Source organism: Sinohyriopsis cumingii, chromosome 15, assembly GCF_028554795.1.
Source record: "Sinohyriopsis cumingii isolate HCF-2022 chromosome 15, ASM2855479v2, whole genome shotgun sequence".
Taxonomy (NCBI): Eukaryota; Metazoa; Mollusca; class Bivalvia; order Unionida; family Unionidae; genus Sinohyriopsis; species Sinohyriopsis cumingii.
The window spans coordinates 11,975,998-12,120,176 of NC_142975.1; the positions used below are offsets into that span (position 1 = coordinate 11,975,998).

Consider the following 144,179-nt stretch of genomic DNA (forward strand, 5'->3'; position numbering starts at 1 on the left):
TATCTGATTAAATACATACAGGCATACATGTACAAATCCCTGATTATACACATGTATAGACATAATTGACAAGTTCCTGATCCTACGCATACACAGGCATACATGTAAAAGTCCCTGATTACACACATACAGACATACATGTGCAAATCACTGAACACACACATAGACATAATGTACAGGTCCCTGAGAATACACATACAGACATCTACAAGTCCCAGATTACACACACACATATACATACATACATGTACAGTGAGTTCCTGTTTACACACATACAGACACTCATGTACAAGTCTCTGATTACACACATACAGACCATGCCAGTGGCCTAGTGGTTAGCGTCCGCCTCGATTGCAGGAGGTCACGGCTTCGAAGACCCAGCCAGGTCATACCAAAGACCTATACAAATGGTAACTAACAGCTGCCTCCCTAGGTGCTCAGCATTAAGAGGTTAGTGTTAGGACTGGTCAGCCTGGTGTCAGGATAATGTGACTGGATGGGACATCATGTTAAATGTCTGTGGCATGATACCCCAGTGCTTGACATCACTATAAACTGTCACACTGCAGACATCGTAGCGATATGATTGATTTTTTGTAAAGCTACATTAAAAATTCAAATCACACACATGCACGCACACACACACAAACACACACACACACGCACATCTACAAGTCCCTGATTAGACACATGCAGTCATATATGTACAAGTTCCTGATTACACACATACAGACATACATGTACAAGTCACTGATTATATGCATACACATACATGTACAAGTCTCTGATTACACACATGCACAGACATGTACAAGTCTCTGATTACACACATACAGACATACAGACATGTATAAGTCTCTGATTACACACATGCAGACACATGTACAAGTCCCAGATTACACACAAACAGACATGTACAAGTCTCTGATTTCACATATGCACAGATATATATGTACAAGTCTCTGATTACACACATATAGACATACATGTTGCTTTACTCTAATTTTGATACCTAAGGTACATTGATGTTGAAATCTTTAAAACTTTTTAAAATCTTAAAGCATTTTAAATTAGCAATCCAGAAATTCCATTTATTTTAGCCTATCTTTGGTTAAAAACAATAAATCTTTTGGAGAGTTAGGATTTTTTGTATAAAAAAAATCCATTGTAGAACCTTTATTTGGATCTATTTCTTGCAGTAAACTGTAAAGCAGACAATGACAAGTCCATAAAATTAGATGACTTATACTTCGCTGATAAAAGCAAAACAATATTCTGAATTACCTCTGCTTTATTATTTGAACAAAACGGTTCTTAACACAAATAGCTTATATCATCAATAAGTTACTTAGCAGTATGTCAAATATAAGTGAAATGTTGGGATGAACAAATCAGTATGTTTTCACTTATACTATGTACTGCTCCGGTGGCCTAGTGGTTAGAGCATTCGCCTCAGATGTGGTAGGTTGTGGGTTCAATCCCCGGCCAAGTCATAACAAAGACTTTCAAAAATGGTACTAACAGATGCCTCGCTTGGTGCTCAGCATTAAGAGGTTAGTGTTAGGACTGATTGGCCTGGTGTCAGGATAATGTGACTGGGTGAGACATTATAATATACGTCTTTGGCATGATGCCCCAGTACTAGACATCACTATAAACTGCCACACTGCAGACATTGCAGCGATATGACTGAATATTTTTTAAAGCTACGTTACAAATCAATATCACATACACACACACTTATACTGTACTTATACAGACTGTTATTTCACTCACTATATTACATATGCAAAGTATAAATAACTTATAAGTGGCTTATAAGATCCCTGCAAGTCAGGCATACTTCACTTATAAGTCAGAATGTTTTTTTTCTCCATAAGAGATTTATCCACGGTGACAGTAGTTCAACATGTAAGGTTATCAAAATATTATGTGAGTATATTATTCTCGTTGGTGGTATTGAGTGTAACTGAGTGTAATACAAGATGTGTCAGTATATATAATATAAATGCCACTGAGCTACACTCACTATCACCTATATCAGCATCAAATGTAGCATGGTCAATCTACTTTGTGTATACTGTTGTTTAAATTCTCTAATTGTGATTCAGATCCACAATTACATTTTATTGGAAGTAAGACAACTAAATATTAATTCTTTGCATGAATATTTGGCATCTGAAAACCTGCATTTTGCAAACAGTTTCATATGCTTGTCTCTTTATTAAGGACTGTGTGTTCATCCATTCCTGTTTTATCCACTTGTTCGCTTTAATGAAATACTGGTAAAATGGTCATATACCAGAGAGCCTATGAAATAATCTGTTGTTCATCACACATCCATCTCTGTACACAAGTTTGTTTTCACTACTCTCACAAATGTAGGATTGCCATAAAACTACTCACAATCATCCCCTGGTCTAATTGGTCCTAAATGAAAATGGTGCTGCTCAGACATCCAATATGGCCACCAAAGCAGACATCTTGAAAATATTTTATTGCTGCTTCACCTGAATCGATGGTCATATCAACATGAGGTTTTCTTCTTATAGAGACAATGATGCTGAACTGGCCACCACAGCAGCCATCTTGAAATTCATGGTATCACTCTTCCTTCTGATTCACTGAGACTGATCCGGTGGCCTTGTGGTTAGAGCATCTGTCTCAGATGTAGGAGGTTGCAGGCTTGAATCCTGGTCTAGTCATATCAGAGACTTATAAAAGCGGTACTAGCAGCTTCCTTAGCATTAAGAGGTTGGTGTTAGGACTGGTTGGCCTGGTGTCAGGACAATGTGACTGGGTGGGAATTGATGCTACATGTCTGCAGCATGATGCGACAGTACTAGACATCACTATAAACTGCCACACTAATGACATTGTAGCAGTATGAATGATGTTGTTGTTGTTTTAGGGTTTAATGCCATTTTTCAGCACACGATAGGCTATACATGGCAGCCAGTATTAATGGTGGAGGAAGAACCCCGGAAAACCCCGGAAAGAACCACCGACCCACGAGAAGCTACTGGCAAGCTTTCTCACATACCCACATAGGCTGAATCTGAGACTCGAACCCACGCAGACAGAGGTGAGATGGCAGTGATCCGTAACAGAGAGTGCTTTAGACCACTCGGCCACTCAGGGCCCCTGCAATATGAATGAAAAATTGTTACAGCTACATTAAAAATCCAAATCAGTGACATGCACACTCCTCCTGAATGAAAAGTCATATTGACAGGTTTTAACCAGAAGAATTTCTATGATGTCACATTGGTTCTATATGTTATCGCTAGTCCTCTTGAAATAAAAGTTATACTGACATGGAGTTTTCTCTAAAGGACTTCTTATGATATCTGTTATGATATCTATACTATATGGTCCCAAATGAAAATGGTGCCATGCTGATGTTTGTTATGACCCCTAAAGCAGCCATCTTGAAAATCTTGTTATTGCTGCTCCTCAAAAAAGGTAATTGGATTCTTATGATGTATATGTAGATGGTCCTAAATGAAAATGGTGCCGCTTGCACACCATTATGGCCACTACAGCAGCCATCTTGAAACCTTTGTTATTGGTACTTCTTCTAATTGATGGTAGTATAAGCATGGAGTTTATGCCTAATGATTTCTTATGATGTCAAGTTGAGACATAGAATAAAAATGTTGCTGCTCAGGGATTCAATATTGCCACCACTTTGACCATCTCGAAAATCTTATGACTACTTCTCCTGACTGAATGGTCAGATGGACACGGGATTTTGAGTGAAATAATTTTTCTGATATATAGTTGGACATCAATGTGAAATTCATGTCAATCTCACAACCAAAATAGCTGCCACCATGGCCATCTTAAAATTCATGTTATTTCTTCTTCTAGTTGCCTTGTTAAAATGGCAGTGTGCTTTTACCAAAAGATTTCTTTTATAGTTGCTCCTAAATGAAAATGGTACAAATTTGATATCCAGTATGGTCACAGTGGCAGCCATCTTAAACATCTCGCTATTCTTACCTGTTCTAAATGAAAAGTCATGGTATCATGAAGTTTTCACCAGAAGACTTCTTAAGATGTCTTTGTTGGTCTGCTATTAAAATGGTTCTGATCGGATGTCCAGTATGGTGGTCATATTGAAAATCATTTTGAAAATCATATTGAAAATCATGTTCCAATTACTCCATAAAATTCAGAGTCATTTGACATGGGATTTTCATCAGAGGAGTTACTTTAGTTTCTTTTTGGTCCAACATAAAATTGATGCAATCTGACCCCTAAAAATATTGTTATCTCTATTCCTTCTAATTGGATTTTCACATAGAGACTTATTATGATACCTGGTTGATTCCAGATAAAAGTGATGCAAATCATACATCAAAACATGACTGCTACAATGGCCATATTCAAAATCTTCTCGTTACTATTTTACCTGAATGAATGATCATATTGACATGGGTTTTGTCACTGAAAGACTTCTTATGACATCTAGTTGGTTCAGGGCTTTCATTATCATCTGGGAGTGGGGTGATTTATCTGGCTACTTTATAAAATAAAAAAATGTTTATACAACTTGCGATGAGGTACCCCAAATTCCCTGCCTACTTTGGCAACTCACCCTCCAACTTTAACAGAAGGTCCTATGATTGTGAATGAAATTAATGACAATCTGACATCAAGCATGACCATCACAACTTCTAATTTGAAAGTCATGTTATTGCAGAAGAAAATCAGAGATGGTTTAAAAGGTTTAAATGGTCTTATCTTGAATTTCTGGAAATTCTTTTCAGCCAGCAGAGTGCCACTCCCTTTGAATGACTCCTGTAATTTGCTTACATCCATGGAATGTCATCAGATGTGAAAAAATATTCACTTATGGGTAAAACAAACTGAAGCAATTGAAAAGTCATAGGTGAAGGTGTCACTGCATCATACTTCTAATTCTAATATTGGGCACTTGCCTGTTGGAAAATATCATGTACATGTACTTGTACAAATGGACTCACATTGTGAACTGGTGTCAGTGGATAAATTTGTGGAACATTTGTTCCTGATTGATGTTAACGTCAATGGTGTGCATTGCTAGAATGTCTAATATACATGGACAATGTGTTTTCAAGTGAAGAATTGCAGTTTTTTATGTATATGTCTGCACATGGTAGAACAAAGTCATTGAAAGCTTTTATAGCAAGTACATTTGGTAATTCAGAACAGAAAATGTTTACAAAATTCTTTGTCCAAAACCACCTCCGGTTAAGAACACAAGTAACAGAATACAAATCTCATTGAACATGTCTTCAGTATTCATAGGTTTTTTACCTTTAATTTATTTCACAAATATTGTGAGAAAGTTTGTATAATGAACTGTTGTGTAAATTTTATGAATATAATGGTATAGAAATGTCTTGAACATTTTCAGTAAATATCATAGTCATCCATCAAAGTTCTTGAATTGTTTATGAATGAAGTTCGTGACATTTCAAGAACTTTAAGTTATAATAATGGCTCATAAGCTCTCATCATTATGTTCATCAACTTAAAGTACTTGAGTCATTAAAATTATTGAAGTGTTCATGAACTTATCTGAGGAACTTTCATGAACATTTGTTCATGAACTCAAATGATGAACTGATCATGAACATTTGAAGAATGTTCATGAACATTCATAAAGAGTTCATGAGTATTCATGAAGTCATGAATTTGTTCTTTAGGGGTATTTGATCAAGGGTAACATAGACCACAATCAGATTGACCATTCATCAAGGGTAACGTTGACCACAGTCAGATTGACCATTCATCAAGGATAATGTTGACCACAGTCAGATTGACCATTGATCAAGGGTAACATTGACCACAGTCAGATTGGCCATTGATCAAGGGTAACATTGACTGCAGTCAGATTGACCATTGATCAAGGGTATCATTGACCGAAGTCAGATTGACCATTGATCAAGGGTAACTTTGATTGCAGTCAGATTGACCGTTGATCAAGGGTATCATTGACCGAAGTCAGATTGACCATTGATCAAGGGTAACATTGACTGCAGTCAGATTGACCATTGATCAAGGGTAACATTGACTGCATTCAGATTGACCATTGATCAAGGGTAACATTGACCACATTCAGATTGACCATTGATCATTGGTAACATCGACCGCATTCAGATTGACCATTGATCATTGGTAACATCGACCGCATTCAGATTGACCATTGACCAAGGGTATCATTGACCAGTCAGATTTCAGATTGACCATTGATCAAGGATAACATTGACTACAGTCAGATTGACCATTGATCAAGGGTAATGTTGACCACAGTCACATTGACCATTGATCAAGGGTATCATTGACTGCAGTCAGATTGACCATTCGTCAAGGATAACATTGACCAAAATCTGATTGACCATTGATCAGAGGTATCATTGACCACAGTCAGATTGACCATTGATCAAAGTTAACATTGGCTGCAGTCAGATTGACCATTGATCAAGGGTATCATTGACCGCAGTCAGATTGACCATTGATCAAGGGTAACATTGATTGCAGTTAGATTGACCATTGATCAAGGATAAAATTGACCACAATCAGATTGACCATTGATCAAGGGTAACATTTACTACAGTCAGATTGACCATTGATCAAGGGTAACATTGATTGCAGTCAGATTGACCATTGATCAAGGGTATCATTGACCGAAGTCAGATTGACCATTGATCAAGGGTAACTTTGATTGCAGTCAGATTGACCATTGATCAAGGGTATCATTGACCGCAGTCAGATTGACCATTGATCAAGGGTAACATTGACCGCATTCAGATTGACCATTGATCATTGGTAATATCGACCGCATTCAGATTGACCATTGATCAAGGGTATCATTGACCAGTCAGATTTCAGATTGACCATTGATCAAGGATAACATTGACTACAGTCAGATTGACCATTGATCAAGGGTAATGTTGACCACAGTCAGATTGACCATTGATCAAGGGTATCATTGACTGCAGTCAGATTGACCATTCATCAAGGATAACATTGACCAAAATCCGATTGACCATTGATCAAAGGTATCATTGACCACAGTCAGATTGACCATTGATCAAGGGTAACATTGGCCGCAGTCAGATTGACCATTGATCAAGGGTATCATTGATCGCAGTCAGATTGACCATTGATCAAGGGTAATATTGGCCGCAGTCAGATTGACCAAAAATCAAGGGTATCATTGATCACAGTCAGATTGACCATTGATCAAGGGTAACATTGACCGCAGTCAGATTGACCATTGATCAAGGGTAACATTGATTGCAGTTAGATTGACTATTGATCAAGGATAAAATTGACCACAATCAGATTGACCATTGATCAAGGGTAACATTTACTACAATCAGATTGACCATTGATCAAGGGTAACTTTGATTGCAGTCAGATTGACCATGATCAAGGGTATCATTGACCGCAGTCAGATTGACCATTGATCAAGGGTAACATTGACCGCATTCAGATTGACCATTGATCATTGGTAACATCGACCGCATTCAGATTGACCATTGATCAAGGGTATCATTGACCAGTCAGATTTCAGATTGACCATTGATCAAGGATAACATTGACTACAGTCAGATTGACCATTGAGCAAGGGTAATGTTGACCACAGTCAGATTGACCATTGATCAAGGGTATCATTGACTGCAGTCAGATTGACCTTTAATGAAGGATAACATTGACCAAAATCCGATTGACCATTGATCAAAGGTATCATTGACCACAGTCAGATTGACCATTGATCAAGGGTAACATTGGCCGCAGTCAGATTGACCATTGATCAAGGGTATCATTGATCGCAGTCAGATTGACCATTGATCAAGGGTAACATTGACCGCAGTCAGATTGACCATTGATCAAGGGTAACATTGATTGCAGTTAGATTGACCATTGATCAAGGATAAAATTGACCACAATCAGATTGACCATTGATCAAGGGTAACATTTACTACAATCAGATTGACCATTGATCAAGGGTAACATTGATTGCAGTCAGATTGACCATTGAGCAAGGGTAACATTGATTGCAGTCAGATTGACCATTGATCAAGGATAAAATTGACCACAATCAGATTGACCATTGATCAAGGGTAACATTTACCACAATCAGATTGACCATTGATCAAGGGTAACATTTACTACAATCAGATTGACCATTGATCAAGGGTAACATTGATTGCAGTCAGATTGACCATTGAGCAAGGGTAACATTGATTGCAGTCAGATTGACTATTGATCAATTATAACATTGACCACAGTCAGATGGACCATTGATCAAGGGTAACATTGACCGCATTCAGATTGACCATTGATCAAGGATAACATTGAACAGTCAGATTGACCATTGATCAAGGGTAACATTGATTGCAGTCAGATTGACCATTGATCAAGGGTAACATTGATTGCAGTCAGATTGACCATTGGTCAAGGGTAACATTGACAACATTCAGATTGACCATTGATCAAGGGTATCATTGACCACAGTCAGATGGACCATTGATCAAGGGTAACATTGACCGCATTCAGACTTACCATTGATCATGGGTAACATTGACCACAGTCAGATTGACCATTAATCAGGGGTAACATTGAACATTCATCATGGGTAACATTGGCCACAATCAGACTGACCATTGGTCAAGGGTAACATTGACCACAGTCAGATCACAATATACATGCATTCAGAATTATTGAGATAAGTGAATCTTCGTGATGTAATTGACGACAATAGATCTTGTGATGTAATTTTGTCAGTAATTTTTTCCAGGTACCAGAGGTAAGTGAAATATTTTTTTAAACAAGATTTGCTTTGATTTTATTAACTGCTTATACTAGATCAGGGTTGAAATTTCAGTCCTCCATGTCAGAATAGTGATTGAAATTTTCAGGTGGTTATGTAATCCTCCAGTCACTAACCTGATGCAGGCTGACTATTGTTTCTCTTTCATCTGTCAAGAATTTCGCTAACATTGTTCTTTATTACAATAAATCTGACCAGAAGGGAGGGATGTTTAGTACTTCCCTGACTGGACAGGTGGATGTTTTTTAATAAAGATTTTTGTTGAAACACTGCAGATGCTTCGAGAACCAAATCTTTTATCAGTTAAATCATAGACAAAACATCTTTAATTTAGGTATGCCTATGCAAAAAATATTGTGTGTACATTTTAAATGTTGGCATTTGAGAGCATATTGAATACAAGATTTGTATTAAACTTTTAATTTCTGACTTGGATGGATTGCAATCCTGTTAATATTATCTGTAGCTTTGTGCGCATTCTTATTTACTAAATTTAGTTTTTATTACTAATAATAGTAAGAATAACATTAGTTCAACTTCTCAAACCTGGCTCAAACTTTGTGGATGACTTGTACCTATGGTAATGAAGAAAGCTAGTAATTTTAAGGTCAAAAGTCTAAAGTTTTTCATTGTTCATGGAAAGAAAACAATTTTTTTATGTGCAAAATTTCAGTCATCTACCCTATTAAGTATGGGTGTGTGTATAATGTGCCATTGACAGTAATATTGTAAGTTGTATGTTTATTTATATATAAATAATGGATTTTACAAATTAATTTTGGGCACTTCCTCAATACCACATATTTTTCCCATGGGTAAAAAGCCACATTGTGTGTGCAACTTGTGCATTATAATCAGTGAAATGTGAAAGTGACCAAACAAGAGAACAGAGTCATGGAGGATAGAGGCAGTGACCTAGACCAATAGCCAACAAAATATCCATGCAGACATGATTGTTTATTATGATAACAACCTGCTTGTTAAAGATTTCAGAGAGGTCTATTTTATTGATTGCAACTATACTAGAGAATTGCTGGGCTGCAACAGAAACAGGATTATTGATTGCCAGTACACATTTCTGTTCCTGCGTATAATTTTCTATTGCAGAGAATATTTTCTATTGCAGAAACTATTTCATGCTGGCAGAAAATATTTTATGCCACCTGTTGCAGAGTACATTTTTATATTAAAGATTTAACAAAGTATATAATGGCAAAAAATTCACAGATAGATGGAAATAGTATTTAAATTAAAAGAATTTATGGAGCTATCTGGTCATTGTATTATTAAATTGCTGTTTGAATTCATCATACAGATTTATCAAAGAGGCTCAAAATATGTTATGTGCACATGTCTGGAATATATTTGTAAATTAGTACCTTAGAAATTATCTATAACAATTCAGGCTTGGTCAAGATTATGAGCAAAAGAAAAATATTAAAATTGATGACAGCAAACTTTGAGAACATGTTCGTACAGTTATTTTCATCAGGTATATAAATGACACTTTAGATGGGATACAATTGAAGGGTCATGGGTATGACTGGTATTCTTTCTCTTTTTGTAAAAATATTTCCCTGATATGGAGCAATAACTTGTAAAAGTTTAACACTGTACCAGTTTTACCTTGTGGAAAATTACTGTCTGGCCAGTATGAAGAGTAATTTCAGTCTGCTGTTGTTTGCTACAAATTATGCTTTTAACTACATTTGACATGAAGGTTCTGCTTGTAATAACTGAAGTCTATTTTGTCAAGATTTGGTAGCCAGAATTGTCAATAACTATGTCAATTGGGGTGCTATTTTTTGCCCATCAAGTTAGTCTTTTGTTTTAAGAACCAATTCATTGGTTTTCTGTATTTATCACAGACTTGAGTTTGGGTCTGTCTCCAGTGCTACCTTTTAATTTCATGCAATAAGCTTAACATTCTTTGCTAATCTATATCACATGGACCTGGTGTTGTCTTTTCTGGTAGACTTTGTCTTTTTCCCTCTACCGTTATCTTTTATTTTCTTATGGTGTTTCGTTTTGTATCATAAGTTAATATTACACCCACCCCTTCTCATAAGTTTTGTTAAGTGTTTGTTTGTCACCTGTTGTACTTGTTTTGTTTGTTTGTTACCCTGACAAAGTATTTTGCTTCATACTAGATACATTTGGCTGCAATTATATATATATATATTGCTAGGCCACTACTTTCTGCATTCTCAGGCTGCTTTCCAATGAATATATTTGTTACCTTGCACAAGCATGGTACCATCTCTGATAATTTTCTTGCCAGCATCTGCAAGCTTGCTGTTTTTACAAGTGCTTGAAAAAACCGCAAGCTTGTAAAAACCGCAATCTTCCGCATATTCATGAATGATTAAAAAGTAAAAAACTTCAAGCAGTAAATTTTATTGACTGTCATGTTTAGTCCTGTATGCATACATAGAAATGGTAGACACAGAATATGATAGATTCTTTGATAAGCTGGTGCCTGAATAATGCATCCCTTTAACCCTGAGCATGCTGAAAAACACCTTGAAAGTCAAAATATAAGGTAAAAGAAAAGACCCAGTGACATAAAATATAAAGTAAAAGAAAAGACACAATGACATAAAATATAAAGTAAAAGAGAAGACGCAGTGACATAAAATATAAAGTAAAAGAAAAGACACAGTGACATAAACTATAAAGTGAAAGAAAAGACACCGTGACATAAAATATAAAGTAAAAGAAAAGACACAGTGACATAAAATATAAAGTAAAAGAAAAGACACATTGACATAAAATATAAAGTAAAAGAAAAGACACAGTGACATAAAATATAAAGTAAAAGAAAAGACACAGTGACATACAAATTTCAAAGATTTTTATTAATCACTTTCAGTGTTATTAGGCCTCATAGACACAGACAATTTTTGATTAACAATGTTTGCACACACAACTAACTGAATAATATCTTTAACAGGTACTGCTATGCAAGTATTTGTCACATTCCCAGATCTTATGTTTGCTAATTTTGACTTTTATAAAGTCTGTGTTACCCTGGGTGAAAATACACTCTTCATCTAAGTCTATCTTTAAAATGATGGCCATGTATGTAGCAAAGCACTGGCACTGACCAATTCTGCATGAACACAGAGGACAACATTTAACAAACAAAAAACAAATTGCCCACAACAGATAGTATTCTGTGAAAAGTACATAACAGTGTATTAATTCCTGTAATTTGCATTATATCTAATACATAGATATATAACACCATTCAGTAAAATTCTATAAAATATGTAACATTTTCCTAATGAGTCCTTCAGTTTCAAAGCTAAAGCAGAGTGATATTTTGCTTTCAAGTTACACAGGTGTTGTCCACCTATCATGTATATGCCATTAGATATATAGTTTCTGAAATTGGGTAATGGTGTTTAGTACTTAGTTTACAGTAAAAGTACCCTAAAGTGTTTTCTTTTTAATGTGATCTGCAAGAGCTGGTAATTTAAGTAAAGATGATTTTGGTTTTGCTATCTGCACAACACAATTATGTGTTCCATAAAAATGTTTTATCAGTTTTCCATTCATGCTTTCAAATGCAAAACAGGAATACACCCACAATGGTCCAGATTGTTTTACCGTGTTAGGTAAATGCTGTATCCAATGTAAATTTGCTGACATGTTCTTTTCACCATATAATACAAAGTGCTGACATGCTTTTCACCATACAATGCAAAGTGCTCACATGTGCTTTTCACCATACAATACAGAGTGCTGACATCTGCTATTCACCGTACAATACAAAGTGCTGACATGTGCTTTTCACCATACAATACAGAGTGTTGACCTGTGCTTTTCACCATACAATACAGAGTGCTGCCATGTGCTTTTCACCATACAATACAGAGTGTTGACATGTGCTTTTCACCATACAATACAGTGTTGACATGTGCTTTTCACCATATAATACAAAGTGCTGACGTGTGCTTTTCACCATACAATACAGAGTGCTGACATGTGCTTTTCACCATACAATACAGTGTTGACACGTGCTTTTCACCATACAATACAGAGTGTTGACATGTGCTTTTCATCATATAATACAAAGTGCTGACATGTGCTTTTCACCATACAATACAGAGTGCTGACATGTGCTTTTCACCATACAATACAGTGTTGACATGTGCTTTTCACCATACCATACAGAGTGCTGACATGTGCTTTTCACCATACCATACAGAGTGCTGACATGTGCTTTTCACCATACCATACAGAGTGCTGACATGTGCTTTTCACCATACAATACAGAGTGTTGACATGTGCTTTTCTCCATATAATACAAAGTGCTGACATGCTTTTCATCATACAATACAGAGTGTTGACATGTGCTTTTCACCATACAATACAGAGTGCTGACATGTGCTTTTCACCATACAATACAGAGAATAAGAAACATAATTCACTACATAGTGGCTGATCATGAGTTAGTGAATCAAAGTTAAGTATATTTATAGATTCAACAAGTAGCAAATAATAATGAAAAATTTCCTTCCTCAAAGTCCCAAACTTAATAGGTGCTGAATAAAAGAACAGCCAGGCTCTGCACTCTGATGCCTTCCAGTACTAAGCATTCTGGTGAACAAAGTAGGATGGTTTTATGCTTAACAGTCAACGATTTACAACCTCCACAAAATCTGACACTGAAAATCGTTTGGCTGAAAATTGTGGGTCAAACCACAGTAAAATTAGTCATCTCACTATCCCCAAAAGTACAGTATGCATATAGTCTATAGCTGTTCCATTAATAATGTCAGTAATAACGTTAACCCACCAAGATGGTCCTTTGACTCCAAAAATTGGATAAGCTGCAAATGCATCTTCACCATTAGAAACAAACTCAAGAGTGACTCCTTTTTGGACCATCTATCAATGCAGCATCAAATGGAAACACCCATGTATATTCATTACCAGTTTTGATAACATTACCTTCCTGCTTGCATTTAGGGCAACCATATTTTCCATTGAACTGTGTCATATTCATGACAATACATTTGGCAGGCAGATCACAAGTACCACACAGTAACATTCCCCTCACAATGATTTCACATGCACAATGTGAACAATCAACTTTAATTCCGTCCTATTGGAAAGTATCAGGAAAAGGCTTTAGGAAAGTCGACACAGCTGGCTTTGATTTTCCGAACCACATGCCTAACAATATAATATTTTCTTGCTTCATCCTAATCTTTGATGATTTAAACAATGGGACTCCATCAGTGACAGTCAAATAAACAAGATATTGTTTTCATTGGTCAAAAAGTCACCAGGTTGAGAATATTTGCAGTAAAGTTCACCATCATTATCAGAGTGTTTTTTTGACCTACTGAATTTATGCATGAACATTTGATGAAATCACGGTCTTTTAAATAATTGTTCTAGTTCGTAATCTAATAGAATCTCAAAATAATGTGAACCACAATTCTTCTTATCCAAACCAAATCACTTACTGGACACATTTCAACTGTTTCTTTCTTGAGAAATTCACAATTTGCACAATACGTATAAAATTTCAGTGGTGCCTAAAGCTTACTGAAATAGGCCTTGAACTGGTAAAGGGATTTATGAATAATATTTTTTGCCAGACAGTGGAAAGAAATTAATGTAAATAGATCAGCTAAACACTCTCCAGTGATATTGTGCCTTAATGCAAATGACAATACAAGAATTGCACTTTGAGCCAAAGTTATGGAGGCACCATTGTATAATGGCTTCTCATCACCATCCTTGTGATCTTCATATATGACTTCATCACTTTGTTGAGGAAATGAAGCTTCATCATTGTCATACCAATCATTGTCACAGTCATACCAATCATTGTCAGTCATACCAATCATTATCACAGTCATACCAGTCATTGTCACAGTCATACCAATCATTGTCAGTCATACCAATCATTGTCACAGTCATACCAATCATTGTCACAGTCATACCAATCATTGTCAGTCATACCAATCATTGTCACAATCATACCAATCATTGTCAGTCATACCAATCATTGTCACAGTCATACCAATCATTGTCAGTCATACCAATCATTGTCACAGTCATACCAATCATTGTCACAGTCATACCAATCATTGTCACTCATACCAATCATTGTCACAGTCATACCAATCATTGTCACAGTCATACCAATCACATTGTCAGTCATACCAATCATTGTCACAGTCATACCAATCATTGTCACAGTCATACCAATCAGAATCCTCATTGATTACTTCAAACCATTCATTTTGTTCAGCCTTGCTACAGCCATCAGATAGAAAATTGTCACTTTCATTTCATGAACCACTGGATTAAGCATCTTCAATTCTGAAATACGAAAGATAAGATTTTAACATTTGTAAATAGACATTAAATTTTGAGATACGGGAATCAAGATATTTGACATGGAAGAATATGACCTTGAATTGGAAACAGTTCAAATGACAATAAGTAATGGACCACATCTTGAAAGAAATATAAATGTATTATGAAAAAGTAATTATACAGTTGTTTTTTGTTTAAATGTCAAAAAATGTTGCATTTGATTGGAAATTTTATTTAAATATGTCAACTGTATGTACTTTTCTTTTGCGGATTCCTTGGGTCCAGTATATATGGACAAGGTAAGATTAACAGCCCAACTAAAACCAGCACTGTTCTAAAAACCTCAATTAAAGGGCTTATTTGTACTGATATTGCGTCTATTCAATTGAGTAGCCTGGTAATACAAAACTTATTTTGAGTGAAATATCAATTTACAGTATACTGACCTGAAAAAGAAAATATAAATATTTGCCACATGTGCAATGCAGTGTAAATGTTCATTATAAAATGAGTTTAAGTTCAACCAATAAAATGGTAAAACAGCAATGTTATCGTGCTTACAGAAAAGTAAAAATTTAAATAAAATTTTACCGTAAGTGCAATATAAACATACATTTCAGCATTATGCGTGGAATCAACATTTAGCAGTCCAAGCTTAGAATCCTCACAGCTAGCATTTAAGACCTCAGCATGATCAAAGCCATTTTCTAATTGTTGTTTTAGGTGCAGCTTCCAGCACGTCATCGGCTTGAAGATGACTATTGTAACTGGACCTTTTCCTTTTATTCATTTTTGATCTATCTAATCTAACTTGTACAAAAAAAAACCCTTTTTTTTTGCAACTATCATTTTCAGCAGACTGCCCCCATCACAGCTCTCGTTGGGCTTTTCTCATCACACTGATAGTGGAAAAGTATGATATAAGTTATCCTTTTAAAAACATAATAACATACTCACTAGCTTTTAAAATACAACCAAATACAAGCTCAAAATATATTAAACTATTTAAAAATAAATAATCCCAGAGAAAATCCTACGATGTTTCCATATAATTGACTGTAAATTATAGATTGTTATTTGTGATTTTTCTGTTTATTTGTTTCATGATTTACAATATAAAAGATTTTTATTGCATGGGTGGAACTTGTTGCTGCAATTTGAGAATCAAACCTGCTTCATACTTGAAAGAGACTGGAATATTTGCTTAGAAAAACATATCTATTAGCCTTCATAATGACTAAAAATTTGACTGTTTACTGTTGGTTTGACTGGGGTGATAATACGATCAGCGTGAATAGCCTAAATATGGTGAAGGAACCTTGGAAGACTTGGAATGAGTATTTTCCTGGAGAAGAAATAACCGCCAACTTGCCAAAGTACGGTCTTTGGAGTGATTGTCAAGATCAGTGGTAAGTTTAAAGTAGAAATAGACAAATTAGAAGTAGAAATTAACACATTTGTTTACTCATTTTATAATTTAGGCATATAATGTATGCTAATATAAATTTTAAATGCATCAGTAATTAATGCCCAGCCACGGGTCGGTGGTTTTCACCAGGTTCTTCCTTCATAAATAATGCCAGTTAATAGTCTATCATGTGTTGAAAATGTTTAAATCAAATGATATCAAAATTTAAAACCTGATGACCTGCCCTTCTACATTGTTAGTCATATTTAGAAAAGAGCACTTTGTAAATGTTTAAATATTTCAGGTCATTCAGTGAAGACTGTCAGAGTATGTTAATGCAGATTAAGGCAAATTAATCTCTATTACAATGATATTTTATTACCACAAAGAAAATTGCACCTTTGGGTGAAACTTAATTGACAAATTCTTTGGATTTCTCTTCTGCAGAGGATCATGTTCGTTTCTTCCAGGTTCCTGCAGCAACACCAACAATTAACTTCTTAAAGCAGTTGACCAGTGTACTTGAGGTAGGATATGATTTATTTTTAATCTGATTGTCATTTTTACCCAGTGATAAGTTTATGGTTGTTAGTGTGACTGGTGGAGACATTTTCAGTTAAAGCTGTAAGTACACAACTTCTAACCGCTCCGGTGGCCTGGTGGTTAGAGCATCCGCCTCAGAAGCTGGAGGTAATGGGTTAGAACCCTGGCCTAATCATACCAAAGACTTACAAAAATGGTACTAACAACTGCCTCACTTGGTGCTCAGCATTAAAAGGTTAGTGTTAGGACTGGTTGGCCCGGTGTCAGGATAATGTGACTGGGTGGGACATCATGCAACATGTCTGCGGCATGATGCCCCAGTGCTAGACATCACTATGAACTGCCACACTGCAGACATCATAGCGATATGATTAAAAAATTGTTAAAAGCTATGTTACAAATCCTAATCACACACACACACATGCACACAAGTTCTTATACAGAGAATGGTGAGCCAATATTCAGACCAAATCAGGCAGATTAGAACATTCCATGGCCTTTTAATGAAGGTACGGTAAATGAGAGCAAGAAATTTTTAAAAATTTCCTTTTCCTGCCAGGTATAATTCTTCTATTTCATTAATAATAAGACTTTCATAAAAAAGGTTGCCAAAAATAATGAGTTCATCTTTTATTCATTTTCAAAAATGTATATTTGATCATTTTACATTTCTCAATGGGACCAAAGATGAGAGCCAGTTTTTTTTTTTTGACATGCCTGAATTTTAAAAAAAAGTTTACACAATATACCCAACCTGAAAAATTAAGTTTTCCCATGAAGCACACAATAACACCAATCAGTGAGAATAGTTTGTAAAAGGTAAAGGCTTGTTTGGCAATTATTATTAAGTGTACATTTTATTTCATCTCTTATTTTTCAGAGGAGTGGAAATCCCAAGATAAAACTTGTGGCTGAATGTGATGTTTACCTATCCCAGGCCCAGCTGTCGCAAGCAAATCATAAAGCAAATGGAAATCCAAGAAAACTTGTTATTGCTCTTCTTGATATGTTTTTCACCAGAGATAGGCCGGCAAGATCCAGTGTGCTTGGAGCAAAGAGTGCACATAACAAGATGGATGATGAAGCATCTGTTCCTTTGCCAGCAGTAGTTTTGTCTGTTGTCAAACACTATATGTTCTGCATATTTACCAAAGGCCAACTGGTTGTTGTTGCTGTTCTAGGGTTTAATGCCATTTTTCAGCATAGGATATGCTATACATGGTTGCCAGTATAACTGGTGGAGGAAGAACCTTGGAAAACCCAGGGAAGAACCACTGACCCACGAGAAGCTACTGGCAGGCTCATGCTAGCTGAGCCTTGGACTCGAACCCATGCAGACAGAGGTGAGATGGCAGTGATCTGGAACAGTGAGTGTTTTAGACCACTTGGCCACTTGGGGCCCCGCAAAAGACCAAATGGTGAACCATGCCTAACTTATGATGTATTTAATGATTTCATCTATCAGAAGTGTGCAACTGCATGGAGATCGCTTACGAGTCAATACAATTTTTTTTTATAACATCATGTTTTCCATTTATTCAGGTTATATTACATAACAACCTCCTTTATATTGCAATTGCAACAATTGTATCATCACGAAGAGTGTTCTCGAATGGTCTGTATATGTCATTTTTGTATGTTATATTTTTTATAACTCATGGACCTAGGCTTGTGTGAAATTTAATAGCTTGCAAAAATTAAGCTTAACAGAACTATGGCTTGCACAAGCTTGCTTTTTGTCCATGCATGCTTGTCATTACATAATTTAAGCTTGTGTTGGCTTACATTTTGGATTGCATAAGCTTGCAGCTAGCTTGCACAAGCTCGCAATATTTCTTTTATGTGGTTTGTGCAAGCTTAAAAAATGAACCTTGCAATCTTGACAGTTTATTCAGTGCAAACTTTCAGCAAGGTTCCATATGCTAGCTTGCATTATATTAGTTTGCGCATGCTTGTCACAAGCTTGCATTAGCCCACTTTAGGTATTTTTGTTGGTCAGGAGTGTGTGATTTTGGATTTGTAATGTATCTTTAACAATTTTAGTCATTTCGATGTCTGCAGTGTAGCAGTTCATAGTGATGTCTAGCACTGGGGCATTATGCTGCAGACATGTAGCATCATGTCACACACAGTCACATTATCCTGACACCAGGTCAACCAGTCCTATCTCTAACTTCCTAATGCTGAGCACCGAGTGAGGCAGTTGATAGTGCCATTTTATAAGTCTTTCATTAGACTCTGCAGGGGTTTGAACCTGCAACCTTCTGCATTCAAAGGTGGACACTCTAACATCTTTGTCCACTGGAGTAGTCCTGTTGATCGAGCCATTTGTAAAGTTATTGATGTATGTATTTCTCAACCTACAAACAGTTCTTGTATTTTAGGTCAGGACCTGCTGTAAGGTATTTTGCCTTACAGGTTTTTTGTTGGACATGAAGCCATCCATAAAGTGGCAATATAAAACTTCTGCTGTCACCCATGGAATGACATTGTTTATATACACAGTAATGTCTCTTCTTTGGATTGAGGAAGTTGTAATTGTCATTGTTTTGAACAATAGATATAGCAAGTCATTCAGTGTATAATGGGACCATGGAGGTCATTCATTGTATATTGGAAACATGCAGGTCATTCAGTGTATAATAGGAGGTGTATAATGGGACCATGGAGGTCATTCATTGTATATTGGAAACATGCAGGCCATTCAGTGTATAATGGGACCATGCAGGTCATTCAGTGTATAATGGGACCATGGAGGTCATTCATTGTATAATGGGACCATGGAGGTCATTCATTGTATATTGGAAACATGGAGGTCATTCATTGTATAATGGGACCATGGAGGTCATTCATTGTATATTGGAAACATGCAGGTCATTCAGTGTATAATGGGACCATGCAGGTCATTCAGTGTATAATGGGACCATGCAGGTCATTCAGTGTATTACCACCTCTCTCTCTCATACTGTACTTGAATACCTGTGGGTATAATAATTGCTTTGGCAAGTATCAAGACAGTCTGTATCACATTTAGCTCTGTTTCCTCAGTAACATACTGTTGCATGTGTGGTCCTGTAATTTTGTGTATAAAATCATGTTTATAACAAATGTTATGCCCAAATTAAAACTAAATTGAAGTTTTAATAAGATACATTTCTTATTAAACTAACTTAATCTTTGGAGCAGAACATGAAACAAAGTTCCTGCAGGGTCATTGTTTACACAGACATTCAAATTTATCACCAATTATAAATGTAAAAGAAGGAAAAACGCTTCATTTGGTTTTAATTTATGTTCATGCATTATTCCACTTGTGTCCTCCTTGGTACTTTTCAGAAGCACCAATTATATTCTTGTTAATAAATAATGGCTATTTTTCTGCCTGAATAACCTTTGCAAATTTTATGTTCCTTTAAACTTTAAAATTTGCAAACCATCTTTGTTGTCAGGACAATTTTTGATTTACAGGATTGGATAAGAAGGTTCTCATGACATTTATAAATGCAGATTTATAAAAGTGAACTTAGTTAATATTTTAATGTCAAGAATTTTTCGTCTTTTTTCATCTTTATATGCATAGTTTGTACACATTTCAGTCTTAGTTTGTACACATTTCAGTGATAGTTTGTACACATTTCAGTGATAGTTTGTACACATTTCAGTCTTAGTTTGTACACATTTCAGTCCTAGTTTGTACACATTTCAGTGATAGTTTGTACACATTTCAGTCTTAGTTTGTACACATTTCAGTCTTAGTTTGTACACATTTCAGTGATAGTTTGTACACATTTCAGTTGTAGTTTGTACACATTTTGGTGATAGTTTATACACATTTCAGCCATAGTTTGTACATATTTCAGTGATAGTTTGTACACATTTCAGCCATAGTTTGTACACATTTCAGTGATAGTTTGTACACATTTCAGGCATAGTTTGTACACATTTCAGTGATAGTTTATACACATTTCAGGCATAGTTTATACACATTCCAGTGATTGTACACATTTCAGCCATAATTTGTACACATTTCAGTGATAGTTTGTACACATTTCAGGCATAATTTGTACACATTTCAGTGATAGTTTGTGCACATTTCAGCCATAGTTTGTACACATTTCAGTGATAGTTTGTACACATTTCAGGCATAGTTTATACACATTTCAGTCATATGTTGATCACAAGAGTATATTTTCAGATACTGTAACAGTGTGTCAGTGTACCCAAGTGAAAGTAAGAAATTAAAAACAGCCTAGCAAATATATAGAAAATATGTTTTCATTTTGGATGATAATATTATTTAAAGACTTATTTTTGTGTCATTTGAAATTAGCAGAAACATAGGATTTATTCCATCATATGTCAGAAGTTATGTTCAATGAAACTGAAGTACAGAACTCCCTCACTGTAGAGCCATTCATTATAAAATAGTTCCTGTTAAAAGGCAGGTGTGGTTTGTGGATCCTGTTCATTGAGTGGTTGTAAAATTATATCATGTATTTATTATAAAGTTGTCTTTTTATAAGGTGGTATATACTTTATGGCTGCCATGGATGTCATTAATGTATAATGTATTAAATTTATTAGGCACTCTCACTATATGTGAGATGGATGGCATTATAATGAGGGGGTACCATATATAATAAAATTTGAATACATACAGAATGTGTCTGACTTAAATGATGTCATTACATTTGTGATGTCATAAGGAGATATATGGTCAATACACTTTGTGTGTATTGTAAGTGAATGAAAGATATGGAAATGTGAAATTGTTCTATGAAATGTCTTATCATTTTTTTTATATAATATATTTTTGCTAGACATTAGTGATTGAGCCACTTTTGTTCTACATTGACCCTTGTTTTATGTAGCTAATCCAAAAAATGGTTTTGAACAAGTGCTATCTTGCAGATAAAATTGTTACTGCCATAGCAAAGTAAATCAAATGTCCAATGATGGAGCTCATTACATTACTGCCATAGCAAGGTAAATCAAATGACCAATGAGAGAGCTCATTACATTACTGCCATTAACAAGGTAAATCGAATAACCAATGAGAGAGCTGATTACATTACTGCCAGTAGCAAGGTAAATCAAATAACCATTGAGAGAGCTCATTACATTACTGCCATTAGCAAGGTAAATCAAATGATCAGTGAAAGAGCTCATTACAGTACTGACAGTAGTAAGGTAAATCAAATGACCAATGAGAGAGCTTATTACATTACTGCCAGTAGCAAGGTAAATCAAATGACCAATGAGAGAGCTCATTACAATACTGCCAGTAGCAAGGTAAATCAAATGACCAGTGAAAGAGCTCATTACAATACTGCCAGTAGTAAGGTAAATCAAATGACCAATGAGAGAGCTCTGTACATTACTGCCATTAGCAAGGTAAATCAAATGATCAGTGAAAGAGCTCATTACAATACTGACAGTAGTAAGGTAAATCAAATGACCAATGAGAGACCTTATTACATTACTGCCAGTAGCAAGGTAAATCAAATGACCAATGAGAGAGCTTATTACATTACTGCCAGTAGCAAGGTAAATCAAATGTCCAATGAGAGAGCTCATTACATTACTGCCAGTAGCAAGGTAAATCAAATAACCAATGAAAGAGCTCATTATGTTACTGCCATAGCAAGGTAAATCAAATAACCAATGAAAGAGCTTATTACATTACTGCCAGTAGCAAGGTAAATCAAATGACCATTGAGAGAGAGCTCATAACATGGGTTTGCTGTTTAAAATGACAAGTTTTCCATGATGTTCACATGGAGAAACTGATAATGAAATGAAACTGAGTTTCTTTCAGCTATATCCAATAAGATTGCAGGGTTAAGTTAATACTTTTCAGCCAGCTGTAAAGGGACAATGTAGAATGAGGTGGATTGATGACCCTTGCCTAGCATAGATGATGATACAGTTGCTTTCTTACCACAACAGAAATATGGGTTACATATCACAGATCACAGCATATAGAATGTGTAATTATTTTAAATGTGTGAAAACAATAATGAATATTGATACATTTTTTAATTTTGAAACAGGTTGTGCATTTGATTTGGTTCATTATTGTGTCTTTGTTTTTAATTTTTAGTTTAGTTGATACTTTGTATTAATATGAATTTAAAATAAATTATGCTTTATTTTTTGTTGTGTCATATAGTCAGTTCTCGTTTTTAGGTGAAACATTACCAGCAAGGAGCATCTCTGTTCCCGTTTGTGGTACCCTGTGCGAGTGTAACCCTAACAGTTGTTACTATGGAGATGACCCCTGCAGATGCAGCAAATATGACGGGAAATGTAAATCAAACCAACAGCTGAACATGTTGACTGGAGGTATCTGTAGAGACTGTACATTTATTGTATACTGAACTTACTTCCTGATATTGGAGGGGGGATTTCTGAAGCAAAATGTTTAGTTTTCTTATTAAAATGTGTTAACAGATACTGACTTTCCTACATCATATTGTGAAGCAGAGAAATATTGTCATACCTCATTGATTGTCTGTCTTTCTGCTACTACTTGTTTTCCTAAACCATTGTCTGGAACTTCATAAAAGAATTTTAGTTGTTTCATCCAAATGGTAATCATCTGCAAGAGGAGTGTTAGTCACTTGGCCATAAGATAGCTGTTGTTGTTGTTGTTGTTGTAGGATTTAATGCCATTTTTCAGCACAAGACAGGCTATACATGGTGACCAGTATAAATGTTGGAGGAGGAACCTGGGAAACAACCTCCGACCCATGAGAAGCTACTGGCAAGCTTTCTCACATACCCACATTAGCCGAATCCGAGACTCGAACCGATGCAGACAGAGTTGAGATGGCAGTGATCCATAACGGTGAGCACTTTAGACCACGTGGCCACTTGGGGCTCCTCATAAGATAGCTGCAAATCTACACATGCATGGTGGCCATTCAAAACTGTGCAAATGATTTTTCAGGACTGACTGAACATAATTAGGCCAAACATGATGTCATTCTTAAACAAAGGCCATTCAGATTTTGTGCTAATCTTCCATTGCTTAAAATCAAAAAGTTGGTCAAAATGTTTGGTTTTGTTTTGTTTTGTTTGGTTAGGTTTTTGTGGGTTGAATACCATTTTTATCACATGATAGGCTATACATTTTGGCCACTATATTTAGTGGAGGAAAAATGAGAAATCTTTTGAAAAACCACCCACCCATGAGTAGCTACTAACAAGCTTTCTCACATACTTATGTTGGCAAAGCCAAGAGTTGATTCCACATGGACAGAGATGAGGTGTCAGTAAGGTGAATGCCTCCGACCACTTGGCTACCAGGGGGCTCTCAGAATTTGACCAAAATTTGACAAAAGCATCCTGGCATGAACACTTTCAGTTGTGATATCAAATATAGCTATGTCACTAAGTATCATTCCAACCAAGATGTCTTAGCTAACTGTCCTTGCATATGGGATTCAGGTTTTTTGTCACCTAGATGGACAAGCTTATGCCCATTTTTGCCTCATATTGGTTTCCTCTCCATGGTTACCTGGGGGGGAGTTAGGTCAAATGCACAGAACTGTCAGCAGCAGTGAATTTTATACTAAGTTCATGAATGAACAGTATACATGTAATTTTGCTTTTTTGGTTGGTTTTAACAGCACTTTTAAAACCATATTGGCTATATCATATGAAGGAGATGGGTGCTAAGTGACTTTTCCACAGACACATCAAGGCAGCTGAGCCAAGTTCATCCGAGCAGGTATTAAAACTGCAACCTTTTGGATTATGAGTCTGATGCTGTACCAGCTGACCTTTTGAGGCTTCCTGAGTCATGAAGTCATAGCTGGAAGACAATATATTTAATGGCTGTTAGAATTATGAACCTTCAAGTTAACAGTTTTCTGGGGAGGAAATGTTTGGTAAATGTTTGATTATTTGTCATCATGGATCATAGAAGTTTCTCAGACTTTGCACTTGCGATATGATTTGTTTGATATTGACTCTGTTACAGTGTCAATATATCAAGTATTTCTTTAGCTTTAACAGTTAATCAAATTTTATTTTTGATTAATTGTTTTAAAAATGTTCTTTCTTTCATGTGCATTGGAAATCTACAGTCTCATCTACAATCAATCCTGCTTCCTGTTCTCAGCATCATAATCTTGGTTTTTGAACCTTTTGGCAAATAACATACAGTCTGTGCCTCTTTCAGTCCCATTTGGTATGGAAAATAACATACAGTCTGTGCCTCTTTCAGTCCCATTTGGTATGGAAAATAACATACAGTCTGTGCCTCTTTCAGTCCCATTTGGTATGGCAAATAACATACAGTCTGTGCCTCTTTCAGTCCCATTTGGTATGGCAAATAACATACAGTCTGTGCCTCTTTCAGTCCCATTTAACCTGGAAATAGCATCTAGTCTTTGACCATTTTCTGCCATTGGACCAGGAAATGGCATACCATCAGTGTCCATTTTCTGCCATTGGACCAGGAAATGGCATACCATCAGTGTCCATTTTCTACCTTTTGTCCAGGAAATAGCATACATATTTGCCCCTTTCAGACCCATTTGGTATGGAAAATAGCATACAGTCTGTGACCCTTTTACGTATTTTGGCCTGGAAATAGGATATAGTCTATGTCCATTTTCTACCATTTGGCCAGGAAATGGCATACAGTATATCTCCATTTTCTGCTAGTTGTCCTGGAAATAGCATTTTGTCTGGGACTCTCACAGACAAATTGGGCCTCTAAAATAGTGTACAATTCTGTCCCTTTCAGACCCATTTTCTATTGATAAATACAAACATTTTGTACCCCTTTTTATTGATTTTTCAACCCCCTCTCAAGAAAAATGCAAGGTAAATACCAAGCCTTCAGGAGTGTGTTGTAGCAGTAATGTAGACTTAAATATAAAACTAATAGAGAATCTTAGACTGGGGTTCATTATATGACATTTGTGAAACATAATATTATATGTCATGGTCTACTTACTGCATGTAGCATATTGTATTATAAAACACGTAGGTCAAGGTATTATGCACATATGGCATAATGTATTATACAACAGGTGGCTTATGGTTTTACACAGCATGTGACTAATCATATTATGCAAAGAGTTTGATAAATTTCACGTCAAATAAACACAAGTTTAACCTTTTTATCACATGACATTTTGGTCTTTTCATAACTCATTGATTTTGTTATGTGGCATTACTTAATTTTTTTTTATTTGTATGACATGCTGTCATGGCACGTATAAATAGGTCTGTATTACTCTATGTAATGATTTTAAAAAAAGACATGAATTTAGACATATTTTCATAATTTTACCTTTTGGTGACGGATTATTGGAAACAATAAAATAATTAACAAAAGACAAATAACAGTACCATAAAAGAATTGTTGATGAAGATATGCTCAAAAGTGATTTCAGTCTTGTATAATTTGACATTTTTCAGTGTGTGAGGCCTGTCCCTGGTATGGTTACAAGCTAAAAGAGGATTGTAATGCCTGTTTAGTGAATGAATCTCTTTGGATGTCAGGGTAAGCATTTACTTTCTGTGTGTCTTGTCTTTAACCCCTATATTTTTGGATGTCAGGGTCAGCATGTACTTTCTGTATGTCTTGTCTTCAACCCCCATATCTTTGGATGTCAGGGTCAGCATGTACTTTTTGTGTGTCTTGTCTTCAACCCCCATATTTTTGGATGTCAGGGTCAGCATGTACATTTTGTGTGTTTTGTCTTCAACCCCCATATCTTTGGATGTCAGGGTCAGCATTTACTTTTTGTGTATTTGTCTTCAACCCCCCATCTTTTGATGTCCTGGTCAGCATGTACTTTTTGTGTGTCTTGTCTTCAGCCCCCGTATCTTTAGATGTCAGGGTCAGCATGTAGTTTTTGTGTGTCTTGTCTTCATCCCCCATATGTTTGGATGTCAGGGTCAGCAAGTACTTTTTGTGTCTTGTCTTCATCCCCCATATTTTTGGATGTCAGGGTCAGCATGTACTTTTTGTGTGTCTTATCTTCATCCCCCATATTTTTGGATGTCAGGGTCAGCATATACTTTTTGTGTGTCTTGTCTTCATCCCCCATGTTTTTGGATGTCAGGGTCAGCATGTACTTTTTGTGTGTCTTGTCTTCAACCCCCATATCTTTGGATGTCCGAGTCAGCATGTACTTTTTGTGTGTCTTGTCTTCATCCCCCATATGTTTGGATGTCAGGGTCAGCATGTGCTTTTTGTGTGTCTTGTCTTCATCCCCCATATTTTTGGACGTCAGGGTCAGCATGTACTTTTTGTGTGTGTTGTCTTCAACCCCCATATTTTTAGATGTCAGGGTCAGCATGTACTTTTTGTGTCTTGTCTTCATCCCTCATATTTTTGGATGTCAGGGTCAGCATGTACTTTTTGTGTGTCTTATCTTCATCCCCCATATTTTTGTATGTCAGGGTCAGCATGTACTTTTTGTGTGTCTTGTCTTCAACCCCTATATTTTTGGATGTCAGGGTCAGCATGTACTTTTTGTGTGTCTTGTCTTCATCCCCCATATCTTTGGATGTCAGGCTCAGCATGTACTTTTTGTGTGTCTTGTCTTCAACCCCCATATTTTTGGATGTCAAGGTCAGCATGTACTTTTTGTGTGTCTTGTCTTCAACCCCCATATTTTTGGATGTCAAGGTCAGCATGTAATTTTTGTGTGTCTTGTCTTCATCCTCCATATCTTTTGATGTCCTGGTCAGCATGTACTTTCTGTGTGTCTTGTCTTCATCCCCCATATCTTTGGATGTCAAGCTCAGCATGTACTTTTTGTGTGTCTTGTCTTCAACCCCCATATTTTTGGATGTCAAGGTCAGCATGTAATTTTTGTGTGTCTTGTCTTCATCCTCCATATCTTTGGATGTCAGGCTCAGCATGTACTTTCTGTGTGTCTTGTCTTCATCCCCCATATTTTTGGATGTCAGGCTCAGCATGTAGTTTTTGTGTGTCTTGTCTTCAACCCCCATATTTTTGGATGTCAAGGTCAGCATGTACTTTTTGTGTGTCTTGTCTTCATCCCCCATATCTTTGGATGTCAGGCTCAGCATGTAGTTTTTGTGTGTCTTGTCTTCAACCCCCATATTTTTGGATGTCAAGGTCAGCATGTACTTTCTGTGTGTCTTGTCTTCATCCCCCATATCTTTGGATGTCAGGCTCAGCATGTACTTTTTGTGTGTCTTGTCTTCATCCCCCATATTTTTGGATGTCAGGGTCAGCATGTACTTTTTGTGTGTCTTGTCTTCATCCCCCATATTTTTGGATGTCAGGGTCAGCATGTAGTTTTTGTGTGTCTTGTCTTCAACCCCCATATCTTTGGATGTCAGGCTCAGCATGTACTTTTTGTGTGTCTTGTCTTCAACCCCCATATTTTTGGATGTCAGGGTCAGCATGTACTTTTTGTGTGTCTTGTCTTCATCCCCCATATCTTTGGATGTCAGGCTCAGCATGTACTTTTTGTGTGTCTTGTCTTCAACCCCCATATCTTTGGATGTCAGGCTCAGCATGTACTTTTTGTGTGTCTTGTCTTCATCCCCCATATCTTTGGATGTCAGGCTCAGCATGTAGTTTTTGTGTGTCTTGTCTTCATCCCCCATATTTTTGGATGTCAGGTCAGCATGTACTTTTTGTGTGTCTTGTCTTCATCCCCCATATCTTTGGATGTCAGGCTCAGCATGTACTTTTTGTGTGTCTTGTCTTCAACCCCCATATCTTCGGATGTTGGGGTCAGCATGTACATTTTGTGTGTCTTGTCTTCATCCCCCATATTTTTGGATGTCAGGGTCAGCATGTAGTTTTTGTGTGTCTTGTCTTCATCCCCCATATTTTTGGATGTCAGGGTCAGCATGTACTTTTTGTGTGTCTTGTCTTCATCCCCCATATCTTTGGATGTCAGGCTCAGCATGTAGTTTTTGTGTGTCTTGTCTTCAACCCCCATATCTTCGGATGTTGGGGTCAGCATGTAGTTTTTGTGTGTCTTGTCTTCAACCCCCATATCTTCGGATGTTGGGGTCAGCATGTACTTTTTGTGTGTCTTGTCTTCATCCCCCATATCTTTGGATGTCAGGCTCAGCATGTAGTTTTTGTGTGTCTTGTCTTCATCCCCCATATTTTTGGATGTCAGGGTCAGCATGTACTTTTTGTGTGTCTTGTCTTCAACCCCCATATCTTCGGATGTTGGGGTCAGCATGTACATTTTGTGTGTCTTGTCTTCATCCCCCATATTTTTGGATGTCAGGGTCAGCATGTAGTTTTTGTGTGTCTTGTCTTCATCCCCCATATTTTTGGATGTCAGGGTCAGCATGTACTTTTTGTGTGTCTTGTCTTCATCCCCCATATCTTTGGATGTCAGGCTCAGCATGTAGTTTTTGTGTGTCTTGTCTTCAACCCCCATATCTTCGGATGTTGGGGTCAGCATGTAGTTTTTGTGTGTCTTGTCTTCAACCCCCATATCTTCGGATGTTGGGGTCAGCATGTACTTTTTGTGTGTCTTGTCTTCATCCCCCATATCTTTGGATGTCAGGCTCAGCATGTAGTTTTTGTGTGTCTTGTCTTCATCCCCCATATTTTTGGATGTCAGGGTCAGCATGTACTTTTTGTGTGTCTTGTCTTCATCCCCCATATCTTTGGATGTCAGGCTCAGCATGTAGTTTTTGTGTGTCTTGTCTTCATCCCCCATATTTTTGGATATCAGGGTCAGCATGTAGTTTTTGTGTGTCTTGTCTTCATCCCCCATATCTTTGGATGTCAGGCTCAGCATGTACTTTTTGTGTGTCTTGTCTTCAACCCCCATATCTTCGGATGTTGGGGTCAGCATGTACATTTTGTGTGTCTTGTCTTCATCCCCCATATTTTTGGATGTCAGGGTCAGCATGTAGTTTTTGTGTGTCTTGTCTTCATCCCCCATATTTTTGGATGTCAGGGTCAGCATGTACTTTTTGTGTGTCTTGTCTTCATCCCCCATATCTTTGGATGTCAGGCTCAGCATGTAGTTTTTGTGTGTCTTGTCTTCAACCCCCATATCTTCGGATGTTGGGGTCAGCATGTAGTTTTTGTGTGTCTTGTCTTCAACCCCCATATCTTCGGATGTTGGGGTCAGCATGTACTTTTTGTGTGTCTTGTCTTCATCCCCCATATCTTTGGATGTCAGGCTCAGCATGTAGTTTTTGTGTGTCTTGTCTTCATCCCCCATATTTTTGGATGTCAGGGTCAGCATGTACTTTTTGTGTGTCTTGTCTTCATCCCCCATATCTTTGGATGTCAGGCTCAGCATGTAGTTTTTGTGTGTCTTGTCTTCATCCCCCATATTTTTGGATATCAGGGTCAGCATGTAGTTTTTGTGTGTCTTGTCTTCATCCCCCATATCTTTGGATGTCAGGCTCAGCATGTACTTTTTGTGTGTCTTGTCTTCAACCCCCATATCTTCGGATGTTGGGGTCAGCATGTACATTTTGTGTCTCATGTTTCCAAAGTCAGAGTAGGTAATCATGCCTGTATATTTGGATTTCAGGTAAGGATGTTCTTTTTGTGTCTTGTGTTTTAAAAGACAATTTAGTAGGTCATTATGCCCATATCTGTGTACAGGTTTTCTTACTCTTGTCCCTCATGTCAATCAACCTGCTTAACAACCTTGTGCATCATGTCAATGTACCTGCTTAACAACTTTGTGCATCATGTTAATCAACCTGCTTAACAACCTTGTCCATCATGTTAATCAACCTGCTTAACAACCTTGTCCATCATGTCAATGGACCTGCTTAACAACCTTGTCCATCATGTCAATGGACCTGCTTAACAACCTTGTGCATCATGTTAATCAACCTGCTTAACAACCTTGTCCATCATGTTAATCAATCTGCTTAACAACCTTGTCCATCATGTTAATGGACCTGCTTAACAACGTTGTCCATCATGTTAATGGACCTGCTTAACAACCTTGCCCATTATGTCATTTGACCTGCTTGACAACCTTGTCCGTCATGTCAGTCTACTTACATAATGACCTTGCCCATCATGTCAGTCAGCCTATTTAACTTTGTCCATAATGTCAATCGACCTACTTAACAACCTTGTCCATCATGTCTATCAACCTGACACCTTTTCTTTTTGTCTGTTGCCAATAACAGATAAACCAGTTATAGCCTGCCATGAGTAACTGTACTACATATTCTGACAAGTTCACAGACAGCAGACTTATGTGTAGCAGATTTGTAGTTTAATCTTAGAAACGGTTACAGTGGAACCCTGCTATAATGTGATAATTGGGGTCCAAAAAATATGATTGTGTTAATAGCGGGGTTGCGTTGATGCAGGGTTTTACAGTATTTTACTTTTTTCAGAGAACAATTCATTGGCACATATACGTGTATTCATGTCTAATGTATATGATGAATAGGGTATCAACACCATTTACAATTGTACCGTCCAGGCATGCATTTCATCCATAATGCATGTAATTCCATTGAAAAATTGCACACAGATTCACAATATTCAATAATTTTGTCCCAGATCATTGTGTCTGAATTCAACGTCTAATATATAGCATGAACAGAGTATTAACTCCGTTTACTTGCCATCTGATATTGTACTGTCAGGGCTTGCAATTAATCCATAATAATGTAATTCCATTGCAAAAATTGCATACATATTTAAGCTATTCAATCATTTTGACACAGATCATTGTGTGTCTGAATTCAGTGGGAAAAATTAACAGCAAAATTAGATTTAGAAAGATGAGCACGTGTACGGTTCATTTGTGACTTTCCAGGGTCAATGAACAGTGTCTGTAAGAATTTCATACTGCTAAAATGTTCTCATTTGCATTTCCGTGTACATTTATCCATTGTAAATTTCCAGTAATTAACACTTTTACATCTATTTGTTTGAATGACTAAAGAAAGAATAATTAACAATCAACACATGCTTTCAGCATGCATATAACTTTTACATGTACTTAAGATTTTGTGAATATCAAAAGCAGCATGTGAAAACTACTATACTAATCATTGCGCAAAGTGCAGAGAATGACTAGCATTTGTGAACTTGCTTTCCATAATGGTAAAATATTTTTTACAAAACATAGGAAATTAATAACAAGTTCATAAGCAAACACCATACACATGTAAAACCAGAGAACTAAGTGCATTAGGCCTTCAATGGTCACAAGTCACTTTTATAAAAAAATTAAGGTAAATACATGTACAATTTCATACCCTTTCAATTTCCAGCTAAGAAAGCAGACATTATTTACTGGTCAACTGATTGCATCTAATAACACCGCCAAGCCCAGCAAACATGTTGGTGGCTTTGGTTTTTTGAAGCTTATTAAATTATGAGAATCTTTTATCAACCACCGCATTGTCTGCTGCTTGGTTATGTATGCAGTTAAAGAAGAAATACATGTTGGCTATTGTTTGAGCAATGATTGTTTACAGAATTAATTGAAGACAATCACAAAGACGACTTACTGGCTTTACCCATGGATCAGTAATAAGTAACATTTCCAATAATATTTATTCTGGCATAACACTTCAAGAACCTGGTGAAATCATTAAATTTCAGAAGCTATGCCACGATCATATTATATTAAAATTCATTCTTGTACTAGTTTTTTTCCCAGTACAAAGTTAATGGTTTGCTTGATGGAAAAGTGGTTTCAGAAATTTCACTTATCCCACCTACATTTCTACCTGTCCCAGAATGTCAGTCTCTTGCATATGTTCAGCAGATGAATGCATTTTAATCAATGTTGAAATCAAAAGAAGCAATTTGCAACCTATTTATTTCTTGGTAGCATCTGGACACCCATCAGCAAGAATGATAAGGAATTTCCTGGAATTAAGATCTTCCCTGACATCTTTTCTCAAAACAGTCAATTGACAGGACAGAGTCTCTTGCACTGACTTTGTTCATTTTATTAGCACCAAGTGTAAGACTTCTCCTGGAATGCACATATCATGTCAATATCAGAAAATGCTTTTCCATACTGGATTTGGTGTAGCTTGTGTTAAAGAGAGCTCCCATACTGGATTTGGTGTAGGTTGTGTTAAAGAGAGCTCCCATTTGTTTATCCCTCATGTTGTCTTCATTTTTCTTTAAAGATGTCTTTCCTAGTTTGGTGTTATCATCAGTGAATTCCTGCACATTCTAGCTCATGTTGTCTTCATTTTCCTTTAAAATTGTCTTTCCTAGTTGGGTGTTATCATCAGGGAGTTCCTGCACATTCTAGCTCATGTTGTCTTCATTTTCCTTTAAAATTGTCTTTCCTTGTTGGGTGTTATCATCAGGGAATTCCTGCACATTCTAGCTCATGTTGTCTTCATTTTCCTTTAAAATTGTCTTTCCTAGTTGGTTGTTATCATCAGGGAATTCCTGCACATTCTAGCTCATGTTGTCTTCATTTTCCTTTAAAATTGTCTTTCCTAGTTGGGTGTTATCATCAGGGAGTTCCTGCACATTCTAGCTCATGTTGTCTTCATTTTCCTTTAAAATTGTCTTTCCTAGTTGGGTGTTATCATCAGGGAATTCCTGCACATTCTAGCTCATGTTGTCTTCATTTTCCTTTAAAATTGTCTTTCCTAGTTGGGTGTTATCATCAGGGAGTTCCTGCACATTCTAGCTCATGTTGTCTTCTTTTTCCTTTAAAATTGTCTTTCCTAGTTGGGTGTTATCATCAGGGAGTTCCTGCACATTCTAGCTAATGTTGTGTATATACTGTGCAGCACAGGCTTTATGTGGTTGAACATTTTTATAAGAGTTACTTGATTAAATCCCTAATTTGTCAGTTCCATTGCCAGATACACTCTGAATTTCCTACATGCACTAGTTTGGGATATTGTTTACAATAACTCAGAACATCTTTCCTTCAGAGTTGATGAATTTAATACATGGTCAATTTTTAACCAAATGTGTTTCACCATTTCATAATTGTGTATATATATATGATATTTTTACTGCCACAGAGTCTAGAATATATCTCTTTGGCAGAATGGTTATCTGAGTGGCAGCCTTACACTTCATGCTTCCACTTTAAAGTAAATTTGCTTTCTCTGAATGTTTCTTACGACCTTCCATGATAAAATAATTTGCTAAACTCATTTTATCCATATAGAAATGATTACATTATATGACAACTACTTTTACAGCGATGATGATGTACACTTCAAAAGCAATACCACATGTTTAAGTTGATCCTATGTAAAGACTCATTACATTCATCTAATCAGTTCATAAAGGAAAGGGACACCTTTTTTGATAAAGTGTCTTTCATTAATTTCATGGCATTGATTCAGTGGACTAAAATCAAAGGGTCATATGCTCGTGAGTATCTGTGTTGAGTATATGCAATAGAACAAGATCATTTAAAGCACTGGTAATTAATCATACTGGATTTGTTTTCTTTGTACTTTTGGTTGATAAATTCATTGTTTAGCCCATTATGTGGTCAAGCAGTAATGGAAATTGCACACATGCAACAGTTATCAGTGACCACTTGTGTAGTATCACAGGATGTGAATGAATATATTGAGTTTAATTAAAGTGTTTGCTTTGCCCAGAGGACATGGATGGCCAGATAAAGGTATTAAGTAAAGTACTGAACTTGCTTTCAAATAAGAAGAAAGCACTGGTCCTGTACTAACTAGCACGTTGGAAGATATTACATGTCCAACTTTGAAAATGTATAGTTCAAGATACTGGGCTGTGTGATTTGATCATCCCTGTATTTTGAAGAGGAATTAGATGTAGAAAAGGAAAATTGTGGACTTGGATTATATATATATATATATATATATATATATATATATATATATATATATATATATATATATATATAAATTTAAAGTTGTTTCAATCAAGTGTTACTAATGTCATCTCAGGGTCTGTTATTTTTATATTTTGTCATCCAATTTTATAAGAAAATCTAAACTGTACTCTTTAAAACATTGAAAAAATTATACTGTTCATTTAAAGAACCATTAACTTTTTATGCAAAATATACTCTATATTTTCTTTATTTTTACAGTCCAATACCAAAACCAAATGTGACTGTTCCACCAACACCAAATGTGACTGTTCCACCAACACCAAATGTGACTGCATTGGTGACAACAACAGAAGGTAAAGTTATTTAGTTAGATCCTTTAGACCAGGCACATGCTTGTCTGTGCTGAAAGCATATCTGATCTAATTAACATCAGAGAAAACTCGTACTATTTTTAGAATGATACCCTCCCGAAAAGATTGTGTTTAAGAATAAAATTGGTACCATGCTTGTAATTATTTTATTTGTAAAATTAGTGTGAAACTGTAAGGGGATAACAGTAGCAGAGTTTGCTGCATCTAGGAACTACCTCATCATCATACTGCCTGTTCTTGTAATTCTGTAAGGAAAATGTACAATTTGTAGAAAGCAGTTTCTAAGTAATGTGATATAAGATTTGGCCTAGAAACAAATTTATGATTAGAAACATGCGAGACAATGCTATGTTGTTGAATTTGAAAAATGCTGTAAAGTCTAGGTTGATTTCTAACATTACTAAATTGTTTTTTTTAAAAGTACAAAAATCAGTGAAGCAAATGTCATCTAGACAATGCATGACATTATTACAAGTGCATACATTTTCCATCCTTTCTATGGATTGTGTACTGAACCTGAAAATTGATTGTTCAAAATAAGAAAATCCCTGTTTCTAAAAAGAGATTCACTAATGTGGCATTGTAGCTTTATATGTGTTCTTTGCGGTATGCGGACATAATAGTTGTAATATTTTCTTGTCAGTCTGATATCAAAGTTTGGAGCATGATGTGAATGTTATGATGTCATAAAACAGTCATTCTGGTAATACATCGGTCAAATAGCTCTTTCAAAAGTCATTTGATTTTTATTTTGCCTGCATGAAGTACTGGATAGCTAAAGCCATGACATTATCAGCTACGCATTGTCATGTTGTCTGTAGTCAGTTAACACAGTGTTGAATTTTTGCTTTATTTCAACAGTTCCCAGCTAAGTCATTATATTTTCATGAGATGATAATAAATTGCAGGCTACTATGACTATGAGGACAGTATATCAGAAGCGGCAGCTCCTGTCATCCATGTTAAAAATGCTGGAAACAACTTTACTTAATACAACAAAAGAAAAACTTCAAAAATATAATGCACAAACCAAGCAGGTCACAGTTACTTACTTTCCACACACTTATAATTTTGTTAATGATAGGTTATCTTAATGATCAAAAATTGTGTTATCCCAGTAGCTTTCAAGCTGTATGGCATAATGTTTGAGGAAAAAAGTGTCTTGTTAACCTACTATTATACATGAATGACTGTTATTTACAGGTAAACCCCCTGAAAAATAGCAAAGCTTGGGCTGTCAGAATGTCTTGTTTATAGAACTTTGTCAGTATGTTTTGAACCACATTTTGAAATCTTAAAAATAAGCTTTTCTTACACTTATGATGCAAGCTAGCTACAGTATAAAAAGCTTTGTTTCCCTGGACCAATCTCTACCTGTAGGCACTTGCTAAAAGTGTGTTGCTTTAACATTTAGAAAACCAGACTTAACTTTTTTAAATTCATTAATACAGTAATACATTTCTTACTCAGTTTTTTTGCTGTACACTGGTTAACTTTAGTTCAAACAAACACCATCAAGTCTTTTTTTTTGATAATTTTTGTTGAAATAACATCCTAATGAATGTATACATATCAAGTGCTTTTTGAGTTTTTAAACATGAATATGTGCAGCAGTCTGCTATCATATACTGCTGGAAACTTTTATGTGATGTAATGATGCTCCCTTTGATGCAGAGCTGCAGAAAGTTACATATTTTGTTTCCTCCCATTTGACAAATGTTTTGAAAGGGTGTTAGAATGAAATAACAATCATGTGTTCAATTTTGTGAGTGGTTACTGCAACAAAATATTTATTTTTTCCAGGAACAATATGTAAGTGCGATCAGTAAGACTTAGTGTGCAACAATTGCTTTTTAAATATTCCCATACAAAGATTTTGTTGCCTTTGTCACAACATGTGATATTCAGAATGAATGCCACACACTGGAATAGGCAATTCTCCTTATAAAAGAATGTCAGAAAACAAATTTTAAATAGTAGCATTTTCTTCATGTATATCTAATACTCACGTCATAATGGAGACATGTCGGTTGGCTTTTATGAGGCAGAGTTGGCTATTACAGAATTTTGTGTTACAAACTTGCAGAGTTGGTTGTTACACATGGAAAAGTGGCAGTTACACATACAAAGTTGGATGTTACTCATGCAGAGTTGACTGTTACACAATGCAGAGTTGGTTGTTACATGTGTATAGTTGTCAGTTATGCATCCATAGTTGATTGTACATGTGCAGAGTTTGCAGTTGCACATGTAGAGTTGACTATTACACATGCAAAATAGGTTGTTACACATGTAGAGTTGACTGTTATACATGCAGAGTAGGTTGTGACACGTAGAGTTGACTGTTACATTTGCAAAGTTGACTGTTTGACAGGTTGAGTCAGCTATTACAGCATAATTTTTACCAATTTTTCAGACAATTTAACAAAAATAATAACTGAAGAGATTATCACCAAGACAACAACAGCTTTGCTGCCAGAAACGGAGAATGACACTACCATTCAGATGGTGATAATTATTGGGTAAGTAACTGAGTACATCAAGATAAAGGAGACAGAAGATAACGAAGATTTAAAAGGAACAGGTGATATTAGTTACAAAGCCACATATGTTTCCCTTATGTTGCAACTCTATGGTCACAAACTAAGTAACAGAAAGGAGCAAAACCAGCAAGTTTAGTAAAATTTAACAAATAATTTAATTGTCAATGTTATAAATGAAAATGTGAGAGGAACTTAAAGTATTATGAAGTGAATCCAAAACAATTCTGATTTGAAAGTCTAAACAAATAAAAAGTTCAGTATAAATTTCAGAACCAGAATTGTACTGGTTTGCCAAGAATCATGACATTGTCAAAATGGTTTTGTCCAGAACACCTTCTGTATAATTCTCTATAGTTCCAGAATATTATAGTCCAAATAATGAGCACTTTGTTTCCATTGAACAGATGGTTTTCTTCTCAGATAATATCTAAGTGCAACATAAAACCCATCTGCAGATTTACAACAGGAACACAAGAAATAGTATGACTTCAAAATTGGAATGAAACTGATTGCTCAGTTCTCTCCTTATATACACCATCTATTATGACTATATTTCACAACATACTCTCATGTGACAGATCATTTTACTCAATTTATTTTGAAATTGCCTATTTCATGTTACCTAGCCCAAGCAATATGAAGCTGCTGAATTCTTCTCGAACCATCCAAACCCAATCAACCAATGATAAATTACCCAAAGACATCATTGAGTTTTATTATGAAGATTATTATTAAACACTTATTTGTAGATCCTACTGTAATTTTGCATTCTTAACAGACTCTAACTAAAGATGTTCTGTACAATTTGTAGCCATGAATACTAATTACAAAAATTAGATAAAAATCACATAGCAGGATTGACATAAAATAGATGTAAGTAACAGTTGTTTGATAAAACATAATATTGTCATTAGTGTTCCAATTGATGGATATGCATATGGAAGAAGTCCATTTGTCCTGAAAAATGGATCATTATTCATTGGGTCTTGAAATTTGTAGCTCATAGCAATCTTAAATACCATGACATTTTTTAACGAACAAATAAAGGTGAATTCAAAGTAATTTTAATTTAAGTAAGCATGATGTCCATTGGGGCAAGATAACTACCTGCTTTGCAAGGTAACTACCAACTGTGGCAAGATAACTACCAATTGTAGCAAGATAATTACCAATTATGGCTAGGTACCTACAATCATGGCAAGATATCTACCAATAATGGCAAGGTAACTATCAGTTGTGGCAAGACAACTACCAGTTGTAGTGTTGCTGGACCAGCTAAATATTATAAGATGTCTTTCAGTAAAACCCCATATCAAAAACATCATTTGTTCAGAGAGAACAGAAATAAGCATTCCAAGATGACCACTATGGTAGCCATATCAGATTATTTCATTTAGGATCAACTAGATGTAATGTCCAAGAACCACCATGTTCATTTAAAACCAACTAAACCTGGGTATGAATGAGTTTTTAAAGTTTTTGGGCTATCCACCTGGCAGCTTAGCAGGAGTGATAACAAACTTAGAAGTCCTCAGTGATTAACTGTGAATGATCAACTTGACTTAGCAGTATACTTCCCCAGAAATGTCCCAGCAAGGCCCAACCAGCTCCAAAATGAACACCGTCCTGTATTTCATCCCTGTGCATATAGACTTCTTCATGCCTAGCTCCTGCCATTCACAGAACAAAACTGAACCTTTAATCATTGAGAGAATCGGATGAATCAGAGTGCCTGCTCCACTTTGAGGGAAAGTTGTGACTTGTGCAAGGGCAAGAATATCTTCCCCTTGAATGCATCAGTCTCTATCTTGGCTAACGCTGAAGGTTGAACTTTGATCAGCATGCATACCTTTCCCATATTTACAGTGGAGAAGAATGTGTTAGACAATCTAGTTGGTTCTATTAAAATGAAAATGGTGGCACTCAAACATCCAGTATGGCTGCTACAGTGGCCATCTTGAAAATCTTGTTATCACTACTCCTTCTGAATGGATGGTCATAACAGCATGATGTTTTCACTAAAACACTTCTTATGGTGTCTACAGGTAATTGGTCCATAATGAAATGGTGATGATCAGAGAATATGGTGCCATGGCAGCCATTTTGAAAATCTTGTTATCGCTATTTTGGAACAGAATGTCATATTGACATGTAGTTTTCACTAGAAAATGTTTATTTGATTTCTCATTCATCCTATAAGAAATGATGTCGGAATGTGATCCAATATGACAATCATGGCAAACACCTTAAGAATCTTGTATAAGTACTCCTTCTAGGCTAGGTGGATGGTACAGTTGACTAGGGTTTTCACCAAAGGACTTCTCATGATCTCCGATTGGCCCTTTATGAAAATGATGTAAATCTGACATCAATACAAAGTCTTCTGGTGAAAATCCCAAGTAAATTTTACTTTCCGTTCAGGAGGAGTACAATGATTTTTCAGGATGGCAACCATATTTAACTACAGATCAGCCATCATGGTCGCCATCTTGAAAATCTCATTATTGCCTCTTCTCCTGGGTAAATGGCCAGACAAAGGGTTTTCCATCAAAAGGCTTCTGGTCCAGAATGAAAATTGTGCTGATCTATTGTTAAATATGGCTGCCATCCTGAAAACTCATAGTATTCCTCCTGAATGGAAAGTAAAATTTACTTGGGATTTTCAGCAGAAGACTTTGTATGGTGTCTAGTTGGTTCTAAATAAAGATGATGCTGACCTGATGTAAAATCTGACCAACACTGTGGCCGTCTTGAAATTCTTGGTATTGTAACTGTTAAGCCTCCAGAATATTTAGCCATATTGACATGGGGTTTTCAGCAAAAGATGTCTTTTGAAATCTGGTTGGTCCCATATGAAAATGGTACTGATCTACAATCCAACAAGACTGTCCTGGCAGCCATGTTGAAAATCTTGTTATCAGTACTGCAACATCTAAATGGATATTGACATTTAGTGTTCACCAAAAAAAGTTGATCATAAATGGAAATGGTGCTGATCAGGAATCAAAATATTATAACATTATTGGAAACTCTTGTTATTATGTACAGCTTGATCCTTGACCTTGACCTTGACCATAACATTATTGGAAACTCTTGTTATTATGTACAGCTTGATCCTTGACCTTGACCTTGACCATGACATTATTGGAAACTCTTGTTATTATGTACAGCTTGATCCTTGACCTTGACCTTGACCATAACATTATTGGAAACTCTTGTTATTATGTACAGCTTGATCCTTGACCTTGACCTTGACCATGACATCACCAACTAGTTTGGTTTCTTTCAGTTTGCTGATCAGGCCAATTTGTGCTAAAAATTGTGTGGGAAAATGGACAGGAGATGCCACTTGGATTGCATGATCAATTGTGCTTTTGGTGTAATCATTACAAATTCTTTTACCAAATTATGTTTTTCATGAGACTGCATTAAGAAAAGAAAGAAAGCATTAAAAGTTGTTTTTGTCATTTTATTATCATCTCTAATTTCACTCATATAAATTTGAGAATATTCTTAAAAAGTTGACTGCTGCATAAGACTAGCATAAGAGTACATTCTTTTGGCCATCCAGAGATCACATTTCCTGCTTCAGCTCACCATGGAAGATCTTTGGTAGCTGCTTTTCTGGCATCTTAATGATGTGGAATGCCCATCTCGTGTGTGATTTAATCAACTGATTGTGGCTGCTTGGAATGCTTGCCCAGTGTCCAGTACCCTGTCCCACAGTCTTTACCTCGTCAGTTTTCATCACTGATGTGGACTGCATGTGTACTAATGAGATAAGTAAACTTGTACATTGTTAAGATGCTTTGGGTATGCACCGAGTAAGGTTTTCCTGGGCAGGATGATGCATGCTCTTGATATCGATTTTGAGATTAAATTGTGACAAACCAAAGATAAATGGTCCATGCAGTGTTGCAAGTCAGACTCATATTTGTCATTCAGGAAATGGTCATCAACAAATAAAGGATCACAAACAGTCACTTCCTGTAACTTATCATTGCTTTATTCTACAGAGATTGAACGGCTTTCCATCAGGCCAATATCTGATATCAATTCCAATGTCATAATCATGGAAGGCATCAGAAAGCATGGCAGAAAATATCATGCTGAAGAGGATTTTGGCTGACAAACAGCCTTGCTTGACATTGGTGACTGGGGATGACTGGCCTTCGTCCGTGACACAAACGAGCATGCCTCATGGAATTGTATTACGGTGAATTTGGATTTCTCTGGGTGACCAAATTTTGCCATTATACCTCATATGGCCCCCATGAATGACTGTTAATGGCTTTTGTCAGGTAGACAAATGCTGTGCACAGATTGTAGATTTTGTTCATGATATTGCCAGGGATGATGTCAATTGTCGCAGTTAAAAAGAAGAAATACTTTTATTTTGGATTCCTGTAAATTCTTTTCAGACAGTAGAGCATCGCTCTTGTTTTATATAGCTTTCAAAGAATTTTAACATCTTTAAATTTTATCTGTTGTCTGGTAGAACTACAAGTTTAGATTTGGAAGGATTTCTCTACCTGTAGATATATGCGGATGTTTGCTCTAATGAACATAGTCCAGAAGAGATATTGGGTTGGTCTGATGTCGTTGTTGTTGTTGTTGTAGGGTTTAATGCCATTTTTCAGCACAAGATAGGCTATACATGGCGGCCAGTATTAAAGGTGGAGGAAGAACCCGGAAAACCCCGGAAACAACCACCGACCCATGAGAAGCTACTGGCAAGCTTTCTCACATAACCACATTATCCGAATCCGAGACTCAAACCGACACAGACAGAGGTGAGATGGCAGTGATCCATAACGGTGAGTGCTTAGACCCCTGGTCTGATGTCCATTGCCTGTCCATCCGTTTGATTAATTTTGTTATTGATACCTCAACTAAACTACTTGGAGGATTGCTATAAAGCATTGCACATGAATTCATCTCATACTCTTGTTTGTCCTGGTTGAAAAACATGCCACTCAGAACATCCTCTATGGCATTCACATTGGCCACATTACAAGTCTTGTAATCTTCCTGGATGGATGGTCATATCAGAATGGGTATTTTTTACTGAAAGACCTTATAATGTCTGGTTGGTACTGAATTAAAATATTGCTGATCAATATTCAGATAAGCCAGGTCACGATGAGAGCCATCATGAAAATCTTGTTATCACTACACCTTCTGAATGGATGGTCATCTTAAAATGTGATCTCTGTTGAATATTGTGCCGATCTGACACCCAATATGGCTACCACAGTAACCATCTTAAACTTGTTGCTGCTACTTGTGATTAAAAGTAATATTTCCATGGATTTTGCACAAGATGACATATGTCTAGTTGGTCCTGAATGAAAAGGGTGCTGCTTGCATATACAATATGGCTGTCACAGGGGACATCTAAAAATCTTTATAGTGACTCCTCCTAAATTGATGGTCATGTCAATACCAAAAGATCTTACTAAGTTGTCTAGTTGGACCTAAATGGAAATGATACCAGTCTGATATCCAGTAAGGCCATTATGGCAGCCTGTTACTGTTATCTCTTTACAACAGAAAGCCATATGTTGTTTCCACCAGATGACTTTGTATGATGTCTTTTTTGTTCTTCATCTACCAATATGACATCCACAACATCTAATTTGAAAATCTTGGGATGGGGAATGAAGATGACAAATCGTTCTCTTTACTTGATGAAATTTTTGGGTGGGGTGGGATAAAGATGACTTGTTCTTCTTTTGTCATTATGGTATGAATAGATACATTTAGATGTTTACATTCATATAACTACCATATAGCCATTCTTATGTCAATTTTAAGCAAACACACACACACACACACACACACATACATACATAACAGTTTAAAACTTTTCTCTTAATTCACACTATATAGCCAGTATTGTGCTGTTTTTTTTATTTACTTTTTTGAACTTTTTTTTTAGTTGACTTCTTAGATCCTGTTTTGTGTTGAAGGAACATTCAACCTTTATACATAAACACACTCTGTTTATAAACATTTTTTGTTTTGAGAGAACAATTCCTAAACTGTTAAAGATATTTCAGTGAAATATGGTACACATGTCAGGCAAATTTTAAGGTGTCTTTTCAATACTTAGATGTTTTCAAATTTAAGTTTTTGTTACCATGGAAACAAACGGCATAAGTATATAAATTAAAGTGCTGCACCATAGCTTACTAATGTAAGTAGTTACTGCATTGCTGGACCATAGTGTATTATCAATAGGAGTCTTAACATAACTGGGTAAATTGTTTGATTTACCTGTAGATTACTTGTTTCTTTATCTTATAGATATCTTGTATGTATTTTCAGAGTTGTAGTCATCGTGGGTTTTTTCTTAGCTGGTATGGCTGTTATGTATGGTTTCCAAAACAGAACCTTCTGCAGAAGAAGTGGAGCCAGCTGTAAGTGCCAGCAAAGTTTTCCTTAGAAAAATTTGGTTTTACTCTCACCTGTGAATGACATGACTTAATACAAGTTTTCCAGCATTAATTGCACCAAATGAATTTTAATTTTGCTGTGTTAAATTGTTGAATGACCCATTTCTTCAAAATCAGTTGCTTTATCGACATCAGAATTTCAGCATAACACAGTAACACAGTTCAGATCACATCAGTTTTCCATAACAGATTCTGTGCTACAAATTTATAGCAGGCGTTATATCACTAAATATTTCTAAAGGTTATGTATTTTTATAATACTGTTATTGTAATTGTTAAAATGGAGTAGTATTTCATTGTATGCACCCACCATAGGGTGGAATGTTTTACGTCATGATGGTGTTCATTCATTTAGCTGTCTCTCACTGTTAAAAAGTTTGTTTCCTAATGATAACTAAGGTTCTCCATCCATCTATTGTTACCACACTTTCTCGATGGCTTGCATGTGGGAAAGGAAAACCTGTTTATAAATGTTTGGGTCAGATGTTATAGATCTTGATCACAGTGACAGAAAGAAGCAAAATGGTTTCCACTTAGTACTCCACCATCTAAAGTTATGAGACTTTGCAGATTGTATCCATTTGGAGTGAGAAAGGAGCCTAATGATTTAAGAATGAAAAGTTAAAATGTCAAGGTCGCCATGATGGAAATAACAGAACTGGTTTCCACACCGTAAGTCAAGTTTTCTACCTCTAGTAGTTGATGGCTTTGTGGATAACTTGCACATGAGCTAAGGATGTTATGAGGGAAAATTGTCAAATGTCAAGGTCACAGTTACTGACAGAAGAATTTTTTTCCAACATAACTCTTTCTTCACCATCTGTATTCACCAAAATTTGTGTATGGCTTGCATTGTAGATTTTGAGGTCATAGATAACTGTTTCATCACAATAACATCCTTTTTTTTTTAAATCAAACTTTCTGTATTGCTTGCACTTGGAATGAGGAAGAATTATGTCAGTTTTGGGGTTTAAAGTGAAAGATTAAACGCAAGTGTGAATAAATGAAGAAAAATGGTTTCTGCCCATTGACATTAGTTCAGTATCATTTAACTGGATGAAACCTTTTGGATGGTTTGCACTTGGGGTCAACCACTTCAGTGGCCTCATGGTCAGTGTCTGCCTTGGATGCAGGAGGTCAGGGGTTCGAACTCTGCTGAGTCATACAAAAGACTTATAAAACTGGTACTAACAGCTGCCTCACTAGGCACTCAACATTAAGAGGTTATTATTAGGAGTGGTCAGCCTGGTGTCAGGATAAGTTGGCTGGTTGGGACATCATTCTACATGTCTGCAGCATGAAGCCCCAGTTCTAGACACCAATATAAATTACTATACTGCAGACATCATAGTGATATGACTGAAAAATTGTTAAAGCTACTTTAAAACCCCAAATCTCTCTCTCTCTTACACACACACACAGACACACACACACGGGGTAAAGAAGAAGCCTATTCATTTTGAGGTCAAAGGTCAAGGTCACAGTAACCCAAAGAAGAAAAATGGTTTCTGCATTGTAGCAGTAGTTCTACATCATAAACCTGAAATAATCTAAGTGGTAAGAGAGAAGCCTATGAATTTTGCTGTTAAAGGTGAAGTTGTCTATTCAAATTTCAGTTTATGTTGTACATAGAGTACTTTTATGCATGATGTAGAGTACTTTTGAAGAAGTGTAAAAGCAAGTGTATAATATGTTTTTTATGCTACTCACGTTCACTATTTAATATGAGACAGAAGTCACAATCTTGTTATTTTATGTTGTATATCGCACAGAGTTCATAGCTCTATATTATGTATGCTGCGAAGTTAGCATTGATTTTACAAAAGCAGACCACTTTAAATTTGTATGCCCTGATACAAGGATGGCTTGAATCCATGTGGACAGAGGTGAGATGTCAGTTAGACCACTTGGCCACCTGGGGTGTCAAGCATATTTAAGTAGAGTGTGTTGAATAAATCTGAGTAATGACATGGAAAAGTATCTGCTGCAACTGATAGGCTATACATAGTGGCCAGTGTAAGTGGTGGTGGAAGAAGACCTTGGTAAGACCTTGGTGGACCCACCCAGGGAATTACTGATAGGCTATACATGGCGGCCAATGTAAGTGGTGGTGGAAGAAGACCTTGGTAAGGCCTTGGTGGACCCACCCAGGGAATTATTGATAGGCTATACATGGTGGCCAGTGTAAGTGGTGGTGGAAGAAGACCTTGGTAAGACCTTGGTGGACCCACCCAGGGAATTACTGATAGGCTATACATGGTGGCCAGTGTAAGTGGTGGTGGAAGAAGACCTTGGTAAGACCTTGGTGGACCCACCCAGGGAATTACTGATAGGCTATACATGGTGGCCAGTGTAAGTGGTGGTGGAAGAAGACCTTGGTAAGGCCTTGGTGGACCCACCCAGGGAATTACTGATAGGCTATACATGGTGGCCAGTGTAAGTGGTGGTGGAAGAAGACCTTGGTAAGACCTTGGTGGACCCACCCAGGGAATTACTGATAGGCTATACATGGCGGCCAGTGTAAGTGGTGGTGGAAGAAAACCTTGGTGGACCCACCCAGGGAATTACTGATAGGCTATACGTGGCGGCCAGTGTAAGTGGTGGTGGAAGAAGACCTTGGTGGACCCACCCAGGGAGTTACTGATAGGCTATACATGGCGGCCAGTGTAAGTGGTGGTGGAAGAAGACCTTGGTAAGACCTTGGTGGACCCACCCAGGGAATTACTAATAGGCTATACATGGTGGCCAGTGTAAGTGGTGTTGGAAGAAGACCTTGGTAAGGCCTTGGTGGACCCACCCAGGGAATTATTGATAGGCTATACATGGTGGCCAGTGTAAGTGGTGGTGGAAGAAGACCTTGGTAAGACCTTGGTGGACCCACCCAGGGAATTACTGATAGGCTATACATGGCAGCCAGTGTAAGTGGTGTTGGAAGAAGACCTTGGTAAGACCTTAGTTGACCCACCCAGGGAATTACCACTGAGGAGTGATCTGCTGTCACAGGTACTCATGCACATGAAACCACAGACACTCCAACTTCACACCTGGCACATATCAGATTACTTGTCTGCCAAGATCTGCTTTTGAGCATGCTTGCAGACTGCATCACTCAGGCAAGGAGGCAGATATGTGATGCCAAGTGGAGCATATATTGTATATTGTATTTTGTGCAGTCAGCATGGCTTTCATCAAATATATCCCTTTTTTTACTGCAGGTACAGATTTTATTTCTTTCTACAAAAAAGATTGATTAGTATCCTCCATTAAGGGCTATGAAACAGCCATCTCTATACTCTTAATGTTTTTATATCCTCCATCTCTTAGAACTTTTGATGTATTGTGAGTGCCAGAAACCATTCTTATTAAATGCCTCTAAGTGAGATTTTTGGAATCTTACCTTTGAGATAGTTTTCCATCTTTACTCAACATTAGCCAGGAGAGAGAGAGAGAGACAGACAGACAGAGAGAGAGAGAGAGAGAGACAGTGAGTGAGAGAAAAATTATTGGTGGAAGATGGTTGCCTTTGTGTCAATTGCATCTATTAATCAGTCTCTCTTCTATGCCAACCCAGATTTCTGGCCAAGAATCAGCTACCTGAACCAATTCAGATCCCTAGTTTCAGTCATACGTTTGTTAGGAAGGATCAATGTAGACTTCTTTGTTCAGTCAGAGCCTTATCTTTTTATTTGTTTAATCAAAAGGGAAAAGAAATGGTTGTAAACTTGTATTTATTATTCTCAGAGATACCTTGGATATTTTGGCAGTTCCATTTCTGGGGTGATGAGATTCACTGTTGAAAGAACTTATAAGTCTGTCACTGAGAGAGATATTTTCATCATGAGAATCAGAACCAATGTGGCTTAGACTATTGCTGCAGCTAGGATTTGTATTAATGATTCATTTGTGCATTGGGTCCAATTGTCCAGCAATTTGTCAGCAAATCTTTTGTCTGCAGTAGTATTCATGCTGGCAATAGATGTCAGATTCTCTTTAACAGCTACTATGTGTCTAGTAAGGCAGCAGTGTATTATTGAAGTGTATTTTTATAGAGTAAAACTAATTTTAATTAAGTGATTCTTCCTAGATTCCCTTCTCTCTCTCACAGTGATGTCCTCTAGTCTCAGTCCAAGTAGAAGAAAATAGTATTCTGAATGAACAGAAGTAACTAAGTTCTTGGACTGGAAATGTATTGTTTTATTCTGGTCTTCCATTATTCACCATGCACTGGGACTAGAGTTAGGGAAAGAGGTGGCAATGTAATAAGAGCAGGTAAGTAATGCAGATAAAATTATATTAAGCTCCAGAACTACTTTCATTGTTGGTTGATCTCTGGTAACTTTTGCTCTTGATTGCCTGCAAGTAATAGAGTTTACTGAAAGTAGTCCTTATCTGAAAGGACTTTTAATGGAATTGTCTTTTTTTCGCCTGCAGGTAACAGAGTTTACTTAAAGTAGTCCTTATCTGAAAGGACTTTTAATGGAATTATCCTTTTTTCACATGCAAGTAATAGAGTTTACTTAAAGTGGTCCTTATCTGAAAGGACTTTTAATGGAATTATCCTTCTTTCACCTGCAAGTAATAGAGTTTACTTAAAGTAGTCCTTATCTGAAAGGACTTTTAATGGAATTATCTTTTTTTCGCATGCAAGTAAAAGAGTTTACTTAAAGTAGTCCTTATCTGAAAGGACTTTTAATGGAATTGTCTTTTTTTTGCCTGCAGGTAATAGATTTTACTTAAAGTAGTCCTTATCTGAAAGGACTTTTAATGGAATTATCGTTTTTTCACATGCAAGTAATAGAGTTTACTTAAAGTAGTCCTTATCTGAAAGGACTTTTAATGGAATTATCCTTCTTTTGGATGATAAAACTGTCCTAAAATTTGGTTGTAGACAAAATTATTTTATGTCTAAAATGTTTGGAGGAAATAAAATTATTTGCAACAAATATGTCAGAAAACTTATTATAGTGGAGTTAAGCAAAATCAACTGCAATTTTGGTTTTGGAAGTTAACTATCAATTGTCATTAGCATGTATATATCATGAGATCAAAGTCTCTGAAGTCCATATGTCAGCTGGGGTTTTCTTCATTGTTTATTTAAATGCCATTGTTTCCAAAGAAGAAAATGCCTTCAGCAAATTCAGCAGTTTTGATAAACCTTTTTACCACATAGTCATACACTTTACCATACAGTGTGTGCAGTTTCATATTTTTGAAATTATGCATGTGAACATATCACTTTGTGATTCTGATTGATCCAATTAAGCCCATGAAATATATTGTGCAGTTTTCTCTCTACTGATTGGCTGTGATTGTGGAAAAACTTTTGTTAACCTCACCTTCTGGAATTTGTTGTTTTCAATGAACATTTTTGGCCACCATATTTCGATTCAACTCACAAAAGGGAATTTGTAAAAAATGGTCTTGTCTGTTTCAATATTGCCAATTTACCCAGACAGGTTTTTGTTGTTGTCATGTATAACATATAACACGAAAAATGGCAAAACCCCCATGACAAGATCAATAGCAACAAGTAAAACTACCAGTATTGCTTAGATGATAACAAGGGTGGGGTGGGGATGGATGGGCGGTATATTTGTAGCATGGAATCCAGCCTATATACAAGCTTGGTTTAAATGTGAACTTACTGAGGTAAATAAATTCATCTTTGTTTACAGAAGAATGTAGACATAAACCGGTCTCCCCAACTGACAGAACTTTATCCAACCACAGCATATTCACGTGGTAAATATGTGATGCAAGTTCAACTCAAAAAGATATTCTTTTACATCTTCTGTACAGTCTAATGTTCCAAATCAAATGCTGCAAATATCCGGTCACAAATACTTTACAGTAAATATGTGTATTTCTGCATCCAGTAATGTTCTTTTTACAAAAATATCGCAACAATGTAATGTTTGGTTGTGATGTGGAATTTAAACATACATGTTGTATAGGCCAACTCAAACCGGTACTGTGCACGGTATCAAACAATGTAACATTACACACATTGAACATTTTGTGTTGACAAATGTTTTGTATTTTGTAAAATGTTCTGTTTATTTGGATGGGTGCTTATTCTTTGATTTATAGTTATCAAAAATGCATAACATTTACTATTTCAGTTTTGTTTGGGACTATTGTTGACACACAACAAATGAAAAGTACAACGTCTATCAAAATGAACAAAATTATTTGTTCTTCTTACTATCTAAATAATTTCTACTGAAATAAAACTGTGATAAAAAGAATCTCAAATGGGTAATGATTTAATACTAAACGCTGGACATTATTCAACTCGTTTTATAAATTTAATATCAGATTGTTACCCATTTGAGATCCTCTATTAATATTACCTGATATCATCTATATGTTTGATAATAGGCAAGTCTATTAATGGGTGATTTTGGCAACTGTTGGTTTGAGTTAGTCACCACTTTGGTATCCATGCTTCTGATTGATCTTGATCAACTTGGGAATATAAGCATACATCATGATGATCTGATAAGAAAGAGTAAGAGCTGCTGATCAGCATGATTTTTGCAAGACTGGCTGACAGAAATCCATATTTCTGATCCAGTTTAATCAGACTTTAAATGCATGGGTTTATCATCAAGATCCTGGACAAGTTCAGTAATGACCAAGTGTTATGTATTTTTAATTTGTATTGTATTTTGACCATTGTAGGTAATTAAGGTTTGGCCTACCTGACTATTCTCATGTTTTTAGTCACGATTGTTATAAATAAGTTGTTTACTGATATTTTTTGTTCAAAGTCTAGTCTTATTTACAAACTTAGAATGTTCTGGAAGTGAACTTTTGACCCACATCTTGGTCATTTTATTGTGTAAGGCTGTGGTAAACAAAATTATTCATTCCTGTTATAAGATCAGTCTGTGGAATTATTTACTATTGGGTTCAGATAATTAGAGAAGAGTCATTTATTTAAAATTTATTTATTGGAATTACAAGGTGCTCATTTACTTTTTGGACTAAAACAACATGAATGGAATCTTGTGAATTCATTCAAAGACATTCTGGATTATGTTACTATAATACATCAAGACTGTCAGTACATGAATCTATTCAAGACTACTGGTATGTCAGCACATTTTAACATAAATGATCACTTGTTTTCGGGAAAGTTTGAAACTACTGATGAACAGAAAGACTATATTTTACTCCTCTTTTAAAAGAAGACAAAAGGATCAACTGGAGAGATGAGTTTAAACTATGATGTTTATGCGATAATGACAATCTTGAAGATAAAGTTGATGAGATTGGCAACTGGTCCAGGAAGTAAATTTGAAAATTCTCTTGGACGAAAAAGTTAAAAATATGATCTTCAGAGGAAAAGTAAAATGGAAAGTAAAGGCACAGAGAAGCAATAAATAATTCTAGTTAGAATACCTCTTTTGACCCTCCAAATCCTTTTACTCAAAACTATCTGCAGATGAAAAAGAAAGCACTTGAAGCCCCCTATCACTTTAAGAATGTCTATACATGCTGAAAAACATGAAGAAAGGCAAGTCATCTTGCTTAGATGTTTTTATGGTTAAGTTCTATACATTTTAGTGGATTGACCTAGGGCCAATTTTGGTTAGAACCCTAAATTATGCATACAAAAACAATAGTCTATTTGTTTCACAAAAGCAAGGAGTTATCGTATAATTCTGTAAAAGGAAAATCAAAATTTTGTTTTAAATTATTCGTGACCTATCTCGCTCTTGAATGTTGATCTAAAAATTACATCTTCTATTGTGTACAGAATAAAGAAGGGCTTATCACAGATAATAAGTGAAACATTCTGGGGAATGATCAACATATCAGTGACTGTACATGTCTAAATTATTTTTTTTTAATACAGGAAGATTACATTCCAGCACTTTTATTCCTTCATTATTTTGAACATGTTTTCATTCAGTATAATGGTCTGTTGTAGAGAGTTGGTCTATTTTGGTCCTTTTATCTTGAGATGGTTTCAAATCTGTTATCATGATATATCTAGTTGTTTGTTAAATAATGGAAACTGTTTTACTGTTTTTTCTCTATACAGAATGGGGTCAGACAGGTAGATTCCTTTGTAACATGCATATTCATAACAGCAAGGGGTCAGACAGGTAGATCCCTTTGTACCTTACAGATTCATAGTAGCTCTGGAGTTATTAAGCACTGCTCTAAAAAAGCAATCCAGATATCAACAACTCTAAATATTTAATAAGTTATTATGAATCTATTCAATGCTCTTATTATTTGATGATGCCACTTTCATCAACACGTCTTATTTGATTATGCCACTTTCATCAACACTGCTTTAAATTTTCTAGATACCTTCTCTGTCTGCTCTGGATTCGGGGTGATCTTTGACAAAACCAAGTTTGTCTGGGTTATGGTTTAGAATTAAGAAAATTAAGAACAGTAAAACATGTTAATTAAAATCACTCTGGTCATTTCACACTTCTTGGAATTACATTTGATTGGAGCAAAAGAAGCGCCACTATAATAAATTATACAGATAAAATTGAAAATTGAATCAGTGAGATAATTATTTGGTCTTTTAGAAATCTGTTTATGGTTGGAAAAAATCTGAGCAATTCAATTTTTAGCTTTGCCTATGCTTGTTGACTGTTTTGTGGTGCTTCCTGACCCTGAAATCATGCAGCATATTCAAACTATCTTCTTACACTTCCTTTGGAGTGGAGAATGGTCTTCTTACAATTCCTTTGGAGTGGAGAATGGTCTTCTTACACTTCCTGTGGAGTGGAGTGGAGAATGGTCTTCTTATACTTCCTGTGGAGTGGAGTGGAGAATGGTCTTCTTACACTTCCTTTGGAGTGGAGTGGAGAATGGTCTTCTTACACTTCCTTTGGAGTGGAAAATGGTCTTCTTACACTTCCTGTGGAGTGGAGTGGAGAATGGTCTTCTTACACTTCCTGTGGAGTGGAGAATGGTCTTCTTACACTTCCTTTGGAGTGGAGTGGAGAATGGTCTTCTTACACTTCCTTTGGAACGGAGAATGGGATAAAATTAAAAGGAATATTTGAGTCAGTGACTAACAGGGGGTCCAAAACACTGTCAACTTCCTGACATTTTGAATCAGATGGGAGTTACTTTAGCAACACAGTTGCTATATTTACTTGCGTCAGTCAAGAAACAGATGTGATGTAGTTCACCATCTTTTGAAAATCTAAATAATTCCATAAATTTTGGATTTATATCTCTTTGAACACATGTATACAAAACTTTCTCCTGTTTCTTTGTTTAATTTGTTTAAGAAATATTAAAACTTGACATGGCAAATATTGGAAACAGACAACACAGTTTTTACTGACTATTTTAGGAAAAAGAAATGGAAAGTGAGCAGTGTGTTTGCTTGTTTATATAGCAAGTTTCCATTTGCATTGAAATGCCATAATTTGACAGTGTTAGGGACCCCTTGGCAACAATAAGGTTAGAAATTATAAATCAGTGAATGAAATGACTAAGTTTTGTGCAGTTTTTCTTATATCTGTGACTCTTTCATTTTTATAATCGGTATGGGGTTATGCTAATAGCATAATAGTAGATTGCTTAAAATGAAAGTCTCTGAATTGTAATTATGTACTTTTTATAAGCAGTCTGAAGAAACTCTGCTTCATTTAGCTTTTGGATGTCATTTTGTGATAACAATATTGATCAGTTTTAGGTCAGTTCTAAACATCTCTCCAGGTAGATTAAGTTCTATATAATGATTATTTTCATTATTATTTTTCAGGGTTACGGTACACTAGCATTTCACAAGGTAAGAGTATTTTATAAACAAGGCACCATATTTGCCATGTAAAATATGGATCTGATTACAGTGTACACCTGAGCATAATGTACACCTGATTATCATGTGCACTTGATTACAATACATTTAGATACAATGCACACCTGATTTAAATACACACCTGAATATAATGCATGTCTTATTAATGTGACAAGACTGCAATATGCACTTAATCATGATGCATACATGATTATAACTCACCTTCTGTTAGAAACCTAATTACAGTCCATGCCTAATTACAGTGTGTAGATGAATATAACACGTACCTAATTACAGTCTGCATGGGTTCGAGTCTCGGATTCAGCTAATGTGGGTATGTGAGAAAGCTTGCCAGTAGCTTCTCATGGGTCGGTGGTTCTTTCCGGGGTTTTCTCAGGTTCTTTCTCCACCATTAATACTGGCCGCCATGTATAGCCTATCATGTGCTGAAAATGGCGTTAAACCCTACAACAGCAAAAACAACCTAATTACAATTTAGTACATGGATTACAGTGCATATAAGATTATAGATCCACTGGATTACAATGCACACATTGATATAACTTCACATAATCAGAATTCACACATGGATATACATCCACATAATCAGAATGCACACATGGATATAGCATCCACCTAATCACAATGCACACATGGATATAACATCCACCCAATTACAGTGCACATAATTAGAATGTTCACATGATCTGACTATACAATCCACCAGATTACCGTGCACGCATGGTTATAATGTCCACCAGATTACAATGTACCCATGGTTATAACATCAACCAGATTACAGTGCATACCTGGTTATAACATCCAAAAGGTTACAATGTACACATTATTATATTCACCAGATTACAATGAACACCTGGTTATAATGTGCATCATGTTATAATGCACACATGAATATAATGTACACCATATTACAATCTGCATTTGATAACAAAATATGTGACTTTAACGTACACCAGATTACAGTAGTTATGACTCTATGGTCTTAAACTAAGTAACCGAAAGAAGCAAACCCAGCAAGCTGTGTAGATCTTAACAAATAATTTAACTTTCTATGTTACAAAATGAAAATATAAGAGAACTTAAAATATTGTGAATTAAATCTAATAATAATTAATAATAATTCTAAAAGTTCTATCACGAGTCCACAAGAATAGTATTCTAAATTATTTGTAGGTCCTGAATGTGTTGATGTACTAATATCACTAAATATGCTGAAGTGCAAAACAGTCTTTATGCATCACAATGGCACTGTCCAAAACTCCTTTGAATGAATTCACAGTAATCCCAGAAAAATATTTTAGTCCAAAGTCAATGGGCACTTTGTAGTTCCAATGAATAATCCAAACAAGTGAGTCCCCTCAAATTATATCTAAGCACAACATTAATACATCTGCAGAATGACTTTAAATCAAGAACATAGCAAATAGGAATTCATTAATTGTCCACTTCTTCACCTTTTATACAGTTCTATGTCACAATATTTTACTACTTGATCTATGTCACAATACCTCTGACATATTTCACAAAACATCCCCACATTGCAACCGAATCACCTGACACAACCATTGAATACAAAACTACCCCAAACTTGTTAACAGGTTCATTATTAAGATTGATTTTAAAATGAATAACCTCATTGCAATTTACAGTCATGCACCAGAAGTAACGACTATATACATACATAACACAGTGCATACATGATAATAAAGTACACACCAGCATATATGTTGCTCATGATTATAACATGTTTACCAGAGTACAGTGCAATTGTGATAATGAGCACACCAGAGTACAGAGCACACATGATTGTAATGATTATAATGGGTACACCAGAGTACACATGATTATAATGGGTACAACAGAGTGAAGTGTACACATGATTATAACAGGTAAACCAGAGTACAGTGCACACATGATTATAATGGGTACACCAGAGTACAGTGCACACATGATTATAATGAGTACACCAGAGTACAGAGCACATAGTATTATTTATACATTAGAGTATAGTCAATATGATCATAACCTGTACACAGGATGTAATGTGTACACCAGATTACAATGGGCACACAATTGTGGCAAAGCTATATACATTGTTTCTACAGGCAGCCTGTAGTTGGTATTTTCTAGTAAATGATATCATGGCCAAGACTTTCAAGAGATTAAAATATTCGACTAATTTCATAAATTTAATTTGAAATGAGCACATGTTAATATTTATATTCCAGTATACATCTAGCCTTGTATGTAAAAAGATGAGAACTGGAGGAAGACAGTGTAGGTCACCACGGAGACTCTTAAAATTGAGTTTAAACAGCAGTAATACATCACCAACTTCTATTGCATAATGCCAGGATGCCAAGGCACTAGTCTGTGCAAAATATTTCCTACTCAAATTAGTAATTGGAGGCAGAGAATTGGAAAGAACAGGACCCCAGTCTGAGTCATTTGTCATAGCCAGCATATGTGGAATACCTCCCTCATTATCCTTAGAATTCATGAGTAATACACGAGTATTAGTATTATTATGGTATTTTGGATTTTAGTTAATGATATGAGTCAAAGACTTTTGTACTCCGTGACTTTAGCCTTAAATCACTGGCAAGTGGAAATTACACTTGTGAACCTGCACTGAGCCTATCCTTGCAGTGAGCCTCAAGTGGTGTTACTACAGGGATGCAACAGAGAGCCTCAAGTGGTGTTACTACAGGGATGCCACAGTGAGGCCAATGCATGATGTACAGGCAAAACATGTTGGTAAACAGATTAATGTACTCTGTCAAACATATGAACAGTCATTCAATTTCACTGCCTTTAAATTAATTGCCTGTTTTGGTCACTGGTACCTCAGTTTCATATATGTGCACAAAATTGCAGATAGTTTTCCACATCCACAAGCACCATTTCAAATTCAGCCATGCTAGTTATTTTATCATCAATAGCCACTTAATAGAGTTCATTAATTGTACTGGGACTACTTTGTGTTGCCGCATGAAGTTATGAATAGACACGTAATCATGAATGTAATTGAATTTAAATTATTTTACCAGCACCACCAGTCACACCAGTTACTACTGATAGGGCTCCAGCAAGAATTCTGGTTGGTGTGCCAAGGGAAGAGAATGTTTTGTTTCTACTATTAGAGGCAATAGGGCAGCCCTTTTGAGCACTTTTATGCTCTCTAAGGGTTTCGTTATTGGGTCAGATGCTCATCAGTTTTATTTCTTCAGATATTTTGAGCTTGGAGACCAGTATCATATTCACTAAAGCCCAGATGGAACATTTTATTTGTTCTTTGTGTATTATAAAAATCCTTTGAGTGAGACCTTCTTTGAGATCCTTACTCTTAAAACAGTCTTCCTTCTTTCCTTTGGTGTTATCAAGGATAACTATGTTAACTTTGATTTAAATTCTCTTCTTTGCCAACCTGGCTTTCTAGCTGAGAAATCAGCTAGCTTCAGGAGCTCCAGTTCCTATTGAAACTCCCAGTCTCAGTCATATTTTTGCTGGGGATGATGAAGATAGGGTCCATTGTACAGTTAGGGCCTTGATGTTTTATTTGGTTTTCTCTGAAGTAATAAGGTCAGAATTGTCTCTTTCTACCTCATAAGCTTTACTCAGATTGCACCCTTGACCCAGAGAGATTAGTCATTCACTGACTTTAGGGGAATTTATTTTCATGCAAATTGTAGCCCATTAAGTTCAGGCTGCATCTTAGTCTAACTTAAATCATTCTTCTTTGGACGAGGTTATTAGAGCAGTCTTCTGGCAGTCCTACACTACATTCATATTCATTGAACTTTGAACACTGGTGCACAAGAGCAAGGTCAGTTGTATGTTGGGTCGAATCTTTATAGCACAACATGCAATTGACCAGCCTACAGTAGTGAACTCTCCTTCCATATGGGTAAGTGCATTATTTTCTTGTACCAGTGATTGTTTGAGACCATCTGCCTCACTACTAACTGGCAAATTCATCCATTTGTTAGTAGCAGATGATGTATTACTGCTATTAAAATGTATTGGGGGTGTGGAAAACTGTTCTTAATTATTTAATGTACACCTGTAAATATTGCAGAGGTTTTCTCATCACACCCAGCTCAATCCAAGTCATAAGGGGAATGTACTCTGTATGCTGGCTGTAACTAAGGAATCAGACTGGGACCATGTTCTTTTCAATTCTGAGCCTCTAATTAATAATTGGAAGCAGTATTTTGCTTGGACTGGATTTGTTGTCCTGGAAAAGATAATCATTGCAATAGTAGCATGTAAATATTACATAGTTACAATTAGTTTAAACCACTAAAATCTATACTTTTAGAATATTTTCTTGTTTCAGTTCCATTTACTAACCAGGGACCTGCAACAGAGTATCAGGAAGAGAGTGAAACCTCACATCTTATAAACAACATTCCTGAGACAAATATTCAGCAGTCTAATGGATATAATAGACAGCAGTCTGTATCTGGTAGTCATCATCACTTGGTCAACCATAAAGTCGCAGACGACATGGATTCTCCTAAATCATCAGAATCCGGCAATGATTTAGGTGCTCATGGATATATAAATGAAAGGAAGCAGTCTGCATTATCAAACAATAAAAGTCCTGAATATTTGACAGAACCAAGGGAGGGAACTCATCAAAATGATGACTTTGATCAAACAAGCCAGTTCAAAAGATGCCCTTCTGTGGAAAAGGGCCACAGTTGGAGTATTCCAAGAGATAGTGTTGCAGATAATGACAGCTTAACTGTTGCAAAAACTCTTTCTGGGTATGAGGATGTTGCACAAAATACAGTCTCTCAAGCAATATGTACAGAGGATGTAGATGACAGGACAGATGATAATATCAGTAAAATACTGGCTAAAGAGTTTATAAGATTACTTCCACTCAATAGCACTGCAAACAGAGATCCAGATCCCGAAACACCAACTCAAGAAAGTGGAACATCCAGTGAGGATTCCAGAATTCCTAGTGAGGAACCCAGAATACCCAGTGAAGAAGGCCATCATGTAAGTCTCCAATTTTTGACCATGCCAGTATCTCTGACCAGTGATTGCAACACTTCACCATTAATACCAACTCAAGAAAGTGGAACATGCAGTGAGGATTCCAGAATACTAAATAAGGAACCCAGAATACACAGTGAAGAAGGCCATCCACAAAGTCCCCAGTATTCAGCCTTGCCACTTTCTCCAACCAGTGCTAGCAACAGCTCACCATTCAGACCTTTCTTGGTCAGATCGATATCATCCTCAACAGGTAGGTTTTGCTTCCCATGTCTACATGAATGAATAATACTTACATTCTGTTTCCCATGTATACATGAATGAATAATACTTACATGAATGAATAATACTTACATTCTGCCTCCCATGTAAACATGAATGAATAATACTTACATGAATGAATAATACTTACATTCTGCCTCCCATGTATACATGAATGAATAATACTTATTCTGATTCCCATGTATACATGAATGAATAATACTTACATTCTGCTTCCCATGTATATATGAATGAATAATACTTACATGAATGAATAATACTTACATAAATGAATAATACTTACATTCTGCTTCCCATGTATACATGAATGAATAATACTTACATTCTGTTTCCCATGTATACATGAATGAATAATACTTACATTCTGCTTCCCATGTATACATGAATGAATAATACTTACATGAATGAATAATACTTACATTCTGCTTCCCATGTATACATGAATGAATAATACTTACATGAATGAATAATACTTATTCTGTTTCCCATGTATACATGAATGAATAATACTTACATAAATGAATAATACTTATTCTGTTTCCCATGTATACATGAATGAATAATACTTATTCTGCTTCCCATGTATACATGAATGAATAATACTTACATGAATGAATAATACTTACATTCTGTTTCCCATGTATACATGAATGAATAATACTTATTCTGCTTCCCATGTATACATGAATGAATAATACTTACATGAATGAATAATACTTACATTCTGTTTCCCATGTATACATGAATGAATAATACTTACATGAATGAATAATACTTACATTCTGCCTCCCATGTATACAGGAATGAATAATACTTACATGAATGAATAATACTTACATGAATGAATAATACTTACAATCTGCTTCCCATGTATACATGAATGAATAATACTTACATAAATGAATAATACTTATTCTGTTTCCCATGTATACATGAATGAATAATACTTATTCTGCTTCCCATGTATACATGAATGAATAATACTTACATGAATGAATAATACTTACATTCTGCTTCCCATGTATACATGAATGAATAATACTTACATTCTGCTTCCCGTTTATAAATGAATGAATAATACTTACATGAATGAATAATACTTACATTCTGCTTCCCATTTATACATGAATGAATAATACTTATATTCTGCCTCCCATGTATACATGAATGAATAATACTTACATAAATGAATAATACTTATTCTGCTTCCCATGTATACATGAATGAATAATACTTACATTCTGCTTCCCATGTATACATGAATGAATAATACTTACATGAATGAATAATACTTACATGAATGAATAATACTTACATGAATGAATAATACTTACACGAATGAATAATGCTTACATGAATGAATAATACGTACACGAATGAATAATGCTTACATGAATGAATAATACTTACATGAATGAATAATACTTACATGAATGAATAATGCTTACATGAATGAATAATACTTACATGAATGAATAATACTTACATGAATGAATAATGCTTACATGAATGAATAATACTTACATGAATGAATAATACTTACACGAATGAATAATACTTACACGAATGAATAATGCTTACACGAATGAATAATACTTACACGAATGAATAATGCTTACATGAATGAATAATACTTACACGAATGAATAATACTTACATGAATGAATAATGCTTACATGAATGAATAATGCTTACATGAATGAATAATACTTACACGAATGAATAATGCTTACATGAATGAATAATGCTTACACAAATGAATAATGCTTACATGAATGAATAATGCTTACATGAATGAATAATACTTACATGAATGAATAATACTTAAATTCTGTTTCCCATGTCTACATGAATGAATAATACTTACATTCTGCTTCCCATGTATACATGAATGAATAATACTTACATGAATGAATAATACTTACATTCTGCTTCCCATGTATACATGAATGAATAATACTTACATGAATGAATAATACTTACATTCTGTTTCCCATGTATACATGAATGAATAATACTTACAATCTGCTTCCCATGTATACATGAATGAATAATACTTAGATAAATGAATAATACTTATTCTGTTTCCCATGTATACATAAATGAATAATACTTATTCTGCTTCCCATGTATACATGAATGAATAATACTTATTCTGTTTCCCATGTATACATGAATGAATAATACTTATTCTGCTTCCCATGTATACATGAATGAATAATACTTACATGAATGAATAATACTTACATTCTGTTTCCCATGTATACATGAATGAATAATACTTACATGAATGAATAATACTTACATTCTGCCTCCCATGTATACATGAATGAATAATACTTATTCTGCTTCCCATGTATACATGAATGAATAATACTTACATGAATGAATAATACTTACATTCTGTTTCCCATGTATACATGAATGAATAATACTTACATGAATGAATAATACTTACATTCTGTTTCCCATGTATACATGAATGAATAATACTTACATGAATGAATAATACTTACATTCTGCCTCCCATGTATACATGAATGAATAATACTTATTCTGCTTCGCATGTATACATGAATGAATAATACTTACATTCTGCTTCCCATGTATATATGAATGAATAATACTTACATGAATGAATAATACTTACATTCTGCTTCCCATGTATACATGAATGAATAATACTTACATTCTGTTTCCCATGTATACATGAATGAATAATACTTACATTCTGCTTCCCATGTATACATGAATGAATAATACTTACATTCTGCTTCCCATGTATACATGAATGAATAATACTTACATTCTGCTTCCCATGTATACATGAATGAATAATACTTACATAAATGAATAATACTTATTCTGCTTCCCATGTATACATGAATGAATAATACTTACATTCTGCTTCCCATGTATACATGAATGAATAATACTTACATGAATGAATAATACTTACATTCTGCTTCCCATGTCTACATGAATGAATAATATTTACATGAATGAATAATACTTACATGAATGAATAATACTTACATGAATGAATAATACTTACATTCTGCTTCCCATGTATACATGAATGAATAATACTTACATTCTGCTTCCCATGTATACATGAATGAATAATACTTACAATCTGATTCCCATGTATACATGAATGAATAATACTTACACGAATGAATAATGCTTACATGAATGAATAATACTTACATGAATGAATAATACTTACATGAATGAATAATACTTACACGAATGAATAATGCTTACATGAATGAATAATACTTACACGAATGAATAATGCTTACATGAATGAATAATACTTACACGAATGAATAATACTTACATGAATGAATAATGCTTACATGAATGAATAATACTTACATGAATGAATAATACTTACACGAATGAATAATACTTACACGAATGAATAATGCTTACAGGAATGAATAATACTTACACGAATGAATAATACTTACATGAATGAATAATACTTACATGAATGAATAATACTTACACGAATGAATAATGCTTACATGAATGAATAATGCTTACATGAATGAATAATACTTACATGAATGAATAATACTTACATGAATGAATAATGCTTACACGAATGAATAATGCTTACATGAATGAATAATGCTTACACGAATGAATAATGCTTACATGAATGAATAATGCTTACACGAATGAATAATGCTTACATGAATGAATAATGCTTACATGAATGAATAATACTTACATGAATGAATAATACTTACATTCTGTTTCCCATGTCTACATGAATGAATAATACTTACATTCTGCTTCCCATGTATACATGAATGAATAATACTTACATGAATGAATAATACTTACATTCTGCTTCCCATGTATACATGAATGAATAATACTTACATGAATGAATAATACTTACATTCTGTTTCCCATGTATACATGAATGAATAATACTTACGATCTGCTTCCCATGTATACATGAATGAATAATACTTAGATAAATGAATAATACTTATTCTGTTTCCCATGTATACATAAATGAATAATACTTATTCTGCTTCCCATGTATACATGAATGAATAATACTTATTCTGTTTCCCATGTATACATGAATGAATAATACTTATTCTGCTTCCCATGTATACATGAATGAATAATACTTACATGAATGAATAATACTTACATTCTGTTTCCCATGTATACATGAATGAATAATACTTATTCTGCTTGCCATGTATACATGAATGAATAATACTTACATGAATGAATAATACTTACATTCTGTTTCCCATGTATAAATGAATGAATAATACTTACATGAATGAATAATACTTACATTCTGCCTCCCATGTATACATGAATGAATAATACTTATTCTGCTTCCCATGTATACATGAATGAATAATACTTACATTCTGCTTCCCATGTATATATGAATGAATAATACTTACATGAATGAATAATACTTACATTCTGCTTCCCATGTATACATGAATGAATAATACTTACATTCTGTTTCCCATGTATACATGAATGAATAATACTTACATTCTGCTTCCCATGTATACATGAATGAATAATACTTACATTCTGCTTCCCATGTATACATGAATGAATAATACTTACATTCTGCTTCCCATGTATACATGAATGAATAATACTTACATAAATGAATAATACTTACATTCTGTTTCCCATGTATACATGAATGAATAATACTTACATTCTGCTTCCCATGTATACATGAATGAATAATACTTACATGAATGAATAATACTTACATAAATGAATAATACTTACATTCTGCTTCCCATGTATACATGAATGAATAATACTTACATTCTGTTTCCCATGTATACATGAATGAATAATACTTACATTCTGCTTCCCATGTATACATGAATGAATAATACTTACATGAATGAATAATACTTACATTCTGCTTCCCATGTATACATGAATGAATAATACTTACATGAATGAATAATACTTATTCTGTTTCCCATGTATACATGAATGAATAATACTTACATAAATGAATAATACTTATTCTGTTTCCCATGTATACATGAATGAATAATACTTATTCTGCTTCCCATGTATACATGAATGAATAATACTTATATGAATGAATAATACTTACATTCTGTTTCCCATGTATACATGAATGAATAATACTTATTCTGCTTCCCATGTATACATGAATGAATAATACTTGCATGAATGAATAATACTTACATTCTGTTTCCCATGTATACATGAATGAATAATACTTACATGAATGAATAATACTTACATTCTGCCTCCCATGTATACAGGAATGAATAATACTTACATGAATGAATAATACTTACATGAATGAATAATACTTACAATCTGCTTCCCATGTATACATGAATGAATAATACTTACATAAATGAATAATACTTATTCTGTTTCCCATGTATACATGAATGAATAATACTTATTCTGCTTCCCATGTATACATGAATGAATAATACTTACATGAATGAATAATACTTACATTCTGCTTCCCATGTATACATGAATGAATAATACTTACATTCTGCTTCCCGTTTATAAATGAATGAATAATACTTACATGAATGAATAATACTTACATTCTGCTTCCCATTTATACATGAATGAATAATACTTATATTCTGCCTCCCATGTATACATGAATGAATAATACTTACATAAATGAATAATACTTATTCTGCTTCCCATGTATACATGAATGAATAATACTTACATTCTGCTTCCCATGTATACATGAATGAATAATACTTACATGAATGAATAATACTTACATTCTGCTTCCCATGTCTACATGAATGAATAATATTTACATGAATGAATAATACTTACATGAATGAATAATACTTACATGAATGAATAATACTTACATTCTGCTTCCCATGTATACATGAATGAATAATACTTACATTCTGCTTCCCATGTATACATGAATGAATAATACTTACATGAATGAATAATGCTTACATGAATGAATAATACTTACATGAATGAATAATACTTACATGAATGAATAATACTTACACGAATGAATAATGCTTACATGAATGAATAATACGTACACGAATGAATAATGCTTACATGAATGAATAATACTTACATGAATGAATAATACTTACATGAATGAATAATGCTTACATGAATGAATAATACTTACATGAATGAATAATACTTACACGAATGAATAATACTTACACGAATGAATAATGCTTACACGAATGAATAATACTTACACGAATGAATAATGCTTACATGAATGAATAATACTTACACGAATGAATAATACTTACATGAATGAATAATGCTTACACGAATGAATAATGCTTACATGAATGAATAATACTTACACGAATGAATAATGCTTACATGAATGAATAATTCTTACACAAATGAATAATGCTTACATGAATGAATAATGCTTACATGAATGAATAATACTTACATGAATGAATAATACTTAAATTCTGTTTCCCATGTCTACATGAATGAATAATACTTACATTCTGCTTCCCATGTATACATGAATGAATAATACTTACATGAATGAATAATACTTACATTCTGCTTCCCATGTATACATGAATGAATAATACTTACATGAATGAATAATACTTACATTCTGTTTCCCATGTATACATGAATGAATAATACTTACAATCTGCTTCCCATGTATACATGAATGAATAATACTTAGATAAATGAATAATACTTATTCTGTTTCCCATGTATACATGAATGAATAATACTTATTCTGCTTCCCATGTATACATGAATGAATAATACTTATTCTGTTAACCATGTATACATGAATGAATAATACTTATTCTGCTTCCCATGTATACATGAATGAATAATACTTACATGAATGAATAATACTTACATTCTGTTTCCCATGTATACATGAATGAATAATACTTACATGAATGAATAATACTTACATTCTGCCTCCCATGTATACATGAATGAATAATACTTATTCTGCTTCCCATGTATACATGAATGAATAATACTTACATGAATGAATAATACTTACATTCTGTTTCCCATGTATACATGAATGAATAATACTTACATGAATGAATAATACTTACATTCTGTTTCCCATGTATACATGAATGAATAATACTTACATGAATGAATAATACTTACATTCTGCCTCCCATGTATACATGAATGAATAATACTTATTCTGCTTCGCATGTATACATGAATGAATAATACTTACATTCTGCTTCCCATGTATATATGAATGAATAATACTTACATGAATGAATAATACTTACATTCTGCTTCCCATGTATACATGAATGAATAATACTTACATTCTGTTTCCCATGTATACATGAATGAATAATACTTACATTCTGCTTCCCATGTATACATGAATGAATAATACTTACATTCTGCTTCCCATGTATACATGAATGAATAATACTTACATTCTGCTTCCCATGTATACATGAATGAATAATACTTACATAAATGAATAATACTTATTCTGCTTCCCATGTATACATGAATGAATAATACTTACATTCTGCTTCCCATGTATACATGAATGAATAATACTTACATGAATGAATAATACTTACATTCTGCTTCCCATGTCTACATGAATGAATAATATTTACATGAATGAATAATACTTACATGAATGAATAATACTTACATGAATGAATAATACTTACATTCTGCTTCCCATGTATACATGAATGAATAATACTTACATTCTGCTTCCCATGTATACATGAATGAATAATACTTACAATCTGATTCCCATGTATACATGAATGAATAATACTTACACGAATGAATAATGCTTACATGAATGAATAATACTTACATGAATGAATAATACTTACATGAATGAATAATACTTACACGAATGAATAATGCTTACATGAATGAATAATACTTACACGAATGAATAATGCTTACATGAATGAATAATACTTACACGAATGAATAATACTTACATGAATGAATAATGCTTACATGAATGAATAATACTTACATGAATGAATAATACTTACACGAATGAATAATACTTACACGAATGAATAATGCTTACAGGAATGAATAATACTTACACGAATGAATAATACTTACATGAATGAATAATACTTACATGAATGAATAATACTTACACGAATGAATAATGCTTACATGAATGAATAATGCTTACATGAATGAATAATACTTACATGAATGAATAATACTTACATGAATGAATAATGCTTACACGAATGAATAATGCTTACATGAATGAATAATGCTTACACGAATGAATAATGCTTACATGAATGAATAATGCTTACACGAATGAATAATGCTTACATGAATGAATAATGCTTACATGAATGAATAATACTTACATGAATGAATAATACTTACATTCTGTTTCCCATGTCTACATGAATGAATAATACTTACATTCTGCTTCCCATGTATACATGAATGAATAATACTTACATTCTGCTTCCCATGTATACATGAATGAATAATACTTACATGAATGAATAATACTTACATTCTGCTTCCCATGTATACATGAATGAATAATACTTACATGAATGAATAATACTTACATTCTGTTTCCCATGTATACATGAATGAATAATACTTACGATCTGCTTCCCATGTATACATGAATGAATAATACTTAGATAAATGAATAATACTTATTCTGTTTCCCATGTATACATAAATGAATAATACTTATTCTGCTTCCCATGTATACATGAATGAATAATACTTATTCTGTTTCCCATGTATACATGAATGAATAATACTTATTCTGCTTCCCATGTATACATGAATGAATAATACTTACATGAATGAATAATACTTACATTCTGTTTCCCATGTATACATGAATGAATAATACTTATTCTGCTTCCCATGTATACATGAATGAATAATACTTACATGAATGAATAATACTTACATTCTGTTTCCCATGTATAAATGAATGAATAATACTTACATGAATGAATAATACTTACATTCTGCCTCCCATGTATACATGAATGAATAATACTTATTCTGCTTCCCATGTATACATGAATGAATAATACTTACATTCTGCTTCCCATGTATATATGAATGAATAATACTTACATGAATGAATAATACTTACATTCTGCTTCCCATGTATACATGAATGAATAATACTTACATTCTGTTTCCCATGTATACATGAATGAATAATACTTACATTCTGCTTCCCATGTATACATGAATGAATAATACTTACATTCTGCTTCCCATGTATACATGAATGAATAATACTTACATTCTGCTTCCCATGTATACATGAATGAATAATACTTACATAAATGAATAATACTTACATTCTGTTTCCCATGTATACATGAATGAATAATACTTATTCTTCTTCCCATGTATACATGAATGAATAATACTTACATGAATGAATAATACTTACATTCTGTTTCCCATGTATACATGAATGAATAATACTTATTCTGCTTCCCATGTCTACATGAATGAATAATACTTACATGAATGAATAATACTTACATTCTGCCTCCCATGTATACATGAATGAATAATACTTATTCTGCTTCCCATGTGTACATGAATGAATAATACTTACATTCTGCTTCCCATGTGTACATGAATGAATAATACTTACATGAATGAATAATACTTACATTCTGCTTCCCATGTATACATGAATGAATAATACTTACATTCTGTTTCCCATGTATACATGAATGAATAATACTTACAATCTGCTTCCCATGTATACATGAATGAATAATACTTACATTCTGCTTCCCATGTATACATGAATGAATAATACTTACATGAATGAATAATACTTACATGAATGAATAATACTTATTCTGCTTCCCATGTATACATGAATGAATAATACTTACATGAATGAATAATACTTACAATCTGCTTCCCATGTATACATGAATGAATAATACTTACATTCTGTTTCCCATGTATATATGAATGAATAATACTTACATGAATGAATAATACTTACATTCTGCTTCCCATGTATACATGAATGAATAATACTTACATTCTGCTTCCCATGTATATATGAATGAATAATACTTACATGAATGAATAATACTTACATTCTGTTTCCCATGTATACATGAATGAATAATACTTACATTCTGCTTCCCATGTATACATGAATGAATAATACTTACATGAATGAATAATACTTACATTCTGTTTCCCATGTATACATGAATGAATAATACTTACATGAATGAATAATACTTACATTCTGCTTCCCATGTATACATGAATTAATAATACTTACATTCTGTTTCCCATGTATACATGAATGAATAATACTTACATGAATGAATAATACTTACATGAATGAATAATACTTACATTCTGCTTCCCATATATACATGAATGAATAATACTTACATTCTGCTTCCCATGTCTACATGAATGAATAATACTTACATTCTGTTTCCCATGTATACATGAATGAATAATACTTACATTCTGCTTCCCATGTATACATGAATGAATAATACTTACATTCTGCTTCCCATTTATACATGAATGAATAATACTTACATGAATGAATAATACTTACATTCTGCTTCCCATTTATACATGAATGAATAATACTTACATTCTGCTTCCCATGTATACATGAATGAATAATACTTACATAAATGAATAATACTTATTCTGCTTCCCATGTATACATGAATGAATAATACTTACAATCTGCTTCCCATGTATACATGAATGAATAATACTTACATTCTGCTTCCCATGTATACATGAATGAATAATACTTACATGAATGAATAATACTTACATTCTGCTTCCCATGTCTACATGAATGAATAATACTTACATGAATGAATAATACTTACATGAATGAATAATACTTACATTCTGCTTCCCATGTATACATGAATGAATAATACTTACATTCTGCTTCCCATGTATACATGAATGAATAATACTTACAATCTGATTCCCATGTATACATGAATGAATAATACTTACACGAATGAATAATGCTTACATGAATGAATAATACTTACATGAATGAATAATACTTACATGAATGAATAATACTTACATGAATGAATAATACTTACACGAATGAATAATGCTTACACGAATGAATAATACTTACATGAATGAATAATACTTACATGAATGAATAATACTTACACGAATGAATAATGCTTACATGAATGAATAATGCTTACATGAATGAATAATACTTACATGAATGAATGATACTTACATGAATGAATAATACTTACACGAATGAGTAATGCTTACATGAATGAATAATGCTTACACGAATGAATAATGCTTACATGAATGAATAATACTTACACGAATGAATAATGCTTACATGAATGAATAATGCTTACATGAATGAATAATACTTACATGAATGAATAATACTTACATTCTGTTTCCCATGTCTACATGAATGAATAATACTTACATTCTGCTTCCCATGTATACATGAATGAATAATACTGACATGAATGAATAATACTTACATTCTGCTTCCCATTTTTACATGAATGAATAATACTTACATGAATGAATAATACTTACATTCTGTTTCCCATGTATACATGAATGAATAATACTTACAATCTGCTTCCCATGTATACATGAATGAATAATACTTGCATGAATGAATAATACTTACATTCTGCTTCCCATGTATACATGAATGAATAATACTTACATGAATGAATAATACTTACATTCTGCCTCCCATGTATACATAAATGAATAATACTTACTTTCTTCTTCCCATGTATACATGAATGAATAATACTTACATAAATGAATAATACTTACTTTCTTCTTCCCATGTATACATGGATGAATAATACTTAGTCTGGTTCCCATGTCTACATGAATGAATAATACTTACATTCTGCTTCCCATGTATATATGAATGAATAATACTTACATAAATGAATAATACTTACTTTCTTCTTCCCATGTATACATGGATGAATAATACTTAGTCTGCTTCCCATGTATACATAAATGAATACTACTTACATTCTGCTTCCCATGTATACATGAATGAATAATACTTACATGAATGAATAATACTTACATTCTGCTTTGAGCCTCCAGTCCCCTTTTCTGAAATATTGAAAATATACAGGTGTTGTAATGACTGAGAGGTGGGGTGGGGTGGGAGTCATTGGATATCATTGGAGAGGATATGTGTGTGTTATATTCAGTTAAAATTTCTTTGCTGAAACAGGTTTGACTATAATACCTTGTTGATGTGAACAACTGTTTGGCTATAATACCTTGTTGATGTGAACAACTGTTTGACTATAATACCTTGTTGATGTGAACAACTGTTATCTCTAACAGATTAGTTTCATACTTCAGCTGTTCAGACTGTCAAGATAAATTCTCTGTATGTGCAGAGATAGTGAAAAAGAAATCAGGTATACTATGATACAAATGATGGTATATAGTGGTATATTTTATTGACCTTGGAAAGTGATGTCAGCTGAAAACAAAGGTTAATAAATACTTGTATTAACCTCATCAGAACCCCCCAACCCCCAACCCCCGGAGATTTGGTGATGGTGAAAAGGTCTAATGTGCATGGCATGCTTGTCTAAAGAGGTTACCAATATAGTCAGGCCTTTTGTTCTGGGATGAATCTTGCATTGATGTTCCAGCTCAGATCTTAGACTTTTCAAATAAAGTGTTTTATACCAAATGTTTTGACTTTGCACTTGAACTGAGTTCTCAAAAACTACTCCACAGAGCTTAAGCCAATTTGATAGACAGCATCCAGGCATGAATACACTTTCAGAGTCATAAAAATAGAAACATCTTCAAAATTTCTGAATAATAATGGACCAAACTCTATGGAAACCATTACTTCAAATTTGTATAAATAATGCAGGTTCTGTATCATATATGGTCAGACCTGCCAACCCTCACAATTTTGCCATAAGTCTTAAAAAAATTGCTCTTAAAATACAGACTTATGGCATAATAGCAAATATTACGGAAAAATTATCATTGCCGAAAAATTCAGATAATTGGTTCATCTGTGTTTGATTTGCATACGGGTTTCATATTAGAATTAGTGAAATTAGTCAGGGAACTAGACTAACTTTACAGCAGCACCTCAGATGCTTTAGACTGCACCTTTTGTTAATGTGAAGTGTCTGCATGATCAAACTGTTGATTACAATTTTTTTTTACAAATGGTATCCAGTAAGTGGTGCATGTTTAAGAAGAAAGGGAAATTAAGCCTCTTGAAAAGTGTTAATGTGAGAAAGCCTCATTCTAATATAGTTATTTCTTTACCATTGCCTTTGTATTTGACTTTCAAAACAATGTCGGTCAAATGAGCAAATTCAAATGCACATAACTCCTGTTGATAAATGTGGTTGCATTTAACATATCTGATCTTATTTAATATTTGTGACTGGTTCATACAGCCTTTAAAATTCCTTGAAATGAAGGGTTGATTTTGAAAAGTCCTTACAGTTTAAAAAGTTATTTTTATCCTTGAAGTGTCATTGATTTTGTTTTAAAATTCCTTGAATTTTCTTCAGATGTCTTGACCTTATTTGAGTAAATACAAAACATTAAAAGCTGACTCAGGTTGCAGGTTCAAACCCCGGCCAAGTCATACAAAAGACTTATAAAAAATGGTACTAGCAGTTGCCTTGCTTGGCGCTTAGCATTAAGACGTTAGTGTTAGGACTGGTTGGAATGGTGTCAGGATAACTTGACTGGGTGGGACATGATGCTTCATGTCTGTGGCATGATGCCCAGTGCTAGACATCACTGTCAACAACCACAATCGCAGCAATATGACTAAATATTTTAAAACTATGATAACAATCTAAATCAGACACTCACACACAAAAGTGGAATCAAATGTAGAACTCGTTTAATTTTGAACTTTTGTTGTATATCTATTTTCCAGAATTAATGAATAATAAATGAATAAATAAAATTAGATAAAATTTGGTAGATTAAATGATATGACATGGGTATCAAATGCTGCTTTTAGTGTTCATCAGGTTGGGTTTTTTCTTCTAATTGTTAACCCATTTATGCACTGATAAACAATATGAAAAAAGTTCAATTTATGGTAGCTATAATAGTCCTTGAAAACTTTTAGAAGTCCTTGAAAACTTTTAGAAGTCCTTGAAAACTTTTAGAAGTCCTTGAAAACTCATAGAAAAATACTTGTCAAACAACTCTTGAGTGTTGTTCAAATCACCATTAAGAAGCAGCTCTCGGGGGCTTTACAAACCATGGTAAATTAGCAAACAAGTCTCTGGGGCTTTACAGACCTTAGTAAATTAGCAAACAACTCTCTGGGGCTTTACAAACCATGGTAAATTAGCAAACAGCTCTCTCGGCTTTTACAAACCATGGTAAAATCAGCATTAGCAAAGAGCTCTCTGGGGCTTTACAAAACCATGGTAAATTAGCAAACAACTCTCTGGGGCTTTACAAACCATTGTAAATTAGCAAACAACTCTGGGGCTATACAAACCATGGTAAAATCAGCAATAGCAAAGAGCTCTCTGGGGTTTTACAAACCATGGTAAAAGCAGCATTATCAAACAAATCTCTGGGGCTTTACAAAACCATGGTAAATTAGCAAACAACTCTCTAGGGCTTTACAAACCATTGTAAATTAGCAAACAACTGTCTGGGGCTATACAAACCATGGTAAAATCAGCATTAGCAAACAACTCTCTGGGGCTTTACAAACCATGACAAATTAGCAACCAACTCTCTTAGGCTTTACAAATGGTGGTAAAGTCATCACTGATGTGCAGTGTAACCTCTGAAGACTGCAAGACTTCGGAACCGAATTAATATTTTTCGGTTTGAGTAGCTTTTGGTTTACCTATGTTCTTTATTTTCACCAGAGAATAAAATGTTACATATTATTTATTCTCTGACATTACAAATAATTTTAATATATTTAGAAAACAAAATCAGTTGCTACTTGGCTTTTTCAAAAAAGATATTGTTGAAAATTTGGATTTCATAGCAACTGTGTTTTAATGATGGTTTTTATTTAACTTTGCATGACTTTATGGTGTTTATAAATCATTGGCTCATCATTCGCTTTGGGTGAGTTTCAGTTTCATGGGGTTAATTTGAGAGTAAAATTGACATTTAGGACTAAACATTTCGGAGGAGGTTGGTTTTGGTTTACTGAGGTAAAGTTTATTGAAGTTAAACAAGGAGAAGTTGAGGAACAGGACATTGGTCTTGAGATATGCTATATATATTTATTTAAAGTATATGGTATCAGTTGTTTTCATGTGACATCACAAAACGTGTACACGTCCATATCTGCCATTTTGAATCCCTAGCCACACAAGCTGGCATATAACAACATTGTTCTTCTCATATGATTGCGAAAGCACATCTCATGTTGTAAGTTTATCATAATGGATCATCACTATAGATCACATTCTGTTCTGCATGTCAACCACACAAGACCAAATTTGTGACTTTTCTCCTTTTATTCTTCAAATAATTTCAACCATGTTTGTTATTCTTTCATAAACAAATACATCCATCAATAAACAGAAGCATAAACAAATGGATACACAAACAGGTAGAAACATGTAATGATTTTCAATTTTCATGGGTTGAAATCAATGATTTGTTTATCGTTCAGGTTAAAAAGCCACTCATTAATATATAATTTCATATTTCTTAAAGCATTTCAAGAATACTCGGTTTTGACATTCAACAGAAAGTCATGTTCTGTTAGGCGCATGTTTAATTTTAATACACTGAAGATAAAACATTGTTAAACAGTTCTCACTTTCATTCAGTATCATCCTCCTTCCTTCATCTCTACCACAAATACAATATTTGATCCTGAAATTGTTCTTATCATAATGACACCTGTCCTCACCTATCACTGCTCTGGTGGCCTAGTGGTTAGATCATCTGCCTTGGAAGTGGGAGGTCATGGATTTGAACCCCCAAACAAGTCATACCAAAGATTTACAAAAATGGTACTAACAGCTGCCTCGGCAGGCGCTCAGCATTAAGAGGTTAGTGTTAAGACTGGTCAGCCTGGTGTCAAGATAATATGACTGGGTAGGACATCATGCTACATGTCTGCAGCATGATGCCCCACTGATAGGCATCACTATAAACTGCCACACTGCAGAATTCATAGCAGTATGACTGAAAACTTGTTAAAGCTATGTTACAAATCCTAATCACACACACACATCTCACCTGTGACCCAATAAATCATAATGGTACAGACTCTGAAATAGACCTTATGAAATTGACACTTGTCTTCACTTGTGTCTCAATGAATACTTAAATGTTCCAGATCTTGAAATGGATTTTATCAAATTGACACTTGTCCTCACTGGTGACCCAATCAATCTTAATGGTACAGACTCAGAAATGGATTTTGTCAAATTGACACTTTTGTCCTCACCTGTGTGCCAGTGAATACTAATGTTACAGATCCTGAAATGGATCTTATCAAAGTGACACTTGTCCTCACCTGTGACCCCAAAAATCATAATGGCACAGACTTGGAAATGGATCTTATCAAATTGACACTTGTCTGCACCTGTATCTCAGTAAATCCTAATGGTACAGACTCCAAAATGGGTCTAATCAAAGTGGCATTTAACCCTCACCCACAATTCATTTGATCTTAATGGCACAGATCCTGAAATAGATTTCGTAAAATTGACCAGTGACCCAATAAATCATAATGGTATAGATCCTGAAATGGATCATATGAAAGTGACATTTACCCTCACGAGTGACCCAACAAATCATAATGGTACAGTCTCTGAAATAGATCTTATCAAAAAAGACAATTTTTTTTAAAGTACATACTCTTGTTACAACTTTTATGACAGTATTGCCAGCATCACAGCATAACAGACTTATCAACAGAAGATTAGCCATAATAGTAACTGTATTTATTCCAATGTTATTCCTGCTTTATATTTCACCATTCCAGATCGGCCCACAGCCAAAGTTCCACGTGAGTATTCAGTTTTTCTTTTGTCCTGTAAATAAGAATCAATTTACACAATGAAGCATCATCATCAAATAATATAAAGTTTGGTAGGTTTTTATATGCTTAACATTAGGCAGTGAATGATATTAGCTGTACTGGTCATAGACCATAAGAGCTTATGGGATGACCTGTTTTCCTTGGCCATCTCTTTGTTAGCAAAGGTTTGTTATAACTACTTAGAGGATCTACAGACACATTCATCTGAAGATCTGGCTGGTCATAAGTGAAATGGTATCTTTCATACATCCAGTATGGCCACCACTGTCACCATCTTGAAAATGTTCATTACTAATTCCTGAATGGATGGTTATATCAACATTGGGTTTCTCTAAAAACTTTTTATGATGGTAGCTATCTTGAAAATCTTGTTATTGCCATTATTACTGAGTCGTACTAATGTGGATCTTTCACCAGAAGATATGTCTTGATGTTTGGTTGGGTGTAATTAAATATGGTGCCAATCTGACCTCCGATATGGCCACATAGGTCTTGGTGTTCTTGCTCCTCCTTGATAGTCATATCAATATTGGGTATTCATCATAAAAATTCATTAGACATCTATTATGGCATCTTAAAATTATTTTTATTGCGACTATTATTTAACTGATGGTTGTATTGATAAAGTGTTTTTCAATGAAAGACCTCTTTTAATGTCTTGTCGGTCCTACATGAAAATGGTGCCAGTCTGACATCTAGTATTGTTGCCACAGCAGCCATCTTTAAAATACCACTCCAGTACTAAAGAAATATCAGCATGGAGTTTGCATTGGAAGACTTCTTACTATGAATTGTTGGCTCATCTTGTCCTAGACTGGAAGAACTTGTCCATCATCCATCATATGTCCATCATTTGTCATATGTCCATCATTCATCATATGTCCATCATCAGTGATATGTCCATCATCAGTGATATGTCCATCATTAGTCATATGTCCATCATCAGTGATATGTCCATCATCCATCTTATGTCCATCATCCATAATATGTCCGTCAGCAAAAGTTTGTTATCTCTGTTCTGCCTAAAATAATTATCTCTGCTCCTTCTTAACTACTTAGAGGATTGCTGAAATTTTCTACACACATTCATCCCAAGGTCAATTTGCTCCACAATAAAAATGCTGCTGCTCAGACATCCAATATGGCCATCTTCTCCTTCTAAATGGAAAATAATATTGATTTTCACCCTAAGATGTCTTATCTTGTGTAGTTGGTCCTAAAAGAAACTAATGCTGATTTGATATCCAACATTGCCACAATGGAAGCCCTCATGAATATATTATTACTGATAATTCTCCTAAATGGTTTGTTTTATCGACACAGGGTTTTCACCCAAAAACTTCTTACAATGTCAGTTTGGTCTTTATATCCAATATGGCTACCATCCTAGAAATATTATTTATTGCTGTTCCTCTGAATGGATGGTCATATCAACAAATGGTTTTCATCACAAGGCTTCTTATGATGTCTGGTTGGCCTTAAATGAAAATGATGCCATTCTCACAATCATTATGGCCACCATAATGGCCATCTTGAAAATCTTTTTGTTACTCAAGAATAACAGAGATGGTTTTAACACTTAGCCATTAAAAAGAAGTAATATTCTTATCTTGAATTCAGGAAATTCCACTGGGCCAGCAGGGTATCATTTCCATAGAAGACTATTGTATTATGATGAAATAACAGATCTCTTCAATGACATACCAGTATTTTGTTTCCAGACATTAACTTGAGATCTCCATTGTCTACAGTTATCAAACTTTGTTGATGGCTTACACTTGAGGTAAGAAAGAACCACATCAATATTGAGGTCAGAAGTATCAAGATCAGTCACTCAGTCAATATAAAATGGTTGCTGCACACTAATTCCATTTCTCCACTACAGTTACCAAACTCTGTTGTGGATGGTTTCTCATCTGAATTTCCAAACTCTATGGATGGTTTTTCATCTGAATTTCCAAACTCTGTGGATGGTTTCTCATCGGAATTTCCAAACTCTATGGATGGTTTCTCATCAGAATTTCCAAACTCCATGGCTGATTTCTCATCTGAATTTCCAAACTCTATGGATGGTTTCTCATCTGAATTTCCAAACTCTATGGATGGTTTCTCATCTGAATTTCCAAACTCTATGGATGGTTTCTCATCGGAATTTCCAAACTCTATGGATGGTTTCTCATCAGAATTTCCAAACTCTATGGATGGTTTCTCATCTGAATTTCCAAACTCTATGGATGGTTTCTCATTGGAATTTCCAAAGTCTGTGGATGGTTTCTCATCGGAATTTCCAAACTCTCATCTGTAAACTAACTTGGTCCCACAAAGAGGAGTGTAACTTTTGTTTTGTTGAATTATTGTAATGTAAGATTTTAAACATAATCACTTCAATGACATAACTAAACTTAAAAGAACAGTTTCATTCTTGGCCATGTTTGCTTAACAAAACCTTAAATATGTGTTTCATAATTAGCTGTGCAGAAATAATCATGAGATGGCCAGATCTGGATTGGACGTTCCTGCCAAGTTAATTAGATGGTGGGATCTGTATCGGACACTCCTGGCAAATGAATGAGATGGCCCAATCTAGATTGGACACTCCTGGCAAATGAATGAGATGTACAAACCTAGAATGGACACTCCTAGCAAATGAATGATATATTCCAATCTAGATTGGACACACCTGGCAAATGAATGAGATGTACCAATATGGATTGGGCACTCCTGGCAAATGAATGAGATGGTCTGATCTGGATTGGACACACCTGGCAAATCACTGAGGTGGTCCAATCCAGATTGGACACTACTGACTAATGAAAGAGAATGTAGATCCTGGCCTGCATATAAGTAATGTACAAAGTTTCAGAGTAACTAAATTCTGCTTATTGGTCTGTGTCAACATTTTCAAGTTCTGTTTTGCTTATACACTATCAGTTTCAGTCTGGTATATTTATCTAGTAAAATGGCCATATTATCAACACTTTAATTCCGGCTGGTCTCTAAGTCTTGAAAATTCTAGTAAATTTTGTTGTATTTTTGTGATTAATAATTCAGTTTTGGGTACATATCTGTCATGTGTCTCTTTTTTCTTCGGTTTTAAGCTATGAGGCAAGACTCTCAAAGCCAGAGACAAGCTGAAGTAACAGTGGAAAATGATGATAGTATGTTAACTAACTCATCTACTGACATATCCATATCCTTTGGTGTGGTCCACTTCCCTGGGGCTGCATTACCCAGTGATGAATCTCAGGAGTCCAGTATTCCTTCTTTAAACAGCTGTTGTGAAGATAATCCACCAAGTTATTCTTACATTACCAATTCACCAAACACAGCAGGCCACACACAAGGGGGAAAAACAGAGCCCAAAAGACCAGGTCATTTGAGATCTGCAACCAGGAATGGATCTCAGATCCAAAAAATGGCCAATCAGAGTCGAGAAGGACCAGATGGGGCTTCAATGCCTTCAGACTGTCAAGAAATTAGAGTAAGGGAACCATGGCATGAAGTTTTTGAAACTGAAGTTAAAGTTCCTGTACAGTCAGAAGAAACAGACACAAAAACATTGTTGAGCTCGACTCAGGTGAGAGACAGAATTAAAGTGGAAAAAAGAAAGGATTCTGATTCTGAAGATGATCCAGAGAAAATTGTCGTAAGAGTAGTTCTTGCTGAAGACACAGAAAAGCAAATCAAAAATAGTTATGAAGACTTGGCATATCCTGATATCCCATCTCATGCAGCCGAGAACAATTCTGATGAGGTTCAAGGAAAGACATTGAGAAAAGATTTTTCTGCAATCAGAGCAAATGCCTCAAATAAAGAGGTTGATTTCAGAAATGTTTCTTTACATAATGATGATCAAATCCTGTATAATAATTGGACCTTTTCTTCAGAACATGAGGAAAACAAATTAAACAGTGCTGCAAAGAGCAAATTAGACACTGAAGAAACTAGTGACTCATATCGTTTTTTACAGGATAAAGAGGATGTAAAAAAGGAGACAAAAAGTCTTGAGAATGTTGGAAAGGATGGTGGTTTTAGGGACAGTAAAAGTTCTTTGGAGGAAATCAAGAAAGAGGCTGATGACTTCATCAGTTATACAGATCCTGTTGTGGATGAGAGTTCATCAGATCAGAGATCCTCACATAGTGAGGATGAGGGAGTGTGTTCAAATGGAGATGCTGAACTAAAAAGGGAGCTGCAGCAACCCAGTAGGGGTCATCAGATTGATGTGCATAATGAATTCAATTTAAGCTCCCTTAGTGTAAATTCTGATGAGTTTTGCATTGACATTGAAGAACAGACTATTATCCAAAATTTACAGGACAGGTGACAGAAAATCTTTTCTCATAAACTTGTAAAGAAAATCTTGTGTGTATATACATAAATACTGATCATGTATTTGGAGTGAACTTGTGTGGCCAAGTGATCACATTGCCTTTACGGATCACTGACATCTACCTCTGTCCATGTAGGTTCAAGTCTCAGCTTGGTCAATAGGGGTATGTGAAAAGTCTTTCCAGTAGCTTCCTGTGGATAAGTGGTTCTTCCTAGGGTTTCTCCCAGTTCTTCCACCATTAATTATACTGGCTGCCGTGTATAGCCTGTCAAATGCCGAACAATGGAGGGAACCCACAAAGCGAAACCATCATATTGTTTGCCTTAAGGGTAAATGCACAGTAGTCATATCATTACACTGTTCACTGTAATAAAAGTAGAATTTATCAATAGGTTTGCTGTTATATTGATTCTAAGAAGAGAAAAAGAGATCTTTAAGTTACATTTCTTTAGAACAGAGGTACCTCCATCAATATCCAGCACTGTATGTACACACTTATAAATTGAATCCAGTAGCAAGCAAGGTAAACCTGATCTTTCATCACATTATGTGCAAACAGAGCAAGTTCTATGTTGTTTTTTCTACTGATTACTCTTAACATTGACCCAGATCTGCTGTACATTATGCACTGGCAGATGAGGGTCTGTACAGCTTGCACTTGGACTCAACTTATAAGTGAGTAGAGACAGTAATTGTAAGGCAAAGCTTTTAGTCTGGGACATCCGACCTTTTTTGGCTGGAGGCCAAAACAGCTTTAAATGCTTAAGGTTGCAGGCCACATGAGCAAGAACAGTTATTTATCACTAGTTATGCATATTAATCAAAATGTATATTTCAGAAGGGCTGCCTACATGGCTGTGGGCTGCACAGTGTGAAGGACTGGGCATCATGAGGCCCGTTGGCTGTGGGTTGGACATGCCTGTTTTAAGTCATTGTTCATAACTCCATTAACCTTTGTCACAAAATGTGGACAATCAGAATTGACCATGAACTTCTTAGTGTGAAGTTTTAAAAAAAATTTGCTTTCTGTCCATGCATTCCTTGATAAGTTGGTGCAGTTAAGCTGATTTCATACATCACTGGTACGGAAAGATATCATCAGGATAAGACAGGATGGAAATATATTGTAGGGATAGGACAGGATGGAAAGACATAATTGGGACAGGACAGGATGGAAAGACATCATTGGGACAGGACAGGATGAAAAGATATGATAGGGATAGGACAGGATGGGAAGACATCATTGAGATGGGACAGGATGGACAGATATAGATAACATGATATGTCTGTAGGTATGGTGGGGACATTGGCACCTTTTTAGACTATCAGAATTCACCTTCATATTGATCCTGCAGTTGGTACACAGTTATAAGAAAATCTTTTTGAATGGATAACCAGTTGAAAACTAGTGCATTACACTAATGTCATCAAGTGAAAGAGAAGTTATTGGTGAATCCCATTATTAGTAGTAGTTAATGTGTCTGCATAATGCAGTCAGTATTTTATGCAGCCAATGTGTTATATGGTAAGTGTGTTATGCAGTCAGTATATTATGATATGATGCAGGCAGTATGTTATGTGGCCAAAGTGTTATGCAGTCATGCAGTCAATATGTTGTGCATTTAATATATTATATGGTCAATGTGTTGTGAAATCAATACATTATAACAAAATGCAGGCAATGTGTTATGCAGTCATGCAGTCAATATGTTATGCAATCAATGTGTTATGGAGTCAATATTTTATGCAATCATTGTGTTATGGACTCAATATGTTATGCATTCAGTGTTTGATTGAATTAAAATTGGAAGAAGGATTGCCTTAGCCTTAAAAGGTGATTTTTATTTTTAACGGATAAAAATATAATATTATTTTGAAACATTTATGCTTAAAAACCCTTTTTCAAAAGCAAGCAGGTATATTTTGTAATTATTTAGTATGTTGAGATTGCTTACATACACTCCATGTTTTTATCAGCCATAGTGTATCTTTAATCATAACTTTTCTGAGGAAGGCTGTTGAAGAGAAGCTTCTGTTGGTACACATAATGTTCAGTCATGTTTTTCAGACCATCATTGGCTTAGACAAGAAATGTTTTAAAATCAGTCTGTTTATAATTAAGTAATTGTATGTTTTAAAACATTAATAAATGTTAGTAACATCTTTAGTAGAGTAAATGATTCAATTCCTTTTAGAAAAAAGCATGAAAAATATTAAAATTTATGCAAAGCAAGTTTATTTTAATATGATTTGTTAAAAACTATGAAGTATAGCAAGGACAGTGACACTAATTTGCATTTTAAGTAATTAAATATGATATCAAAAATATTGCCCCCCCCCCCATAGTTTTTCTTTACTCAGCCTTTATAAATTCACAAGTCTTTATACATTTTGTCTTTGAACTAAAAGAATGCTACTAGATTATGTTTTAACATTGCTTCACACATTACAGAACTGTTTTGTTTCTGTAAAGGAAAACCTCCAAACTTGTTTCTGTGTAAGTTTTGTTTTTAGCTACACCGCAGTGGGTGTATGACAACCAAATGTCCCATTTTTTTTATAATTATTCTTCTAATGGATGTTTGAACTTGACTTTTTAAATAAGGCTTGGAAAAAATTCACCTTAGTTGGGGCTTGAACCCATATCTACCAGATTCAGTTTGGTCTTGACTTTTTAATATGGCTTGGACAAAAACTTCACTTCTGTGGCTTGAACTGATGGCTACCAAATCCAAAGCTAATCACCTTAGACATCACCTATGTGCTGGATCACTTAGCCACAAATGCTACAGTATTAAATGAAGTCATTTTTTTATTTTTGTTATGGATGCAGATGCATGTAGTATACATGGCATTTTATATTTGATTTATGCTCCTGAATGAAATTTGCAATGTTTTAATTGTCACAGTTCTAATTTAGTAGGGTTTGTTATAAAGCATATACATGTACAGTACTGTTATTATTGTTACCATAATTGTACACTCATTTACTTGTTTGGTTTTGTTAGGGTCACTTGTCCATGATATAAATATTTTCGGCTTGAGGGAGGACAGATTTCTTCCTTTTTATATTGTTTTTAAATATTCATGCATGCTCATCAAACACAATTTTCCCCTGTGATAGGCTCATGCTGGATGAAACCATCACAGACTTCGACAAATTTATTTTAAGTTTTATTTTAGAAATCTTTTGATTTTGGGCAAGTCTTTTTCAACCAGACTCGGCATGAATGAGAGATTTATGCAGAGTGAAAGTGACATGGTAACAGTCTGTAAAATTCATTTTTACCAATAGGTGTTTCTGATTTTCTATTTTCTTTCTTTGTTCTTTCTTCTGAAAAAACACTATTTAAACCATAGAGCCCTGCTGTGTAAATTATACATAAGTAATACATATAAACACATTGTACGTAAGCAATACAGTAAGCATATTGTACATAAGCAATACATGTAAGCACATTGTACATAAGCAATACTTGTAAGCACATTGTACATAAGCAGTACATGTAAGCATATTACAGAATTACAACTGTAACAGAATCATTATTGTTTAATGAATTAAAGATGTTTCATTCAGTGTTTCTCAGTAGAATTTTGAAAATGGAAGTCCAGGACAATGTTGTTTTCAAAAACTAAGTGTCCAGTAGATATAAAATTACTGTTAGATTTTAAGAATGAAATTTTAAAAAAGAGAGTATAGTTTTTAGAAAATTGCTATCATATTTTAAAAATGATAGTGCAGTTTATAGAAAACTTGTCAGATTTTGAAACTGAGGGTCCAGGCTTAGAATATGGAGCTTAAGAAAGCAGGGACTCTCTCTACTAAGAGTCTGTTCATATGCTTATCGCACCGCTCCGGTGGCCTAGTGGTTAGAGCATCCACCTCGGATGCAGTAGGTTGTGGGTTCGATTCCCGGCTGAGTCATACCAAAGACTTACAAAAATTGTACTAACAGCTACCTCACTTGGCACTCAGCATTAAGAGGTTAGTGTTAGGACTGGTTGGCCTGGTGTCAGGATAATGTGACTGGGTAGGACATCATGCTACATGTCTGCGGCATGATGCCTCAGTGCTAGACATCACTATAAACTGCCACATTGCAGACATCGTAGCGATATGACTTAAAAATTGTTAAAAGCTACGTTAAAAATCCAAATCACATCACATCATATGCTTGTCAAGTTTTAGCTTTCATATCTTTAAGATCAAGTGAGACTATGGTAGGGCCGCACATAAATGCACCAGACATAAATCATGCACGAGTTGAGTCATTGACTGTTTTCTTCTCAGCATTCACAAGGCCACCATTACTAAAGCTTTTAAAGTTTTTACACAGTCATGGCCTGAAGATCTTTAAATTTGTATCAGTGATACTGATTAATCATCAAATATAGCCACCATTACTATAAACTAAAAACCCTTTAAGTGACTTTCTCTCAACAAGTACTCGATAGAAGTTTTCCCGGATTGGCAGAAGGCATTCTATCATGAAGAGTTTTAAAGTTTTGACTTTAAATGATATTTATCTGCTTGCAAATGTGACCACTTTCATGAAAAAATCGAAAAAGCCTTTATTTTGACCACTGTTATATATATCTATTTTTTTTTAAATTCCTGGCACATAATTTTACCTAATTTAGTGAATTTTTATTCATGACTGTAAATCATGCAAAATAACTTATAGTTAAATTTTTCATACGTGATCTGAGTATAGTAGTTACATAGGATCTATAAATAGATGCTTATGTATGTGTTGACAATTATTAATAATAATTTTAATAATAAGACTTAATGGTGCCTTTGGATTAATTTCTCTGTGGCTGATGGGGTTTCGACATTTCTACATAATGTTGTAACTTCCCATTGGTTGGGATAGGTCACATGAGTAGGTCAGATCAATGTAAAATGAGTAGTGTTATTTGTTACTATAGATCTTTTGCAAAATACAGACACAAGAGACAGTGTATATAATGAGAGAATTAAGCAGTCATTTTCATTCTGATTTTGGAGTCATTCACATTTCTTGTGTTCCTGTTGTAAATCTGCAGACTCATTTTATGTTGTACTTAGATATTATGCGAGAGGATAAACATTTGTTTGCACAGTTGAGTGGAAATAAAAAGTTGTAATTATTTGGACTTTAATATTATTTTGGAACTGTTATAAATTATTTGAAGGAATTCTGGATAGCACCATCTTAACAGTGTCATGGTTCTTGGAGGGCCAGTTCATTTCCAGTTTTGAAATTTTATAGGAACGTTTCATTCATTTAGGACTTTCATGGACCTTCATAAGGACTAGTTTGGATTCACTTCATTATACTGTAATTTCCTGTCACATTTTCATTTATACCTTTGTTAATTAAATTGTTTAATTTTGCAAAACTTGTTGGGTTTCACTTTTTTCTGTTTATGACCATAGAATCATAACAGCCACTTTACTAAATATAGAAGGGTCCGAGTGGTCTAAAGCACTCACCATTAAGGACTACTACCATCTCACCTCTGCATGTGTTCGAGTCTTGGGCTCAGCCAATGTGGGTACATGAGAAAGCTTGCCAGTAGCTTCTCATGGGTCGGTGGTTCTTCCTGGGGTTTTCCAGGACTCTTCCTTCACCATTTATACTGGCCACCATTTATAGCCTATCTTATGCTGAAAAATGGCATTAAACCCTTCAACAACAACTAAATATAGAAAAACCTTTAAACAGCTTTGTAATAAACCACTCAACAGAATTTAACCAACTTTGCAAAGAGCACCTTGTCATAAAGGCCTTTCTCTATTGGAGAAATGATGCTAATGTACCATCAGATATATTGGAAAATGATCGATAAATATTGAAATGAATTTTTTCTTCATAATATGTGCAATTATTAGCACTGGAGGAGAGAGACATCCTACTGATCTAGTTACTGGCCAATTAATAATAATGCATTAGATGTCATCCAGGTAAGTTATACCAGACCCACATGAGCAGCTTGTGGTAATTAATAGTTTTGCACATTTATTGAATCAACATGTATTTTACTATGTAGTTAAACCTTTCTTTTATCCAGTGACCACAATTAGATGTACAAGCACAACATAATGTATGTACTGGCACACATTCTTTAGACAATTTTTACAATTTTAATTTTTTTCTGGATGTACATAAGTATCTTTATCATTATCTGTACATAATTATCTTTCCCTCATTATCTTACACAAGTATCTTGCCCTCAGTACCTGTAGATAAATATCTTGCCCTCATTATCTGTACATAAGTATATTGCCCACATTATCTGTACATAAATATATTGCCCACATTATCTGTACATAAGTTTATTGCCCACATTATCTGTACATAAGCATCTAGCCCTCACTATCTTTTCACAAGAATCTTGCCTTCAGTGCCTGTACATGAGTACCTTGCCATCAGTATCAGTACATAAGTATCTTGCCCACATCATCTGTTGTTATGTACATTTAATTTAATTGTTTGTCTGTTAGTTTTAAAAAAGAAATTCCATTACATGCTATTGTAATGTAACATTATTTACTGGACCTTGTCCAGAATTGAGTTCAGTTCTGTTTGACCTTATTGACTTTTTTATATTTTTTTATTTCATTGATGTAAACAAATAATAATTGCTTTATTATCCTGTATGGGAAATGACGCATTCTATCTGGTTGCTGACCTTGTTCCAAAATCAGTGACAGTTTTGGTAAACAACTTCTTCTTATATTTCTTTTTATCTTTCTCAGAGTAAGAATCATTAAGTTGAGTCAAGGTCATAGGTGGACTACGTGATGTTTATCATGTTCCATATGCTAACAAACTTCTATTTACTTATAGAAATAAATGCCTTGAATTCATCGGAGGATGTGTTTTGCGTCTTAATCAGTCATATAACTGATGTTCTGATCAAGGTTTGTCAGTTGGGCTTTAAATTTTGACATGTTGTGCATTTTCAGTTATATTGTGACCAGTTTGGGCTTAATTTTATTTTCTTCAATTATTGAATTGAAGTGATTATTTTCCCTTGAAATACAAAAGTGCTCTGAGATAATTCGACAAAGACGTTTGTTGGAATTTATACTGAATTAAAAACTGGAATAATATTTTTGTGATTCAACAAGAGACTGTGGACACTACAGCACTTCGTAGGTTATTTAAGACGTCATCTCCATCCATCTTGAATTTCATCAGGATTCGAACTGAGATTCACTCAGAACTTTTAATTGATAGCACTTGTTCTGTTTCCTTATTTTTCACTTAGTATTTTAGGGAAATAAATTATATGTTCAATTTTACAAAAGTTGTTGTCGTCACTCTCTTCTGTTACTTTTTTAAGAGCATAGATTCGTAACAAGAAAATTGGAGTGCTCGTCCTTGGGATACGAATTTTGCTAAAATATTTCAGAAATGTTGAAATTTAAATTCCCCTAGTTTTGCAGTTTTTTAAATCCCAAGTATTATTTCACATTTTAGAAATCTGTAGTGAAATCAACAGGCCTTTTACAATGTCATCAAAAGTAGAGATCTTTATTTCAAATTCTAGCCATGAGCAGTTAGATTCCCTGAAAAAAAAGATGTATTCAGCTTGGCAGAAAATATGATCTTTCAGAGGCAAAAGCTTCTTTGACCAAGCAAGAAACAAAAAATATTTTGGTCCAGTATTTGGTGGAAAAGAATGTTTTGGATAAAAGTGCTTTGGTTTTGATCATTAAGTCTGCATCAGACTCTAACATAAAAGTAAAGGAATTAAAATTAAAATACAAGATGGAATTAGAGTTAAGAAAGCTTGAACATCAGAAAGAAGAAAAAGAAATGCAACTACTATTTGAGAAAGAGGAGAGAGAAAAACAAATGCAGTTACAGAAAGATCAAATGCAAATGTAATTGGACAAAGATGAGAGAGAGAGAGATGCAAATGCAACAACAAAGGAAGAAAGAGAATTTCAATTTTGATTAAAAGAATTAGAGCTGGCAAGTGAAAAGCACATTCCCACTTTAAATACAAATTCAGGTTTTCACGTTACTAAGGTTAGTGCCCCCATTTAGAGAAAAAGACAAATATTATCCTCATTTAGAAAAATTGCTGAAAATTTGAAATGTCCAAGGGAGCGTTGGACTCTATTATTATAGAGTGCACTTTTCGGCAAGGCCCGAGACATCTATGCACGCTGTCAGTACAGCAGAGTACTGACTAAGATTTGGTTAAGGAATGCATCTTAAAGGGTTATGAGTTAGTCCCTGAGATTTATCAGCAAGAGTTTAGGAACTATAAAAAAGAAGCTGGACAAACTCATGTCGAATTTGCAAGAGAAAAAGAACAGTTATTTGATAGGTGGTGCTTAGCCAAAAAAGTTGATCAAGATTATGAAAATCTCAGCCAACTCGTATTACTTGAAGAGTTCAAGAACTGTGTCCATAGTGACAGTAAGACTTATCTTGATGAGCATAAGGTCGAAACCTTGGAAAATGATGCTCATACTGCTGACGAGTATTCCTTGGCTCTTAAAGTTTCTTTTGTAAATAAGTATTCCACTCATCCGTCTTCTGGTTAAAAAAAGTATTTTAGCCTAATACGAACCCTTCCAGATTTCAAACTGGCACAACTTTTAGAAATCAAGTTTCTGATAAGAATATTCAGAAATCCTTTAACTCTTCCTACTTGTACTTAATTCAGGAAGAAAGGACACGTTATTTCTGATTGCTACAAATTGAAAAATGAGCAACAGAATCGAGACAGACCTATTCCAAATGCTCTTATTTGTAAGAGGTCAAGGTCGCGGTCATGTATTGAAAGCAATACATTAGTTGGATCTAATAAACCCCAGTCTGATTTTATTATGGAAAATTATGGACCAGTCATGTCAAAGGGTTCTTCATCACTCATGCGTGATTCAACCAACCCTATCCCTATTAAAATTTTAAGGGACACGGGATCTTCTCAGATTCTTTTATTATCAGGTGCTTTGCCTTTTTCTGAGAAATCTTCTAATGAGTGTTCTTACTCATGGAGTATAGCGCGATTTTGTTAATGTTCCTCTCCATTCTGTAAATTTGTCATCTGACTTAGTCTCAGGACCTGTGACAGTCGGATTATTGTCTTATTTACCCGTTGAGGGCAATCATTTACTACTAGAAAATGACCTAGCTGGAGATAAGGTTGTGGTTAATCCACTTGTAACTGACAAGCCTTGTTTTGATCATAAAGTCGATCCTATTGAAAAAGAATTCTCTCATTTATACCCAGCTTGTGCGGTTACTAGAGCTATGGCAAAGAAAGATCTGAGAAGGATGTTGATCAGGAAAATATTCCTTTAGCTGACACATGTATTAGTCAGGCTTTTGATGAGGTCACTTTCACTCCTTGTTTGGACAAATCAAAAGGTATTAATCACAGTGATCCTCTTTTAACTACCCATTCTCTTTATTCTAATGAGGGTGACAAACGACAATAACTTGTCGAACAGGAAAATGATCCTGAGATCACCTGTTTGTTTCAAAGGGCCATTAGTGAAACTGAAGCCTCCGAAGTACCTGTTTGTCACTTCATTAAAATGGGATTCTTGTGAGAAAATGGGACCACCCGAGGTACCTGCTGGTGACGAGTGGTCAGTGAACTATCAAATTGTAATTTCAAAATCGTACAGACAGGACATACTTAGTCTTGCCCACGAAACTCCTATGGCTGGTCATTTAGTGATAAGACTTATCACAAGATCTTGAATCACATCTGTTAGCTAAAAAATTAAAAGTGATGTTTGTAAATACTGCAGATCTTGTCACACTTGTCAAATGGTAGGAAGACCCAATCAGAAGATACATAAGGTAACAACAGGGGACGCCGCTAGAGGGCACTGGCGATCAAGATTAACGTTTTCTCAAAATGTCAACCTCATTACACCCGTTACTTTCTCCGCTTTAATATGTAAAAAGCCGACATTATTACATCCGAATGTATTCATGGTTGAAAGGTCAAATGTCTATATTTAGCGTATGTGACACTGGGCCATTTCTACAACTAAATAAACGAACATATACGCTCACCTACGCCTACTTTTTAAATACTTTGGAGTTCTTTTTACGAGAATAATGGTAAAATGTGTGCGAATATTTGCGGAAAACCCACGAATTAGGTCTTTTTCAAAGGTCACCCATGCCAGCAAGAACGGTAACTCTTCCCGGCACATGGGTACGTACAAAATGTAAACAATGACAACAATACGACATAATTTGGGTTCAAAAACACACGAAAACTTGATAGTATGAAAAGGTAGACGTTTATAGCAAGGAATCGGATTATACAGACGTACTGTCATTCGTTATACCAAACTTATTACAAAATATATGTACAACTTTTGTTGTGTAATATGTTTTCGAGGTTAGAGACTCGACGGGAGTATCACTCACTGATTCATTGATACTATACGTATTGATAATATGTATGTGATTGTGATCACTGAGATATTATCAATGTCAGGTCATCTGTTCTACGTACCATTCTTATCTAGAGACACTGGTATTAAAATTAAAATGTTCGTGTTTAGTAGGGACGGAAAAGATGTAAAAGTTCAACTATCTTGAAGAATGAAAACAAATTCATTTAAAATTGTCATGCCATTTTTTGTGAATATCAATATGAATATTGTCATCATAAGCCAAGGAATAGAGAATCAATCTGTAGTATTTCTCCGTTTAAACAAATACATAGTCATAAATATTTCTTGAGAACCAGCTCAGTGCCAGTTTCTTCTTTATCTCTGATACCACAATTGTCTTTACTTCATGAACTATGTACTATTGCTCAAAACAATGGTCAGAATTATTATGAAAATATCGCAAATTTAGGACATCCAAAATTTAATGTTGCACCATCCTAAGTTGACACTATAGAAATCCTGACTTAATGTAATGAAAACTTAGTGGAAAACCTTTTGTCATTGATTTTATTTTATAGATATGAAAACTGACCAAATATATCTTATGATAACTAAATTCTAAAATAGCAATTATTATTTACTAAATTGTCATTTCAGATAAATGTATATATGTACAAGAACACTGTAATGAATATGCACTATTGGTTTTAAGAGTAACATACAATTTCAACTTGGTATGACTCATGATTATGCTATTTCATGCAAAAATGTTAGGGGGCATGTGATAAAAAGGCACAGAAAGTCTTCATAAGTACCTGGAACATAGAGAAAGTGAATTTATTCTTGAAGCTGAATGTTCACAACACATTTATACATAACCATATGTAAAAAATATGCAACTTTCAGCTTGAAATAACATGAGGTCACGAATTTTAAAAAATTGCCAAAGACCAATATTAAAAATGGTGGTCGGTACATATGTTTGAATGCTTCCTGTGAATTTATTTGAAAAGATATCATAAAGATGGTTCATTTTTGAAATCTGCACACTCGATTTAAGCAGAAAACATTCCATTTTAAAAGCAACATATAATTTCAACTTGTTTATGACTAAAAACTATAGTATTTCATGCAAAAAAGTTTTTTTTTTTTTTTTGGGGGGGGGTGATAATAAGGCACAGGAGGGCTTCTGAATTACCTGGAACATAGAAAAAGTCAATTTATTCTTAAAGCTGAATGTTCACAAAACATTTCTATGTAAAATATATGTAAGAAATATGAAAATTTCAGCTTGAAATAACATGAGGTCAAGAATTTTAAAAAATTGCCAAAGACCAATATTAAAAATGGTGGACGGTACATGTGTTTGAATGGTTTCTGTGAATTTATTTAAAAAGATATCAAAAAGATGGATTCATTTTTGAAATCTGCACATTCAAATTATGCAGAAAACATTCCATTTTTATATATTTTATAATTATGAAAAAAATCATCCCCTGTTGCTACATAAGGCTCATCTGCAACCGATTCCTGCATTTGACGAACCATTTAGCAGAATAATGGTAGATTGTGTCGGTCAGTTACCTAAGGCAAAGTCATGTAACCAATACTTGTTGCATCAAGAAGATTCCCAGAGGCAATTCCTTGGAGGAATATTAAAATTAAAACAGTAGTAAAAGCTTTGATAAAGTTTGTTTGCTCAATTTGGCCTTCCCAAATCTGTCCAATCTGATCAAGGGTCAAATTTTATGTCTGGAATTTTTCAGCAAGTTATGTACGAATTAGGTATACAACAATTCAAATCTTCTGCCTATCACTCTGAGAGTCAATGGTCTATAGAAAAATTTCGTCAAACCTTGAAGACTATGATTCGGTCATATTGTTTCGATACAGGTAAAGATTGGGATGAAGCATTCATCTACTTTGTTTGCCGTTAGAGAATCAATTCAAGAGTCGTTAGGATTCAGTCCCTTTGAGCTATTTTTTGGACATATTGTGCTTGGACCACTGGATTTGTTGAAAGAGAAACCCTCTCAAAAAGGAATATTTGAAAAAAGAAATACAGTATTTGCTGGAGAATGATTTCATAGAGCTGAGTAAAAGTGATTGGAGTTCACCATGTATACTTGTTTCGAAACAAGATAATACTCTCCGTATGTGCACTGATTATAGAAAAGTGAACATTGTGACTAAAACAGATTAATTTCCATTACCAAGAATCGATGATTGCATTGATAAAAATTGGAAATGCAAAGTATGTCACCAAATTTAACCTTCTGAAAGGATTTTGGCAAAATCCACTGACGAAAAGGGCAAAGGAAATTTCCGCATTTGGGACTACATATGGACTTTATCAGTATAAAGTGATGTCGATTGGGATGAAAGGTTAGCCAAGTACTTTTCAGCGTTTAATTAACATGATTACATCTGGTCTAGATAATTGTGATGCTTACATCGATGATATCATCATCTACATTGACACCTGGAAAGAACATTTAACAATAATTCGGAAATTCTTTGACAGGCTCAATGATGCAAGTGTTACAATCAATTTATCCAAAAGTGAGTTCTGCCGTGCTAGTGTAACATTTCTAGGACATATCATGGGACATGTACAGGTTAAACCTTTAGATGCTAAGGTCAAGGCTATGTCTGAATTCCCTGTGCTTGTCAGTAAAAAGCAACAGATGCTATTTTGGGTATGGCTGGATACTATCGGAAATTTTGTTCCAATTGTTCCGTAATTGCTAAACCCCTGACAAATTTATTGAGCAAGAAAACCAAGTTTCATTGGTCTGAAAAATGTCAGGAGGCTTTTGATACGTTAAAGGCCATACTTGAAAGTGCACCAGTTCTTACAGCTCCACATTTCAGCCAATCATTTAAACTGTCCGTTGATGCAAGTGATGTTGAGGTTGGAGCAGATAAAAATGGTGTTGATCATCCAGTGTGCTATTTTTCTAAGAAATTAAATAAGCACCATATAAATTATTCCATGTATCGAGAAGGAATGTTTGGCTTTGATATTGGCATTACAACACTTTGAAGTTTACATTAGTTCAGCTTCTTCTCCGATTATTGTGGTTAGTGATCACAACCCCCTTACATTCATCGGCAAGATGAATTACAAAATCAGAGATTATTAAAGTAGAGTTTGTTATTGCAGGAATATAATATTGACATCAGGCACATCAAGGGAAAAGATAATTTAATAGCAGATGCACTTTCACGTGTATATTATTTCATATATACTTTATACCATTCATAAGAATTGAGTTCAGTTCTGTTTGACCTAATTGACTTTTTTAAAATTTTGTTTTATTTCATTGTTGTAAACAACTAATAAGAGCTTCGTTATACTCTATGGAAAATGAAACAATGTATCTGGTTTCTGATCTTGGTCTAAAATCAGTGACAGTTTGGTAAACAGTTCTTATATTTTTTAAATCTTTCTCAGAGTAAGAATCATTAAGTTGAGTCAAGGTCATAGGTGGACTACGTGATGTTTATCACGTTCTATATGCTAATAAACTTCTATTTACTTCCAGAAATAAATACATTGACCCTCATCCGGGGATGTATTTTGCGTCTTAATCAGTTGTATAACTGATGTTATGATAAAGGTTTGTCATTGGGCTCTAATTTTTAACACGTTAAGTTGTGCATTTTAAGTTGTATTGTGACCAGTTTGGTCTTAATTTTATTTTCTTCAAATTATTGAATTCAAGTGATTATTTTCCCTGGAAATACAAAAGTGCTCTGATATAATTCTTGGACAAAGACTTTTTTTGGAATTTATACTGAATTCAAAACTGGAATAATATCTGTGTGATTCTTCAAGAGACTCTGGACACTACATCACTTCGTAGGTTATTCAAGACGTCATCGGTATCCATCTTGAATTACATGAGGATTCAACTGAGATTCACTTAGAACTTTTCACTGATAGCACTTTTGTTTATAATTATTGGATTATTTTTGGACTTAATTCGCAACACCATAGGTTGTTTTTTCTTATTTTTCACTTAGCATTTTAGGGAAATAAATTATTTGTTAAATTTTACAAACCTTGTTGTGTACACTCTTTTCGGTTACTTATTTTAAGATCATAGAATTGTAACACTGTACGTAAGTACCTTGCCCACATCATCTGTACATAAGCACCTTGCCCACATCATCTGTACATACGTACCTTGACCACATTATCTGCATTTAAGTATCTTGCCCGCACTATCTGTACATAAGTATCTTGCCCACATTATCTGTACATAAGTATCTTGCCCTCAGTATCCGTACATAATTATCTTGCCCACATTATCTGTACATAAGTATCTTGCCCACATGATCTGTACATAAGTATCTTGCCCTCAGTATCCGTACATAATTATCTTGCCCACATTATCTGTACATAAGTATCTTGCCCACATGATCTGTACATGATTATCTTGCCCTCAGTATCCGTACATAAGTATCTTGCCCACATAAATTGTACATAAGTATCTTGCCTACATTGATTGTACATAAGTTTCTTGCCCTCAGTATCTGTACATAATTATCTTGCCCACATTATCTGTACATAAGTATATTGCCCGCATTAACTGCACGTAAGTATCTTTCCCTCAGTATCTGCACATAAGTATCTTGAAAGTCAATACAGAGAGAAAGCAACGTTTATTTCCATTAGTAATGTTATGCACTGTAACCTGTTAAACACTGAATCCGTTTTATAACTCAGAGTTTTTTTTTGACTGATGTATAGCATTACTCTAATCCATTTATTACACTTTGGTTAAGTGTTTGTTTAGAAAAATCGTCATGCATGGGTCATCCATGTTTTGTGACCACATTGTTTTGTTGGTTTTTATCATATTCCATTTCAAATTCTTTTATTCTGGATATTATATGTACTTTCTCGTTTTATATTTCAGAATGTAATTTCAAAATTGAGACACTTCAATCCTGTCATATCTGCAGCTCTAAGAGTTGTTCATTTCATTTGTGTAGAGTAATTACAGAATTCCTTCATCATTTTCCATTCGTTCTTTTTTTTCAGTCATTCTTTGTAGTTGTTACTATCGTTATTTTTGTGTAGTTGCAACGGCTATTGGTCTTCTTTGGTCAGTCAGAAGAAACTTTGCAGTAGTCCCTCTTTTAAAAGTTCTTGCAATATACCATGGTCTCATTCTTAGTATGTGACCCTCTGGCTACAATTGGATCCATTTTCAGTATGTGACACTGGCAACAAATTGGTTCCATTTTCAGTACGTGGCACTCTGGCTTCTGGTTGGTCCCATTTTGACCATGTGGTACTCTAGCTAAACGTATGTTTATTATTTTAAATGCTTTCTACATTCATTTTCCCTTCAGTTATCTCTATTTCTCTCTCTTATTTAGTGTGTTCATAGATATATGTCTGCATGTGTTCTTAAGTTTGTTCTTCACATGGGAAATATGGTAGGCTTGATCACACTTTGCCAGATTTCGCAACAAAATGTGACTTCTTTGCAAATAAATATAACTGAATCACATGACTAAGTTTCCACTGTTAAAACTTCTGTACACTTCTATAGAAATGACATTGTTTGCAAATGTTTCAAATTTCATAGGATACTATAAATAGTGTATGATGTTATGGGATCCATGTCGATACCCGCCATATAAAATGAACTGTGTTACACTGAGGAACCTTTCAGTCTGAGCTAAAAGGTTTTTCTTTTTTTCCTGTAAGTTTCTGAGCCAACGTTAAGGTTCTTTCTATTTGAAAATAAGGGCAGTTAGGACATGAATATATTTCAGTAAACTGTACCAATTCACCCTTTTAAAGGGTTGCAACTTTTGTACAGCATTCCATCTACATTTTATTGAAGTTGCTCACTTTCTGTATCACGGATTGCTGGCTTATTCGTTAGACCTGTGACAAAGATAGTGTCTGTTGTGTCGAATGTATCTGTCTCTATTATGTTGTTAACATTGGGTTATGAGTAAATGGACCAAACATAACATAATATGAGTCATTTACATGTAAACTTTAGTTTCTCAGGGGTAGAGAAATTTTGAAAATCCTTGGTTGTTCTTGAGCAACCACCTTTTGATAATCCTGTTGCCCAACAGAATTCACTGGTTGCCCAGTATATTACTGCAGCTTCTCCCAAGGTTGCCCCAAAACGATTATTCAACAACTTTGAACGATGTGACATGATCGTTAGCCCAAATTGCACATCAGTGCTTCAGTGGAAAGGTGTCGTACAAGTTTACACACTTATTGAATGTTTTTAAGATCCACTAATTAAAGATAATTGATGCTTCCTGATAAGGTCACTAGCAGACAATATAATGCTCATTTTACCTGGAGAATGGGCAACCTGGTAGTTTCTCCTATATGCGACTACCAAAACTGACCATTTTGAACAAGGCACACTGAATCAAAATCAACTAATAAATTATAAATATAGATACTAATAGAACGCTTGATTTGCATTCTGTTTATGCATGTATGTATGTTTTGTAGCAGTATCTTGAGATTCAATGACTTTACTTCAACATCCAAACACAATATATGTTGAACAGTAAATCTTCAGCATATCACAAATATGGCTGCTGATCACGTCATTTGGGAACTATTTAATTTTTTTTTAATGCGGTCTTGTTGTCCATCAGCTTTGTACAGACTGGCCACCCCTGACCACAGACCCATATTTTATTTTTGTCTGAGTTTACATCACTATGGTTCACTTTATGATTAATATGTTACTGTTATTAATCTCTTGTCTAAACTGTCAGGAACTTTTAACAAGTCACCAGGAACTTTCGTTTAGCCATGACCCACTAAGGCAGTATGATATGCAACAACAATTGTGATTGGCTTGATTTTTAAAATTTGCCCTATTCCTTTATCTAAAATTAGTCAGCTAGAACAAATGTCACATGCTCTGCAATGAATGCCCATCTTAACAGATCAATTATGAAGAGGAATACTAATAATATGCATTAAGTGTCAAGGAAATATGAAAGCAGTACTAAAATTCCGAAAATGTGTCAGCTTTATCTGAGACAGAAGAAAATCTGGATAAAAATGGAATTATTTTTTTTGTCTAAACTAAAACTAGGACTAAAATTCTGAAACTGTATGCAGACTTTAGCAGAAATTGGATAATATCAAGAACAAATGTAAAAAAAAATGTTGGCTTACATGAAAAGTTCTGAAACTCATGGACTTGAAAAAAGATAGAACAATGTCTGAAATAAAAATTAAATTTGGTCAGGACTAAAAGTAATACAATCATTTAAAAACTAATATGAAGTTGAATCGAGATTAAAATTATTTTTAGCGTAAAATGTAGAACAATTTAATATAATATTAAATTATTGTTAAAATATTTACAAGCAAAACGTTTTAAAATTTACATTTTTATACAAATAAAATGTAAATAAATAATACCGAATTAACGAAGACTTAAAATATTATGGCAAGTTTAGGAACTGCAAACTTTTGTTTTTTAAGTTTTATAGAAAGAAATCAAAATTGTAATAATGTTTATCTGTCAAATTATAAAATATATGAAATCGAATTAAAAATGTAATGTCGTTTTGCATGATCAATGTGTGGTTGAGTATTTTATCTACGGTTAAAGAATAAATCAAGACATTCATACACTTATGTGTTTTGAAACAGTCTCTTAAATGAGAATCACGAAATTTACGACACATTACAAAATTTTTCTTACTTTCTCTTTTAAATTTCTTCACTTGTATAGGTTCTTTATCTGTTACTGTTTTTTTTTTTTGTGCTCTTGTTGCATTCTGAATTTCTTGAATGGATTCTTCAGTTTCTGCTAGCGAATTCTTGTTCTCCTTGTCTTTTAATATATAACTAAAAGAATATAATTCACTGAAAATTACATATCAATCAATGACATTACGTGTTGAGACATTATTCTTTCAATAAAAACATGTTGTTTGGGATGATTTAAATATGTAATCGATATTCATAAGACAATCAACAAACTGATGCAAAGAAATATTGCAAAAGCACATATTCTTGGAAAATTGTTTGATAGATATTACAATCAAAATGATGAATTGAGCATTATTAGTAGCCAGGAAAATTTTTACATACCTGTTATTTAGATATGCAAATAAGACTAGTTTTCATCACAGCAAAACTCTTAACTACAATACTGCTGAAAGGAGAATACACTAAATGAATACGCTAACTGAAAGGTTTTCTGTGCATGTCTGCACATGAAGGAGTTAAAGGGTAGGGACCTGGCACTTGCTTTTTATTTACTTCGTGGCTCATGACAAAAATTGGGGAAAAACATAATTTACACTTATAAACGTCCTCTGAAAAATTAATATTTGCAGTTAATATATGTGTGTAGTTTGGTGTTCTTAGCGGAATAATTAAAAGGTGAAAACTGTTTTCTAAAGAAATAGTAAACTATAGGTATTAAACACGATGGATAGAAAGGAAGTTATGCATCGTACATGAAATGTTTGCCTGTCTGTAAAAATGCGGATGGCAGTAGTACTTACAAATACACAATAACAAAAAACATGGTGTAAGTTTCTTTTGCTTGTGGGAGATGTAGACACACACACAATAATTTTCAGAACCGCTTAGATTGTTTGGAATGAGATAATGACTGCCAATGAAACAATAGCTAAACTCTTCTATTACTTCCTTTATATGATATTATACAGGTTGGTTGTTGGGTATAGTGTGTAAGCAATGCGATTGTTTTGAAAGAATGGGGCATAATCCAAGAAGATGCATTTCAGACATAGAAAATTGGGTTCGCATTGGAAAAACAAAACCATAAATTGGAAGATTTAAATGGAAGTGTTAACTGGAAGATATAATTGGAGAAGTGTTACAAGAAACTTTTTGCTTGAATGAGATAAAACAAAGTGTACATTACCGAAAGCGTTCTCAGTTGAAGAAAACGTGAAGTGTGAATTCACCGTTTCAAAGAAGCTAATTTCCTTGGTAAGGACATCCACCCAGTTTCAATTATATTTCTTCTGCTTCACAAGTCATCGTCCAAAATAAGTAGAAGTTAGAAAACAAGTCGATAAACACAGCTAAATCACCTTCTTCTTGTTCACCTACAAAACAGCAAATATATTCAATCACTGTGTATGTGGTATGGAGAACACGGCAATACAAATCAAAGAGTCTGTTTTTTTTTCTGCCAGATCTTTATTGTGCATTGTGTAATTGGAGTGGTCATTTAAAACTTGAATTTGCATCAAGGAAATAAATTAATGTGGACTGTTTTATTCATCAGTTGTACTGGTTATCTTCTTCCTAGTCAGTCGTTGAAATATACTGACAGTAACAATAAAAACGGTGGTTTCACAAAATACAATCAACAGAACTCTTCCAGTCACAAGCAGTCCTCTTTGGGAACAGTCTGGGAAATCGTCCTTAGACGTCGAGAGGCCTCTCGGAAAGCAGAAACATCAAACTGTGACTAATCTGTTTTATTTAACATTACCTAGTGGCAGCTCTAGGGATGTATTTTCTAGCAACACATTGTGTCATTTCACATCCAAATTGCCTCAAGCAATTCAAATTACCTCAAGTAATCCAAATTACCTCAAGCAATTCAAATGGCTTACGAAGCTCAATGAGAACCAGATTTGGTAGAAATAATGAATCCTCCTCAAGTCAAAAAGGTACATGGAGATTAAACCACTTTCCTTGTCATTTATTCAACGAATATGTTGAAGAACATTTGGACAAAAATTATCCTCTCATTTACAAACCCAACACTCCATCACCAGAAAATCCCACTTTGAATACATGTTCTATGAGAATTCCTGCAGGAGTTTATTCGCATGATCAATATTTCATACAAAATATTTCATCTATTTTCAACTATCCGTTTGGCAAAACATTGCTCTTTGTCTTAAAGTGTATTTATCTGACGGAAACGCCTATCAGATCGTACCACTTTGATTGCAATTTTGGGTGAAAACGCGTACAATTCGTCAAAAGATATTCACAACAACTATATATTCTACAAGTATTTCAGCAACCCTACAGAACTGAACGAAGAAATTAATTTGATGTTTATGTATTCTGATGTCGAGTAAAACGTCGTATGAAACGCAGCTGCTCCTTGACTGAGAATTAATCCTTTCAAAGTGGATTCTGCTATCGTTGCTTACGATAAAGATGGAAACACGTATCACTTTCAGCTGCAATTTGGACACCCTCATTATCTTCCTGTCGGTAAATTGTATTTGACATTGTCAGTATCAGTAAAGAAACGAGACCTTGGAGTAAAGATTATATTCTTTAAAGGATATGTCATCGAGAAACTACATTTTTGAAAACCATTTTCTTGCGAATATTAAGAAATTTACATCGTTCCAAGGAATCGTTTGACTAGGACATGATTTAGGAGGTATGTCAAAATCAGCTTTTCATAAAGTGCCTCCCATCTTGAAACCTATGTCACCCGGTGAATGCATGCTTTAAGAGATGCAGCTCTGATCCAAGGAGAAGAACTTCTATAAATCGTGCACATCGACCACAAAGTCCCAAAGAAGCTTAATGAAAACGGGATTTAATATATTTATTCCAACTAGAAAAGCTCTGCAGAGTCGCTGAGATACACATATAAATTCGTGTATTTTGGTGAAGTCTTTAGTGTGAGGACGAAAGCTTCAAGTTAGCTTTCTCTATATTGTTTGTGTATGTGACTGAATAGTTAAAACATTGTCAAATATGAGTCTTACAAATTAGCTGCACACTCCTGACGAAGGCATTATTTCTCCTCTAAGCCACGGAATGAACAAGGCAGAAAGAGAATTCGGAAACCCTCCAGACCTCATAAACAGGATTAGAAAAAGAATAAGACAAAGAACGGGTATTATACGTTTTTTACTACTGCCTAAAGAAGAATAATAATGTATCGAGATTCTTGCGTATATTCCAAGACAGAATTGGTTCAGTTTGCCGTGCAACCGAGGATACTAAGCGTGCAAACATTCCGATCGGTAGAATTTTGTCCTGTGTCGAATTTAACCTATTCGGGTCCTTTTGAATTTGAAATATAAAAACGACCGATGATTATATTGCTCAAAATAACAGTTACTTGTATCTGAAAGCCCCAGTTCTCAAAACGGAAATCAGCAATCCAGGGGCCAATGCCTGAGTAGTTCCCATCAACAATTTCATGATTTCTTTATTCAACGTAATATATATGAACGTGATTAACGAACTAGTCAGCAGCAGCATGGGCACTTGCCCTTACCCAACCTACACTGAAAATCTCTTGAGGTGCTCACAAACTGGGTGTTAGACAGCATATGTGGTGTGTTGGATAGAATAAGCTGTTGAATCACCGACCCAAAGACTTTGTTGAATAGTATATCAAAACTTTCGACCACAAACTTTCACATGTTAAAATACCAATTGAGACCAGAAACTTTCGACCATTTGGCGAAACTATACATTTTTTATCGACAATTCTATTTTACCCATGTTAAGTTCCCATTGTCGCTATTCTGTTAGAACATTTTAACATAAGTAGCCTTCTTATCTCCATATCACCAATAGTTCTATAATTATTTTAGATCAAACACTTTAATAATATTATCCTGTAGCCCTACACGACTTCTAACAAAGTAACAATTGTTGTCCATGTTAAAATCCCGTTTGTCATCATAAACATTCGATCCAAACACGTACACACATATAGTAACGAAGTCTCTCTCTCACTGAAGGTAGGGTGCTGTTTCCATGTTAAATTCTCTCTCTCTCTCACACACACACACACACACACACACACACACACACACTCTATCTCAACCTTTGAATTTGCCATAAAATTATATCCAATGATAACACATGCAAGAAACTTGCCGGTCACTTTGAACCGAATAATTTTGTTTTGTTTCTGGACAAATGATGCTATAATAATGTATATTTTTCTCTCGATATATTGATTTGCAAGGCAATCACCGCCATTTCAGCTTTAGCAAACAAACTCTGAAAAGGCCGTAATAAATGGAACCTTTTATTCCAGAGATCTGAACCTCTTTATGTTCCATCATGTAAGCTTAGGCAGTTAGTCTCATTTTTCTCGAAGAGACTTCAGATTTCAGTTTGAATGTGGAACACAGTTCCTCAAGGGTCAGCGAATGATTTTTATTTTTGTTTTTTTACTCTGAGATTCTTTGGGACCCCCTCTCTCGATCTCGATATGCCATACAGTTCTATGCCAAGATAAAACAGGCAAGAAACTTGTCTGTTGCTATGGGTCGACGCTACCAATTCAACTCAAGAAAACTTCTCCACTATGTCCGTAATAAATGTAACCGTTTATTTTTCTCTGCATTAACTTGAACCATAATCTCTTTAAATTGCACCCTGTACGTTTAGGCTGAAATTCAAAATTTTTAGGTAGGAATTTTTTGTGAGTTGTTTAAATGTGAAAAATGTCCATTTTTTCTTTCTTGGCAAAGTTTGCCCTGACGGTCTTAGGGGGAACCATTTCTCTTATTAAGGGTAGAGTAGCGTCTCTTTTTAAGTACCTCTCCTCCTCTACCTCCTTCTCCTCTCTTTCTGTCTCTCTCTGTGGATATTTACATAAAATTACAATGCTCAACTTCAATGTACTTTATGCCAATATTTTTATTAAGCATAACAAAACTAGGGCAGCTACTTTGGTATAACAAAAAACGTCGAGAGTTTCAATCACTTGGCCCCTTTACTTTTTTGTGATGACTTGCTAAGTGCAATATAGTATATGTATTGATTTTAATTTGAAAAGAGTAAATTTCTTCATATAAGTGTGTTAACACGTATTTTTGCAAAACGTACCAGTTTTATGAAGTTTATCGGAACACATCAATCGTGACTAGGATTAAGCAGCGCACATCCAAGCAGAGAGTCAACACAACCATTAAGTACCACATAACATCCAAGCAGAGAGTCAGCACAACCATTAAGTACCACATAACATCCAAGCAGAGAGTCAGCACAACCATTAAGTACCACATAACATCAATGCTGAAAGCCACGTTGAATACGCGTCTCAAAGCAGTACGGAGTCTTGTATGTACATATACATGTATTGTTATTGTTATTATTATTATTATTATTATTATTATTATTGACTATATTAATGTTTGTTCTCGACGAATTCCTTGGTAGTTGCACGTAGAACTCTTTTGTAAGGTTAACGATATTAAATAGTAAAATTAGTATCAACATTTTCTTTTTATTCTCTGCTGACCATTTTCGTTCGATGTTATTGATAGACTGTTAGTAGATTTTACTACTGATTTTATCAGCTTCTGACATATTTTTCATCTGAGGAACATTTATCAAAGCACATAAATAAGAATACAATAAAAGTTTCTGTTCATACTATACGCATCTATATTTGAGATAGACATATATGGATGGCGCAAGAATGACTGTATTTAGCCATATTCGTTTACCTCTGAAATGTATATGAATCACTCAGCACATTGCTAACATTTTGGGTCTACGATAAATTTTCTGTGTCGGGTTTGACTTTTCTATTTCCAATTCCATGAAATTGCTGATTTTCAGTAAATGTTAGTTATATATATAAAGGGAGGAACGGATCAGGTCAAGTATTGGGTGTTTTTAGTGGGTTCCAAAATTTTGAAAGAGCACCAAAGCAAAAGTCTAAGTGTCTGTTTACTCTGAGTGTGCATAATACCCAATAAATGTTCACAAAAACAAAGAATTGGTCAAGTTTCAAATAACAAGTGGATGTACGTTTGTGTGTATGCACGTTTTAGGATTTTTTTGGGGGGGGTGGGTAGGATTGGGGTTCCGGAAACCCCAGAACCCCTCATCCGGCCCTGAATAGTCTGAAGGAAATATCTCAGCGATGCAGGCTCAAACAATTTGCAACTGCAGCTTTACAGAAACAGTATTAATCTTTTTACCTTTCTAAATCATTAATACTTATTTGTACTACACCAATGTTTTTACGAATTTTTTTATCTGGACATACGTTAGTGTTAGAACTGTTTCTATTGTAGGAGATTGTTCATTTTTGAGCTGGTAAGAGTTATATGTCATTTCCATTTAAATATTATATATTAGCATTTAAAGCAGAGATTGAAAAATCGTACATCGTCTTCATAGTTCCAATCGTATTTCCACTCATACAAGCCTTCTTCTTGATGTCTGCTGTATTTTTATTTACCTCTTCAAAGTTATCATTCCTCTGTAATCGCAAAAAGACTAGTATTAACAACATTCAACCTATCTTGTGATTTTATCATGCGAGTTTTCAATTCATTAGCTAATTTATTGGTGTCTTTATCATCATCTTTCTTTTGGTCATTTAATTTATTTGTGCAACTGTTAACGTTTTGATTGCAGTTCGTTGAAATTTTGCAGACACTTCTTCGTTTCCTCCGCGTCACTCTCTAAAATTGATATTTCAGCATTTAACCTTCGATCAATTGGTTCTAATAGTTACCGTATATTTTCTACAGAGTTGATGTTTGATTCCGCTATAACAGCATATAAAGCTTGTAAAACAGTTAATAGTGCTACCAATTGCTCTGCAAATAAACAATGAGCATTTTCCTCTATAATTTGATGATTATCCTCGTAGGACATTGTCTACACTGTAGTTCCCTATCACGTTTTACGTACATGTACAGTAGTGTTGCCAGCTATAGTGCTTCTGTTAGTTGTTTTCTTTCTTCTCCTCTTGTCTTGTGATATATATAAATTTGCAATCCTGGTTTGTTTTAACTTCTTCAACTTGTTTTTCTATATTGATCACATTGTACAAACTCATTATCATTTGAAAATTCTAACCATATTGGGAGCATTGACATCACAAAATACGTCTTCTGGTGGGCATGTTAATATGTTGTTCATGCGCTAAGGTAACTTCAAAGGTTTAGCTATTTGTATCTGTCTTGTCCATGTCGTACTGTTAATTCATATTTCTTTTTGGACATAACCTTTTCCATTTCGTTGTAACTTGAAATTGGGTATACGTCTATAGTAGAAATGGCTTCTTTGTTAAATACATTTTACCTTCATCACTTAAAGTGTTGCCTTGGAACACGTACGAAACCCACAACAAATGGAACCAACGGAATAAAACCGAATGCACAGCATTTTCAAACTGTCAACATATCGAAGGTTTGACAATTGAGACCGGAAGCATCTGGCTCGATGAATCGTCTTTTGGGTACAAATTGTTGCATACATCATCAATGCAGCCTTGAATCAACGATTAAAGTTACAATGACCTCTGTCATAAAGGCTACCATCATATACTGAATACTTATTTAGTGAAGGACAACATGTTTGAACTCTTCTACTTGTTTCATTTATTATATTCTCGATATTAAGGACACCTGGCTATTGAAAACAAAATTGTGTGGTCTTTTGGGTGTTCTTTATAGACTTGAGAATGTATCTGTCTTTTGTAGAATTAATTCCGGTTGTAAGTAAAAGAGAGGCACTTTGCAAAGTCTGTATGATGCATCGGAGAGAGCATTTCTTACTTAAAGCTAGATAAATACGAAGAAAGTAAATGAATGTATAGAATATGTGTTCCACTCATTTCGAATCTTTTATTTTAAATTTTGGACAATTCATTCTAACTGAATCAAATCTTAACGACACAAATTTAAGTTTTTTGTGAAAGCAATCCTGAACAATGGCAATGTTTGAGTGAAGTTCGATAGGATGAGCTTAAACACGAACCCTACAAAACTAGAACGATAATACTCACTTTGCTATATTTCATCACCATCACGTGTCAGAAGAATATATTCCGTTATGGAAGTTTCATTCAAAGTCTAAGTTTCTGTGATTAGCACATTATCAGTTAGAAGCTCTAGTCCATGTATAAGCTAATGCCAGAATGTTTCTACAGTTATCTACTTATACGTTTCACTCATGTGAATGTCTCGTTTTCTTCAAAATCCAGTGAATTAATTAGATCATGGATGACTCCACCCTGTTGATATGTTTTGACTGATAATGTTCTTCTATGTTCCTTGACAGAAGTTTTTATGTAAGCATTCATCTCGCCACCAATAATTTTCTGTTGTAACAATTTATAAGCATTACAAAAAATCTAATCAAATCTCCACTACATATTTGTCTATTTTTAAACTGCTTAGACGTGTGTGTGTGTGATCTGGATTTTTTAACGTAGCTTTAACAATTTTTCAGTCATATCGCTACGATGTTTGCAGTGTGGCAGATTAAAGTGATGTCTAGCACAGAGGCATCATGCCGCAGACATGTAGTATGATGTCCCACCCAGTCACATTATCCTGACACTAGGCCGACCAGTTCTAACACTAACCTCTTAATGATGAGCACCAAGCGAGGCAGCTGCTAGTACCATTTTTGTAAGTCTTTGGAGTAGTAAATGGGGATACCCTAGCCTCAATGGGAATTAGCATTACAGAGACCCCTGGGACACTCTAGCCTCAATGGAAATTTAACATGGAGAAAATTGCTGGGCCACTCTAGGGACAAGGGGAATTGAACATGGGGAATAGAGTTTGGGCTTGTCTAGGGACAAGGGGAATTGAACATGGGGAATAGAGTTTGGGCTTGTCTAGGGACAAGGGGAATTAACATGGGGAATAAATTGTGAGGCTTGTATAGGGACAATGGGAATAGAGTTTGGGTTTGTCTAGGGACAAGGGGAATTGAATATGGGATTTTTTTTTTTTAAAAGTTTTTTTAAATTTAAATTTAAATTTAAATTTAAAAAAGGGTAGGCAATGGAAAGGCTATCTCTTTTCGAGAAATATGGCTGGCCCTGAAAAGGGCCTTTGGGTTTTCTTCTTCTTCTGCTTCTAATTTCTTCTTTTTCTCCACCAACTTCTTATTTTATCTCCAACACTCTTTCTCTTCTTTTCTTTCTTTTTTTCTCCTCCTCTTCTTTCTTCCTCTTTTCATTTTCTTCTTCTTTTTCAATTTTTTCATTCCATGCTCTCATCCTTATCCTTTCCTCTTCATCCTCCTTCTCCTCCTTTATCTCTTTCATTACACCTCTTATCTTGTCCTTTACCTTTCTCAAGTTATTAATTTCCATCTTTACACGATGGGGACTATAGGAATAGTGGTCTTCAACGAGTCTTTTTAACATCTGCTCCATCATTCCTAAATTGTCTAAAACGTCTTGCAATGTTTGCATCTTGTCCATTTGGTTCGAAGCCATCTTCTTTGTAGAATGGTTTGAACGACGAATACTGTGAGTTCTTATAGTGAAAGCGCGGACGTAATGGAAAACATCCCCCTTAAAACATAAAATTGATCTTACCTAGATCATGACCAAAGAAACAGCAACGCGCGGACGTGAAGGAAAACATCCCCTACTTTTCTCATTTCATATAATAAAACCCAAACTATACTCTCCACATACGCTAAGAAACAATAAACAAAATCCATAATCTACTATCCACACAATCGTACGTGATCGGTTGCAAAACCCAAACTATACTCTCCACATACGCTAAGAAACAATAAACAAAATCCATAATCTACTATCCACACAATCGTACGTGATCGGTTACAAAACCCAAACTATACTCTCCACATACGCTAAGAAACAATAAACAAAATCCATAATCTACTATCCACAAACACACAAACACATACCCTCGCACTATGAAAAAAGAGTTAGTGTTTATAATCACACTACTCTACCTACACACACACACGCACACACACACATTGGCAAATCGATAGTTATTTCTTTTCTAGAGTATTGGGTAGCCCTTAAAAGGGCTGGTTTTTTTTTTTTGGAACTCCAGATGCACCTATCTAATGGTTGCACCTTCCTGGCCTGGCGCCACACACGCATCTTCTTCCCCAGTCTCCTTTCACCTTTCTTCTGGGGAGCGCAGAGGGAGGATGATTCGCTTCAACACCCCAATCCTCTGTCTCGGGAATATTGTACGACATCCTCTCTTCTAGTTTCTTTTCCTCCTCTTCCCTTTGTCTTCTCTCCTCCTCTTCGTTCTTCATTCTTTCCTCTTCTACTATAGCCTCCGCGGCCAGTTCATTTAACAGGCGCCTGACATATTCCAGATGTATCTGGAGTTCAAGAAGTTTGCTTATTCTGCTATTCATTCTTGTGTTGATCAATCAACAAGGGTAGCTAGACTGCCCAGCGAGTTTCAATTTATAGTGAAAGCGCGGACGTGATGGAAAACATCCCCTAAAACATAAAATTGATCTTACCTAGATCATAACCAAAAAACAACAACGCGCGGACCTAAAAGAAACACTCACTCACTTTTTTATGCTACCCATCACTATTTTAACATTTTTTTATAAATCACTTCAATAGACTATCCACATACGCAAAGCAATCCAATCTAACCCCAAATTTACACCTCAAACACCAAATAAAAACATCATTTTAATCTACTATCCATACCAACTTACTTAACCACTTACAAACACAAACACACAAACACATACCCTCACATTTTTTTAAAAAAGAGTTAGTGTTTATTTTCACACTCTACCTACACACATTGGCAAATGGATTGTTATTTCTTTTCTAGAGTATTGGGTAGCCCTGAAAAGGGCTGTTTTTTTGTTTGCTATGGCATTCTTATTTTAGTTTCTAAGAATGCGATGTCCTCTGAGGATAGACTTTCTGGCGATAGGTCTGCTTCTTCGAAAAGAGAAGAAGAACTCTTTGGTGTCGATACGACAATCGACAAAGCCTCTGTCAGCTTCAGGTTGCTGCTGATGTTGTTGTTGTTGCTGCTGTTGCTGCTGTCTCTGAAGTCTGTACTTCTCTGTCCATTCTTCTTTTTCCCTGTTCATTTCTTCTCTGAAGAGCTCTTCTATCAGGTCTTCAGTGATTTTTAACATTCTCACATTCTCTATTTCTTCTGGCTTCGGTATCAGAGTGTGTCTGACCCTACGCAAATTCACGTAGGCTTCGTTGAGCTTAGCTAGTTTGGAGCACATCTTCTTAGGAGGATGAGTCGACAATGGATGGTTAGACTGGAAACAACCCCGGTTCTTAAAGTCAAAGCGCGGACGTGAAGGAAAACATCCCCACACGGTTTTTGAGTCGCAACGTTTAGTGAGTGTCATGAGAGGGATAGTAAGAAATGAAAGAGCATCAATCCAACATTCTTATAGCTAAACAAAAGACAAAGGCATTTTTTTTTAAAACACAACATTTTTTATTCTAAAATCACTTAACACTAAACAACAACTCTAACATTTTTAACAATAATCCAACAATATAACATCAAACAATTTTTTCAAAACACAACATTTTTTATTGAAAAATCACTTAACACTAAACAACAACAACTCTAACATTTTTTAACAATAATCCAACACTAAAAGTTTCTCCACTAGGTAAAGAGGGATAACAGTCTTCCATGGTTTCTAGTAATCTAGGATGACTTCTCTCAAACTGTTGATTTCTATGGTATTATCGAATTCTGCATACAGGATGACGTTCACCGTTTCATCAGGGTCTCGGTCTTTAAACTGAATTTCCACACGAATCTGACCGGATTTTATAGGGTGGAAATGTCCCTCGTCGCTGCCTTGGTCTGGAGTGAAATCGAAAGCCCACAAAGCGTAGCCTCCTGCATAATCCTCGTACGTAATACCGTGACTGGTATTGGTTCCTAACTGTCCGGTGGCTTCGTACAGGGACAAGTACAATCTCAAGTAATTCTTCTTGGTAAAGTCAGGTTCGAAAGGTCGGGTACACAAGGTCTTGCCATCGCGACTGACTTCGATTTTGGACACGCCAAAGTGTTGAAAGTAGAAAGGATTTTTTTCGGCAGCTCCGTTGAAGGCTGTATTCTCGACGATACCAACGATCAAACGTTTGGGTAACTGTCCTTGGAACAGATGATCTTCGATCATGGATCGCTGTCCCTTGGGAATGGTGAAGGTTTTCACTTCCACGCGTCGTATGGGATACTTGGCAGTCGTTCTGCTCAACGTCTGACTGATGTCGTTTCCCACTTTAGGTAACACTTCCACACGGCGTACGTAGAGTCTGGCTTCTAGGATTTTGGTTTTGTAACCGTCACTATCAGCCATCAAATGGAAAGCGGCACTGCTACGATTCAGTCTCAGGCGGACATCCACCCCGTTCAGCAAATACTTTTCTTGCAACCACATGTCCAAATGCAAACGATCCATCAGTTCTAAACTTGTGTCGGCTCCCGTGATTCTCTTTCTTCGTTCTACAAATCCATCATTGTTGTCTTTCTTTTCATCAGTTTCCAATATTTCAAACTTGGTAGGTTCGTCAGCTTCCCATACCACACAGGCATTGAGATGAGTGTTCTTGGCATCTATTCCGTACGTCAAGAGATTTTCCAGGTAGGAACGATAAGGGTAAGTATCCATGCTGCTACTGACTAGTTTGTTATTCAAGTACAAGTCCACTCCACTGAACAAGGAATGCATGAAATTGTTGACGGGAGCTACTGCTTCATTGTCTATAGCACCTCCAGTCTTATCTAGAATTTTGACTTTCAGGTACAAGTAACTGCTATTCAGATCGATGTAATCTTCGGGCTGTCCTTTGATTTCAAACTCGATGGGAGCGGAATCGGTCAGTGAGGAGACGGGGTGAAATTCCACCCACTGGGATTCTTGCATCGTCATCATCGTGGGGGGGCATGGCAAACAGGTCCAGTTCCGTCTTGGAACAAGCGCAAGATTCTCGGTGCATCATTTTTTTTTTGTCTCTTTTCTCAATAATCGAAAACGTCTAAGTCTCGAACGGTTCTTCTTTTCTTGGCCTTTCTCGCTTGAAGTCTGGTGAAAGGGTGTTTTCTTCGTCGTCTCTTTCTGCCTTGTCCTTGCTGAATGCCTGACTCGGTAGCGTGCAGGGCATTTATAATTGTCTCTCGTTGGCCTAAAATGTCTTTGCCCGTTTGCAGCAAGACATTTTTGCCTGCCCTCATGAAGGCTTCTTTAGGGTTTTGTTTGTCGATGATGACATTTTGGAGAAATTCTTTGCCTTGCGTCAGTGCCGCATCTTTCAAGGCGTGCAATCCGCGTGTCACCATCGGTTTCAACACTGGGGCCACCGAACGAAAGGCCGATTTTAACATGTCTCCTAAGCCGTGTCCTCGCTGTCGAGCAACCCCTCGGTACACTGGATACATGACTTAAGAGTCGTGTGAGAACCGTTTTCGAAAATGGAGTTTCACCGTGACTTTTCCTTTGGTGAATGGAATATTTTGTCCCAAATCTCCTTTTATAGCAATGTTGACCGTGTCCAAATACGACTTGCTGACCGGCAAATAGTGAGGATGGACAAATTCGCGGTGGACGTGGTAAGTGTTTCCACCTTCCTCGTCAATGTTCGTGGCAGAATCTACTTTGAAAGGAATGACACGCAGTAACGGTACGGAGGTGTGTCCCACCACGTTGTACTCCACCACATCGGAGTACACGAACATCAAATTCAGTCCTTGGTTCAGTTCTACCGGGGCACGAAATAACTTGCTAAAAGACTCGTTGTCGTAAACGATGGGTAATTCGTTTTTCTTGATCATGGCCTTGCTCATGTCCATGTCTCCGCCCAACATGTCAAACAATTCAGGACAAAATAAAATGGACATGATTTTACTTCGTTCAAATTTCATCAAGAAGCGACCAGCTGCTTTGTGGTACTCCATGGTGACACTTTTGTTGACATGCTCCAAAGCTTTCAGAAACACGACATTAAACCTGGAGGTTATGGTGCTGACCAAATGTTGACCACTAAAATAATAGCCTGGGGGAATGAACAAGTGATAGGTGGTGTACTTTTGTGTACGGGTTTTCTTGTCATATTTGACATTGCTATCCATCCACTGTTGCATTTGCTCGTCATAAACTTCCACATCAAAAAAATTTTGATTGGGAAGGACATTGAGGACTTGGGTCGGGTGAATGATTTCTACTAAAGCCACTTCCCAATGGGCTTCGTGATCTAAGGGGATGGCCTGAGGTAATTTGGCCGTGTAACAGAACCACGTGTTGTGGGGAAACACCTCCATGGAACTGTCACTGGGTAAAGTTAAGTAAAATTGGTTTTGGTGACTCATAATTCCAGAGTTCTGTGGCTGTCCGAGGGGTTATTGGACGTCAGAGGCGTGTCTCCGTCTAAAATGGGGTTCTGGTTGTGATTGAAGTGGTGACTGGCACTGGCACTGGACACAAGGTTACCGGGGTTCCCGTTCGAGGTGAATTTCAGGGAGGGATTAGGAAGCAGGTAACCGATGCAACTGCTCAATAAAATGGTCCACAATTGTTTGTCTCCTTGTTGCAAACTCAAATTGGCGATGGCTGCCCCGATGACACAATACACCACGAAGATTTGGCAGAAAAAGACGATTTGCGTTTTAGGCACACGTTCTCCACACCACACCCACAAGGGTTGTTTTTGTAACTCTTGCACAGAAGAACTAGGTGAAGGAGGAGTGGTCGACGTAGCTGCGTCTGCTGTGTGAAAGGGCATGATGGTCACTTCTTTTTATAGTCGATGACTTGCGAAGCGTCGATCCAAGAATCAAAACTGGGTGGATATCCTTTCCAACGTACTTTGACTTCTTTGACACGTCGTTTGCCCACTTTACGGGTTCTGCGTTCGAGAATGCTTTCGATGTCGTACACGTCGTCTTCTTTTTTGGTGACACGTTGTAACTCGGGCAAATAAAACGTTCCTTTGAGTACTTCTCCGTTCATGTATTCCAATTTATAGACGGCAGGATGACGGCCATGCACTCGTCCAGTGACGCGAAACAATTCGGTCGTCCAGTTAGGTAAGTAACCTTTGTCGAAAGTGCGTTTGGTTTTGCCAATGCGCACCCAATCTCCTACGGCCAACACTCCACTTTTCTTGGGGACGGCCCTCGTCGGGGACGTACCAAACAGGCGCTCAAACACCAACACTTCGTTGTCGGGAGTCACGTCTTGCGGGGCACGTCCGATGCTTCGATGGTAAGATTGGTTGTACGCTTGCACCAGGTGCGGTAAGATGTCGATGTACTTCAGAGTGTGGTGATGCGGAAAATATTTCCACATGCGTTCTTTCAAAGTGCGTTGAAAACGTTCCACGATGCTGGCTTTGGTTTCGGGATTCTCGGTGGTAAAAAAATGAATGTCACGTTTCTTTAATTCTTTTTGGAAAGCTTGGTTCAGAAATTCGGTGCCTTTGTCCGTTTGCCATCGAAGAGGGTGACGACCGCTTTGTTTCAACACTCGTTGCAGGGCTCGCACTAACTCGCTGCTCGATTTGGAAGTCAAGGGCACGACCCAGGCAAATTTGGAAAAGACGTCGATGACACAAAACAAATATTTGTAGCCACGATTGTAGCTGGCCAAATGAGAGACATCGGCTAAATCGGCTTGCCATTGATGATCGATGCCTTCCACTTGGGTGCGACTTCTGGCAAACTTGCGTCGAATGGGTTTGTGTAAAGTGTAGGTAGCTTGTTCTTGTAACCATCGTTGCACTTGAGGTAAACGGAGACTTTTCAGTCGCGTTTTGGCAGCACGATACAATTTTTGAACTCCTGCGTAACCTGCAGGATGCGAGGGATCGTAGTAAATGCTGGCTAAGACTTTTTCCATTTTTTTTTGTGTTGATTGGTGTGTTAATAAGGCACCCACTCTTGGAAGAGGCTACTCTTTTTCTCTTGGGGTATTTTCGTGGATTGCAATGCTTTGCGTGTGCGACCGGCAATAGGTGTTGAAGAGGAGGAGGATGTCTGAGCGGGGGATATCGGTTCTTGTTTCACTTCTGTCTTCACTTTCTTTTTCTCTTGTGATGAAGAAGGGGTGGCCATCATCTTTTTAATCCATCCAATTCTGGAGGTAGGTGGTGTTGTTAACTTCCGTACTTTTTCTGGTGGAGTTTGAAACCCTTCTTCTTCTTCTTCTTTTCCTTTTTCTGTCTTGGTCACTGGTACTGGTGGTACTGGTACTGGTACTGGTGATGGTGCTGGACTTTTCATCAAGGTCTTAAAATCTTTCAGAGTGGGTAGAGCTGTTTCGTCTAAAGCTTTCTGGTGAAAGAGTTGCAGTCGTTGCAAGAGTTGACCGTACTTTTGCGATTTTTCTGTTTCGGACAAATCTTGGCGATCCATCAAGGACTGCAATTCGTGTTGTAACTGGGACATCTCGCTCAAATGGGGATTGGGAGGTAAATGCGGGGTGTGTTGTTCTTGCCACCGATGGTATTCCATCCAACGTTTGTATGGCACTAAAGCTAGTTTTCGTCCTTCCATGGGGTTGTCAGGGGTCGATTCTGAGATCTTGGGACTTCCAAGGGCCTTTTTATCTTGCTCCCACCAGTCCTCCCAACATGGTTCCCAAGACTCCTTTCAGTATGGGACCTAACAAGAGAGGCAAAATGCCTCCACGTTGGACCAACAGCTTCTTTTTTTGACGAATGGGAATTTTCTTTCGAACCATTTGGCGAAGAACGTGACGATGCTTGCTTAAGCATTGTTTCTGGTGTTTGGACAAAGGGATCGTGCCTTTCAAAACGTTCAAACAACATTCGCACACGGTATCGATGACCTCTTTGGAGGCTGTTTGAATGAGTTTTTTTCGTAGGGGTGGAGAAGCTTTGGACAGGACAGATAACATGTCCCCATGTTTGGCTAAACGTGGTGGCAGTCCTTTCCTTTTCTTTCCTTGGGGTTTTCTGGAGGGTGACATCTTTGAGTCTTCAGGAGCACCAAAAAACATTGATACCCGACTTGGTCACAGGCCTTTTTTATACTGGAACGCGTCGCCACTGATTGTCTTTACGTCGTATCAGTTTGAGGACAGGCATGACACGTCGTGCAGGGGTACGCAACGGACTAAATAGAGCCAGTTCTTGCTTGGACAAATCCAGTAAACTTTGTAACATGCCCGATCTTTCATGGACTTTGATTTTGGGAGAAGGTACTTTGTGAGCAGCAGCCACTGCCACTAAATTGGAGGGTCCTGCCACTGGGGAAGTTCTTTTGGGGGTCATCAACGGAGAAGTTCTTGGTGTAATCAATGTCTCCAAGTACTCTTCAGTTCCTGGTGTCATCAACAGAGAAGTGGACAAACGTGAGGATGCCGGAGACGCAGTCACTGCCGTGGCAGATCGTGGTTTGCGAGTGTAAGGTTGCGTCCTGGCCGAAGTGCCTCTCTTGCGACTAGTTTTCTGTGGACTTTTCTTTTTCTGGGGACTTTTTCTCTGTTTCTTTTTCCGGGGTGGTGGTGTCTGGTCAGAGGAGGGTCCTGCCACTGGAGAAGTTCTCCTTGGGGACCTGGTCTTTTTCTTCTTGGGGTTTCGTTGGACTTTTGTCTTGGGTATAACTTTGGGGGCATTAGGATCCCATCTTAAGAGTGAGCGAATGATGACCCCTCCTAGAGTACCGCTCCCTCCAGGTTTCAAAATGATTTGTTTTTTGGTTTGAGTGTCGATGCGGGGATCGGCCAGTTGGACCAAAGCGACTTTGTTTCGATCAAAAAAGCGTTTGGTTTGATGAGGAATCTGAATGATTCATTGGAGTAATTGACGTGCCGTCACCGTGAACCATCGTAAGACTTCTTTGAGACTAGCTTCTAAGACACGAACTCGTGTTTGTGGATCTTTTTCTCGACTGATGCCATACAAGGCACGAATCAATTTGACGGGAAGATGCGACTGAAGGGACGTCATGTTCACACTGTGTGAGACAGACGAAAAAGGGTCTGAGGTTTTTATAGATATTTTTATGGGGAGTGAAATGAAGTCGAGGACGGAGACGTGTACAGGACAGGCCCTCCGTCTTGGCACCAGTGGTGAAACAAGTGGGTACGAAATCGCAAATCCTCGGGGGTCGTAGGTTTCAAATCGACGAGTAAATAGGCGTGTGGCGTTTGAGTGGCATCGTCGTACGCCTGAGTCAGCCAAGGCGTTCCTAACTGTTTGGCTAAGACTTGCACTTGCGATTTATCTCGAGGGCTTTTAAACAAGACCACGTAATGCGCATTGAGACTGATGGTGCGATGGGCTTTACTTTGTTGAAACAAATTTTGGGTGATGTAAACGACACTGGCATTACGGTGATGCCCTTTGCGCGTGAACCACAGTTTAATTTCTTCTTCGTCTTCTCCTAACATGTCGTCGAAAATGACCAAATGGGTTTGACGGGAGTCAGAGACGATGCCGTCGTCTTCTTTAGGAATGCCTTCCACAAACACGATGGAATCGCCTTGACTTTCTTGCAAGAGGTTGTACGCCGATTGCCACTCTTTGTAACACCACATGATCCGTTGAGGTGGCCGATCGATCAAATGATGTTTATGTTCGATCAAACGTTTGACGAATTCGGTTTTGCCTGAACCGCTAGGTCCAGCAATGAGCATGTTAAAGGGATGGCGAAGATACAAAGCCTCCCAACTGGCACGATCTAAGTGTTCGTCGATGACTTTGACAGTAGAGGAAGAGGGAGCAGAGACAGCAGAGGTAGCCATGGTGTGAGAAATGTCACTTGTGACACGAAAAACAAACAAGACAAGAGTTTATATACTTTTTCAGAACACGTTTATTGAATGTTTTTTTCAAACATGAATAGGAAAGACAAAAATACATAAAAGCCAAAGGCTTAAGTACAAGGATAAAAGGCACATGATAACCATGAACGTGGAATAAAAACAAGTGTCTGTACAACATGTTTTGGGTAATGTTCTAACCAGTTCTATAGTAGGGGGTAAGGTCACACAAGTGTCCTCCCGAAAGGGTCTTTCAGGCCTGTCCACGACAGTCCCGTCCTGGGTGACGGGTTCTTCTGGCACCGTCACTAACACGGGTTGAAAAGTAACCTTTTTCCTTGAATAACTCTCGTGCATACTGGGCCACCTCTTGGGTCCAAGCCAAACCAATCTGGTTTCTTCTTCGTCAACGACATGGTAAGTTACTTCAATGAACAATGAACTATCGATCTTGCCTAGGGTTCCTTTTTATATACAGACCAATATCGACGTGACCGTACGGCAACGTAAAGTGATTGGGAAGTCGCACTCGCTTCTGGTATACACTTTGATAGACTTTTTCCAAAGGTCGACTGACGATGTGGTGAGTGGGTAAACGTACAATCATGTTCGGTTGATAGGTGGTCACTTTAAAGTTTCCATCCTCTCCCGATTGCAAGGCTTCTTTCAATACCCCAAAGATGACCACTCGACTGGTACGATGATTCAGAGTCAGTCCTTTCACTTTGCACGTCGTGTGCACTTCTCCTTGTTTGTCCCGGTTCTCGTAGCCGTAATTTTTGGGGCCGCCACTGACGAAACGTAGAATCTTGTCGTCGGGATGCTCGTCTGTCCAGGCTCCTAAACGGTCTCCATCGATGTCAGGGTGATGTTGAATCGGGTGATGGATGTAAATGCAACTGTCCGTGTCAAAGTACAGGACGCGTTCTTCTAACAGTTCTAAAGCTTCATACAATTTTAAGCGAGCATGGGCTGTCACGTAAGCCGCAATGATGACATTTCCAAAAGGGTCGTCTTGTACAAAGTCCAGATCTTCTTCGTAATTGACCAAGATCAAATCCTCTCGAACGACGTCCACGTGTTTCATGTATTTGGTTTTGTCGTGAATCATCTGGAAGTAGCGGGAAGGTTCTGTCAAATATTCCGTCTTGGGTAAACACGGTCGTTGTGCCATTTTACCCACAAGCAATTTAACATCACTTTGGCAAACGATCGCCTGCCTTCGTTTTTTTCGATGTGGTCTAAAGAGATGCCTTCTTGTTCGTAGTATTTCTCTTTGAATTGTATTTGATCTTCGGGAGTGTGACACCAGGAAGGATAGCCGCTGGCTTCTTGTTTCAGTTTCAAAAAGGCATCCACGTAGTCGGCGAAAATGCCTTTCTGAGTAGGGTCACCCTTGTGGTACTGTTGTGTCTTGGGAAAGTGGCAAATTTCGTACACTTCTAACAGTTGGTATCCCATGTCCAGAGCTTTTAACAATTCCACGCTGACCCAGGTTCCCGTCAATGCCCGTTCTTCCTGGCTGTGATGGCAAGGTTGGTCCTGGTCGCACGTTTCGGCACAAGTACGGCACAAGGGAAACATCAGTTTGCCTTGACAATGGTAAGGTAAGACGGGATGGTATAGGTTCGTGGGAGGCAAAACTTTACACTTGATCAAGCCTTCGTACTGTCGAATGTTTTTCAGGTCGATGTGTTCCGTCAGCAATTGCGGGTGCCCTACGGGAAAGCGACAATATTTGCACACGTAGGAATACAGCGAACACACGTCCAAGTATTTGATTTCTTCTCCTTTCTCTTCGTCGGCTTGGTACAGCAAACAGGTGGCATTGGTCCTTCCTCCGTACAAACTATCCCTCGGGTTCAACGGGTCCATGAACTGGTAACTTTCCACGAGGCGTTTAAACTCAGGATCGGTTTTCAAACGGTGATCGTACTCGTGTTCCCACATTTCCACCACTTGGTATCCTTGCTGTTCTAACTTTAGGCGTCGCTGACAAGTGTCCTGGTACAAGTCTTCCATAGTTCGTTGCAAAAACTGATTTTTAGTGTCACGGTCAGGGTAACAGACGGGACATCCATGAAATAAGCAACCGTTAAACTCGTACACGATCTTGGGGTTTTCTAAGTCCCAGCCATCGACCGAATACGTTCCGATGGTCTTTTCGCCTCCTCCGTTGCGGGCATGCTGAATCCATTTGTCTTCCTTGTCGCACAAGTAATGTAACCAGCGTAGGGCTTTGACCGAGTATTGACGCTTGACATAGTGGGTCGTTTGAGGGCTGATGACAGCCACGGTGTTTTCAGGCATGAATCGTTGTCGGTACACTAAGGAACACGCTTTGGCAATGGTGCAAGCTTCTTTCAAAGGATCGACCCCTCCGTGTTCCATGAACAGTTCTCGAAATTTTCCACAGCAACGTCGTAAAATGTCCACGTCGGAACGACAATACTTTAGCATTTCTTCCTGAAAGTCGAAAGGGTCCGAGGCGTGAGCCTGGTACCAAGCGTAGAAAGCTTCTCGTTGTTCGGTACGCATGTTGTCGGGGTCGTAATAGTGAGTCTCAGGCAAATGGGGTGGAACGGCATGTTGATTGGCTTCCGTATTGAAAAAGTGTGGAAAGTACCCTTGAGCCATTTCTGTCATTCCAAATGTTTTAGGCATTCGACTCAAAGGCATAGCCAAATAGCTCATCGAATCTTTAAACTGTACTTGTCCCACTTGCATGAAAATGATTTTAGCTCCGTTCAAAGTGACTTTAGGACGCTCGGTGCCTTGTTCCGTATAGTACCTCAAAAGAAACTGTCCATCGTATCCGGAGAAATTGTGAGCCATCACCGTGGCATGACGATGACAATCTCCGTAACGTTCGATGTCCTCTTGGCTCCACGTCTTGTCGATGGGGTCTAAGACCCACTGGGCAAAATCGGCTAACGTGTTCGGTCCCCGAAAGATTTTTTCACGCCCTCCAGGAATCTTGCTGCAGTGAGGGCAATGACTGAAGATAGGTTCTTGAATGCACTTCTCGCACGCTCGATGAGCCACGCAGAAATTAGGAATGTGAATGCCGATCTCTTGCATGCATTCGAAATCGAAAAAGATGAAATTGCCTTTCTTCTTGTGACCGTCCTCTTCCTCTGGTGGGGGTTGGTATTTTTGCACGTAACATTCGTGTTCCAAGTCCACGATGTGGTGACAAATGTGACATTTTTTCTTTCCTCGACATACGTGTGCCTTGGTACTATTGGTACGTATGCCTTGTCCACACGTAGGGCACAATCTCAGGAGTTGACAAGCACATTTCTTCTGTGAACCTTGTGTTTTCAAATGTTGCTGGTAACAGGTAGGGCTGACAAACGTGCGCAGACAAGTTGAACAAGGCACTGGTTCTTCGCTCAGACAGGGTGGAGAGGCCAAACATCCTGGGCATTTCCATCCACAAGACTTGTGTTGCTCTCGATTGTTATAACCATAATCACATTTCTCACAATAATAACCGTATCCCAGGAATCCAGTGATACTGGTAATGGTATCGAAATGTTCATCGTGATAATAGACATGAATGTATTTTCCGTCCTTAAAATCTTGGCCTCGAAACAACAGAGACCCACGCATTTCTTGAGGGTGCACTTTCAAGGTGTAGCGTGGAGCTAGGGCATCTTGCAATTTTTGCATCTCAGGAATGCCACAGGGTGTGTCTTTGGACAGGCCAGCTTGTTGCAACAGGAGTTCTGCTTCGTTTCGTTGTTTGGCTCGGTCCGATTGTCGAATAGTTTTCCAGGCTCTTTTCCATTCTGTCGTGTCGTTCTTGTTGGCATAGGTTCGTCCCACCACGATGGCTCGAGCTAAACACATCTGGTCTTGAGGGTTGTTAATTCGGACGAGACTTGTTTTGGTGTTGCGAAGGTCGTCCACCAATAACATCTTTTTGCGTCCAGTCCCTTGAGGAGGAGAGATGTGGGCCATTTTCAGTGTGGCTTTACCATCGGTGATGTCAAACTGGTCATTAGATTGTTGTACGTGTTGAATTTTGTCCATGACTTTGGAAGGGGTTAGTTCTGCGGGTCTGCTAAACTCGATCTAAACAGGGGATTTCAAACCGTCGTGTTGTATGGATAGTGTCAAGCGATCGTCTTCTTTGGCTTGACATTGTCGCTTGAGTGCGGTGAGCAAAGAATCCCACATCTCGGTGATAAACCTTTCTGCTTTCTCTAAGGGTACGTCGGACTTGAAATCTTTAAACTTCACCGTGTAGGTGTAAGCCGTGGTTCTAAATTTTCTAGAGGAGCGCTTTTCCGTCTCTCGAATGGAATAGTATTTTTCAGGATTGACTAAGGGTGGTGAACTTGGTTTAGAGGTTTCAAATTCTGGTTCACTCATGTCCTCTTCAAAATCACTGGCATGAATTTGTGCCAAGATTTCAGCCCTGGTACGAGGCGATAGATCACGTTTCTGCCTCTTACTTTCTTCTTCTTCTTTCTTCTCAAATGAATAGGATCGTTTCATCTTGAGTGAAAAACGTCAAATGACTCAAGTTCAAACACCATAGACTAATTTATAGTCATGGCAAACCAGCGTATATAAAAAGGGTCTGTGTCTTGTCCTTTCACTATTCATTTCACTCTCAAGCCGAGCACAACGATGGAAGAGACTAACCAAATCGACCGTTTCGTCAGAGCTTTGCGAGGGGTCATTAGAAAATTCTCTTCAGACCAGCCGACGGACTACTCTCCTTCCTTTCGAGATAAAAGTCAAGATACTTGCTATATCTGTCAGAAGAAAGGGCATTGGTCTTCAGAGTGTCCAGACCGTCAAAAAAGAAAAAAAACAGGGGCTAAAAAAGACAGAAGTCAAGATACCTGTTATTATTGTAAAGAAAAAGGACATTGGTCTCCAGATTGCCCAAAAAAGAAACAAGAGGAGTCAGAAGAAAAGAAGGATTCTTCAGAAGAAGAGAGGGATTCTTCGGAAGAAGAGAGGGATTCTTCGGAAGAAGAGAGGGATTCTTCGAAAGAAGAGAGGGATTCTTCAGAGGAAGAAAGAAGACAATTCTATTTAAAAGAAGCAAAGAAACAGGAGAAGAAAAGAAGAAGGGAAGAAAATGAGGAAAAAACGGTGAAGAAATTCAAAAAACAGAGAGACTAAACAAGGAGAAAGAAGAAATCAATGAACTTTTAATTAAAGTGTTCTGTGGTGAATTGTGAATTGGATTGTAAAAAATGGAGAAAGAATACATGAATGATATAAGGTAAGTGTCTTTGAGTTTTGATTTTAAAATAAGAAGCTACACTCACGCACTCATACACAGACACGTACTATAAGGGTAAAATGGGTGGGGTTTATTTTTGAGTTATTGGCAAATTGAAATTGTATTTCTTTTCGAGAAATGTGGGTGGCCCTGAAAAGGGCCTTTTTCTTTATGGTGTAGGAGTGATTTTAACCAATCAACTTTAACTGCCTTAAGCCTTTGCCACGGCCAAGGCCTACTTCTGATGATTGGGTTGAAATCACTAAGGGAGGTACGACAGGCTTAGTCACAGGGTTGGCGTGTTTAGCTCGGGAAGGTCGTATTCTCTTCGGTCGTGATAAAGAAGTCTGATACATTTGTTTCAGACTTCTTAATTCCGCTAAAATGTCCAACAGTACCGTAGCCGTTTGATTTTCACCCTCTTGTTTCTTTGCTGCTACTTCTTCTTGCTGTTGTTGCTGTTGTTTTTTTCTTACCTCTTCTTGTTGCTGTTGCTGTTGCTGTAGGAGAAAAGCTTGTTCTGATTCCTTTTGTCGTTGCATAAATTTCTCCAATTCTTCTTTCTGTCTCTGTCTAAAATTCTCCACTTGCGGTAATGACGAAGGTTCCGGAACAAATTCTTGCGAGGTAAGAAAATCCACAAAATCCCAATGTACCTCTTCTGAAAGTAAGTCCGGGTTCCCTTGGGCGGTCTCCCCTGCTGGTGCACCCCAATGGATCGTTTTCTGAATTTCCGTCATGTTGAATCACTGTCGCATAGATTGACTGCACACAAGCGCTAGCGAATCTATATAGACCAACTGACGTCACAGACTAATCTCTTCGGATTGGATGCGGGCTGACTGAATTTTGTAACGCGTGTTTGGATTGGTGAATGAACTCAATCCGTTTCAATCCTACCTCTACCTATAAATAAGCGCAGTTCAGTGCATTGATTCACTTGTTCTCGTCGCTTCAAGATGTGGACCGATGTGCAATCTTCTACGCTTGTGTCTTCCATGATGTTCCGGACGGACATACCCATGTATGTCCGATCCAAGTGGACCGTTGTCCACAGGACAAACACCAGTCTGTGGATACGTAGGATCTACGTAGAAAGACAAGGATTCCTCAAAAGAGTCCTGATTTACGGTCCTACAGTGAAACGCAGCCTAAGGACAATGAAGAAATCCAATGCGGTGCCCTTTATGTTAATGGATACATTAACATAAACTCAAAGGCCCTTTTCAGGGCCAGCCATATTTCTCGAAAAGAGATAGCCTTTCCATTGCCTACCCATTTTTAAATTTAAATTTAAATTTAAATTTAAAAAAACTTTTTAAAAAAAAAATCCCATATTCAATTCCCCTTGTCCCTAGACAAACCCAAACTCTATTCCCATTGTCCCTATACAAGCCCCACAATTTATTCCCCATGTTAATTCCCCTTGTCCCTAGACAAGCCCAAACTCTATTCCCCATGTTCAATTCCCCTTGTCCCTAGAGTGGCCCAGCAATTTTCTCCATGTTAAATTTCCATTGAGGCTAGAGTGTCCCAGGGGTCTCTGTAATGCTAATTCCCATTGAGGCTAGGGTATCCCCATTTACTACTCTTTGGTATGACTCGGCCGGGGATCGAACCCACGACCTCCCGCATCCGAGGCAGACGCTCTAACCACTAGGCCACCGAAACGGTTGTCTTAGACGAAATGAATAAGGTATATTTCAGAAACTCTTCAGCCTCTTTTTGTTTTGATAACTGGATAAAAAAAAAAATTGGTGATCATAATGTACGAGTCTTATAAATAATCATTATCTTGTATGGACTTGAGGTATTTGTTATCCACGTTCGTATCCTTTATCATGTATCAAATGTACCGTTTGTGTCTAATTGCCCATATCGCATGCTTTACACAAATACCGTTTTGTATCTTAAAATGGTACGTTCAGTTCTTCCCTGAAACAGGATTCTAACGCAATAACCTTCTCCTTTCATTAATATACCATGTTGAATTGTGTCGTTATCTGTATGTACATGCGTGGAGACCAGACTCCTAATTTAATTCCAAAAGACTAATTTTTCTCTTGGTAATACCGATAGAGGTTTCTACTTGTTCTGCACGACTCCATCAAATTGGACACTGTTGAAACAATGAAAATGATATGCTACACGACTAGTTTTCATCCAAACACTGTCTGACTGTATCTCACCATTTACATCCGGGGTACCCGTGCGATGATAGTGTAACATGAACATTATTTTATCCCCCTGTCTCCTGCTAATTACAGTAATACCTACAGGTATGATTCTTCCTGAAAAATATATGTATTAATAATGTGGTAATTCCCAGCAAATATTTGCAATTTATTATCTGGTTTTGTGAAATTCTACATGCCATCAAAATATGGATTGAATTCATAACTTGCAAGATAATCATTTTGTAAAGGTTTATTTAGGTATCATTGCGGCGCAAACGTTTCATTAGCGTCTTAATTCACCATACTATGTCTTTATTTTCTTCTAATTACTTAAAGACAAGCGTTTATTAGCATCTTCAAGTACATGTGTCTGCATCTATATCCACGCACAAAGTTCTTCTTGTTATCTTAATATGCCTCATTAATATCTTTGTCGTGATCTATATCTTCAAATAAAGAAGATATATCTAACAAGTTAACGTATTTTTAAATCTTCATTCTCACAGTAATCATTACTCTTTCTGCGCACAAGAACGGTCCGCTATATACATATGTCATATTAATGTCTTGGCCTTCAGCTATGTCTTCAATGAGAGTGTAAAAGAAAACAAAACAAACTTTAAACAAACAGAAAATTGTCGAGCCGATGTAATTCACTGTGCTTAATTCTTTCTACCACATTTATTTCACTAGCTCTTCTACAATCCAACGCAATTAACACTTGTGCATTGTCTACCTAGACAGTGAAGCACGCCATACATTTCATACATACCTCCTTCTGGCAATTTGCAAACAATCGACTTCTAGCTTGTAGTAAATAAGTTACCTGGTCGTTTTAGGTTTAATTTTCTATTTCCTTATACAATGCATACGTGTGCTATCGCAAACAAAAGGACTTGAGTGTTACAATTAATTTTTTTAAATTAAGAAATATGATAACTCTCAGTGATCATTATAACCTTATTGCTTCATCAGATCAGAATATCAAAGGTCATCCGAAAAGAGATAATGGCGCCAGTTCCTAAAATAGTCTTGAACTGGATGAATATTTAATCTGTGATTAAAATTTCTTCTCCACCTACAAATGTGTTTGAAATCTAGTTGGACGTTTACTTGTTTTAGGGAAGTTTCTTTCTGGTAACATCTTCCTTACATTCCAGATAGCACTTTGGATTTTCATTATTCCCCTAATGGCGAATATTTCATAGATTTGATACGGTGAAAATATACTTCACTATTTGTAATAGTTAAACGTACCATCTTCCTCAGCATAAAACTCAGATGTTTATTCTTTAAATTTAGACTTTAATGTTACCTTACTCATTCTCTTTTAAAATTACTCATTAGATTTTCGTCAGCATATCATCCCTTTCATCTGAAAGTAGCCTATCCTATAATAATCAAAATGTAATTATTTTTCCTTGGTTTCCACTATGAGAAAAATCTAACAATATTGCACTTTTCAATTTTTATTGACGTACAGTATACATGTCTATAACGGAAGTAAGGCTTATAGTCCATGAAATACACACAGTAATAGATAAAAAATGACAAATAATATTATTGAGAAACAACAACATTTAAGAAGAAGACATTTTATGTATTAATAAAATCTATACAACACCTTAATATGAACACACACACACACATATACAATTTTATTAGGTGGAGAACAAAATGGCACAGAATCCTTTACAATCAGCTCAAAATACGTTTGCGACAGAATTGGCAGTAGGAATTTGCATAAGAATGTATGATTATATAAAAGATATGGAATCTGTGATTTGATCAAATTTTGCTCGATCTTGACCATACATAAGCAATGCTAAGTTTAACAAGATGGTATCACAGAAAGACATAACGTGTACTTAAATTCTGCACTTAAGTGGTTTACAAAATTCTTCTACGTTACATAACTGAAACGGTATCAAGCCGCTACACAGTACCCTTCCTAATTGTTTTTACTGTATATAAGTGTTAAATGTTCAATTACAATACAGATTACCTTTGACATTCGAAATCATGCCCAGCTCGACAAAAAACAGACAAAACGCAAGCTCTCGAACGTCAGCCAGCCTCCATACTAAGCTGTCTATTATATATAATCTATATTTTGCATTCATAAGGCACACATTGGAATCAAACTCGTCTTTGTGGAGGAGACTCAGATATTCTGGCCAATATGTTAGAGTCTTGCCATTAAATCATATCTGAATAAGGAAAAATAAACACATGCATCAGTAGTACTTTTGGAAATGTTTGCGGTTTTGAAACCCTTTTAAGTTTCTTTAAAGTGCAGCAGAAACCTTTTCTTGTCCAACTTCTATTGATGATTGCTCTAAAAACTCCTTAAAAGGAAAAAGCTTCGCAAAAGAAAAGGCGAACACAAATATGCAAGACAAAGTCGCGTCTTATTTTAAAAAATTACGATATTCGTATTATTGAATGTTAAGTTCCCACTTTCGTATGTCTTTTTCTCCACATTGTTTTGAATACTGTCCTTAATGTCGAAGAGCCTACACAGTATCAAGACAGTTCATGACGCATCGCAAGAGTTCGAGGACATCTGAATATCGAGTTTAGCAGAATATATCAGTGGTGCTAGCAAATATTTAGGGTCAAGGAAGTAAGTGGTCCTTTGCCTTAAATAGTATATATTCATGACAAATAAAGAATACTAGTTAATATGAGATCAGTTTTAGCTTTTGTTTTGTAGGCTTTCATTTACAACAGGCACTATGTACATTTACTTCTTCTTTTAAATAATTTTATAAAAATACATTGACCAGTCTTGGACTTAATGCAATGAAATACTGTAATCTTTTACACTTACTATGCGAATGTATGATATGTTCCAGGCAGTTTTAAGGGGCGTTTTTCTTTTATAGAACGCAATAGTTACCCTAGGCTGTTTTCCACTGCGAAGAACACACAAAACAATCAATACAAAATCATTTACTGGTCGGCTCGAGATAGTGCGTAATCTCCATATGCCAATATGAATTAAAAGAGGCCCTTTCACCGAAAATCCTCTTTGGGGATGCTACGATGGAGGGAAACTGCCAGAAATTAGTGGAAAGGTTAGTGACTTTATTACATGCGCTTGGTAAAATAGACCATAGGGAAACATCACGATAGCTTAATGGACTTATTTGCACAAGTAAAAGAATGTTTTCCAGTAAGCGCAAACATCAAAAGACAGGCTAAATATCAGGTCTGGCCAGCTTAGTGGCAAGTTCTTTGGAAACCACAATCCTATCAGCGCTTTCTGGTCTTCTCGTTTAACAAACATTGCTGGCATTACATACTTCGCCTTCTACAAGGCCATTCGTCTCGACAGAGTTGTATCCTCCGTGTACAGGATGGTGCGTAGCTGAAACGGAAAGTTGTTTGATTCTGTAACGAACTCACTGTCAGTGTTATTTCATTATTTACATTTTATTTTGCTTTGCATCCTTTCTGTGACATTAAATGGATAACTTGCCAATTACTAACTCAATATTGTTTGTTCCAGAAATACCTCTCATTCCCAATAAATGGGGTGTGGGGTGTGTGCAAAAACAGCTATTAGACTGAGCGAATTTTGTTTTCAAAAAGCAACATTCATCAACAGCTGATAGAATGTTATTGAGATAGTGTCTTATAAAGTGTATTTGATTTCAGCTAATTTCAGATCTTGGTAACCTTTCCAGATGAGTCCATTTTTACCGCAGGTGTAATATGCTATTTAGATAAACCGATATCATAGTTTGTCCATATTTTATAGACATATAATAGCACTACAGGAATGTTTGTATACGTAATTCATTAAACTATCTAGATGTTGTATTCAACTTTATAGTTTGTTTATCCTCATGTGGAAAATAAAATCTATTATGTTATGCTATTTCGTGAATTAATGGATGTTAAAACAAAAAAGAAAGATTATATATATATATATATATATATATATATATATATATATATATATATATATATATATATATGCAAAAATATAACAAACTGAAAGCAAACGGTGCAAAACTAGTTTCTAGATAGCTTAAGCGCACTAATCAATTATTTTTTAAAGGCAAACACAAAACAGAAAGATGACAAGCAATAAACAAAAAAAAAAAAAAAAAATAGCGTTGAAATTATATTTAAAAAAATTAAATAGCTATTTCTACTGGAATAAAAGCTTCAAGATGTTGTATATTTCAGACAGTTAGCTTCATCTTGACTGATTATGTTGTACACTAGTTTATATATACCAACCAATGGTTGAGCCATATCGCCATGCTTTTTCCACCATGTATATATATATATATATATATATATATATATATATATATATATATATATCATCCTAGCAACAGGAACTAGTTCAAAATAACACGCATTTTTGCCATATAACGCCGACAGTGAATTAATGGATTATATGAGACTTATACAATCTTCACCATGTCTGCTTATATATTCTTTCTTCTTGTTTTTTTTGCTCCATTTTTAACCATCCTTTCTCGCCACTTCGAAAGTTAAATATAGCACTTTGATATTAAATAGTTTATTGCGCACCAGTAAAAGAATTAAACATCGATAATCCCCATTCCTTTAGATATCTTTGTGATGATCCTTGAAAACTAGAAGCTTGTTATTATGGAAATATCATTGAATTCGTGTCCGTCTGAAGTGGGACTATTATTGTGCGCAGGTACACAAAACATTGTAGATCAGTAAACAGCTGACATTACCGTAAGACATATGCTACTTTAATATGTTTCATACTAGGATAATCAACACGTTCTGGCATCAAGAAACGAGAAAACTTCCTTGTTCCGAGTGACTAACGGATATACTTCACTGATTGGGTAATTCGGTATTCTCACGATTTGCGAGTCCCAAATTCTTCTCAAAACATATCCCTCCAGCAAGTCATTCAGTACAGGATGTTTGATCATGTGTCATAGTAATGTAACAAAAGCTGGACACGGCTGAGTGATTTAAAAACAGAACTCTTTCCTTTAATTCAGACAAATAAACTCTTGACAATAATTAAGGCATATGAAAAAGCTAGAGTCGCTTAAGGTTTGAGTCTCCTCCTCAGCTAGTTCACTTTTTATATTGTGCCTTTGTGGCACAAAACACAAAACCAAACTAATCAAGCATTATCTTCGTTTAAACACTGAAAGGTTGGGTGTATAAGCGATTCAGCTGGAAAACTTAAATTATCCGACATCAAACTACAAATAATAATGGCCACTAGTCTTTCATGTATTTCAATAAAAGGTATGATATTTACGATATTCTCGATACTTGTAATTCACAAAACAATTATGCAGACTAAGACTCGGACTATGGTAGTGACTTTGATATTCATAAACAGATATGCCAGTTATTTACAGACTGGTCAAAAATGAATGTTATTTGCTGACAGCACGGGTAATTTTTTTTATGGATACTTTTAAGTCCAAAACCAGTCCGTCAATATCGCTGTTACTGCTTAAAAGTAAAGAATGTACTGCAACTTTATTTACGTTGGATCGGGGCGACGGGCCGCTCGTCACGCAGAATTAAACGCTGTCTCTCTACGCTAAAGGTAGCATTTCTTTCAGTAGGTGTGGCTGGAATGTATAAGATATATACATGTCATATATAAGGTATACATATCACATATCAGGTATACATGCCATATATTAGGTATACATGCCATATATCAGGTATACATGTCATGTATCAAGGAAGGAATACTACTAAGTAATTTTCCACTATATACTCAAAGAAAAATTAAACGTCTTTGACATTTTCTTTTTAAATAGATTAGTTTGCAGTAGAAATTTGCTCTCATCAGAACCGTACAACTTTACAGCTCACACACACGCATACACACATGTATATATATATATATATATATATATATATATATATATATGTGTGTGTGTGTGTGTGTGTATATATATATATATATATATATGGGACGAGTGTTGATGTGTGTGTGTGTGTGTGTGTGTGAGGAAAAGGGGTAAAGAAATACAAAATAAGCGGTATATTTCTATAATGCATATCGAAAAAATACTGTCAGTTATAATTTTTTTCGCAATTTTGATCGAGACGAAAATTAAAGGACGATAACTCCGTTCAGTCCGAACGATGTTTAATTCTATGCTAGAGCAATAAATACGCTTAAAATGAGAGTGTGTGGACTCAAACAATGATAAAATGCTGTAAATTCAATTCATTCAAACGTCTCCTCTGGTGATAATTACTTTGGTAAACACTAATGAGTCATTTTCATATAAATCTGAGAATTTTGCAAGAGGTTTGTAAGATATGGCGGGGACAAAGACATGACGGGGACAAAAACAGCATTTAATAAGAGAAAAATCACAAGTATAAATGAACGATGTATATAGTTCCTACCTGTTGTGAATGATATGGGCGTTGACTGTGGAAGTAATAATTATTTATCAGAGCTAATTTAAATATCTAACCTTATTAAACTGATCTTTTTTTCTTCAGAAAAATCTGCTTTTTATATAGACTTATTCAGACATAAAACAATAAGAGCAATATTCGCCTTAATCAGATGAATATTTCGGAAAACAAGATAAAAAATATTTAGCATTTCTAAAACCTGGCAAAAATGCAATCGGCCTTCATCTTTAATAAAATGCGGTCTCAAAAGTGGCAAACACCAATTGTTATATTTTTCACGCAATTTTTAACTGCAAGCATAATTATTCATTCCTTATAAAATACAACAAAAAATCACTAACTTACAAACAAGTCAGCCCTAAGCTATGACTAAACTCTGGCAGAAAGAACATTATTGAAGAAAATTTAATCAATAAAGGCGTTAATGACAACACGAGGGATGTATAGCAGGTCCAAACTTTGAAATTAATGTAGGTTAAATCAGATTTATGTTTGGGACAATATGGGTCAATCAACGTGGCGTTCCTTGCGAGCAAAATACCAAAATTATGTGGTTATCGTTTCAAAAGGAAAGGTGAAACAGGCAGTTAATGTGGACGCTTCATTTTGGTAAAGGTGTTTGGGACCTTGTAGTAGCACTCTTTAGAGTTCTAGAGGTACGTTTCTTGACAACGCAACTACACGATTCATGCGGGTAGGATGGCGGTACCATAGTCCATGGGCATGCAAGCAAATTCATATACGACAGTTAGTATTGTGACCAATGGGTGGTATACCCAGTGTTCTCGTAAATACGAATCACCTTATGAGTATTTATCGTAGATACGCTGACCATTAAGTGCTTCGTAATTTAGAATATATATATATATATATATATATATATATATATATATATATATATATATATATATATATATATATATATATATATATATTAATAGATCAATTATTAGGAAGAGACTGAGCTGAAGGAATTGGTCAGACAGGAAGAATATGCATCTTTTAAGAAAAACGCTAAAGACGGACTTAACAAACGAATAATTGGAAAGATACTCTGTTTGGAAGGGTCAAGGTTCTGAAGACGGATTTCTGCGAGGGCAAACAGAGCTACATCGTCTGTGAACATATATTATCGGACGAGGAGCATCATACTTGCTCTCGTCTTTCAGCTTGGAGAGGACGTACAGTTTTCTACGGGACCTGGTATGCGGGATGACACCTTCCATTTCCGCGTCAAAGGCATAGTTCGGCATTACAGAGAAGATGATAAAGAGTGCTGGTGTCAGGACGCAGTTTTGTTTCACTCCATACCTGATCTCAAAGCTGTTGAACGTGGAGCCGTCAAACTGTTCAGTGCCATGAGATGAAATGATTCAGCTGAGGAGTTTTGCAAGCCAGGCGCCCTTTTTCGAGTATCATAAAGTGTCCCGCCCTGCTGATTGTATCAAATGTTGTGGTGAGGTAGACAAACGCAATGTTAGTTCAAACTGCTCTTAGCATTTGCCTTACAGATAAGACCATTTCCATTGCATAACTCCCTACTCTGAAGCCCCACTACGCGCCTACGGATGAATTCGATATACAAGTTGGTGGAGTCTCCTAAAGACCGTCCTTGCAAAAGCATGCCTTTTAAGGTTCAGGAGTGAGATGGCGTGGTAGTTGCTGTATTACGAACATTAGCGTTTCTTCTTGTGTAGCATGATTATGCTGGCGTTGCGCAAGTGCTGTAGGACTGTTTCTTACCTCTAGCAGATTAGATGGAGGCTATTGGGTTATGGTAAAGGGCTGCACATTCCACACTTTAGCACTTTGACTGGAATTCCGTCCTTTCTTGGCGTGGTACCACTTGCCAAAGAATGTATGGATCGGTTGAGCTTGTAGCTCCTATATGATAGGTACCTCTATTGGGGCATCAAATAGCTATCTGGGATATGTCAGTTTAACAGGAGTACAGCTAGACGCGCTCAGTGAGAGAAATGCTTGTCCCTGTTCGTAATCACTCACCATCCAGTTCCTTCAAGGGAGAAACTTTAGTGATAATGGAGCTAAGGGTCGCCTTGATCCCATCATGCATGGATCGGATGTTTCCTGTGTCTGATGCGAACGTTTGTACCTGGTTTCAATCTGCCTAGTATTGCTTAGCACAGTGTCTGATTATATTCTGCACACAATCAGTCAACTTAAGAGCCCGAAAAGTTTATGGCATTGGATTTAGGTTATATTGTAAATTGGCAGAAACATTTGTCCCTATGTTAAGAATTTTTTTAAATGAATGTGTCCAAAGTCACTGTTTGTTTTCAGTCTTGATTTCGCCAAATGTGGTGATACCTTACTCGTAGATCACTTACCTCATGACGCTCCAGACTTCTTTAGTGACCTCGTTTATGTATTATTCATTATAATCTGCGCCATGACATCGGTGTAGTGCACACATTGAACGCTGTCTTTCATGCTACATGTTGATGTGTGACATACCTACATGGTTAGATCAATGTGGCTTCAGGGACCACAAGCTTAGTCTGTTGCTGACAGGTGATTAGTCGCTTTCCCATTCTGCAATGTGATAGGTGCGGGTTTTGTTGACTAGGACGCTTTTATTGGTACTAATCTGTCGGGTGGATGCCAATAACCCGATCCTTGGTGATACAGTGATACTTTGTGCCAATGTTTGCCGTTAAAGAGTGTACTTACGATACAAAGCCGCTTCCGAACGCACAGTTCCAGTAAAATCCGACAGTTGTTAATCATGTCTCAACATGCTGACTACGATCTGGGACTCTGATTGAAAACGTCGATACGCAAGGGCTTCTCGCCATGTGACACATGCTCGAGGATACCATGAAAAGCGTCACAGGAGCGGTCTTTGCTTTTAGAGGATGCGTATACTCTCGATACGTTTTTGGATAGATGCATTTCAAAGCACTGCTAGAACTAGCTAGCTATAACGCTTGATTATTGTAGAAACAGAATTTTGGTTTAATTCTTACATATATGTGTTTGTGTGTTTGGTATTGAAATTCATGAATGAATAAATTTTCCTGTATGTGACTGACACACACACAGACACACACACACACATATATATATATATATATATATATATATATATATATATATATATATATATATATATATATATATAATAACGATTTATATATATATATATATATATATATATAATAACGATTTATATATATGTATATATATATAATAACGATTTATATATATATATATATATATATATATAATAACGATTTATATATATATATATATATATATATATATATATATATATATATATATATATATATATATATATAATATAACGATTTACGCTCGCGTAAGGACATTAATGGGAGGTGTGATCTACAATTTCCTGCCAGATTTGTCGTGTAACGCGCTGACAAGGGCCAATATTTTTAAAGCTTTTAATCACGTATTCTGCCCAGCCAATCGCAATGCTCTCGCTGTGGCAGCGCGCGGAGGGATTCTCTCTGCTAGAGACTGTGGCGTCAGTTGAACCAGTTTCCTTCCCGTATATAATTGTTATATGCTATATTGTTGTTAATGATATGTTTGTTTATTTTTGTTGTTTTTTGTTTGTTTATTTGTTGTTAATTTTTTCTTTCTCCATTTGTTCGGTTTTTAGGCAGTTGCATCCGCAGTAATCTCTTACAAGGTTATACGGCTTCTACGGTCTCGTTGTTTTATAATGCCGCTCGCCTCATTTTATCATTTGTTAACACCTTTACTTGATATATTTTGTTCAAAGTTACATTGCTGTAAATAGTTTAGGTTGAGTCTGCTCAGTATATAACAATCATGTTTACGGCGGTTGCAGCCTCAAAAAATGTCTGTATTATATGCTATGTCTCATTGTTCAATTTCTTAGCATGTTTACGCAATAGTCTTTGTCCACATAGGTATGTTATGCTGTAAATATATAGCAACTATTTGGTTCACTAATATTATTTATGTTCAATACAAAGTCACGAAAGTGGCCAGCATCAAACACAATGTTTGTCTTTGTTTTAATTATGTACCCATATACTTTGACTTTGTAATATTTGCACGACTGACCTAAGGTACTCTGTCATTCACTCTCTATCTTTCTCTCGACTCTGTCGATGTCGGAAATAGTAGGCTGGTGCATGTACATTTCATTTTACAATCTCATCAAACAAGTTAATAATACAAACCATCGTTCTCATCCACTTTCTTTCAGACAATAATTTGCATCCTTCTGCTACATGTGCATGAACATATGATATATATATATATATATATATATATATATATATATATATATATATATATATATATATATATATACTTTCTTAAAAATATATCAATACTATTTCATTTTTTTTCCTATTCTCTCTTTTCTTAGTTTGTTCTTTAATCTTGAAACGCAAAATAATTCTCTACACCAGATCACATATTTGTCTTATTGAAAACCGATTGCAATATTGTTCCAATGTCTAATGTATTATATGCGTGCGTTTTATCTTAATGTCAATACTACCTGTGTCAAGAAATCAGAGTTTGTTTTTTATGCACTTATTTACTTATTTTTGTACAAAACTTGACATTTATAATTTTAGAACATGACTTTTATCGGCACCATAGAAGCAGTGCTTTTTCTGATGCAATTAAACATTACTGCTACTAAACCAGATTGCTGAAGTTTCGAAATGCTACACCCAGAGTTTACTCGAACAAAATACAAGCTAGGACCTAAACTATTTGGTATAAATATAGGTCTAAAATCAAATTGAAGCAATTACACGTCTGAACACTGGACTTGACTAGAATCTATGCTATTGAAATTGGGGTGTAGTTAGGACTATTGAGGACTTACCTTGATCATTCGAGACAATAACCTGGTGTAAAAGGTGGTGAGGTGGATTCCTTCTTTGTTTATATACAACATACGCCAGAATGGTAGATAGTACGATAACTAACAGGATGAGCACCACAAGGAAAGCTCTGCAAGAAAATAATATCAACAGATAAAGCAAATTGCAATATACCAATATCTGAGTTTTGATACAAGAAGACTTTTGTCAACTTCATCGTTCCATAGTTGGCTCAAAATCACGCCTATACACCATTGCATAACAAATTGTATTCCCTTTCATGTTATATACAATTTCTATAATTATTGTTCTAATTTGAAATAAGGAGATATGTTACAAACGTGAATTTAACATATACGATATGTAAAAGCTTCAAGTCACAATACATTATATTCGAATCATGTTAGTACAGTTGATAGACTTTGACAATTACCGTCAAACTGACTTCATATATGTAAACTAACTGTATTTAAGAACTAAAGGGGCCATTAGAACCTTCCATAAACTGAACTTACTTTTAAAGTAGTGACCTTTGTCTTATCAAGAGAGTTTAAATCAAATTAGAATGCGCTGACATTATCGCATGACCACTTGGCCTCACCTTGTACCTTGCCGCCAACTTTTAAAAACCAAATATACAGATTTGTATCGGTACTAGAGTCATGTCTGGAAAAGAATTCCACCAATGACCTAACACACATTTTTAATATGATGCTGAATATATTTATTCAATCACGTTGTCCAATCGCTCAGAATGAACCGAAAGTTTTAAAATTCAACCGGCTTAATCTCGTGTAATTTAGTGTTTAAATGACTGAATGATTTTGTAAATCATTCGTAAATAGGATGAATACAACATACATATATGGTTTATCACTCAGAAATATCACCTGACCATGAATACATCACAGTTAAAAAATAATTTCCATAAACAGTGTCGTAGGCTCCTCACGGCTCCCGATGATATAGTCAGTGCCTAAGGAGTTTTGTTTACATAGTTCTTGGTTGATGGTAATAACAACTAGAGTAAGATGCTCATAATAAGAAAATGAAGCTAGTCTGGATGGTTAATCAGCAAAGTTTTGTATCCCAAGATTCCTTTAAAAACGTTTAAAATGTGCTCTTCATTTCATGCATGATTGGTACAGATCGTCAGGAGACACTGGTATAACATGCTGCTAAAGTCTTGATTTTATCAAACCTTTCAAGCAATGAAATAGAAGATAAATTGTTTCATAAAATCACAGCTTCAAATCGAACTTAAGCTGTGTAATATTTCATGGAAGGAGGATAGATATTACTGCACATTTCATATATGTATCATAAGTAGTTTTTAAGAGAGAGAGCATGATAAATATACACCATCATGCATTCTCCTACAGAATCCAGGGATAACAAATTCCGTTCTGTCTAGTGTATATTTTTAATTCTTTAAACTTAATCCTTTATACCTTGATATCTTTCAAAGGAATCTGGAATGACTGTGTAGATAGATGATACTTAATTACCAGGTCGTCATGCGAGTGTGTCTGCTACACACGAGTGCATAAAACACCGATTCATTTGCATCATGTTTTGTTGATGCGTGCTTAGTCGTGATGGAATATGGACTGGTGTGTGCAGGCAAGGCGATGGATGCCTTTTACAGACGGACTTGGGTTCGAATCTCCATAGAGTACGAATTAAAAATTCTTTAACCTCTATAATAGTAGCTACTTGCTAAGCGATGGGAACTCGCATTAGAAATGGAAGAATAGATCAGTCCTTTGAACACTCTTTTCTGCGTATGGATCTCACATTACCTAGGAAGGGATTAGTCAGTTTTTCTATCGCTCTTTTCCGTAGAGGGAATATACGCTAGTTATTGAGGGATTGGTTAATTGTTTGCACACTCTTATTGTGAATAGAATTTACATTAACTCTGGAAGGATTGGTGAAACATTTTAACTCTCTTTTAAGTGGTTTATATTAGCCATGGAGGGACTGGTGAGTCCTTCGAACATTCTTACTTGTGAAGGGTACTTACATCAGCCATGGAGGGATTGTCGAGTCCTTCGGACACTCTATGATATCGGAATCGGTGGTCGTTCCATGGGCCTTTGGAGTAGTCTTGGTGCTTGCAGGCTTGGGTTTTTTGCCTAAAACACAGTACGAGTATGAAACCTAACTAACAATATAAGACAACAACAAGAATTCTTTAGGTTATTTTACAGAGCCAAAATACTTTGCATGGGTATATGACCTGAAAGATAGGAAGCATGCCTATTGTCACAAAAGGTGGAAAAAGCTCAACTGTTATCTATTTTGTACTTAAGATTTCATACTTGTGATCAGTTGATCATATATAAATGAATGAAATCACGGTAATTGTTTAATGAGAATAAACATATGTAAATGTTTAGAAGTAGCATGTTTACTGAATTTAGTGAACACATACTTAGCTTATGGTTACCTCTGGATTATCTGTACAATGGATGGTATACTCAGCAACGTCAAATTGAAGGGGATTATGTTTATGTACTTATGAAAAATTCCACTAAAAACAAAACAAATTAAAAACAAAGGAGTACTATTATTATTATTAGTATTATTAAACAAAATCTCAATCTATTCACAAGATAACTAGTTGATGTTGTTATAATCAATTTATTAATGTAGACAAGTTCCCTTTTGTTAAGTAGATTTGTTTTTAATTTTGGAGTGCGAGAGGTAGAGACTTACTTGAAGAGGAAGGTGGAAACACAGTAAAGCTTCCGTTCCTGTGTGCATTTCTGAATGAAAGAAAAAGGCTTTCTTGACAGCTCAAAGATAAACATACTTATAGTGATTTGTGTTTCATGCAAAACTGTTAAAATGTTTGATTGCAATGAAAGAAATGTCTATCAGAGTCACGCTTTAAAGAAACTACTGCTTTAGAAAGTAACGCTGCCCAGGTGTTTATAAATTATGCTAGTGAAAAGGTAAATCCTGTGACTATCACCTAAATATGCTCTTTGATTTATGCCCAAAACATGATAAGCTTCTTTTCCAGTTTTATAAGTAACCTGCATGCGAGTCATCGTGTGTGTATGTATGTGTGCGTGTTTCTGTGCTGGATTGTTTTCTTCATTCGATTTTTAAAATGCATTTAACAAAAGTTTAAAACTTATTTGCGCATGTCCTAAAGAAAGGGACAAAAAAAAAAAAAACGAATTTTCATGTAATGCGTGTAATGTTAGTTTTGTTAATTTAATTATTAATGCTATTAAAATTTGAAGGCTCAGTTGTAATTTAAAGATTAAAATATAAACACAAAACCATGTGTGTGTATTTGTTGTTTTTTTTTAAATTAATATCTAAAACAACATTATTATTATAACGAATTATTTAAGGTAATTATTAGCATCATTGTCGGGGAAAAACAAATAGAGAATGGACCTCCTATAAGATTTATCGAAAACTGTCTTGAAGATCGACTTGTACCAAGGAGATTGTGTTTAAAACAAAAAATACACATCGGGAACTATGCACCAGCACAATAATTTTAACGACAAAATGACTCTATTAGAGAATATTTTTGGAAATTTGCTATGCTAATGAGTGTAAGAAGAAAAAGAAAGAAGAGTAATACAGATAGACTAAGGATTAGATTAATGCAGAGATGAACTTTAAACGCTGCGGAAAGGAAGTTTGTTTGGATTTTCATCAGAAACTAGTTACAAGCACAGAATCTAAAAAGGATAACTTTTCTTTGTGCAAATTAAACAACTAGTGAATCTGCAAAAAGAAACTGTCAATTCTTTATTACAAGAAGAAATATCATCATCAAAAATAACCAGAGCAAAACCTAACTAAAATATACAACAAACTGAACTATCAGTTGTTAATAGTACTAAGACACCATAGTAGAGATCATTCAAGAACTATAGCAATAAACGAATCTCACACAAAAGATGAGTAAACTAACAATGAACTGCAAAATAGCAATACATCCTGTAGGTGTCAAGACTGCACCTTCAGCCAACTATTACTACGGAGAACACAAAAAACATGACAAATATTTCCAAATTAATAAGTGAACTGGATTGTCAACCAAAAAGCGCAATAGCCCTAGGCACAAAATCGCACATTTATGCCGAAACCGTCAAAAATAGGGCGAAACATTTGTACTACACCCAAGCAAAGATCCAACGATAACAATCAGCAGCCACATGAAAAGCCTGGAAGAACTTTAACATAAATCAAAAACGGGGAAAAAACAGGCGACTAAATTCAGAAATAGAACAAGAGAAAAAAAAGAAAGGACAAAAACAAATTCAAAGAGGACATTATGCATACGTTTACGTTTATCGTTTATCTGATCGGATACTTATCGACACTGACTAATTTCTAATCGGTAAAGGTCTCACAAGCTTCCAAGTAGTAAAAGCTCTTGATAAAACTGGCATAAGAAATCTTTAAATATACACGAATAATATTTAATAAATAATACATTATACTGTTTATCGCTATGTATTCATTTCTGAATCATTATTTAGATATACATTTTTCTCTTCAAAAGGAAAAATAGCAATTACAAATGATGAAAGTTTGCTTTATTTTTATAACATTTCTGCTTACAACCATTCCGTTTCATTGTAATAGCATGGTCCACATCCTTCGTAATCCTTGAAGGTATATTTTGGGCATGACTCGCAGACTGAAATACAAAAGGAAGGACAAGAAACACGAAATATAAAATGATGTTACTGTTACGACTCTATTGTCTTAAACTAAGTGAGAGAAAAGAGCGACAGAAACAATTTCAGTAAATATTCAACAAATAAATTTATTTTCCATGAATACAAAGTGAAAATTTAAAAAGAACTTACAACATTATGAATTAAATCCCAAATAGTCCTAAAATTTCTATCACATGTCCAAATGTATGAAGTTTAAACTGAATTCCAATAGTGTTCCAAGTAAATTCCAAAAGTGAATGTGTTGGTGTTCCCGTAGTCTCGAATATACTAATATGCCAATTGCCTTGAATGTGGTGATTTGTCAATTTTCATTAGAGGTGACTAAAAAATATAATCGAAATGTCCTTGCCTGAATTGTCTATAGTTCCAAATTAATATTTTACCCAAGGGTATTATTGAGCACTTTATATATTCAGTGAATAATTCTAATGTAAACATGTTTATATACCCCTGTACTTGACCTATGTCAAAATTTCAATTTTCTGTAAATATTCGGTTACGTCAGTAGGAAATTGCCTTTGTGAAAGCTTTTAATGTCAGAATCAGGACTGTATTTAACTCAAACTGAAGTAAACATGTTTTACAATTAATAATGATCTGAATATTTAATCCACAATCATAGAGAAATATTAGCTATGCATTATGTTGTTTACCCCCTCCCCCCCCCAAAAAAAAATTGATTTTGCACAAAAGTCAAGTGCACAATAAAGATATACATAACATATAATTATGGAAAACAGCCAACAAACAATACAAATTAAACAAACATAACAGTTGCAAATACTTGAACGTAATCGCTATATTAACACACACACACACGATAAAGCAAAACATCAACATACATTAAACTTAAAAAATAGGACATATTGAGCATCACCAAAGGCGTTGTCTGGAGCGCATCCAAAACACAAGAAATTCTAAATGGGGAACGTGTCACACAAGGTCAATGTAAAACCTCAACATTTTTTTTCTTCTATCATTAATATAGAAGATGCAGTAATTAATTTTCATATGCAATCAACGTTGAGTTGAAGACAGAGCCATATGTAAATTCTGATTTTTAAATTTTATCTTCAAATAGGCTTCACTTCTGCAAAGACTCTGCATATAACAAAAATGATATTCACAGACTACGGCACCAGCATAAAAGGGTTTAAAAGGGATGCTAAGGAGAATCAATGAATATCATAAACTGTGCTTGATAAAATAATACCCCAAAATCTTTGTATTACTGTTGTGAAAGTTTTAAATAACTTATCAAGAAATTGACCAGACTGATTTTTGTTACGGCAATTCAATTTGATATAGGAGAAATAAAACTGTTTTACTACATTTCACGCTTGTGAGTATGCACAGATAATAATTTACATAACCCACGTCTTTGATTTACTCTTGTTTATATATATATATATATATATATATATATATATATATATATATGTATTGGTATTTACCGTACATGGACATTTTTATCATATCAAGGCAAAATTAAAATGGCTTCTTAGAGACATACACCAGCAGCCGGGAAAGGCTAATATGGTGCATTCCTGGGCAAGGCACTTTACGTTGAAACTTACGATTAAGAAACATAAGCATATTGTATTAAAATGTAGAAGGATTACGAAATTGTAAATAACTTGCCAAATGCCATAGGAAGGAAGGTCTACGCGCAAAATAAAGTAGCACACCGCCATAATATGTATATCAATCGGAACACGCTCGGGCATTTCCAACTTTGACAGGAAAAACACATCAGTCCTTTTTGTATTACTAGAATTAAGTATTTAAGAGATGAAATTAAGTAGAAAATACCACACGGTGATCTCATTGGATAGATTTACATACTCAAGTGTTCAAATGTTGCTGAGGATATTCTCTCAGGATTTATCAGCGTTCACTTTCTCTTCATAGCGACATGAGTAAACACCATATAAACACCTAATGCAACCACGCAGGCAAAGAAATACACATCACACATCGATTGTGCGAATATATATATATATATATATATATATATATATATATATATATATATATATATATATATATATATATATATATATATACGATAAGCAAGTGTTATACCTGGGAATGTAAACGCTTATATACGAATGTTATTTATGCTATTGTCTCTTACTTCCGGTCAGTGTGTTCATAGTCATGCTTTTAGGACAACTCCTTGTTTCCTTTATTGCGCACCTGCATGGGTCATCACCGAAATAACAATTAGTGTAGTTACAGATGCATGGTATTCCACAAACTGTTTGAGGTTGCTCCCTTGCAGGCATTAGCTCCCCTGAAAATAAAACGTTGTAATCACTCTGGGCCCATCTAATCAAATTAATTTGAATATGATTATTTCCATCAATGGAGTAATGGGAATGAGATGTCTAATTTGAATATGATTATTTCCATTAATGGAGTAATGGGAATGAGATGTCTAATTTGAATATGATTATTTCCATCAATGGAGTAATGGGAATGAGATGTCTAATTTGAATATGATTATTTCCATCAATGGAGCAGTGGGAATGAGATGTCTAATTTGAATATGATTATTTCCATCAATGGAGTAATGGGAATGAGATGTCTAATTTGAATATGATTATTTCCATCAATGGAGCAGTGGGAATGAGATGTCTAATTTGAATATGATTATTTCCATCAATGGAGTAATGGGAATGAGATGTCTAATTTGAATATGATTATTTCCATCAATGGAGCAGTGGGAATGAGATGTCTAATTTGAATATGATTATTTCCATCAATGGAGTAATGGGAATGAGATGTCTAATTTGAATATGATTATTTCCATCAATGGAGTAATGGGAATGAGATGTCTAATTTGAATATGATTATTTCCATTAATGGAGTAATGGGAATGAGATGTCTAAAATGTGTTCGAAGAATAAGAGTTATCGCCTGAAAATACGTCAGTTACCTGTAGCGTATAACTACATACGTTGTAGAGAGAGGAGTTCACAGTCATATAAATGGGTATTGTTTTAAACCACTTTTGCCGACTAATTTAATTATTTACATCAGCAAATTCTCTGTG

At 35.6% G+C, this 144,179-nt stretch overlaps 3 protein-coding genes across 6 annotated transcripts in view; 2 read left to right on the forward strand and 1 right to left on the reverse strand.

Annotated features, from left to right (window-relative positions):
* The first annotated feature begins 3,371 nt into the window (after window positions 1–3,371).
* On the forward strand, window positions 3,372–18,497 carry LOC149781266 (uncharacterized). The gene is made up of 4 exons (XM_089934687.1): window positions 3,372–3,465; window positions 8,798–8,806; window positions 17,028–17,107; window positions 18,004–18,497. The coding sequence occupies exons 1-4, from the start codon at window positions 3,372–3,374 to the stop codon at window positions 18,355–18,357; spliced, it is 537 nt and encodes a 178-aa protein (XP_089790813.1). The 3' UTR covers window positions 18,358–18,497.
* A 4,801-nt stretch (window positions 18,498–23,298) lies between these two features.
* LOC149781267 (uncharacterized) lies at window positions 23,299–86,212 on the forward strand. Its single transcript, XM_089935352.1, has 9 exons — window positions 23,299–23,468; window positions 26,562–26,646; window positions 35,159–35,253; window positions 37,688–37,793; window positions 44,145–44,236; window positions 54,024–54,050; window positions 58,420–59,343; window positions 76,438–76,461; window positions 79,593–86,212. The coding sequence occupies exons 1-9, from the start codon at window positions 23,456–23,458 to the stop codon at window positions 80,819–80,821; spliced, it is 2,595 nt and encodes an 864-aa protein (XP_089791478.1). The 5' UTR covers window positions 23,299–23,455; the 3' UTR covers window positions 80,822–86,212.
* Window positions 86,213–126,583: 40,371 nt separating this feature from the next.
* LOC149781268 (uncharacterized) overlaps window positions 126,584–144,179 on the reverse strand; it is a 103,109-nt gene continuing 85,513 nt past the window's right edge. For 3 of the 4 annotated variants that reach the window (XM_089935355.1, XM_089935353.1, XM_089935356.1), the window contains exons 4-10: window positions 143,259–143,417; window positions 141,000–141,078; window positions 139,122–139,171; window positions 138,427–138,538; window positions 136,403–136,530; window positions 130,644–130,730; window positions 126,584–128,503 (exon numbers count right to left, since the gene is read on the reverse strand). In XM_089935355.1, coding sequence (XP_089791481.1) covers window positions 128,412–128,503; window positions 130,644–130,730; window positions 136,403–136,530; window positions 138,427–138,538; window positions 139,122–139,171; window positions 141,000–141,078; window positions 143,259–143,417 — 707 coding nt within the window. In that variant the 3' untranslated portion in view covers window positions 126,584–128,411. The remainder of the gene's footprint in view (window positions 128,504–130,643; window positions 130,731–136,402; window positions 136,531–138,426; window positions 138,539–139,121; window positions 139,172–140,999; window positions 141,079–143,258; window positions 143,418–144,179) is intronic. The other variant, XM_089935357.1, reaches the window with a different exon arrangement.

Bases quoted from the DNA above. Each gene is read 5' to 3' on its own strand.
- LOC149781266 (XM_089934687.1), top strand. From the start codon at position 3,372: ATGGTCCCAAATGAAAATGGTGCCATGCTGATGTTTGTTATGACCCCT. The intron at 17,108-18,003 runs GTAGGATATGAT...CTTATTTTTCAG, and splicing joins AGTTGACCAGTGTACTTGAG to AGGAGTGGAAATCCCAAGAT.
- LOC149781267 (XM_089935352.1), top strand. The intron at 26,647-35,158 runs GTAAGCATTTAC...TTATTTTTACAG, and splicing joins GAATCTCTTTGGATGTCAGG to TCCAATACCAAAACCAAATG. The intron at 54,051-58,419 runs GTAAGAGTATTT...TTCTTGTTTCAG, and splicing joins GTACACTAGCATTTCACAAG to TTCCATTTACTAACCAGGGA.